This window comes from Perognathus longimembris, chromosome 8, assembly GCF_023159225.1.
Source record: "Perognathus longimembris pacificus isolate PPM17 chromosome 8, ASM2315922v1, whole genome shotgun sequence".
In the NCBI taxonomy this organism is placed as follows: domain Eukaryota; kingdom Metazoa; phylum Chordata; class Mammalia; order Rodentia; family Heteromyidae; genus Perognathus; species Perognathus longimembris.
The window spans coordinates 3,015,076-3,136,987 of record NC_063168.1 but is presented as its reverse complement, the minus strand read 5'-3'; the positions used below and the strand labels follow the sequence as shown (position 1 = coordinate 3,136,987).

General features: G+C 43.8%; 3 protein-coding genes and 1 long non-coding RNA gene across 8 annotated transcripts; 1 reads left to right on the top strand and 3 right to left on the bottom strand.

Moving 5' to 3' along the window:
• Nucleotides 1-5,044: 5,044 nt before the first annotated feature.
• Nucleotides 5,045-29,650, bottom strand: Ttl (tubulin tyrosine ligase). Of its 3 annotated transcripts, XM_048352354.1 has the most exons (8): nucleotides 29,453-29,650; nucleotides 27,327-27,405; nucleotides 22,034-22,045; nucleotides 19,066-19,298; nucleotides 15,024-15,159; nucleotides 13,925-14,194; nucleotides 7,093-7,236; nucleotides 5,045-5,216 (listed from the first exon to the last, which is right to left on the bottom strand). In XM_048352354.1, exons 1-8 carry the CDS (start codon nucleotides 29,607-29,609, stop codon nucleotides 5,102-5,104), a joined length of 1,146 nt encoding a protein of 381 aa, XP_048208311.1. In that variant the 5' UTR covers nucleotides 29,610-29,650; the 3' UTR covers nucleotides 5,045-5,101. The 3 variants fall into 3 exon arrangements, with proteins under 3 accessions (XP_048208311.1, XP_048208313.1, XP_048208312.1); XM_048352356.1 differs by lacking the exon at nucleotides 7,093-7,236; XM_048352355.1 differs by lacking the exon at nucleotides 22,034-22,045.
• An 8,440-nt stretch (nucleotides 29,651-38,090) lies between these two features.
• On the top strand, nucleotides 38,091-53,714 carry LOC125356806. The gene is made up of 7 exons (XM_048353512.1): nucleotides 38,091-38,296; nucleotides 39,116-39,365; nucleotides 40,507-42,060; nucleotides 43,985-44,152; nucleotides 46,648-46,820; nucleotides 51,169-51,286; nucleotides 53,476-53,714. Exons 1-7 carry the CDS (start codon nucleotides 38,091-38,093, stop codon nucleotides 53,710-53,712), a joined length of 2,706 nt encoding a protein of 901 aa, XP_048209469.1. The 3' UTR covers nucleotides 53,713-53,714.
• Nucleotides 53,715-56,300: 2,586 nt separating this feature from the next.
• On the bottom strand, nucleotides 56,301-59,106 carry LOC125356083. Its single transcript, XR_007211812.1, has 2 exons — nucleotides 57,409-59,106; nucleotides 56,301-56,562 (listed from the first exon to the last, which is right to left on the bottom strand). It is a non-coding gene; the product is annotated as an uncharacterized LOC125356083 (long non-coding RNA).
• A 7,924-nt stretch (nucleotides 59,107-67,030) lies between these two features.
• Nucleotides 67,031-121,662, bottom strand: Zc3h6 (zinc finger CCCH-type containing 6). 3 transcript variants are annotated; one of them, XM_048352351.1, is made up of 12 exons: nucleotides 121,220-121,662; nucleotides 103,343-103,523; nucleotides 99,378-99,497; nucleotides 95,265-95,541; nucleotides 91,927-92,060; nucleotides 83,283-83,399; nucleotides 81,620-81,731; nucleotides 78,172-78,281; nucleotides 77,513-77,766; nucleotides 74,305-74,813; nucleotides 73,077-73,310; nucleotides 67,031-69,511 (listed from the first exon to the last, which is right to left on the bottom strand). In XM_048352351.1, exons 1-12 carry the CDS (start codon nucleotides 121,249-121,251, stop codon nucleotides 68,034-68,036), a joined length of 3,558 nt encoding a protein of 1,185 aa, XP_048208308.1. In that variant the 5' UTR covers nucleotides 121,252-121,662; the 3' UTR covers nucleotides 67,031-68,033. The 3 variants fall into 3 exon arrangements, with proteins under 3 accessions (XP_048208308.1, XP_048208309.1, XP_048208310.1); XM_048352352.1 differs by lacking the exon at nucleotides 121,220-121,662 and adding an exon at nucleotides 108,961-109,365; XM_048352353.1 differs by lacking the exon at nucleotides 81,620-81,731 and having other exon boundaries at nucleotides 78,172-78,264.
• Between the last annotated feature and the right edge of the window lie 250 nt (nucleotides 121,663-121,912).

The following is a 121,912-nucleotide window of genomic DNA, read 5'->3' as shown; positions in this document are numbered from 1 at the left end:
TTTTGTTTTGTTTTTGGGCAGTCCTGGGCCTTGAACTCAGTCAGGGCCTGAGCACTGTCCCTGGCTTCTTTTTGCTCAAGGCTAGCACTCTGCCACTTGAGCCACAGCGCCACTTCTGGCCGTTTTCTGTATATGTGGTGCTGGGGAATTGAACCCAGGGCCTCGTGTATACAAGGCAAGCACTCTACCACTAGGCCACATCCCCGGCCCAGAGATTTCTAAGAATCTGAAAACTTGGCCTTAGTGAAGTGCTCAATAAGGATCTCTGGGGTTTGGGGCTAGTTTATGGACGTAGCTTCATTTCAGAAACTCCTTCAATACAACCCTCCTTACAAGCGGCAGGCTCATGTGACCACGTATACCACAGTTCAGCCGATTCACAAACCTGTAAGAAATGACGGACCAGGGCTGCGAATGTGTCAGGCATTTGATGCGCCAGGCATTTCAAATATTCATAAAACTGCCTGTTTCCAAAATGGGAGAGTGCTTGCCTAGCATGTGTGAAGCCCTGGGTTCGATTCCTGAGCACCACATACACAGAAAAGGCCGGAAGTGGCGCTGTGGCTCAAGTGGCCGAGTGCTAGCCTTGAGCAAAAAGAAGCCAGGGACAGTGCTCAGGCCCTGAGTTCAAAGCCCAGGACTGGCAAAAAAGAAGATGATGGAGCAGCTTCTGGTAGCTTATTACTCAGTGTTTCACCATAGAGAAGCTCACAGTTCTGAGGACAATCTGGACAATCTGTTGTGTATGTAGTGAGTGAAAACCCCAGGGTGGGCAAACTCTGCCCTGTCCGGCTTGTTTTGTATAGTCTATGAGCATAGTTAGAATTATTTCTTACACTTTATGAGAGCTGGGGAAAAAGAAACAAATACAGCTGGGTACTGGTGGCTTACGCCTGTCACCCTAGCTACTTAGTAGACTGAGATCTGAGGCTCAAGGTTCAGTGCCATCCAAGGCAGAAAAGTCTGTGCGACTCTAACCTTCCATCAACCATTAAAAAGCCAGAAGTGGACCTGTGGCTCAAGGAGCAGAGCACCAATGAGACTATGAGGTCCTGAGTTCAAACCCCAGTACTGGCACATACAAACAAATAAACAAAAAAAGAATATACAACAATGCAACACAGGCAGTTCCGATTTGCAAAAGCCTGGCATATTTACAACCTGGCTGTTTGCAGGGAAAACCTGCTTGCCTGTGGGTAACGGTACCATGGATTTGAGTAACCAATGACATGAAAAAAAGAAGCGAGGAGGCAGAACACTTGAAATATCATTTTACTTTGATGCGCCAGGCATTTCAAACATTCATCAATTGCCTTGTTTCCAAAACCAGCTCCTCACAGGGCAGCTCCCGTCCAGGGTCAGAGACGGGCCCGTCCCTGGGTTCTCCCTAGGACCCCCAAGCTGCCGGCCACCGACTTGGGCGCCTCGTCCTTGTCTCCCCATCTCGGCCCCACGCCGCACCCACAGACCTCACCCCGGTGACCGGAGGGAGCCTTGTGGGGCGCCGCTGCCCCGGGTTCTGCGGCTCTCAGGGCTGGCGTCCCCTCCAGCTCCCGCAGACGCCGGGGCGCGTGGATGCTCTTGGTAAGATGCACTCGCTGTGTAATTGCACGGGAGGAAGCGTGGGGAAGGCGTTTCCCCTCATGACCCACGAATGCGTATTGAACAGACTCACCAACTCATCCGTCTGAACTGTTTACATCGATGAAGGCAGATGTGCATTTCCAGATACCAGGGTAGGAAGCAACTAGGGAGCCCGCGTCAACAGTACTCGCTTGAACGAGGAATGCTGTATGTGTGCCAACGTTTGGCTGTTCTTAAAGAAATAAACACTTGCTTTCAGAAAGAATTGTGTGTGTGTGTGTGTATGTGTGTGTGTGTGTGTGTGTGCCGGTCCTGAGGCTTGAACTGAGAGCTTGGGTGCTGTCCCTGCTTTTTTTTTTCTCCTCAAGGTTAATGCTCTACCACTTGAGTCACAGCTCCACTTCCAACTCCCTGGAGTTAATTTACGATAGGAATCTCACAACTTTCCTGCCTGGGCTGGCTTCAAACCATCATCTTCAGATCTCAACCTCCTGAGTAGCTAGCCACAAGCACCCAACAGAAATCTTTTTTTTTTTTTTTCCCCCAGAGCTGAGGACCGAACCCAGGGCCTTGGACTTGCCAGTTACTTTTTGAAAGCCTTAAGCTTTGTGTGATATTTCCAAAGTATAATGTGTCTGTCTTTTCCTGTCACACCATGGTTCAGGACTTTCCAAGACATGGCTGCCTGAGGCTCGGATTTAATTGGTCAGGGGGCGAGGGAAGGGAGCCAACCTGTTTTAAAATCTTCCCAGGAAATTCCGGCAGGTACTCAGCACTGAGAACCTTGGTACTAAGGGTTCTTGAGTCTCTCCTACTCTCTCCTATGCTCCCCCCTCTCTCGCCAGTCCTGGGCCTTGGACTCAGGGCCTGAGCACTGTCCCTGGCTTCTTTTTGCTCAATCAAGGCTAGCACTCTACCACTTGAGCCACAGCGCCCCCTCTGGCTTTTTCTGTCTTTGTGGTGCTGAGCACTCTACCGCTAAGCCACATTCCCAGCCCTGTCTCCTACTCTCTTGTTCTCACAAAAAAAAAAGCCCTGGAGGTAGTCCCCAGCTCCAGCAAACATCTCTTCCATGAGATTAGAAACTAAGGCACAGAGAGGTTCACAAACGCATTGGTACAGTCAAATGGCAGCACTGAGGTTGGAATCAACATCTCCAGAGAACTCCTGAGAGCTTCCCCCGCCCACCGCTCTGGAAGCACTTCTGTGATTTAACATAGGAAACCCGGAAGACCGAGGAGCTGGACACCGCCATCTGTGCTAGGAGACTGGGGAAGGGGAGGCAATATTCTTCCCACCTGATGGGGAAAAAATGTATAAAATAGGTACGTTATTGAGCTGGGCACCAGTGGCTCACGCTTACAAGTCTAACTACTTAAGGAGGATGAGATAGGAGGATCGAGGTTCCGAAGCCAGACCAGGCAGACAAACTTGTCTGTAATTAACCAGCCAGCAACAAGCCAGAAGTGTGGCTCAAGTGGCAGGGCACCATCTTTCAACAGAAAAACCAAGTGAGAGCATGAGACCCTGAGTTCAAGCCCAATACCAACATGGACGTACACACATGGGCGCGTGCACAAAAGAATAGTTAAACCACGTGAGGAATAAACAGGAGCCTTTTCTTTTTCTACAGCCTTTCATCTCTTACTTATGTGCCATGAATTCAGGTTTCTTAGAAAATCCACGAGGACTTATATATGCCCTAATCTTATCTAAACTCTTCGTTCTGTTATGGTAAGAGCGGGAAAAAATATCTCAGATGTCTCTGCGGCTTGGGTTCCAAAGCACACAAAACCTTCCATGCTGTCCCCGCCAGCCCGGCTAGGCTGGCCACAGATGGGGCACCGCCACGCCGCACACAGGCCTGCATCTTCCCCCAGCCCACGCAGATCCCTCCCGGTGTCTCCCAAGTTCCCTGGCCCCAACCCCGACCCGCAAGGCCCTGGGTCTCCCGGGCTGACTTAACACTGCCTGACCCACTGTGCTCTGATCCGAGCGAGGTCAACCAAGTTCCCCGAGGCAACCCAGCGGGGGCTTCCGTCCACACTCTATTACCAGATGGCTGCATCTACCCAACCATCTCATCATTATTCCTTTTCTCTGGCGTCCTATTTCAGGAGGAAATGCTTTTCCTCCTCTTTTGTAAGAATCTCACTTGACTGCAGAACCTGTCAAATAAGAGCCAATAACGGATCAAAATACTGCACTAGGGAAGAATCAGCTCCGCTCCGGGGACAAATGTGTCTGTCGTGACTTCCAGGACACTGTAAGAAGAGCTGTGTCGCCTGTCATCCTAGCTCCTCGGGAGGCTGAGATCTGAGGATGGCGGTTCAAAGCCAGCCCAGGCAGGAAAAGTCTGTGAGACTCTGGTCTCCAATGAACCACCAGAAAACTGGAAGTGGGACTGTGGCTTAGTGTGGTAGAACGCCAGCCTCGAGCTGGAGAGCTCAGGGACAGCGCCAGGCCCAGGCTCCTTCCAAACCCCATGCGTGACCAGAAAAAGAAAAAGGGAGAAGAGAGGAAGAGCTGCGTGCCTCCGCTCATGCTCAACATGAACGGGCCCTGGTGGCTCACGCCTGTCATCCTAGCCACTCGGGAGGCTGAGATCTGAGGATCCTGGTTCAAAGCCAGCCCGGGCAGGAAAGTCTGTGAGACTCTTATCCCCAACAAACTACTAAACACACACACACACACACACACACACACACGCAAACAACAGCCATAACAAAAAAGCCCTGAAGTGGAGCTGGAGCTCGAGTGGTAGAGCAAAAAAAAAACAAGGCTTAGGGACAGCACCCAGGCCCCGGGACTGGCACCGAAATAAATAAATACTGCCTCAGTCTCCCCATGCTGACCACGTGGCCTCCTGAGAGGCCCACCGCGGACCACTCACACCCCTGCGCGTGGGCCCCGGCCTCCTCGGGGGAACACAGAGTCCCTCGGGGCGCGGAAGCCGGCCTCCCGGGGAGGGGGGCGCGCCTCGGAACCCCACCTTCCCCGACTCCCCCCCCCCAGGGTGCTACGGTGAGAATGGGAGGCCACCCCCCCCCCACCCGAGGTCAGTTGTTGGCTCCCCTCTCATGCTTGCGCTCGCAGGCTGGGGGGGGACTCGCGGCTTCCGAGGGCGCGGGCGCCGGGCGGGCGGGCGGGCGGGCGCGGGACCCCGGCGGGCGCCGGGGAGGCGGCGGAGGCAGGGGCCGGCGGAGAGGCCCGAGCGAGCGCGGTCCGGAGCGGAGGGCGGACGGCGCGCGCTGCCCCGGGGCTGCGGGGGGGGGGGGGGACACCCGGGGCACCCCACCACCACCACGCCCTCCCGTCCAGTCCGCGTCCCTGACCGGCGGGCCTGCAGCTGGGCACACGACTAAGGCACTACCGGGCTGCGGCGGGCGGGCGGGCGGCGAGGCGGCCCGCGGAGGCCCGGGGCCCCCCGGGCGCGGGGGCGCCCCCTCCCGGCCCCCCTCCTCCCGGTGCGCTCGGGGTGCCCCTCGGTCCTGGGGAGCGGGGCCCCGCGCGCCCGTCACAGCTTGACGAAGGCGGCCGGCGGCGGCGGCGGCGGCTCGGCGTCCGGGGCCGGGAAGACGCCCGCGATGGCGATGTCCACGATGCCCTGGCACAGCTCCGCGTACAGCTTCCTGGGAGGGGGTTTCAAAACGACACTGAGCATCGGTGCCAAGGCACGAGCGAGCCGGCAAGGGGCTCGAACTCAGGGCCTGGGCGCTGCCCCTGAGCTTCCTTAGCGCCAGGCCCGCGCTCTGCCGCTGGAGCCACAGCGCCGCTTCCAGCTTTCCTGAGTAGGTGACTGGAGATGAGAGTCTCGTGGGCTTCCCTGCCTGGGCTGGCTTCGAACCTCCACCCTCAGATCCCTGCCTGCCTCTGGAGGAGCTAGGATGGCAGTGTGAGCCACCTTGCCGGGCTTGGCGGGGACACCGGGAAGACTTCCTGACATGGACAGTTAAGCTAGGACTTGGGAACGTCTGTAAGTTAGAAGAGGAAAAGCCAAGAAGGAGAACTTCCCCCGCAGTCTCTCCCGGGGAGCTCTGAGCCCCTCTATCTCCAGCTTCACCAGGACACACCTACAGGGACTGATTCTGAATCAGGAAAAACGGGGCGGGGGTGGGGGGCACCAATACCTCACTCTTGTGATCCTAGCTACTCAGGAGGCTGAGATCTGAGGATCGTGGTTCAAAGCCAGCCAGGGCAGGAGACTCTGCGAGACCCTTATCTCCAACTAACCACAGAAAAAGCCAGAACTGGAGCTGTGGCTCAAGTGGTAGAGCGCTAGCCTTGAGCAAAAGGAGGTCCGAGGCAGTACTCGGGCCCTGAGTTCAAGCCCCAGGACTGGCCCCAAGAAAGGAATGGGGGTGGGGGGAGTGGGGCACGCACGATCTGAGGAGGGAACCCTACGTGGTGGGCCGCTCTGGGCCAGGTGTGCCCGGGCACACAACCCACTACGCAAGCCAGCCGGGGCAGAGGGCCTGTCCTACTGTCATCTCCAGAAGATTCCACATCCCGATCCCTTCCTGCCTCATGCCCATCCCTCCTGCTCCCACACACGACCTCTTCTCCCGCCCCTGGCCCCAAGGCGGGCAGGTGTATGTCCCAGCTCGTGGGAGGAGCAAGGGCTCCCACGGTCCCTCTCGAGAAGCCCCACGCTCCCGGCCTCTGTCCAATCCTGTCGACAAGATGGAATCTGTTTTATCTTCTACCGCCTGCGATGCATAACACAACGACGGGGGCGGGGTCTGTCTCCCTCATCCTTGGGAACCCACATCTTAACGGCTCCCACACCGCTTTATCCTCCGTGGATGCCACGCGGATGGTGCACGGAAAGAACCCATCAGACCCGAGTGACGGGGAAGAGCCGGGAAACGGAGACGGAGCCCACAAAAGGGCAAGTCCTGCTCAGCTGAGCCTCTCCAGACTTCCACAGAGGCCAGCACAGAGCAAGTGCTTGAGAAACCCTTTCCTGGTACCCCCAGTTCCAGCTCCACCGTGTCTCCTCTTCCTGAGGGAGTCCCTAAACCTCACCGTCCCCCAGTCACACACAGCATCCTCCGGCACATGTTTTGTCCTGGACTCCTGGCATCTGCTGCCCACCTAACCACCGGCACATGGAGAAAAGACCAACCCCCCCCACCCCACCCCAACTCTCGCTAGCAGGAGTCCTGTCGGAGGACGGTGTGCCACCGTGCCATTCTTCCTGACAACAGCCAAAAGATCTAAGTTTGAGCTTCTCCAGAGGCTGAGAATCTGAGGACCGTGGTTCAAAGTCAGCCCAGGCCGTCAAATCTGAGGGACTCTCATCTCCAGTTAACCAGAAGTGGCACTAGGTTTGAAAAAAAAAAAAAAAGCTAAAGGACAGCACCCGGGTCCTGAGTTCGAGCCCCAGTGCCAGTTCAAAATAAATAAGTAGATAGACAGGCAGGCCGACAACAGGTGTGTGCTTGAACACTGCGGGCCAGCTATCAGAAGTGCACCCCCAACTTCCCGCCCGAGACCCAGGCTTACTGAGCACACGCGGGGGCGCCATTGACCTCAATGAGCCAAACCTTCAGCTCTTCATCTACCATGAAGTCGAAGCCAAAGAGCTGGAAACTCTGGTAGGGGAGGTGGCGGGTGCTGATGGCGGGCTCCACGCTCAGGAGGCAGCTCCTGCGGGAGAAGGGAGACGGCGGCTCACTGAGGCTGCGATGCGAGAGGCGGAGGCGCGCGAGACAGGCCCCCAAGATCTCACGGTGTCCAACGTGCATAAAAGCTGGATGCAGCTTAATTCTCCTGAAAAAGAACTTAGCACCGGTCGGGTGCCGGTGGTGGCTCAGGCCTAGAATCCTGGCTACTGAGGAGACTGAGATCTGCGGATTGTGGTTCAAAGCCAGCCCAGGTGGGAAAGTCTGTGAGACTCTTATCTCCCATTAACCACCAACAAGCCATACCAGCTTTTTGCTGGAGGTGTGGCTCAAGTGGTAAAGCATAGCCTTGAGCAAAAAAAAAAAAGCTCAAGGACAGTTCTCAGGGCCTGTTTAAGCCCCAGGATGGGCATTAAAAAAAACAAAACCCAAACAACAAAAATACCCCATCTGAGCACTAATAGACCACTCAGGAGAATGCTACTTATCAAGCAAGACTCTGCCTGCAAACATTCAAGGTTACAAGGCAAAGGCCCGATGGGCAGCTAAGCATGGAGCCACCGGGACCCCTAGAAATGCAGATTCCCCCAACAGGAAGACTTCAGCGACACTGGCTTATAACAAATAAATCCATTTCCTGTTGTCCAGCCATAAAAAACTGGGCTGACTGCCTACCATCTGGAGAAGAGGATAATTTGCAAAGAGAACAGTGGTATCATTCATTTCTGTCAGGAGCTCCAATTCTTTCACCAAATTATTGCCAATTAAAAGATTCAAGAGCCATGCACTAGGCGGGGGCTCAGGCCTGCCGCCCTGGCTGCCCAGATGGCTGAGAGCCCAGGGCTGCAGGGTGAAGCCACACCCAGCAGGCAAAGGGGCGATACGTTCATCTCTCCTGAACCAGCAAAAAGCCAGAAATGGAACTGTAGCTCAAGTGGCACAGCGCCATTTTTGAACAACAGAGCCATGTGAGAACACAGAGCCTCAGTAATGGCGCATACACACACACACACATACACACACCACACACATACACATACACACACGCGCACGCGCACACACACGCACACACATACACACAAATTAAAGAGCTACTCAGGTTAAAACAAAATATTGAAATATAGCACAGAATTGCCATCTGCATCTATTACTGTTTGCAAAACGTGTCAGTGACACAAAAAGCAGCTCAAAGTGAACATCAAATATGTAATCAAATAAGTACATGAGGTCTAAAGTTAGGCCAGAATCTTGGACAAGGTTTTTAACCTTTCTAAGCCAAATTCTACTTGCCTTACTTACAAAGTTGGGGGTAATACAGAACCTACTGGTAGTGTTGAGACTGTTCACTGAGATAACTGCATAAGAAACTGAGGGTAAGTCCCAGTTACTAGGAAGCACCCAATGATGTTGGTTTATTTGTTTATTTATGATGCCAGTTCCAGGGTGTGGATACAATGTTTACACCCCATTCGGCTTTCTTATTCATGACTGGTGGTGCTCTACCACTTGAGCCCTGCCTCCAGCCTTGTGCTGGAGAATACATACAAATATATAAAAATATCTTGCACTTATTAATACTTTTACCTCTGACGCATTTATGTTTTTATTTATAAATAACCAATTAAATTTTTTTTTCAGGCAAGGGGGAACTACTAGGGTTTGGACTGAGGGCCGATACCACGTGAGCCACACCCTTATCCTTTTTTGCTCTGATTATTTTGGCCAGGCCAGCTTGGATCACGAACCTCCTGTTTTCCATTTCTCATAGGAGCTGGGATGACAGGCATACACCCCCATACCCTAGGTGCGTATTTAAGTGACTAAGATGACTCCTTTTCAAAGTTATTCCCAAACTCCCAAGTCTTCTCCATACCTCCGCCCCTCAAATTTCAATCTCCTCTCTGGGTCAGAGAGATTCTTGTGGAGAAGTACAGACACGACACTTCATTCTAGACAGAGTGTAGGCCTTGCATAGAAGACACCGGGTCAGCTCGGCACCATGACTCACGCCTGTAATCCCAGCTACTCAGAAGACCGAAATCTGAGGACTGTAATTTGAAGCCAACCCAGGAAGAAGTCTATGACATTCTTATCTCCAATTCACCACCAAAAATCCAGGCGTGGAGGTGTGGCTCAAGTGGTACAATGACAGCCTTGAACAAAAATGCCCAAGTTCAAGCCCCAGTGCTAGCACAAAACAAACAAACCCAGATGTCTATAGATTATAGAAGGGGAAAACTGGAATGTCCCATGACAGAAAATTACGTGGCAGAGCAGAAAGGACAAGTCATGGAGAGCTGAGGATCGTGGTTCAAAGCTAGCCTGGACAGGAAAGTCCATGAAACTCTTATTTCCAATTAACTACTGAAAAATTAGAAGTGGAGCTATGGCTCAAGTGGTAGAGTGCTATCCGTGAGCAAAAAGCTCAGGGACAGAGCCCAGGTCAAGTTCAAGACCCAGAAGGGGCACCAAACGGGGTGGGGGGAGGGGGGAAGGAAGAAGCAACAAATCCCTGCTGTGGGGCAATAATAGAGATAGAAGTCATCGACAAAACCTGGTCAGAAAAAAAGGCTGAGCAGGGCTGGGAATGTGGCTCAGTGGTAGAGTGCTCGCCTAGCATGCGTGAAGCCCTGGGTTCGATTCCCCAGCACCACATAAACAGAAAAGGCTGGAAGTGGCACTGTGGCTCAAGTGGCAGAGTGCTAGCCTTGAGCAAAAAGAAGCCAGGGACAGTGCTCAGGCCCTGAGTCCAAGGCCCAGGACTGGCAAAAAAAAAGCTGGACATAAAATTAGGACAATGGTCTAATTTCATCATGTATAATTTAAGAATACACAAAAAGGAATATGTGGGAGAGAAGTCAGCAGTGACTATCTTCAGCATGAAATACATATTTTGCGGGTTTCAAAGGAGTCTTTGGGAATGCTGCAAATGTTTCATTTCTTGATAAGAATCATGGTTAAGTGAGTATATACTTAGACACTCATAATTTAGTATTATTTATATATATTACAATTGATTTCTAAATTCACAACTGGACTTAGTAGATTGTAATAAATGAATCCGAACACCAAAAAGCTATTTCTAACTTGGGTGCGATGGCTCATACCTGTAATCTAGGACCCAAGCAGAAGGTCCTATTCCAAAATAAGCAGTGCAGATGAGGACTGTAAGCATGGCTCAGGGTAGAGTGCCTGCCCAGCAAGTCCCCATGTAACCTGGCCCCACCAAAGCCCGCCTCTAGGCCTATTAAGAAATAGGAGCACCGGAAGTGCGGCTCAAGTGGTAGAACACAAACTGTGAGCAAGAAAGCTGAGAGAGCACAAAGCCCCGAGTTCAAGCCCTAATATCAGCATGCACGCATAAAAGAAATTAAGAACAAAAGGAGGAAAAAGAATAGAAAAGGCCTAGGCTCAGGGTGTGGCAGAACAACAGAGTGCTTACCAAGCAAGCAAGCATGAGGCCCTGAGTTCAAACCTCAGTACTGCCAAGAATGGAAGAGGAGGAGAGACGGGGGTGGGCGGGGAGATGGTGGGGGTGGGAGATGGGAGAGACAACAGACACTGGGCAGAACTGTCCCTAAGGCACAGTTTACTGGTTTCTGTACGAGTAAAGCAGACTTTAGAGTTGTCAGACAAGGACATTAAAGAATTACCACTAATGTGTCCAAGAAAGTATGAAACTACTGGAAGAATCTTACGAGGGACGCACAACCTATACAAAGAAGAAATGGAAAGGATGTGGTGACCCACGCCCGTGATTCCAAGCCCCTGGGAAGCAAAGGGCAGGAAGATCTCCGTCCCCTGTCACTGAGAGCCCATCGCCACAATCAAGCATTAACATGGCGGTTCACCGCAGCCCAGTCTACACGGAGGACGACTGCAGGGAAAGCCGCAGACTCTACCTCAGAAACAACCAGAGCAAAGGGGGCTCAAGTGGCAGAGTCTTTGCCTAGTAAGCATGAGGCCCTGGATCCAAACCTTGGAACTGGAAAACAAAATGCATAACCAAATTCAAGTTCTGGGATTGTGGTTCAAGTGGCAGAGTGCTAGCCTTGAACGAAAGAAGCTCAGGGACAGTGCCCAGGCCCTGAGTTCAAGCCCTATGACTGGCAAAAAAAAAAAAAAAAAAAAAGTGTGTGAAGGAGCATTATTAAAAGAGGATGGGGGTAGCTCAGTGGTAGAGCACTTGCCTAGTTTACAGAGTATACATACACACACACATTAAAAGGGGGGTAACAATAATGAAATGATTCCTAGACAAATGACAGGAAACACAAGAAAGAAAAAGAAACAAAATAGAAATTAAAATGTATGGAGAAATCCAAAGAATATTAAATATATATTATATATATATATATATATATAACAAAAATGTAGTCAAGTGGTAGAGCACTTGCTTAGCATATGCAAGACCTTAGGTCCAATTTAAGGATGGAGGGAAGGAAGGAAGGGAGGGAGGGAGGGAGGGAGGGAGGGAGGGAGGGAGGGAGGGAGGGAGGGAGGGAGGGAGGGAGGGAGGAAGGAAGGGAGGGAGGGAGGGAGGGAGGGAGGGAGGGAGGGAGGGACTGAAATCTTCAGAACTGAAGGAAAAGCAAAAATAGAAATAGCACCTTAGTAAATACAACAGAATATTTTCTTCTTTTCTTTTTTAAATTTTTTTTCTTTTTTTTTTTTTGGCCAGTCCTGGGCCTTGGACTCAGGGCCTGAGCACTGTCCCTGGCTTCTTTTTGCTCAAGGCTAGCACTCTGCCACTTGAGCCACAGCGCCCCCTCTGGCCATTTTCTGTATATGTGGTGCTGGGGAATTGAACCCAGGGCTTCATGTATAGGAGGCAAGCACTCTTGCCACTAGGCCATATCCCCAGCCCACCTTTTTTTAATTTTTTGACTAGTACTGAAGCGTTGGCTTGCTTACTCCTGGCTAGCTCTCCACTTAAGCAGTGCTTCCAGCCTGACATTTTGCTTGTTATTTGGAGATTGACTCTGTCAGACTCAATATGCAAACATCCTTACATCCTTATGAATCCCTCCCTCTTCCCTGCTAGGAGCTTCTGTGCTCGAGGCTAGCACTCTGCCACTTGGAGCCACAGCTCCACTTCCAGTCTCTTGGCGGTTAGCTGGAGATGAGACTCTCAGAACCTTCCTGCCAGGGTTGGCTTTGAACTGCAATCCTTAGGTCTTAGCCTCCTGAGTCGCTAGGATTACAGGCATGAAATACCAGCGCCTGCCGGATATTTAAAAACATTTTGACAGGGTAGAAATAAAAGTATAGCAAAAATCTGTGAAATGTAGTTAATGTAGATTTGGAGGGTTTTCTTTTTCCTTTTTTTGAGGTAACTCTTAGATCAAAGATCTAACTTTTCACCTTAAGAAATAAGAGAAAGAACAAATTAAATCTCCCCCAAAGAGCATAAGGAAGAAAATAACAAAGATCATAAAAAGCAAAGAAACTGAAAATAAAATAATAGAAAATCAATAAAGCCAAAAATCTGGTTTTAAAATAAATATTTAAAGTCAGGTTTTTGGTGGCTCATATCTTATAATAATAGCTGAACAAGAGGCTGAGACCTAGAGGATCATGGTTCGAAGCCAGTCTGGGCAGAAAAGTCTGCAAGACTCCAGTTCCAATTAGTAAGAAAAATGTCAGACTGGAGGTGTGGCTCAACTGGTAGAGTGCCAGCCATGGGCAAGAAGGTCAAACAAGCTAGGCACTAGTGTCTCACACTTGTAATCCTAGCTACTCAGCAGGCTAAGATCTGAAAATCATGGTTTGAAGCCAGCCCAGGCAGGAAAGTCCGAGAGACTCATCTCCAAATAACTACCAAAAAGCCCGAAGTGGAGCTGTAGCTCAAGTGGTAGAGTAATAGCCTTGAACGCAAGGCTCAGAGACAGCACCCAGGCCCCAAGTTTAAGCCCCAGAACTAGCACAAAAGAAAAAAAAGGTGGGGAGGGGGGAGAGAAGTCAAGCAAGAACATTAAGCATCATGTAAAATCCCTGGTTCAAGCACCAAAAATAAATAAATTGCTGGGTGCTGATGGCACCCAGCAATTCTAGCCACCAGGATGCTGAGATCTGAGGATCATGGTTCAAAGTCATTCTGTCCATGAGACTTTTAACTCCAATTAAACAGCAAAAGGTGGAGCTGTAGCTTATGTGATAGAGTACTAGTCTTGAGGAAAAAGAAGCCAGGGACAGTATCCAGGCCCTAAGTTCAAGACCCAGGACTGGCACACAAAAATAACAGTAATAACCCTATAGTCTATCTACCCAAGTAAAATGGAGAGAAAATATAAATTATCAGGCTGGGAATATGGCCTAGTGGCAAGAGTGCCTGCCTCATATACATGAGGCCCTGGGTTCGATTCCCCAGCACCACATATACAGAAAATGGCCAGAAGTGGCGCTGTGGCTCAAGTGGCAGAGTGCTAGCCTTGAGCAAAAAGAAGCCAGGGACAGTGCTCAGGCCCTGAGTCCAAGCCCCAGGACTGGCCAAAAAAAAAAAAAAAAAAAAAAAAGAAAATATAAATTATCAATAACTGACAAGAAATGCCATCATTATAGATCCTTCCAGATATTACATTGAAAATAACAGAATATTCCAAATACTTTTTGCCCATAAATTAGACGATGTAAGTGCAACAATTCCTTGAAAGTCATAAACACTCGAAGCTCCTTTGAGAAGAAAGAAGCCAAAAGAAAGGTTACAAGTTTACCTTATGATATGTTTGATTTGTAGCAAGATACTATTTTCCAAGGTGATGTTCAAAGCACTTGTGAGGTACTGATTGAACTCTTCGAAGAACATTTCATTCCCTTCTTCATACTTCCCATAGTTCTTTGAGTACTCTTTCTGAATGCAGTGATTGGTCAAGTGGCAGGTCTTGTCTTGGAAATTATCAACATGATAGGGTTCTGAAGCAGTCCGAAGCACGCCCTCTCTGTAGAGGTAGATGTTATACTGATGGTCCAACAACACCCAGCTTCTGAAATTCAACAAACACACTGGTTTACAATATAGGTACAGGGATAGGTGTATGTGTGTGTGTGTGTGTGTGTGTGTGTGTGTAATAACCTCACATGCTGAGGTTTTTTTGGGGGGGGTGGTAGTGAAAGAATTAGGTGAAGGAATGTGACTCAAGTGGTAGAGTGCTAGCCTTGAGCTAAAAGCAGCCAGGGGCAGTGCTCAGGTCCTGAGTTCAAGCCCCATTACATGGGACATCGTGGTTTCACGCCTGTGTTCCCAATCCTATGGGCGGTTCTCCGGAGGATGGCAGCCGCAGGGAGGTCTGCCTGGGCACAAAAGGTGGAAGAGCTTCTCCAGTTATTTTCCCAAAAGAATGCATTAGGAAGAGCCAGGTGGCCTGTGCCTGCGCCCTAGCTACTGGGGAGGCTGAGATCTGAGGACTGTGGCTTGAAGCCAGCCTGGGCAGAAAAAGGCCACGAGGTTCGTATCTTCAGTTAATCACCAAAAGGTCACAAGTGGAGCTGTGGCTAGCCTTGAGCACAAACACTCGGGGGAACAGCATCCAGGCCCCGAGTTCAAGCCCCAGGACCTGCACGAACACAAAAAAGAATTCAAAAATGAAACCCATAACCTCGGCTCTATGTTCTGGAGAGGACGGAGGAAACACTGAAACGCAAACAGGAAATGAGGTGCAGGAGCTCAGGTCTGCTCAGCTGCCCTCCGGCTGGTCACCACGCCTCGCACACAGGCAGCCAGGTCCTCACAGGGGGCCCTGGGCTGGCCGCACCCCAGGGCATCCTTTTCAGATGAAGAAAAGCTCAGTGCCAGGGCGCTGAAGGAAGGATTACCGAATGTCAAACTTGCGGTGACCCGGCTCGAGGAGCAGAGGGCGCTCCAGGTACTTCTGGATCACGTGCACCTGGCCCTGGTTGTCTATGAAATCCAGGAGCTCCGAGGCCTCTGAGGAGATGAGGATGCCTTCACCTAGCAGAGCAGGGGCAAGACAGAAGCTAGTCCCGTTCTTCCCACCAGGCAGATCCCTCCGCAACGCCAGACAGGAGAATGAGGAGGACGAGGGCAGGAGAAATCCCAGGGAGGCTGGCAGTGACCTGGGTACTCCCTCCCCCTCCCCCTCCCTTCCTGCTCCCTGTCCCCCTTCCTCCCTCCCTCCCTCCCCCTCTCCCCCTCCCTCCCCCTCCCCACGGAGCTTCTGCTGCAGTCAAAGCCCCCTCCACAGAGCACGCCCCATGCTATCCCACTCCACCCACGAAATGTCACTTTCACAAGGACTGGAAAAATCCAAGTTCTGGTAAAATGTGACTCTAGTCTTGAGCACTAGCTCCAATAAGATTATACACAGCCTCTGATCGACACGCCCACCTCTACGACTCTGTCTTGTAGAAATCAGGAGGTTAGAATAGAAATGTGAGAGCGCACAGTCCTTGCTCAGCACGCGCAGGGACCCGAGTTCAAACCTCCTTAATTCCAAGAGGAGATGCGGCTCAAGTGACAGAGCTCCAGACTTGAGTAAAAAAGGTAAGGGGCAGGCTGGGTACTGGTGGCTCACGTTTGTGATCCTAGCTACTCAGGAGGCTGACATCTGAGGATGGTGGTTCAAAGCCAGCCCAGGCAGGAACATCCGGGAGACTCTTGTCTCCAATCAACCAAAAACTGGAAGTGGCGCTGTGGCTCAAAGTGGCAGAGCTAGCCTTGAGCAAGAGCTCAGAGACAGTGCCTAGACCCTGAGTTCAAGCCCAACAACTGACAAAAAAAAAAAAAACCCAAAAGAACAATCATATACTTATTTTCATATAAAGGAAAGTCCTGTGGATTTTCCGGCTCAAGATTAGAAGGCTCCTCTAATGTTAGCGAGGTGTGTGCTACTGAGCCTGGTTATGGGTGGAGAAGTGGTCTCACAAACTACCTACCTGGGCTGGACTCAAACTGTGACACTACCATTCTCAGGCTGGCGAGTAACTACGTTTGCAGACTTGAGCGACCAGTACCCAGCTTGCTCAGTTATTTTTGAGATAGAATCTAGGTTTCTGGCCTGGGCCAGCTAGGACCACCATCCTCCTATTTATACGAGGATGGCAGGCAGCTGGTACCACACCTAGCTTTTTCTCTTGACGTAGGGGGTCTCATGAATCTGTCTGCCACCTTCTGCACTGCTGGGATAACAGATGTGTGTTCACTGTGACACGCTGTTAGTGGATACGGTCTCTCTCACACACTTCTTGCCGGAGCTGAGCTTGGACTTTCAGCCTGTAGATTTCCGACTCCGAAGTGTCCGTGCGTGCAGGGACGAGCCATGCGGCAAGCCTCCACCTTCCTTTTCAAGATCACTTAAGCTATCAGACTCAGCTTTTCCGTGCGAATTTTAGAAGCGACATGCAAACCCTGCGGAGGTTTTACATTACATTAAGCCTGTGGGCCATTCTTACTGCTTAGAGTTCTCCAAAGCTCTCGTCCATGCCCATTTTGTAATCTTCAGCAAACTTGTACATATTTTGTGAAATTTCCCCCTTCAGATCTCATTGTCACAGAGGAAAAGTGTAAGTGGTATTGTGTTGTGACTTTGGTTCCCACATATTATTGGTCTATAGATATATGGAAATGGTGTGTGTGTGTGTGTGTGTGTGTGTGTGTGTGTTGGGAATGGGGCTTGAACTCGGCCTTATGCTCTCTCTTAGCTTTTCTTTCTTTTCTTTTTTTCTTTTTTGGTGCCAGTTCTAGGGCTTACACATAGGGCCTGGGCACTGTCCCTGAGCTTCTCTGTGTTCAAGGCTAGCACTCTACCACTTGAGCCACAGCGCCACTTCCGGCCTTTTCTGTGTATGTGGTGCCGGGGAATCGAACCCAGGGCTTCATGCACGCTAGGCAAGCACTCTACCGCTAAGCCACATTCCCAGCCCCGTCCCTGAGTTTTTGTGCTCAAAGCTAGAGCTCTACCACTTGAGCTACAGCTCTACTTACAGCTTTTTTTGGTGAGGAATCAGAGATAAGAACCTCATGGCTTTGAACGGCGATTTTCAGATCTCAGCCTCCTGAGGAGCTAGGATTGCAGGCGTGCACCCCCAGCGGCTGGTTTGCGTAGCATTTTTGCTCAAGGCTGGTGATCGACCACTCGCGCCACACTTCCACTTCCTTTTCTCAACTCTTACAGCAAAAATTCAGTTCAACATTTTATTTTCCCTTTACTGCCCCCTGCCGCTAAGCATTCTTCTTGCCTTGTGAGGCCGGGGACTGGGCAGAGGCCCTCTGACAGGCCTTCCTGGCTCTCAGTTCAAACCCACAGATGGAACCCAGAACGCTGTGGGTGTCTATTTCCTCCCCCACTTCCTCCATTAATCATCAGAAGCGGGCAACGTAACTCGAGACGAGGTCACAAGGGGGAAAAGAAAAATGGTGAAGTACCTGGCTGTGGCAAGATTCCCGGTAATGCCATGCTAGTTGGCAGAAAAGAAAGTGAGGTCTACTCACCAAGGATAGGAATGAGAAACAATGGCTGGATGGTCTTCCAAGGAAATAAAAAGGAGAAGCAAGTTCTGAGTGGAATGGTTGTAGAGAGAACATGAGGGTACAGGAAGAGACGGTGGCTGTACTCCTCACGTTGAGAGGGGCCTCTATTTAAGCCTGACTTATTATTATAAACTTTATACCATTCATGCCCTCATGCGCGCACGTTTATTGAGTGCTTCTGAGGAAGCACGTGAGGCAAACAAGATAGAAAGTCTGTGTCTGCATGGAGTTTGGAGCGAGACACATATGCAATACAGTCCTGGGAAGAAGCTAGTGCCAGAAGTAAAAAAAGAATCAGTGGCTTGACAGGTGATTTTTTAGATTAGAAACATCTTTCTGACATGGCAAGCTTGGAGCTGAAGTAGAAAATCTTCTGTGTAATCGCATTCCAGACACACAGATAATTTTAGAGTATGTGAGGGGCCCAAGGCAGACTTGGTGTCTACAGTACAGTGAGCAAGACCGAGAATAGAAAGGGGTGAGACCAGAGCTGGGAGGAAACGTCCAGCAGCGGGCCCCCATCAGGAAGCTCAAGTTATCCTAACTGCATTAAGAGCCAGCTGCTAGGTCGCAGCAGGAAGCAGCATGAAACTTGATCCGATCTGTTTTTCGAAACGTCACTGTCGGGGAGAGCTGTCTGAGAGCCGGTACTGCAGCACCACAGAACGGAGAGGATGGTGGTTCTGATGTTCAGTAAGCAGTGGAAATAGGGAGAAAAGCGTATCTCCGAGCATGTTTTGAAGGTAGCAAGACAGTCATGAATGAGGGAAAGGGAACAATTGAATCCTACGTTTGGGGCTTCAGAGACGGAGTGAATAGTCCAATCAGAAGTAGGAATAGTGAGAGCGGGAAGGTCAGGACAAGCGAAATGAAGAGTTCTGAGCAGACACATTAATTCTGACACGCCTTTTAGCGACGGTGTCGATCCCCTTGGATCTAGAGCTTCAGGGGAAGGCCTAGACCAGAAAGAAACCCGCAGGGGGCCAGAGACGTGGTTCACAGACTAGCTGTGGCCTGGGCCTCCGGGATTCAGTTAGACTCAGCCGTCTAAAGACGAGACTGGGGCTGGGGATATAGCCTAGTGGCAAGAGTGCCTGCCTCAGATACACGAGGCCCTAGGTTCGATTCCCCAGCACCACATATACAGAAAACGGCCAGAAGCGGCGCTGTGGCTCAAGTGGCAGAGTGCTAGCCTTGAGCAAAAAGAAGCCAGGGACAGTGCTCAGGCCCTGAGTCCAAGGCCCAGGACTGGCCAAAAAAAAAAAAAAAAAAAAAAAAAAAGACGAGACTGGCTTCTCACGTGCGAAGACCAGCACGCAACAGGAACCCCCAGGGACGGGAGAAGGGTGGGCAGCGAGGGCCACTGACCTTTGGCACCAGCTGATGACTTTGCAATCCAAACACTGCCTTCTCCGTCCTCTTTCTTCCTGTTATAGGACGCCAGGAAGAACTCTCTCTCGTCCGTCCTCGTGTTACTGATGGGTGGCTGCATTCCATTCTGTGCTGAAGCAACCGGGGTCTTGGCGTTGGTTGGATAAATCACGTAGGACTCGGGGAACCACGTGCATGACTCGGCTAGCTCTGGGCTTGTCTTGATTAGCCTGCGCAGGAACGAAGGGCAGCCTATTTCTCACTGGGCTCTGAAACTCTACTGGGAAAGGCCACTCACTGCTTTCCCCCAAAGCTTCTCAAAGCGGCAAGACATGGCCTGCTCTCTTCCTTACCCTTCTACTTGTTCCCTTAACATGCAACGCTGAAGGAATAACCAAGTTAATTCAAAAGGCTTCATGATGAAAACTTGGGCTCTTTTAAAAATATATCTCTACAGTAACTCAATGCCATGTTAAGCCAGTACCTTTTCAACAAATTAGATTGTTGGAAACAACAACATACATGAACCAGACTCATATTAAAAAATGAAGTGAGGTTTGGCGACAGCGGCTCATGCTTATAATCCTAGCTACTTAGAAGGCTGAAATCTGAGGGTTGTGGTTCCAGCCCCGGCAGGAAAGTCCAGGAGACTCTTATCTCTAATTCACCACGAGAAAACTGGAAGTGGCACTGTGGCTCAAGCACTAGCCTTGAGCTGAAGAGCTCAGGGACAGCACCCAGGCCCAGAGTTCAAGCCCCACAACTGGAAAGAAAGAAAAAAAGAAAAGAGGGCTGGGAATATGGCCTAGTGGTAAAAGGCTCATCTCGTATACCTGAAGCCCTGGGTTCAATTCCTCAGCACCACATATATAGAAAAGCCAGAAGTGGCACTGTGGCTCAAGTGGCAGAGTGCTAGCCTTGAGGACAAAGAAGCCAGGGACAGTGCTCAGGCCCTGCGTCTCAAGCACCAGGACTGGCAAAAAAAGAAAAAGAAATAGGGAATAGAGGAAAATGTTCAAATAACTAGAAAAAGTACTATCTTGGCCCATCTTCCTGGGGGAGAAAAAGCTGGTTAGGAATCAATTATCTAAAGATCAGTTGTGGGTCTTGAACTCAGGGCCTGGGCCTAGGCTAGCTTCCAAGAGCAACCCTCAGATCTCAGCCTCCAGAGTTGCTAGGCGTGACCCACCAGTGCCCAGCTAAAGGCCGTCATTTGAGTCCATCATTTCTTGCTTTTAGCTCAGACTAGCTTCAGCAACTGAATGAAGGAGGAAATTTTCTGATGGAACATGCAACACCAGTGGACATGGATAATTAGAGCTCCTACTTCCAAAATAACCGCACAGAAGACAAAGTCCGGCCTTGGGCAAGGCTCTCAAACAAAAGGGCGCCCCACTACCACAGCTCTCCACTCGGGAGCTGGAGGCCTGAGAATCTCAGCACACACATGAGGATCCAGTCCTCTGCAGGTGAACACCCAAGTTCACAGGGGCGGTATCGGCCAGGATGCAAGCCACGATGAACTCGCGAGTCCAAACTCCAGCCCTGCCTGCCCCCCCCACCACCACCACCAAGCAGAGCCACAGGGGCCTACTAAACACACCAGGCCTTCCCGCATCTGTGCCCCTCCTTCTAGAACAGGCATCTAGAACTTAGACGTCAACAAAGTCATTTGAAAGTTCAAGCCAGAAGAATTTGAAAGGAACAATAAATAACTAAGTTGACCACCATCCAATTACCACCCGTGACCAGTATGAACTGAGTTGTAAATTGTACTTGATTTTAATTTAAATACCGATCATTGTAGAAATGTTTCCATGAAGCACAACTTCACTGGCTCAGTAGGGGGAGATTTTACTTTATGACTGCACTGCTCTGTACATGTCAGGCCTCTGTGCAATGTCTAATGTCACATACAAACGCACCACTGTTCTATTCAGGGACAATAGGTTGATTCCACTCAAGTAGTTCTGCTTTTCTGTGCGTTGATGAAACATGATGATGTAGTTGCAGAGCACGAGTTACAGTGCTAACAAATCCTAAGTGATCCTTAAGGTGGAATATAATTATTTTCAGGCACAGGTTCAACTTAACATGTCCATTTACATATATGGAGCACTTTGATCATTCCCACCCACCACCCATACCATCTCCATCCTTTCAACTTTCCCAGCTCCCTTTTCCTATCTCTACTATATTATGACTATATTTGCCCATCATTCATCTCTCCAAGCATGGACAGATTTTTACATTTAAAACAAAGGTATGGGGCTGGGAATATGGCCTAGTGGCAAGAGTGCTTGCCTCGTATACCTGAAGCCCTGGGTTCGATTCCTCAGCACCACATATATAGAAAACGGCCAGAAGTGGCGCTGTGGCTCAAGTGGCAGAGTGCTAGCCTTGAGCAAAAAGAAGCCAGGGACAGTGCTCAGGCCCTGAGTCCAAGGCCCAGGACTGGCAAAAAATAAACAAAACCAAAAGTACTACTGATAGAAAATTAGCAAAATTGTGAGATTGAGGGTAGCCTGAGCTATATAGCAGGTTCCAGGTTAGCTTTGTCACAAAACCAACATTCAAAAGTACTAGCTTTTTTTCTTTCACTTTCAATAAGTTAAGTATCATAAGAAATGCTAATTCATGCTGATTAATATTTGGGACATGCTTACATGGGAAAAATTATCCAATTAAAGCCTAAAAAATGTTAAACTCTTGGTGTGAGTGTATTTTGGTATTTTGGAACAAAGAGTTTCACTTATATGTGAATAACTTCTTGCAACCATGTTGGACAGAACTTCAAGTAGGTTGTGTTGAGATGGACTCACTGGATTTTGAAAGGTTTCCCTTTTAAACTCCATCCTACTATGGGATACACATTGGAAACATTTGTTTCCTCTGTTTTTGAAGTATCCTGGGTGGAGTTGTCTAAATGGTTCAGAGCATCCTTGAAGATGCTACAATGACTCACCAGTTCATGAAACTGTTGAAAGAAACAGAACAGGATGAATTTAATGGCATGGTATTCTTGGCAAATTCCCACTGATGAGAGATGAAAGAGTTTTACAAAGGTTTACTCTACTGTTAATTCTAGTTCATATTTCTTGGTAGAAGGAATACTGGCTATATTATTATTTCCTCTCAAAATGCCATTATTTCATTCAACAATCAAAGATTTTTAAAAAATGGCAGAGTAACCAGGAGCTCAGACCCGTAATCCTATCTACTTAGGAGGCTGATCTGAGGATCATAGTTTGAAGCCAACCCGGGCAGGAAAATCTAAGACTCATATCTCCAATTAACCACCAGAACCCATAGGTAGAGCATTAGCCTTGAGCATAAAAGCTCAGGGACAGTACCCAGGTCCTGAGTTCAAACCTCAGGACCACCACAGACACACACACAAAAATGCAAGAGTTATTTAAAGTACCTCACCTGTATGCATACTAAACATGAGATAACTATATCTACAGTTCTGGGGATGGGGAAAAAAGAGCCTATTTAGGATCTACCCATACATTTGCATTTCAACTTCATAATAAAAATTAGCAATAAGGATTTTACATACTTTTTTCTGGCCAGTCCTGGGCTTGAACTCAGGGCCTGAGCACTGTCCCTGGCTTCTTTTTGCTCAAGGCTAGCACTCTACCACTTGAGCCACAGCAACACTTTTGGCCTTTTCTGTTTATGTGGTACTGAGGAATTGAACCCAGGGCTTCATGCAAGCTAGGCAAGCACTCTACCACTAAGCCATTCCCAGCCCAGATTTTACATACTTGTATCCCATAAGATACAGAAGATTTTAAATGTAAAAGATTACATTATGATAAATGGCTATAAAAAGTAAAACTGAAGAACATATTGTTGATACTGATAAACTTAGAATTACTTTTGAATAGACTCACTTGGAATCTAGTGCCAATAATACACGCTCAAATGGCAGAACATTCTCCTAGCATGGGTGGCCTGGTTTCAATCCCTAATAAAACAAAAGGATGGGGCTGGGATGTGGGTTAGTGGTAGGATGCTTGCCTAGCATGCATGAGGCCCTGGGTTCAATTCCTCAGTACCACGTAAACAAACAACAACAAAAATAATAATGTCATACATAAAAAAAGAAAGAAAAGGCTCAGGGACAGCACCCAGACCCTGAGTTCAAGCACCATGATGACAAAAAAAAAAAGAAAAAAAAGGATCAATATTGAGTTGACACGGGAGTTAGTGAATTTATTTAACTCGTATTCATAGTTTTGCAAATTACATGCTTTTGTTTCAAAGTCAAATCAATGTCTCTATTCTTTTTTTTTTTTTGCCAGGCCTGGGTCTTGAACTCAGGGACTGGGCACTATCCCTTGCTTCCTTTTTGCTCAAAGCTAGCATTCTACCACTTGAGCCATAGCACCACTTCCAGCTTTTTCTATATCTGTGGTACTGAGGAATTGAACCCAAGGCTTCATGTATATAAGGTGAGCACTTTACTACTAAGCCATATTCCCAGCCCCCAAATCAATGTCTCTAAAAGCAATTAATTGTCAATATACATATACTAAAGAAAAATGACTTTGATATGTGATTCCATTACTCAAGACCTTTTATATATATTAGAACAACTTGGGATGGAAATATGCTTTTTCAACTGTAACTTCTTTGTGAAATATAAATTCAAAATCAAGGCTTTTTAGGGAAATTTTAGGGTTCAGACTGAAGTATGTTACAAATGTAATACAAAATACATATTCTGAAGACCTGAAAAGGAAAAAATATATAATATTACATTCATATTTTTTGTATTAGTATCATGTCAAAAGGACAGTATTTGAGGATTTTGTTATTGTCTTTTTTATTTTTACAGCACTGAGATGAAATCCTGGGCCTCCCACACAGGAGACAAGGGCTCTACCTCTGAGCTACACCCTTACTCCAATATATTGAACTTACTTACTTAAGTAAAATAAATTACAACTTTTTGGGTGCCTGTCCTGGGGCTTGAACTCAGGGCCTGTGTTGTCCCTAAAATTTTTGCTCAAGGGTAGCACTCTACTACTTAAGCCACTGCTTTTTGGTGCTTAACTGGAGATCAGAGTCTCAAGGACTTTCCTGCCTTGGCTGGCTTTGAACCATGGTCCTCAGCCTCATGCGTAGCCAGGATTACTGTGTGAGCCACCAGCTCCTGGCCTTCCCAGCTGAGATCATGAACTTAATGGCATTGACCTCGCTGCACTTACTCTCGCGTGGCTACTAAGAAGCTCCAGTCACATTTGTGGCTAGCGCTACATTTCTGTTGGACAGCGCTGGTCTGTCACATGACCTTCACTTGGCAGCCATGTTTCCCGTATAGAACCGAGACCAGGCCCTGCAGAAGGTCCTTTGCATTTGTTCCAATGCCTCACCAGCCCGTCCCATTGGGAAGCAATCACAAATCAAATGGCCCTTTGGTCACATCTACCTAAGAGAGTAACACTCACAAGAAAAGAGAGCAGTCAACCCCACCAAGAGAAGAACAGCCCATGAGTGAGTTCCCCCGGGGCCTTGATGGATTTCTGAACCCCCTGATTGACAGGAAGGAGGACCCAGCTCGACCCCAGCGAGGCTCTGCAAAGCCCGGGGAGGGCTGTCTAGTTCCTCTGCATGGGGTACGTGTGCCGAGATGAGAAGCATTCTGGATTATTATTAGTGTGGACTTGGATAGCCCAGCTGACATCTGATCTCCGTTTCATCCCATACATTGAGGGAGATTACATTTCTAATTCCCCAGAGGCCCTACAAACTCATGAAAGGGTAACAAAGCAATACAGGTTATCATCTTCTCTTGGGATACGACGGCCTCTCGCGAGACACTTAAGAGAAGAAAGGAAGCGGGGAGAAGGGAGACACCCCCAGACCCCTGGGTCACATCACCATTTTCACCATTTACCTCACTTACCATCACAGATCATGTCACTTCACTACCATCCAGGGACTGGCACTGGCACTGTTTTTTATTCCCATTTTACAGATCAGACATGGAGACTCTATGAGTTGTGCTGTCTAACATACAGATATCTGCTCAGCTCTGTTCAGGACTCGAGTCCTAGCGTCGCCGCTAAATATTAGGCAAATATGTTCAGCATTATTTTTAACAGCATCTTCTGCTTTTTATTTATAAAAGCAAAATCCTACTTTTGTCCTTAAATAAAAATCCAGAGGAGAAACTGAACATTTTATATAAATATTTAAATGAGTAATCGTGTTCCACTTCCTACTCCTGACGTTACTCAAATGGCCTTTTAGATTCTAAATATAAAATGAGGCAATCAAAAGACTTCAGAAAGCTCCGCTCTCCTGAAGGAGAGCTGCTGCTGAATCATGGATACCCATCAGAGAGAGGAAGCTACCAGGGCCAAAAAGACGGAACACAAGGTGGAAATGGCCAGGCCCTGGTGGCTCCCACCTGTCACCCTGGCTGCTCAGGGGGCTGAGATCTGGGGATCACACTTCTAAGCCAGCCAGGCAGGCTCTGGGCCCTTATCTTTAACCAACCACCACCAGGCTAGACAAGGAGATGCAGCTCAAGTGGGAGAGTGCCAGCTATGATCGAAAAAACTACACGACAGTGTAAGGCCCTGAGTACAAGCCCCGTGACAGGTACACACACACACACACACACACACACACACACACACGCAAAGTGGAAATGTTCCTGTGAGTTCTCAGCTTTGCAAATACCTTCAGTGCAGAATGGAGTGTTACTAGTGAGAGAACATCTCTCAATGTCTCCTTGTCTAAAAAAAAACATGCTTGGCTATACATGTTTATTAATTATATGCAAAGAATCCTGCAGCCCAATGACAGTCCTGGCTTCTGGGGTCAGACTTGGTGTTTCCCAATAGAAATGACCCGCAATAATAGCAGTGACATCCAAAATAATAGTTGTAGGAAGAACTATTTTTACAGATACATTGCAAACTATGAGACAGGCATGCTTTAAAAGATCCTCTTAGCCAGGTGCTGGTGGTTCACACCTGTAATCCCAGCTACTCAGGAGGCTGAGATCTGAGGATCGTGGCTCAAAGCCAACCCAGGCAGGAAAGTCCATGAGACTCGGATCTCCAATTAACTACCAAAAAACCAGAAGTGGCGCCGTGGCTCAAAGTGGAAGAGCGCTAGCCTTGAGCAAAAGAAGCTCAGGGACATTGCCTAGGCCCTGAGTTTAAGCCCCATGACTAAAGAAAAAAAACACACAAACAAACCAGATTCTCTTAAATCACCTCAATCTCCACAACAACCCTGACGTAGCTCCTATCACGATATTCATTTTTACAAACACCCATCTGCAAGAGGCACCTGTGCTATATCCGCTGTGGGGCTCTTTGTCCAATACTCAGAGCTGCCTGTCGAGGGATGAGATTTAACGCACCCTAAGATGACAGCTGGGGCTAACCCCAAGCTGCTGACCGTGGATCTTAGCCATTGCGTGATACCGTCTCCTTCACCCTTGTAATGCTGTTGGCACGGTCTGTGGCCATAGCCCAGCTGATCAGAGGTGGATGGCGAAGTAGAGCCCTTACACCCCGCTCAACTCTCTTCTCTGACAGCCCCAAGCTGCTGGGAGGATTGGCCCTCAAGGTCTGGCCCGTGGCTTTCCCCAGGACCCAGAAACAGTAAGAACGTGTCCTCTATCTACCTCCCCCCATAGCCAGAGGCTGCCTGACGTTAGGACAGCCTGCTCAATTTCCTTCTGGCTGCCACATCTCTGAGAGGTCACTCATCCACTCTGCAGCTCCTGGGGGAACACGGGAGCTGAAACCAGCCCTTTGCTGGGCTCTCACTTGGCCCGGCCCTGCCCTTGCGCACTGGTTTTGTGATGTGCTTGTCTTGAGAACCTTCCCCCGTACGCAGAAGCCTGAGTCAAGCCCTGCCTCTGCCGAGCTTCACCTAGGAGACAGACACGCTTTATCACGCGCTGCGCAGCAACACTTTTTTTTTTTTGCCAGTCCTGGGCTTGAACTCAGGGCCTGAGCACTGTCCCTGGCTTCTTTTTGCTCAGGGCTAGCACTCTGCCACTTCCAGCTTTTCCTGTTCATGTGATGCTGGGGAATCGAACCCAGGGCTTCGTGCACGCTAGGCAAGCTGTCTATCACTAGGCCACACTCCCAGATTGAACGTCAGTTGACTTTTAAATCTGTCAAAGTATTTTTTTCCCCTTCACCGAATCCCACAGTTCTTCCCAAGTGCCCCAGGAGGATGAGGCACACGGAGAGCGGACTCGTGAGCGACGCACTTACTTGACTAAAGACGCCTTGCGGCACAGCTTGTCAGCCCCGCGGTAGTAGTTGACCAGCTGCACCAGGCCCGGCTCGTGACCTGCGAGGAGAGAGAAGGCTCAGAACGGACAGGGCACAGGCGGGAGGCCAGCCGGCACCACGCGCGAGAGAGAACGGCTGTGCCCACCCTGCCGTTCCGGGACGAGTTGGTAGAAATGCAATGAGCCCCCCTCTGCCTCAGTACCCCACGGGCAATTCTTATCCCCTCCCTCTCCACAGTGGATACCATCAGAATACCAACTTGGCCTTTTCTTGTGAAGGTGTTGGGGTCATTTTTGAGTGTACTTAGTCTTTATTTTATTTTTTGCCAGTCCTGGGGCTTGAACTCAGGGCCTGAGCACTGTCCCTGGCTTCCGTTTGCTCAAGGCTAGCATTCTACCATTTCAGCCACAGCGCCACTTCTGGCCTTTTCTGTATATGTGGTGCTGAGGAATCGAACCCAGGGCCTGCCACTCTTGCCTCTAGGCCATATTCCCAGCCCCAAGTGTACTTATTCTTGATTCTTATCATAGTCCTCTCTTTGATCAGCACCCACAGATTTATCATCTTTGCACGGCAAGCCGCTTTCATAGTCACACTTTCCTCACCTGCAAGCTTGCTTTCTGGACACCAAAGAAAGAAAGAAGTAAGGAGAGCTGTAATGCTGCTGGCCTCAAGTATGCCGATCTCTGCCAATCCCAGCAGGGCCACCCGGAAGTGAAAGAAGGTAGAGAAAGGCCATCTGCCCGTAATGTCAACGCCATTTTCAACAGCTTTGACTGCACAACCCCCTCCTGCAAAATCAGAACCCGGGGCTAGGGCCAGAGCTCAGAAGCAGCATACAGACATGCTCCCTGCAATTGAAGCCTTAGCTTCGGTTCTCATCCTATGCAAAAGCCAGAGCTCAAAGGACACAAGGAAAAACACATTTTACTTAAAATTAACAAATTGGGATGGGCCCTGGGCTCACACCTGTAATCCGAGCTACTCGGGAGGCTGAGATCTGAGGATCGGAGTTCAAAGCCAGCCCGGGCAGGAAAGTCTCTCAAGACTCTCACCACCAATAAACTAATCAGAAAAAGCCAAGAAGCGGAACTGTGGTTCAAACCGCTGGCCTTGAGCAAAAGAGGTCAGGGACAGAGCCCATGCGCGCCCTGAGTTCAAACCCCCGTGACAATAACAACAACAACAAAAAGTAAGATCCTTGCCAATCACCTGCTCAATCTGCAGGGCCTGTTTGGGACCCCTGTGGGGGGTTTTCCCCTTCTACTTCTGTGTGTGTGTGTGTGTGTGTGTGTGTGTGTGTTCAATGTCAGGACCCCCCTAACTCGTTAACAGCTAGGAGCTGCCAAGTGATGAGAAAATCCGGAATCAAGAAAGAAGATGCTGGAGCAGGGAGGATGTCACTGCCCAACTTCAAGCCGTTCTTCCCACCCTGCAGGGAAGTGAGATGATGATGATGATGATGATGATGATGATGATTATTATTTTCCCTGCTAGGGGCTTCCTGACGAGATAATTAGACAAAAGGGGGGGACCCCCTCCGGGCACACGCGGTCTTCCCGGGTTTCTGGGGTTTCCAGCCAGCCTTGGCACGGTCACCATTCATTCTACACCATGGACTGGAACAACAGGGGCACCTCCGCGGGCCGCGGGACGGTCACACGCGCGCGCGCGCACACGCACACACGCACACGGTCACACACGCGCGCACTGGCGCACACGCACACGGTCACACACGCGCGCGCACACTCACGCACACACGCACACGGTCACACACGCGCGCACTGGCGTACACACGCACACGGTCACACACGCGCGCGCACGCGGGTGGGACGCGGCCGCCAGGCCGCCCACGCCCTCCGGGGAAGCGAACCCGCGCGGGCCGCTGCGGTCGGCACCCCCGGGGGCGGGGTGGGGGGGGCTGGCTGCGCGCCCGCGGCTGGGGGTGGACGCGGGGGGCCGGGTTTGGGCGCGGCCCGCGGCTCCCGGTCGCCGGGGCGTCCTGGGGCGGGGTGGGGCGGCGGGGGGGGGGAGCCCGGCCCCGGTCCGCGCGCCCCCCGCGGGCCCGCGCCCCCCGCCCGCCCGCGCCCCCCGCCCGCGCTCACCGAGCCTCCCGAACGGCAGCCGGTTGCGCTCGCCCAGCATGAGGTTGAAGCGCGGGTTGTCCCGGCGCAGCCGCTTCCAGTGGCCGCTGGCGAGCAGCCGCCGCGCCACCTCGGCGTACACGCTGCTGTGCTCGTCGCGCACCACGAAGGTGTACATGGCGGAGGGCGGAGGGCGGCGCGCGCGCCCGGGCCGCCGCCGCCGAGGAGCCGAGGAGCCCCGGAGCCCCGCTCCGCCCGCCCGCCCGGCCGCCGCGCGCCTCGGCCGCGCCCCGCCGCCCCGCGCCCCGCCCCGCCGCCCCGCGCCCCGCCCCGCCCCCGCGCCCCGCCCCGCCGCCCCGCGCCCCGCCCCGCCCCGCGCCCCGCCGCCCCGCCCCCGCCCCGCCCCGCGCCCCGCCCCGCCCCGCCCCGCAGGCCCCGCCTCCGCCCCGTGATGCCGCGCGGCCCGGCGCCCTCCGCCCCCCGCGCCCCCCGCGCCCCCCGCGCCCGGCGCCCTCCGCCCCCCGCGCCCCCCGCGCCCCCCGCGCCTCCGCCCCCCGCGCCCCCTCCCCAGGCGCCGACCAGGCCGTGCCTGGGAACCGTGGGGGGGGGCCATTCTCAAAGGTGCAGCCCCCTCCATTCGCGCGCACACGCGCACACGCACACGCACGCACACGCACACACAGCAGGCTCCCCCCCCCCCCCACGGGCCGGCTGGAACCCGGCTCTCGTCCGCGCCTTAGCCCGGTGATGGCGCGTGCGTGGCCAGGATGTGGCGCTTCCGTGAGCACGGTCTCCTCATCCCTGAACGAACCGGAGCCCTTCCACAATGCACACCTCCATCCAAGAGCCAGGGCCTAAACCCTTGGCCGACGGCGTTTCTGTCAATTCTACAAAAAGAAATTTCAGGGCTGGGAATACCGCCTCGTGGTAGAGCGCTTGCCCCGTATTCATGAAGCCCTGGGTTCGATTCCCCAGCACCGCATACACAGAAAAAGCCAGAAGTGGCGCTGTGGCCCAAGTGGCAGAGTGCTAGCCTTGAGCGGGAAGAAGCCAGGGACAGTGCTCAGGCCCTGAGTCCAAGGCCCAGGACTGGCCAAAAAGAAAAACAAAACCCTAGTGCCAGCAAAAACAAAACAAAATGGATAAAAAGCAAAAAGGCACCTAACGAAATCACTCGAGTAAATAAAATGACATATGGGGGGGAGGGGGAATACAGGGACATTCTACACTCCTATACTCCTACACAAATCTCTCTCACCAGTGCTTTGAGAGTTCTTAAGAAACAACCTAAAATTAAGTAAGGGAAAGGGGAAAGGTGGGTGAGAATGTTCGAAGGGGTGACATTGACCAAGACGCACTGGGTTCATAAACTGCTTTGGTGAGTGGCAACTCCTTTGTACAACTACTTAAAGATAATAAACATATGCAAGAATAAAAAAGAGACAACATCTGGATATTCACTCAGGAGCCACATTTGTTTATTTATTTAGTCAGTCAGTTATGGGTCTTGAACTCATGGCCTGGGCGCTGTCCCTGAACCTCTTTGTGCTCAAGGCTGGTGCTCTACCACTTGAGCCACAGTGCCACGTTTTTGAGTGGTTAATTGGAGATGAGTCTCTTGGGGACTCTTCTACCTGGGCTGGCTTCAAACCATGATCCTCAGATCTCAGCCTCCTGACTAGGTACAATGACAGGCGTGAGCCTCAAGTTATTTTAGTTCATTATCCTTTACAGGGATTTGAACTTAGGACCTCACACTTGCTAGGGAAATGAGGGCTGAGCTACTCTTCCAGCCCCCAGAAATCAGCTTCGTAAGAAATCTGCACGTGAGGGAACTAGAAATTTAAAAAAATAATTAAAATGCTCAGCAATTCAGGCTTCCAGTCCTCCTGTGCCTAGTTCTTTCCATTCTTGCCACAAGCCTTTCCGAGAAGCCATAGTTAGGCTTGATTTTCATGACTGGCCTGATTAAAACTTGTAGCTGCGTTTGCAGACTGGACTGCAGCTCATTCCCGCTCAGCAGAGGCGGCTGGCTTTCCGCAGCAGCCCCATGCATAAGTGATGAGTTGGCTTGTCAGTGACACCAGCTGTGACGTCAGAAGCCGTCAGTGCGCAGGTGCTGGAAGGGGCCACGGTCATGAGCTGCACCTAAGTGGATGATCCCAGTGGTCTGCTTGTTTGCCTGAAGAATGAAGAGCGCTGTTCCGTCACGGTAGGGGAAAAAAGCTCATGTTTCCTCCCTTATTGGTTCTCTACATTCATGATAGTCAAGGAAGGGCGGACTATAGAGATTTGACAACTTATACTCCGGCTAAGACGATGTCACTAGGTATACTCACATCCCCTTTTCTGTATGTGTTAAATTCTGTTATCTAGAGTTATTTATTCTAAGAGTATATTTCCATGGGTTAAAGTGTTTTATCAACAGAGTTCTGGCTGAGAATATAGAAACGACCTCTCCTTTTATTGTGTTTTTCTTTTTATTTACTCATTCACTTTTGTGTTCATCCTGGGGCTTGAACTCGGGACCTGGGTTCTGTCCCTGAGCATTTTTTGCTCAAAGCTACTGCTCCACTTCCAGTTTTTTGGTGCTTAATTGGAGATAAGAGTCTCATAGACTTTCCTGTCTGTGCTGGCATTGAACCACAATCCTCAGACCTGTCTCCTGAGTAACTAGGATTACAGGATTGAGCCACTGGTACCTGGCTTCACCTTTCCCTTTAGATAATTATGAAGGGTTTTTTTGCCAGTCCTCGGACTTGAACTCAAGGCCTGGGCACTGTTCTTGAACTTTTTCTTGTTGTTGTTGGTTGTGGGTCTTGAACTCTGGGCCTGGGTGCTGTCCCTGAGTTCTTCAGCCCAAGGCTAGAACTCTGCAGCTTGAGCCACAGCGCCACTTCCAGTTTTCTGGTGGTTAATTTGAGATAAGCGTCTCCCGGACGTTCCTGCCTGGGCTGGCTTTGAACCGCCATCCTCAGATGTCAGCCTCCTGAGTAGCTAGGATCACAAACGTGAGCCACCAGTGCCCGGCCTGCCCCTTACCTTTTTTACTCAAGTCTGGAGCTCTGTCACTTGGGCCGCATCTCCACTTGGAATTAAGGAGGTTTGAACTTGGAACCAGACCTAATGCATGAGCCCTTCTTCTAAGGCTCTGACCCGTCCCCACTTTTCATCACTAAGTCCCTGACTACATTCTGCCTTGGGTGGGGGTGGGGGTGGGGTGGGAGAGGAGTGCTCCCCGCGGAGCATAGCTTTGGCCTCTCGGAGAACTCTCTGGAAAACGGTCACCTGTGGTGAAGGATGAGAATGGGCAGCGTAGCACCTGCGACCTTGCTGGAGGGACTCATCCACGGTCCCCCGCGCGGGGCACAGCTTCTTTAGGAACCAGGCCTTCTGATCCCACAGTCTCCCCTTGGCAAGGACTGAGAGTGCAAATTCCCCACGAGGCGGGGAAGAAATGCCGCCCTCATCCCTACCCTTGCTTAGCGTACCAATGATGTCTACCTTTGGAGAATAGACTACTGACTTTAGGGGCGCTATTGTGTCAATGTTTGTCCATAGCAGCCACTGTGATGGCTTTGGAAGGGAGGCTCGGCCCTCCACAAATGGACCAGTGCCTTCATCGTAGGTTCGCCTGCACTTGGACTCTCTCTCTCTCTTAGCTATTTTGCCACGTTAGGACAGAGCAAGAAGGCCCTTTCCTTGATTCTGGAGGCTTGGTTGAACTTGCGTTAACTATAATCATCCGGTCTGTTAAGTCAAGTGTGGTTCCTCGACTTTTAATCCTAGCCCCCCGGGGAGACTGAGGCACTCGGGTCCTGAATTCAAGGTCAGCCTTGAGCTGCATTAGCAAGTTCAAGTGGAGATTGGGTTACACAGAGTCCTGTCTCAAAAGGAAACGAAACTGCCTCCCAGCGTGTTAGTCCTTTTCGTCACTCTGACACAATCCATGAGAGAAATAACGCAAGGGAGGAAGGTTTCCTTCGGCTCACACTCTCAGAGGTTTCAGTCTGTGGTCTCTGGACTCTGTGTTTTGAGCTTCTGGGGACACGGAGCACCATGGTGGAGCTGAAAGGAAGATCTGCTCACTCAAGGTGCAGAAGCAGAGAGAAAAAGAGGACGTGATATACCCCTCCAGTTCATGCCCCAGTAACCACCTCCTCCAACCGGGCCCTATCTTCTAATAACCCATTCATCTATGCCTCCCTCAATGGATGAATCTACCAACGAAGCCAGCAACCTCAGGATTTAACCACACCCCGAGGCCCGTCAGCTGGCAATCAAACTTACATACAGGCCTCCAAGGGGCGGTTTTAGAGTCACACCATAATACGCAGTTGTGGTGTTGGGGGTCATCTCTTGATTGGCACCGCGTTCGCCTCTTGCAGAGGCTCTTCCTCCGCTCTCTTGGGCTGGAGTCTGGCTGGTGCAGTGAATGTTAGGAACGGGACCAGGGCCAGGGGCCATTGCAGCACCTACTTTGACCTGACTAGGCCCTGGATTTGAGGCAAGTTTATATGGGAGCTCATAAACCAGTCCTCCTATGAACCCTCAAATAATCATGCCGGCCCAGGCTCTGTACTCAGGGGCAGGAAACTCTGCCCCAGAATTTACATCAGTTCTAGTCAGCCTAAGTCACTGTCTTTTCCAGAATCAACTCAGCACCCAGCACTTTGTGGGTCTCCATTAGGGAAAGAATGGGGGGAGGGCTTAACAGCAGGGACTAAGGGTCAGACAATTAAACTAGCGTTGGTGAGCGAAGCCTAAAGAGCCTTCAAGCACCACCATACCTATCTGTCGCTTGAGGTCAGCGTGAAAGCCCCGGACAGCTGAGAACAGAGGCTGGTGGCTCTCGGTTGAGTTACCTGATCCACTTGGCTGTTTAGTAGCTTATGCATAACAGACATTCCCTTGAGAGCATTAGCAGGCATTACAGAGATCCTTCCCTAAGCCTGGCAATATGCCTCTTCCCGGACGGCCTTGTCGTGGATCTTCTGATATTGCTTCCTCCAGCCTCTGCTTCACCAATAATTCACGGCTGCCATACATCAAGCCAAGCTGCTCATGGTCCACCATTGGGCTTCTCCCCCCTCCCCCTCCCCCCATCACCCGTTATAATTGATCCCGTATATGAGATGAAGTGAACAAGTAGTGGATGGCGCCGGTCTGGATATCTGGTTATACAGCTTGCTTGCTTGCTTGCTCTGGACCGACTCCAACACTATGCCTGGGTGTACCACTTCCACCTTACACAGGCTTGCTGCTGACTCCTGATAGTGATCACACCATCACCGAACGCACCGCACCATGGTGTGGGCAGATGCACCAGTCGAACGTGACCTGCTAGTATGCCAGTGGTTTTCTGTGTGTCTATGTGCTGGTTGTGGGGCTTGAACTCAGGGCTTAGGCCCTGTCCCTGTGCTTTTCCTCTCACGGCTAGAGCTCTAGCCACTTGAGCCACAGCTCCACGTCTGGCTTTTTGGTGGTTAATTGTAGATATGAGTCTCACAAACCTTCCTGCTCGGGGTTGGATTTGAAACCACGATCCTCAGATCTCAGCCTCCTGAGTAGCTAGGATGGCAGGTGTGAGCCGCTGGCGCCCGGCTGTTTTCAAAACAATGGACAGAGAAGCATGGGGTTCCTCCAGCCCCCTGGATGAAGATGTGCTCAAAGGTGACACTGGGGCTTTCTCCCTCCAATCCGGGATGCACGGCATCTCTTCTCCATCATTTCCCCTGTTTTCCACGTGGAGCCATCCTGCCCCCCACCACACACACTTACAGCAGGTGGATGCTGGTGAGACCACACGCAACACCAGCGTTTTCCCTAAGGGTTGCTGCTGTTTCCTGCGCTGTGTGTGCACCCAGCCTAGCTGCTAGAAGCACCGTCTACTGACTGTGAGCGCTGCTCTCCACATACGCATGCCTCCTCCTCTCGAGTACCCAGATGTGGATGGGAGACGCAGGGGCAGCCAGCGCCACCACATGCATGACAGTGGCCTCGTCTCCAATGGGATGGTATCTCCAGGTGGAATTTATGTGGGGTCAGATTAGGTCATGAGAATGAAGCCTTCATGATGATATCAATGTCCTTAAGAAAACGAGGGCATAGGGCCTGGGAATGGCCAAGTGGTAGAGCGCTTGCCTACCATGCATGAAGCCCTGGGTTCGATTCCCCATCACCACATATACAGAAAAAGCCAGAAGTGGCGCTGTGGCTCAAGTGGCAGAGTGCTAGCCTTGAGCAAAAGAAGCCAGGGACAGTGCCCAAGCCCTGAGTTCAAGCCCCAGGACTGGCACGTGTATGTGTGAGTGTGTGTGTGTAACAGAGAAAGAGAAAATTTTTATCGGGGTCAACTCCACTAGATACCAAGACTTTGCTATAAGTCTTTGGTGATCTTTAGCTCCTGAGAGCTGAGGCAAACACTCGTAAGCTTCCTAAAGGATTTGTTGGTTGAGAGGATCTGAGAGGAACGCTTAACCTCTTTAAATGGACCTAGGTGTAAATGAATATCCCTCTGGTCCTTTGGTCTTTCTGAGGTTGGCTTTTGTTTTCATTGGTTGTGGGGCTTGAACTCAAATGCATATAGTCCTGTAACCACAACCATCACGATCTGGAACGTTTCCATCACTCTAGCACGCCACCCTCTTAGACATTCAGTTCTAGGGAAATTATTTTCTTTGGTATCTTTAGAGATGCCACTCCATTAGCTTTTGGATTCTTTTGTTTCCATTAAGAAGTCATTGGAGGGGCTGGGAATGTGGCTTAGCGGTAGAGTGCTTGCCTAACATGCATGAAGCCCTGGGTTCAATTCCTCAGCACCATATAAACAGAAAAAACCAGAAGTGGCACTGTGGCTCAAGTGGTAGAGTGCTAGTCTTGAGCAAAAAGAAGCCAGGGACAGTGCTCAGGCCCTGAGTTCAAGCCCCAGGACTGGAAAAAATAATTTTTTTTTATCTTTTTTTTTTTTCTCCTTGGCCAGTCCTGGGCCTTGGACCCAGGGCCCAAGCACCGTCCCTGGCTTCTTCCCACTCAAGGCTAGCACTCTGCCACCTGAGCCACAGCGCCGCTTCTGGCCGCCTTCCATATACGTGGTGCTGGGGAATCAAACTGAGAGCTTCATGTGTAGGAGGCAAGCACTCTTGCCACTAGGCCATATTCCCAGCCCCCCCCCCAATTTTTTTTTTGAAGGAAGTCATTGGAGATTTCATACTAATCCTTAAAAATTGGGTGTTTTCTTTTTGTGGATGCTTTAAAATTTTTCTTCTTGTGCTTGAATTTTGGCAATTGGACTAATGTATCTAGATGTGAATTTTTTTTTTTTTTTGGCCAGTTCTGGGCCTTGGACTCAGGGCCTAAGCACTGTCCCTGGCTTCTTTTGCTCAAGGCTAGCACTCTGCCACTTGAGCCACAGCGCCACTTCTGGCCATTTTCTGTATATGTGGTGCTGGGGAATTGAACCCAGGGCCTCATGTATGTGAGGCAGGCACTCTTGCCACTAGGCCATATCCCAGCCCCTAGATGTGAATTTTTTTAATTATAAAATTGTGGTTTTGTTTGCTTTCCCAGGAACTTGTCCTTCTGATTGGTTTAGGCCCTACTGCTCAGTCTGTGCCCAGATTAGCAAATGCCCCCCCCCATATAATCATTTATATTCTCTCATCTCCAAAAGAGTCCTTCTGGAATTTTTTCCACAATCCTTCTTTCTGCAGTTTTCTGATATCTTGTAGAATATAATTTTTTTAATAATTTATTTGACTCTCCCAGTATTATACCTGGGACTTTGACTCACTATAATCTATTTTATGGTAACCAGAAGAACAAATCTAAACTGTCTTCCTTTAATCTCTAGGAAGGGTAGGGGCAGATTTTGAATGAAAGGGTAGTATTGACCAAATTACAGAAATTCAGTATGGATTGTGCCCATCCATTGTTGTGACGGACGCGTCTATAGAGCAGCTGGCTTGGTGCACACCTGTCATCCCGGCACTGGGGAGTCTGAGCGGGAGGAAGCGGGCTGTGAAACTCGCAAGGGCTGGTGAAGTTGTCATCCTTTCTAGGGAGCGCTGGGATTCAATCTAGAGAACTCTCTGTTACCGCTTCCCTTCTTCTAAGACGCTCCCTAAGTGAAAGCAAAATCTGTTCCCTCTACTTCTTTTAAATTTAATTTTATTGTCAAGGTGATGTAACGAGGGGTTACAGTTACATATGTAAGGTAGTGAGTCCATTTCTTGTCAAACTTGCTACCCCTCCCCTCGTTTTCTCCCTCCTCTATTTCCCCCTCAAGTTGTACAGTTCATTCCCAACATATTGCCTTGTATCACTGCTTCCTTCTACTGTTTGTGGTGCTACAAAGACGGAAATCCTCGACCACATCCTCCCAGATTAACCCTTTCCTGACTGTGTCTGTATCAGGAGTCTGTGTTTGTTCCTGAGTCATGCTGCTTTGTCTTCATCCTATGCTATGCTTCTGCCAAGCCACTACCTATCATGCGCTGTTAAGCCAGAAAACAAATCATCGATTATTTTACGATTTTATAGATGACTTTTCCCAGTGTAGAAGTAAAAGTATGTGAGCATCAACTCAGGAGCACTTTTATATTCTATCTGCCTGAGCGACAACCATGTGATACCTTCCATTCGCAGCCTAGAAGAAGAAATGGAGTCTTTCTGCCTCGATGACATTGGCTCTGTGATACAGAACAAGGCTATGGAGAGAATTGTCTCACCAATGACCACTCAGCTCTGCCACCTGCTTATCTCCATGGAGAGGAAAGTTATCAGCAATGATGCATTTGCCTCTTTGGAGATGACAGCAGCCGAACTGAGAAAAGCTACTGAAGACTTGGCGCAAGTTGCCCCCAGGTAATCCTTTCATGGAACCCAAGCCCACGTTCTGAAAAGTGAGCAACAGGAGGAACATGGACCTCAAGTTTTATGATAGTCTTCAATGCCTTTGGAAGGAAAGCATGTGGGAAAACCCAAATTGATAAAATATAAAAGAAATAATTTACTATGACTTAAGGTGCAATTTAGGAACTAGTTCTTACTGGAAAAATAGGCCTACAAACAAAATTTTAAATATAAAAACGATCCAATCTGGGGCTGGGAATATGGCCTAGTGGCAAGAGTGCTTGCCTCATATACATGGAACCCTGGGTTCGATTCCCCAGCACCAAATATATAGAAAACGGCCAGAAGTGACACTGTGGCTCAGTGGTAGAGTGCTAGCCTTGAGCGAAAAAGCTCAGGGACAGCGTCCAGGCCCTGAGTTTAAGCCAGACCAACAAAAATAACAATAGTAATCAAAATAATCAAAAATAAAAATTTAAATATTGGGGACACGCTAACAAATCAGAGACACAAGACACCTGAAGATAAGAGCGGATGGAGAGAGGACTTTGGTCAGCACACTGTGTCTTGTAGAGACATTCATGACCCTAAGCATAACCGTATGTTTTGCGACAATAGCTTGTTCCGTAGCCCAGGCTGGCCTCCAACTCCTAGTCTTCCCACCTCAGCCTTCAAAGGGCTGGGGTTACAGGTAGGTGCCACCACGCCCTGCTCTACACCTGCATTTGAACCACCCCCCATTGAGCCCTGTCACCCCTTTGTGTCGAGATCTCCTCTCAGCCGCGCTTCTTCTGACAGCATCACACGTCATCCATGCGCGTGTCTCCCCAGGCTGGCCGGAGACTCCGAGGAGCGGTTCCGAGAGCAAGTGAAGCCGGTGGCCGAGTCTCTGATCCGGTCTGGGCGGAACATCACACAGGTGGCTCAGAGGCTCCATCTGCACCCAGAAAGTCGGTGGCACCGGGCGGAGCTAGTGGCCACAGCTCAGCAGATTCTGGTGGGCACCACCAAGGTGAGGAGCCGTCGGAGCCGGCGGGCTGGGTGCGTGCTGGCCCCCAAAAGCCAAACCCAGCCCGCCCAAGTCCCAGGCATAGCATTACCGGAACAGTGAATGAGCCCTAAAGGTAGAAGCTGCCCGAGGGAGCTGGCTAGACATACTGGCTTAGGACTTAGGACCTTAGACGCCCACTAGGCCTCCTCAGCCCCACACTCAGCCACCAACCTCTCCTAAGAATGTCACCATGTGGGGCACGTTCCCTCCTGTCTGTCACCAGGACCCTAGGAAGAGGCTACTGAAGGCTGCAGGTCAGGAGGACCCCAGGGGTGAGCTTTGCTTGCGGAGCCTGGAGAAACTCCTCGGCCTGCAGACATGCTGTGTGCACCCAAACGTTCCACCCTCACACAACGGTGTGCGCGCTGGGATTGGAGGCCTGGTCCTCTCTTGGCTTCTGTGCTCAAGGCTAGCACTCTACCACGCGAGCCATTCCTCTGCTTGCAGCTTTTTTGCTGATTAACTGGAGATAAAAGGTCTCTGGGGTTTGTGTGTCTAGGCTGGCTTCCAACCCGCATCCTCCGATCTCAGCCTCCTAGGTGACTATGATCGCAGAGGTGAGCCACTGGTTTCCCAGCGGGCCTAACTTTTAACTGGGACATTGCTCCTTGTTAAAATAGGCTTAAGTGTCACCTAATACTGGTCATTAAAATTTTAGTATTCTGGGTTTATTGGGGAGGGAGATGGACGGTAACCCGCCATATTAAAGGAAGGAGGGAACCAGAGGGCCTCTGGCAGAGGAGGGGCGTGGAAGGGCATGTAAGGGCAGGCCCCTGGTACGGGCACGGGCTCCGTGGAAAGGGTGGATAGGGCTGTCTGGGAGTGGTGGGGTCCTGCTAAAGCAGATACCTCAGGGGCGCTTCACAGAGAGGCAATCCCACCTCCATCATTACCCAAATGGTGTGTCTCCCTAAAATCCTCCCCCTTCCGCGGGGCACCGGTGGCTGCTGCTTGTGATCCCAGTGCCACAGGAGGCCGACATGTGAGGATCGCCGTTCAGAGCCCGCCCAGGCCGGCCAGTCCGCGCACCCCGCTCCTCCCCGGTTAACCACGCAAAGGCCACCGGCGGGGACGGGGCTCAGGCAGCAGGACACTGGCCCCGCGCACAGAAGCGCTCCAGCCCCGCGCGGTCCTCCGCGGGCCTCCCTGACTCGGTTTCCCTCCCCGACAGATGCTGCTCCTGGAGGACGCGGAGACGGCTCGCGACCCACGCGCATCTCTAACCGCGGCCCAGCAGGTGATCCTTCCAGCCCAGCCCGTCCGAGAAGGGCCGGACGGGACCCCCCACCGCCCGGACCTCCGCAGCCCCCCGCGGGGCCCAGCGCGCGGGCCTCCCGCCGCCCCTGAAGGGGCACCCCGGGAAGTGCCCGCACCGAGGCAGGGCCCCCCCACGGGCGCCTCTGGAGGCTGTGTCCCGCCCGGGGCCGGCCAGCGGGGTGACGGGGCCAGGGGGGCCCCCCCGGGCTTGGCCGCCGCGGCCGGCCCCTGGTACCCGCTGTGCCGGCAGCTCTTCGGCCACCACGCAGCCGCCGACCTGGCGGGGAGCGTGGCGGTGTTCGCGGAGCTCCGGGGGAAGCTGGGCGCGCTGGTGCGGCTCGCGGCGGAGCCGGGGCCCGCGGGTCCGGACGGAGCGCTCTCCCGCGTGCGGGGCCGCTGGGAAGAGGCGGAGATCCACGCCGAGCACCTGCTGCGCAGGCTCGCGGTCCGCCCGGGCCCGCGGGCCCCCGGGGCGTGGGACCCGGGCGTGGAGAACGGGTGCCTCCTGTGGTCGCTGGCCGTGCAGGACTTGCTGGAGCGCCTGAAGCGGCTCAGCGGAAGGCAGGGCCTCTTCCTGCGGCCCCTGCGGCGGGCGGTGGAGCGCGGGCGGGGGTGGCAGGGCGGGGTGGCCCAGGCGGTGGACGCGGTGGAGCGGCTGCGGGGGGCGGCGCGGCTGTCCCGGCGCCTGTGCGCGGACGCGCAGGTGCGGGGCGAGGTCTCCGTCCTGGGCGGGGAGGTGCGGCTGCTGGCCGACGCCCTGGCCGGGGTGGCGCGCGCCCTGGCCGCCGCCCCCGGGCCCTCGCCCAGCCTGGGCGCGCGCTTCGAGCTGCTCTGCCTGGAGCTCGCCCTCCGAGCCCGCGCCCTGGGCAGCCGCCTAGGCGGCATCAACGCCCCCTACGAGCGCGCCTTCCACCGCGCCGTGCGCCCCGCGCTGTCGGCCGGGACCCACCCCCCGCCCGCCGCCACGCGCTTCCTGGAGGACGTGGCGTCTGCCATCCGGGATGCGCAGGGCCTCCTCGGCCGGGAGCCGGGGCACTGCCCGGAGGACCTGGCCGCGGCTCTGGAGAGCCTTCGCGGCGTCACCCACGAGGCGGCCCGGCGGCTCCCGGGGCTTCGCGGGCACCCGGAGGAGTGGGCGCGGCAGGCGCTGGACTGGCTGCGCTGGGAATGGGCGGCCAAGGCCCACCACGCGGTGCGTCAGCTGCAGGCCTGGCCCGGCGGCCACGCCCCAGCCTGGAGGCTCCTGGCCCAGCGCTTGCAACCCGGGGACGAGGCGGCGGGAGCCTCCCAACAGGACCTCGTCCGGGCCCAGCTCCGCGGTCGAGAGCGCTCCCCGGGAGCGACTGCGGGGGACGGTGGGGCGTCCCCGGATGCTGTCCGCAGAGGGACCCCAGGGAGCTCCGCGGACACCGGCACTGCTGAGCCGGCCGTCATCGCGAGGACCGTCACCACCGGGGACGCGGGCACGGTAGGCTACTCGGCATGTTCCCTCCACTCCCACCTCTACTCCTCTCTAGTAGCCAGACTCGCGCAGGGTTTTGTGTGTCACACACTGGACACACAGCACGCGCACCCTGAGGGTCCAAGCTGGGGGTCTACTATTTCCTCCCCGAGACCTCCGAGAAGCCTCCGTGCAAACTATCTGCACTTGCTTGGCACCTGTGCCAACAGCGCCTACACTGGCCACTGTTGTCCATGAAGATCTCCCTGACGAGCCCAACCGTGTCTGGTGGCACAGGCTGCTTCCCGCCCCTGTGACCTCTGCAGATTTACCTCCCGATGGTAGTCAGGGTTCCTTCATGGGCAAGTGGCAGGGTCCAGCTGCAATCACTATTAGGAAAAAAAAAAGATTTATTGGCAAGATGCTGGAATTGCTGGATGACACCCCCCCCCCCAGGATGTACACACGTAGACAGGCACTGGCTTCCTTCCAAGGAAAGATGGGACATTTATGCACTGTGAATCCCAAACATTTGTATATATTGGCTTTGATCAAAGCCAGTGAGAGTAAGTACATTAATACAGGTTTGTAGGGTTCCAGAAGTTCCCATGCTAGGCTGGGAATACGGCCTAGTGGCAAGAGTGCTTGCCTCGTACACATGAAGCCCTGGGTTCGATTCCTCAGCACCACATATATAGAAAAGGCCAGAGGTGGCGCTGTGGCTCAAGTGGTAGAGTGCTAGCCTTGAGCAAAGAGAAGCCAGGGACAGTGCTCAGGCCCTGAGTTCAAGGCCCAGGACTGGCCAAAAAAAAAAAAAAAAAGAAGTTCCCACGCACATGTGCTCATCTCAGCTTTGATGGACACCCTGATCTCTCCCCTTCATGACCTTTCACTTGGCTGCAGAGCCTCCCAAATCACTCCCTAGGCCTTCTCCCAACACAAAACTGGCCCAGGATTGGGGGAGGGGCCTCACGGGGTGAGGTGAGGCAAAGAGATCATTGAGAACGTTCTCAGAACTTCTTTCTTAGATTTCCTTCCAAGGTCAGAACAACTTGTGTGGAGTCTGGAGTGAGGAAGACACTTGGAGGAGGAAGCATGGGTGAAGGTCCAGTAGACAAATGTCATGCTCCAGATCATGAGTACCGGCCCGCTGTGGGTGCCAGGCGCTGCTGTTGTCCTGACTAGAAAGCAACCATCAAGTCGCTTTTCCAGGAGGCAAAGTCATAATTAGCCACAGCAAAACTGAGAAGTCCTTGTGTATAGAGCAGTTGAAATGAAACGATTTGGGTTCTCCAGGTTAGAGCACTGCAGAGGCTTGAATTTCTTCAAGAGGCTAGACTCTGTCTTATTAATACCTGTAGGATTTTAACTCTATTGGGATCTGAGTGTACCAAGTTTCTGTTTATGAAAATGGAGCAGAAATTATCACTGGGACCCATCATATCTCTTCTATTTCCTTACATATTTGGTAAAGATTGTCAAGAGCTGCGGTGACGTGGAGGAATCAGGGGTCCTCCATTGCTTGTCTTTTTGTGTGTGTTCACGTATGTGTTCACGTGTGTGTGTGTGTGTGTGCATGCATGTGTGCTGTTCCCAAGGCTTGAACTTAGGGCTTAGCCACTGTCTCTGAGGCTGTTTTTTTCTCAAGGCTACTGCTCTACCAGGACTATAGAGCCACAGCTCCACTACCAGCTCCTTCAGCTTCCTCAGCTTCTTGGGAGGTAATTGGAGATAAGAGGCTCCTAGACCTTCTTTGCCAGGCTGCCTTTGACAGTGATCCTAAGATCTCAGCCTCCTAAGTAGCAAAGCGAGGATTGCTGGGGTTAGCCACCCACAGCTGGACCTTTTTGTCTTTCTTTTAAGGATAAAAATAGGAGGTGACATCCTCACTGTGGTTTAAAGGCCTGGGCATCAGGAGTGTCATTAGTTCTTACCTACTGTCTTCTTGCAGCAGCAGAACGACAGCCCTTGTCCCTCCCCTGGCTGTCCAGACCGACTCCGTGTGGAGAAGGACCAGCCTCTCCGGGAGGATGAGAATGCAATCACCCAGCTTACTCAAGAGATGGCCAAGGAGGTGCTCCTGATGGACATGAGTCTGAAGAAAAGAGGGCGCGTGCTGGTATTTTGGCTTTGTTGGGCACGGTGGCGGGAGGGCTGGGCCTTAGCACTGAAAATGGGACGTTCCACTTCTGTCTTCCGAAAGCCAGGAGAGCCCTACATAGCTCCCGGAAGGAAGGGCCGCAGGGGTTAGCCAGGGCCCAGCATCTCTATGGGTACTTTTTATTCTCTATCCAGGTAGATTATAAAAGCCACCTCAGTTATTAGGGTGTTTTTGTTTCCTTATTCTACCAGGGGAAATAATTCCCCCCAAAGTTTCAACTTGGTGAAATTAAGGACTCATTTATATCTCAGAAGAATGAACTGAAGGGAATTATTTATATCTTTAAAAACTCCTCCCAAATAGCCACGGTCAGTGGTCCATGTCTGTAGTCCTTGCCCGAAGTCCTAGCTCCTCAGGAGGTCAAGGTCAGTAGGTTCACAATTCAAGGTCAGCCTGACCAAAACAAATTCACAAAACTCCATTTCAGCCACCGTAATGGTACACTGCTTGTCATATCAATTGCACAGGGAAGTATAAATAGGAGGACTGAAGTCCAAGCCAGCCTTGGTTAAGAGACAGAACCTAGTTCATAAAATAATGAAGCTAAAAAGGACTGGAGGACTGGTTCAAATAATAAAGAACCTGCCTAGCAAGCACAAGGCCTTGACTTCAAACCCCAGTGTTTCCAAAAATAAAGAGGGAAGGAAGGAAGGAAAAGAAAGAGAGTGAAAGAAGAGAGACGGAAGGCCTTGATTTCAAATCCTGGTGCAAGCCCAAGGAGGGGACATTGTTTAGTAACCACACACCAATAGAAAAAATAAAATAAAATCTGCTCAACTGCTGAAGGCCAGAAGGGAGATACAAAATGGCACCAAGAGCTTCTACTCTGGATCTTCTGGGTACTAATAGTTCCAAAATACACAGCTGAACCCCAGGGGACCCCACTCTCATTCTGTGAGGAAAGGGGCCCAGAAGAGAAGCATGGCGGTCAGGTTATACCCTTTCCTAGATGACTGGACAGTCAAACCTGAGGTCTGACCACACCGAGACTCTAACCTTTCATTGTCCTTTCTCCCTTCCTAGCCCCTGTCCATCGCAGCCGGTCAGCTTTCTCCTGGCCTGGTGACCCCCAAGGTCATTAGAGCAGAAGTGGCGGTGGTTATCTCCTCTTGCTGATTCTTTTCTTTCCAGACATCCTGTTACAAATAGGATTTGGGTGCTGGCAATGGATCTGTGACTAAGGACCCCCAAATACTAAAACCTTCCACTCCACCACGTTCCCAGGAGGAATATATAAGTGAAGTAATGGGGGGAGCAAAGGCCATTTTAGTAGTGAAATTACTGCCTGGTAAGAAGCAGTGAAATTACTACCTGGTAAGAAGGAACTATGCAGAATTTTCTCCCAACCACTGCAAATCCCAAATCCGATTTTTTTTGTGTGTGTGTATGCCTGTTCTGGGGCTTGAACTTAGGGCCTGGCAGGCACTGTCCCTAACTTAGATAAAAGCTGCAACAAGTCTCCAACTCTATTTGTGATGTTTCCTGGTGGCTTTAAAGCCCCTCGTTCTCATTCCCTGCTGCCCTGGACAAGCCATCAGAAAAGCCCAGGCTCTGTCTTCTGGCACTAATGGGACGTCCGATGGTTTCTGCTGGCCCACAGGTGGGAGCCCACTCCCTGCCCCATCCCTTGACACCACCCAAGCCCAGCCTGTCTCCTTCCCGTCTCTGCCTCGCAGGCCTCTTTCAGGCCTGGTTGGGAGTCTGCCTTGCTCTCCCCAGAAGGCCTCATGATGGGAGTTACAGAACTTGTACTCCTCTTCTTGGTTTGTATGTGACCCCGTACGCGGACGTGTGACACTTCCTGGGTTTTCCTCTTGTGATCAGTGTCAGCTTCCCTGTGGCCTGTGGAGCTCATGCTCCGGATGAGGGGGAGGGGGCCGGCTTGGGCCCCTCATTTGCGGGAGTGCTCGCTGCTGCCACCACTAGGTTCCACATTTTTATTTGAATAGGGGTCCTGTTGCATTACAAAATAAAAGAAATGGAAAATAGTTGATGCCGTTCAAATCCTTTCAATTCAAAGAAAGCTAGGTCAAACTTGGCTAAGAGGGGGATTTGAACCCAGGACCATTAATTACTAGTTCACAGTCAGGAAGCTCTCCATGTGACTCGTGGACTTTCGCACCTTTGCTCCAGCAAGCCCATCTCCGACCTGGATGTTCTCCACCCGGACCCTGCTCAGCAGCCCCCAATCCCTCCTATACCCGGGGGAAGTTAGCTCCAAGCCAGGGCGGTCCCAGCTCTTATGGGGAATGGGCAGACAGCTGCCTGCCCTTCATACACCTGCATGGCCCTGGCCTCTGTTGCTCTTCGATCCTTACTAATGTATCTAGAAGCCTTTGGACGAGTTCTGGGGATAGTTTGGGGCACGCTTTGTAGTCCACCACTAATTTCTTGGGGACAAATTGTAAAGAGAGTTGTTTACCTAGTCGAATGCTTTCATTCCTTTGATATAGACCAAAGATCAGCTCATTACTTCTGCTAGGAAAATTGCAACTTCTGGGCAAAACTTGAGCAGACTTATCCGCATCATTGCCAAGAACTGCATAGATCAAAGATGTTCCCAGGAGCTTTTGTGTGTGGTGGAGCAGATCCAAACCATGAGCAACCAGCTCCGCATCATCTCCAGGTAGGAAGCAGCTCGGCCACCCTGAGGCTCTCTGGGAAGGGGCAGAGGAGTTTCATTTTGTGTATTTCTTGTACTTTTTGTCAGTCATGGGGCTTGAACTCAGGCCTGGGCACCCGCCCTGAGCTCTTTCACTCAAAGCTTACATTCTACCACTTTGAGCCACAGCTCCACTTCCAGTTTTCTGGTGAATTGGAGAGAAGAGTCTCATGGACTTTCCTGCCTGGGCTGGCTTTGAACCTTGATCTTCAGATCTCAGCCTCCTGAGTAGCTAGGATTACAGGTGTGAGCCACCGACACCTGGCTTAAAAAGTTCTTTTTTAAAATACAGTCATACAACCTAATGCTTGTGGCTAACACCTGCAATGCTAGCTACTCAGGAGGCTGAGATATGGAGGATTGAGTTTGAAGCCAACCTAGGGAGAAAAGTCTAGGACACAACAACTTAAATTAGCCAGCAAAAGTTGGACTGGAGGTGTGGTTCAAGTGGTAGAGCTCCAGCTGTGAGCAAGAAAGCCAAGGGAGAGCTTGAAGCCCTCTATTCAAGTCCCAACAATATACACACATACTCACAAACCATATATATACATATACATATATATACACACATATGTATACCATATATATACATATATATATGTACACACACACCCATAAAACATATACTATTTTCCACCTAAATGCTGGAGTTGGGAAGTTTTCCAGCTTTACAACCATGTTCCTGTGGATAATCTAATTATAGAATGATTTCATTCTAACCCGAGTCCCCAAGCCCTACAGTGGCACTTTGACTACTAAGGAACTCCTATTAGAAATGTTCTTATCTTATGGAAAAGCTTGATAGTTAAAACTACTATCAACTACCCTAAGGTATTAAAAAGAATATTACTCAAACCAGAATATATAGTTTTTAAATTAAAAATGAATCCTGGCTACTCTTTTCCAGGAAGTACCATTTCAGGTACATAATCACCTCAACTAGCTGCCATTTGTTTTCTAGATGAGATAGGAATTAAACTGGACATGGTGATGTATGTCTGTAATCCAAATAACTCAGGAGGTAGAGACAAGAGGATTGGGAGTTTGAAGTCAGCTGGGCAAAGTTACGAAGAATTTATCTAAAACAAACAAAATAAAAATGAAAGAGCTGGGGGGCAGAGAGTTTATCAGGCAAGCAGGAAGCCCTGGGTTCAAACCCAAGTGCTGAAAAAAATATATGAATGTGTGTATGTAAATTACAATTCATTTTAACATTTTATTTTTTAGCTTTGTTGTAAGAGTACTGAGGATTGCTTTAATCAGGTAGACATAGAAACTAAAACACAGGCATGGAACTGACCATCATGAAGAAAGTAGTTTGTTTTTGTGCAAGTCCTGGGCCTTGAACTCAGAGCCTGGGCACTGCTCCTAAGCTTTCTGATGCTCAAGGCTAGCACTCAACCTCTGAGCCACAGTCCACTTCTGGGATAAGAATCTCACAGTTTCCTGCCCTGGCTTGCTGTGAACCAGGACCCTCAGATGTCAACCTCTGGAGTAGCTAGGATAGAGGCTTGAGTCACTGCTGCTCAGCCTGTGAACAGGAAGAGCTCTATAAACAGGAGGCCTGACAGGCCATGCACAAAAGCAGCAACAAGGTCCTTCAGAAGACAGAAGCAAGAGTGATACCATGTGACTGCGCAGGATGGTTTTCATGAGAAGGAATAGGTAAAGCAGAATAAGCAGGTTAAGCATAGCAGGACTGGCTGGTTTGAAGAATCTCAGGGAGGCATGGGGTATAGCAGCTATCATCTATAGTAGGTGTCTGGTACCTGGCCTTGGAATTATTAGGGACGATAGGGGAGTAGGATTTGGATGTGTTGGTTTGCGTATGGAGGATGTGTTTACAGCTAAATCCAAGAATAAATGACTAACCCTAGGAGAGGCAGTCCTCCTAATATCAGTAAGATCCGAGTATGTCAAAACATCAGAAACAGGGGCTGGGGATATAGCCTAGTGGCAAGAGTGCCTGCCTCGGATACACGAGGCCCTAGGTTCGATTCCCCAGCACCACATATACAGAAAACGGCCAGAAGTGGCGCTGTGGCTCAAGTGGCAGAGTGCTAGCCTTGAGCGGGAAGAAGCCAGGGACAGTGCTCAGGCCCTGAGTCCAAGGCCCAGGACTGGCCAAAAAAAAAAAAAAAAAAAAAAAAACATCAGAAACACAGAAAACAAAAAGGCACAATTGTCAGATGTGATGGCGCAAGCCTGTAATTCCAGTTACTTGGGAGGCAGAGATGAGGGGATTGTAGTTTGAAGCCAGCATGGGCGTACAAGTTCATGAGATTCCGGCTCAACCAGTGACTAGGTGTGGTAGTTCACACCTGTCATTTCAGCAACAAAAGGAAACGAAAATAGGAGGAACACAGTCTAGGGCAGCCTGAGCATAAAGCAAGACTCTACCTCAAAAATAACTAACGCACACCGCAAAGGGGCTGGCAGACTAGCTCAAGTGGCTCAGTGCCTCTCTAGAAGAGTAGTGTCCTGCGTTCAACTCCCCAGTACCATGAACAACAAAAAGCATGAGTAATACAGGTATAGTTATCAAGCTGTCAGTCTTCTAAATGATCTTAAAAGGATTTTGCCAGTTACAACTTTTTCACAATCAAACCATTTTACTCCTAGGAATGCATCCAACTAAAAGAAAAGCAGGTATTCATACAACAATGTCTGTACAAATGTACATAGAAGCTTTCTTCTCAATAGCCAACGGCTGGAAATGACTCAAATATGTCTATATGTGAATGGATAAAAGTAGATACCTCTATCCAATGTGCTGTTACTCATCAATAAAAAGATATTATAAACTACTGGATACGTCAAACAATATTAGAGTCTCTTAAAGGAAATAAACCAAGATAATTAAAAGTATTTGATTCCATTAATATGAACTCCAATAAAAGGCCAATCAATCCTATGTGAGAAAAAGCCTATCAATAGTTAGTTACCTGGGCTTGGGTAGAAGAGGGGGGAGGAAGAAGCATTTCAAAGGTATGCAAAAAAGCTTTTCGGGAGTGATGACTGTAATGGAGTCCGAGGAAGGAGATTCCCCATCCCTCCAAGAGCCCACCAATTCAGAGACAGTCTCAAGCAAAAAGATGATGAAGGGCTAGGAATATGGCCTAGTGGGAAGAGTGCTTGCCTCGTACACATGAAGCCCTGGGTTCAATTCATCAGCACCACATATATAGAAAATGCCAGAAGTGGCACTGTGGCTAAAGTGGTAGAGTGCTAGCCTTGAGCAAAAAGAAGCCAGGGACAGTGCTCAGGCCCTGAGTCCAAGGCCCAGGACCGGCCAAAAAAAAGATGATGAAAAGGTGGATTTATTGGGGAAGTAAAAAGCAAACTGACGGCCAGGGATGCAGCCCAGACTCGGAGCTGAAGCTGTGATTGTAACAAGCAGACTGGCTGGCCAGGGTCACAGCCCAGTCCCAGAGCTGGGATCGCGCGCCCTGGGCCATGCTCGGGTCGGGTTATAAAGGCAAACAGCACATGGTCAAGCCTGCCACACGCAGGTGGCCAATGAGGTTACAACACTTACAGAGCATGCCAGGCCACACGCTGGTGGCCAATGGAGTTACAGTCTGCCTCATAGCAACTGTTTGAACCAACCTATCCTTCTAGTTAGAATTGGCGCATGGATTTGGGGAGGGCTCATTTGATGCAGGTGGATACGCCTACTCATGGGAGGGCAGTTACAACTTTTAAGGTTTACAACATTTACATTTTCTGTGGCAGAAACCAACCTGTCTAAATTCACACACCTTTAGTTTAAAAGAAAGACCATCAAGGTGTGTAATTCTGCTAGGAAGTATTAGTCTGATCTTTGATTCAAAATTTCACTTCTAAATATAATTGTACACAAAATTTCCTATTCCCTTTATCTATAGCAATTGATATTGAAATATCAATGAAATATTCACTACATTTTTCACTGCTTATTTTTAGGATAAGGCTTCCCTTCCCACCCAGTAGCACACCTGAGTCCCACTCCCCTAACTGTATACTCTTCCTATCACCTGGTATCACAGGTGGGTGCCCCTGTGTCCAGCTTCCTTTCGTGGGGATGGGATCTTGTGGCATTTTCTGCCTGGGCTGGCCTACCACTGCCGTTCTACCTATTTTCAACATCCCATGTGGCAGGGGAAGACAGGCTTGAGCCATTTTGCCAAACGATGGATTGTGGAAAAGGCATCTCACCAACGTTTCTTCCCAGGCTCGCCTCCAATCCTGGTCCTCCCTTTCTTAACCGCCCAAGAGCTAGCTGGCATGTGCTTATTTGACATTGCTCTCTTACCTTCTGCACACTCCCCAGTGTAAAGGCCTCCTTGGAGAGAAGCAGGTCCTCTGAAGAGCTCCTGGTGGAGAATGCGCGGCAGCTCCTCCAGGCTGTCTCCAAGGCGGTGAGAGCTGCAGAGGCTGCAAGCGTGCGGGTGAGTGCCACGGGCAGGGACGTGGCAGACCGCACACGGAAACGCTCCTTTCTTTAGCTCTCAGGTTCAATTCTTTCTTCCTTAAACCCGTGTGTTTTTGTTTGATCCATGTCCACCAATCTACCTTCAGTCTCATTGACTGCTTCTTCGAATAAACTTGCCAAAGCATTCTGAATATGTTACCATGTTTTCTCTTCTGTTTTTAATAGTTTTTATCTCTTGGCTAAGAGTCTCTTTTTTTTCATGTTGCTTATGTTTCTCATGAATGTCTTGACTATATTAACCATAGTGATTTTTACTTCCCTGTCTATTTCCACATGGAGCTCATAAGTTGGTAGTTTTTTTTTTTAATTGTCCTGCCTCTTGAACATGCATTTGGTTTTTGTTTTTACTTTTTTATTAGAATATATTAGTTACATGGGTGGGTTCATTTGTTACATCTTCACAAGTTTACAATATATTCCAATCAAACTTATTCCCCTTTATCACTATCCCTTCCCCTCCATCTCCCTTCTATCTTTCCCCAAAATAGTTCCGACAGGTTTCCTTGTTCTGTTTTCATACTTGCATTTCCATTGAAAGTTGACATTATGGACATAAACAATATGTCCGTCTCTTATTTATGTGCATCTCTCCCAGGTGTTTAGTGTGGCAAGTGAGACAATATGCTCAGGCGTGGTCTTGTGTAAATCCCAGGAGTTTATAGTTGTTCTCACCCCTGTGGATGAGTCAAGTTTGCCAGGATTGCCTTGTATTTGGTTTGCTGTCCTCCGCAAGGCGGAAGGAGACCAATCTGGGCAGAGATTCCTGCTGTGTGACAGTGGGGACTGACCCCTTCCCCAGGCTTGCAGCACACAGACACATTCCCAAGTTTCCTCTCTTGAGCTGGCTCTTTCTCACAGGGACCAGGGACATCCTAGCCCAAAGTCTGTGAACGGATGTGGATTTTTTTTTCTTGTGTTGTGGTTCTGATGGACATGAGCAATTTGTTGGAAGTGTTGACAAAAAAATGTTTACCAAAGTATCTGGCAGCCTTATCTTCCTCCTTTGCTCTGCCCTACATAAACCAGTGCTGTCCCCTGCCTCTCCTTGGAGATGTCTGTCTTTTATTAGATTTGAGGCCAGAAAACTTGAGTCAGCTCTCTAATGGGATCAAGAAAAGTGGCAGTGTCATGTATGTTCTGATTTTTTTCTTGATGTCAGAATAAAGCAGTGCACGACAGGTTTGCATATCCTACATGGAAGCTGTGTGAAAGAATACCTTGCTTAGGTCCTTTCTGTGTGCCTTTCCTTCAGTGTGAGATCCAACCTCCCCCTCCACTGCTACCAAGTATTCCCATGCATGGCTTCTTATCCTTTGGACCTGACTCTAAATTCCACCTCCTCAGAAATAGTCAACAGCTTCCCTCTACAGATGTTCCTCTGCTTACAATGAAGTACATTGCTGTAAACACATAATAAGATAAAAAATATCTTTAAGTTTGCTGAGCTTTGGTGGCTTATGCCTGTAATCCTAGCTACTCAGGAGGCTGAAATCTGAGGATCGTGGTTCAAAGCCAGCTCAAGCAAAAAAGTTTGTGGGACTCTTGTCTTTAAGAAGAAGTACTCAGAAAAAAAAAAAACCAAAAATGGAAGTGTCACTGTGGCTCAAGTGGTAGAGTGCTAGCAGCTCAGGGACAGCATCCAGGCCCTGAGTACAATACACACACACACATCATTAAGTTAAGGCCTACCCTATAATGAAGTGCTCCTCCCACCCTGAAAGCCCAGAGTGCCACTCACCCTGCAGCAGAGCTGAGGCAGGGCTGCCACCCACCCCTCAATCTCCAGGGGAGCCTGAGAGCAAACCGTGTGCTTCTAGTGTACTAGGTCCTGGTTCTGTCTAGGCTGCTCACCTAAAGACCCACAAATAGGTGGCATAAAGCAAACTGAATAGAGCCAGATTAAAAGGGAGCAAGGATTTAGAATGGAAAGATGATTTTAAAGAATTGGCTAACATTGTTAGAGGCAATTAAGAGGCCCACCTCAGACATGATTCCTTGATTCCTATAAGTTTAGGGCTATGATATCAAAAAGGTAGACCCCTCCAACTGGAGAAATAAGGTAAGAAAGAGCTCCCATTGCCTGACATGAGGGACAAGTGTGCAGGGTCCCCCAGTGCTGTACTTAATTACCTTTCTCTCCTCCAGGGTTTGAAAACACCTTCCTTGGATCCAGAAGAATTAGAGGTTGCTGCCTTGTGCACACAGTGGAGGAGGAAACTAGTAAGATACAGGCGTCAAGAAATCTCAAATGTAGATTGTGATGAGCTGGGCCTGCGGAAAACAAGCACCAAAACACCCCCAGCACTTGTGGCTGGTTCAAAAGGCATTATCAAAACTAAGGCTGGGTGCTGTGAGCTCACACCTGTTAATCCTAGCTACTAAAGAGGCTGAGATCTGAGGATCACGGTTTGAAGCCAGCTGGGCAGCAAAGTTCCTGAGACCCCTATCTCCAATTAATCACAGAAAAAGCTGGAAGTAACACTGTGGGTCAGGTGGTAGAGAGCTGGCCTTGAGCAAAAAGGAGCTCAGGGACAGTGTTCAGGCCCAGGGTTCAAGCCCCAGGATCGGGAGGGACGGGGGGAATCTAGAAAGCTCATGCCTATAATCCTAATTAGTCAGGAGGCTGAGATCCGAGGATTATGTTTGGAAGCCACCCAGCAGGAAAGCCCATGAGACTCTCCAATTAGTAGTGGTGCTGTGGCTCAAGTGGTAGAGCACTTGAGCAAAGAAAGCTCAGGGACAGAGCCCAGGCCTTGAGTTCAAGCTCGAGGACCAGCACTGATTAATTGATTAATAATAAAAGTTAAGAAGCCTTAACAAGTCAAACTCAGTCCTTTGGACCTGAGACTCTGGTAGCCTTTGGGAAGCACCTTTGAGGCTGAATGGTGGTGGCCGGGGCCTGTCCTTTCACATAGCTGCCCTGACATCGTTCCTTGGTAAGCAAATGTCCCTGGGCCCCGCTTCTCCTCTTGCCAAGGATATTTACATTTCTAGGTTTAGAAGGAACATGGCATCATGTGCTATGGAAAGAGTAGAGAAACATCCAAGTGGAATTAGCCTGATGCCTTTGATGTTTGGAGAAAACTACTAGCATGTTCTAGGGAGCTAGAAATGGACAGATAAATAGTGAAGAGAGTGATCAGAACTCTCCTTGCTCATACACTTAGGCACTGTTCAAACTCAGAAGAGGTAGGAAAGAGTTTTTGTGGAGGAAGAGGAACTGTTGAGCTACGGGGTGACCATCTGGGATAGAGGGGAACACTTGGGACCTTAGGCCTTGCTAGAGTCAGCGGGCTTCTTTCAGCTCTTTAGCATCTTTCACAGAACTTATCTGGTGAGAAACAAGAACGCTGAGATCCTCAGCGCAGAGGCTGAAACTCAAGCACCACAAGTATATTATTGAGTCTCGGGCTAAGGGGCAGGAATGAGAGGCTGGGACAGGGTGCTGATTTGAACAGTACTATGTAACTCTCCTAGAACCTGGTGCAGCTCTCAACTCAGTAGATGCAGAAGGCTGAATTTAGCTATTGGAAGACGGAATTTCCTATAATCCACTGTGAGGGCGGCTGGATTTGCAGTGAAGACAACATTTTTTTTCATTTTTTGGAAATGAGGCGTGCAAAGAATGGTGGGAAAATATAGTCAGAATGCTCACTGTACATATGTGAAAACAGAACCAGGTAACTTGAGGGATAGGTTATCATCCTTAAGTTATTGTGCAGAAGGGTTTCAATCCAACTAGTCAGCACGATGCATCTTAATCAGCATCACCCCTTTCATAATTCTCTGTTGTCTCTCCCAATTCTACCCATCCTCTCAAGCTCCCCGGTTCCATTTTCATATATGGGCACTGAACATTATGACTGCATTCACCCAAATATAATTTTAATGTGTGTTTTACAAATACAAAAAAGAAACTTTTAAGTACCTGGGATTTTTTAAATAAAGGACAATAGTATGCCTCACTTTCCAATGCCATTCATAGAGGATTTTCATAGATGTAGAGAGAGATAATGTTTAACACCAAGCATATGCCTAATACTGATCTGACAAAGTGACATGAGTTTACTTTTGTAAACTCATAAAGGGTGACAGAAGATTGATTAATTCACTCCAGTTTAATGGAACTAGTAATACAGAAAAAAGTAACACCCAAACTGAATTTGGTCACATCACAAGTAAGTTTCAGCATAATGGTTATGTTAAAGCTTAAACAGTAGCCAATATTCAGATATTAGATTATGTGTGTATATAAAATTATCTATAATGCTATGTAATAAATAATAGCCATTTTTAGAAAATAAGTTACCAAAAAGTTATTTAAAAAGGAGGTATGAACAACCCCTTTGTGCATCACCTTCATAATTTAATAAAACCTTTTTAGTGGGGTGTTAGGGTGGTTGAGGCGGTACATGCTTGTCATCTCAGCTACCCAGGAAGAGCACAGTCCAAGGCTGACCCGCGGTAAAAAGTGTAAGGTCCTGTCTGAAAAATAAAGTAAAACAGAAAAGGCTGTTGGGGAGGAAAATTCAATTGGTAGAGCACCTGCCTAGCAAGCATGGGGTCCTGAATTCAGGCCCCACAACTGTCAAAGAAAATAAGAGGTACAGTTGGATGAGTTTTGATGTGTATACCCCCATGAAACGGTCACAGTACGGACTGGCTTCCAAATTATCCCCCTGGCTTTCACAGTCACTTATTCACAATCATTCCCGGTTCTTGTTCAATCTTCATAACCAATAATTTGCTTTCACATTTAAAGATTAATTTTCAATCAGGCATGGGGTATATTCCTGTAGTCCAGGCACTTGAGAGGCTGAGGTAGGAGCCTCTCAAACACAAATAAGAGCAATAAAGATTAGTTTTCATTTTCTAGAATTTCCATAAAAATTGGAATCCTAGAGCAAGCATTCACTTGCCTCTTCTGAGTTCTTTCGTTTGGAGTAATTATTTTCCCACTCACCCCGTTGTCATGTGTATCAATGATTAATGAATCATTAATGAGTACATCAATGATCATCATAACCTCAAAAACCACAACCCAAACTGGGAGCTGGAGCTAGACGGCAGTAATTAAACGGCCAATATTGCCTGTGGAACACGGACCATTCCCTTCGCAAGCCCCGGATTCTGTAGGAATTGCACACCCTTCCGGATAGCTGGCAGACATTTTGCTGGCAAATGTTTGATGAACATGGGTATCTTTTAGCACCCAGTGTCCTGTAAGAAGTTCTGGAGCACCTCAAAGTCAATATGCTCGACAGGAAGAACATTCTTCAGCAGCGTCTACTGGTCTGCATACGTGACCTTGTACAACTCAAATGTGGGAAGAATGGTCCTACCTCAGTGTCTTTCATGTCTGGCCTGAGTTAACACCCAGTGATTAGCAAGACAAAAATGAAATGAAATGTTCAGACTGACTGAAGAACCCAATAGGATTCAATCTTTTCCTACATAGCATTCTGTGCATGGAAGGAAGGGGGTAGGAGTGAGGTTTTTATCTGCATGGTCCAGGAGTGACAGCTGGCTGGTTTTATTGCACTAGTCCCTGCCCACAACCCCTGCTGGTCCCTCATCCTGTGTCTATACCTGTAGAAACTGTGATCTATCACTCAACTTGGGAAGTTGTTTTAGAGAGCACCAATTTCCCTCCCTGTTTTGCTTCTCCTCAGCTCTTATAGGCTGCAGACCCTTGGCGTGCCTTCTCCTAACTTCTGTATGTAGGAATGTGTGGTAACTTCATCTAGCCACTTAGGACTCCTGAGCTACACAGGATCCGAGTGTGCCCCACGAGAACAGAGAGATTATGAGCAAATATTCTCATACACAGCAGGCTGCCCATGTCGCTCAGGGGACTTCTGCACCACAGCCTCCTCTCAGAATCTAAAACACACAACTAATTTTTTTTTCCCCAATTTTACCAACTCCACGACAGCAAATCTAGAAAAACATCTGATCCAAAAGTCTTTCTTCTCCTACAACATCTTCTACCACATTCCCCTTTTGTTAGGAAGGAAATTAGCCAGGTTATGATACTGTTACAAAGTCTCATTTTTAAATACCAAAGCTGAGTATTACCTCCATTCGCTTTGTAATCCTTGTAATAAACCATAATAGTCTCTTCCTTTCCTTCACTCCACCAGCCCAGTTGGATAGTTGTCTCAAGCCAATGAGCCAATAGTTTGCAAAGCAAGATTCAAAGAGAGAAACAGAGAGACAATTAGTCATTAATGATTGTTTAAATGGTACATTTTTTGATGTTTGTTTCTGATGCATCTTAGTTGTAGGTGGATTTCATGGATGGCTCACTTTTGGGATAAGTACTTTCAAGGACAAACAGTCACTCCAGGGACCCTGAAAAGATCTGCTGTATTGCGTGTTTGAGCAACCAATGCCAACACTGCAGCCTTTAGTCATATCTATTATATTTTATATGGGAATTTTTATTTACTTTATAGGAATGTTTTAGGTCTTTTACTTCTTCAATCACCCTCCTTCTGATAGTGGTGCCATATTTCATTGCTCCAGTAAAACTTCAGAATCAGATCGATTTACTTTTGGAAGCCTCAGAAAAAGACCTGTCAGCATTCTTACTAGTTATTCTATGTACTCAGTGTACAGCGGAAGATAATTCCAAGTGTGCAAACCTTTCCTAAGCTTTTTAAAAATTGAGGTGTATTTAGTTAATAAATACATATTGAGTACTTGAGTTTCCAATGACCTAGCATAAAAAAGGAACTTGCAAGTATATCTCTTTCTGAACATTTAAGGACTATCTACTGCTATGCTACATTTATTTGGTTCTTGTTCTACTTTATATTAGCTTAAGGCAAAACATAACCACAAGTATAAACTTGACTTCTTTACCTTTTCTAAACCTTCAATTATTATTCAAATAAAGATGTAAATTTAAGACGATCTAGTCTAAAGTCCCTTTAAGACTAAAATAACTATAAGGTTAATTATCTCCAAATAAAAGGTTTTGTTTCGGCTGGTAGCTACCATATCTTGAGCCTGTAGGAACTTTTGCTGCATATGATGGAATTAGACCCCAAACGATCTTTGTATGGCAAAAGTGAATCTGTAAATCACCCCACAATGTTGTTAACTAATGCCATGGAAAGAAAAAGTGTGCGCCTCACCTTCACAAGGTAGTTTCCAAAGGATGTACCATTTATTTCAACAAAAACAGGAGACATTTCTAAAAACCCAAACATCTAGAGAGACCTCTGAAAATGGTCAATTGTAGTTTTTACTTTGTGAAACCTGAAAACATCATTGCTTGAGGAAATTGTTTTAGATTATCAAATCAAACTAATTTTTTACTAAATAGTGGTAAGTGGAAACATTGGTCAAAAGGCACTAGCCAACAACAGAAGAGGGCCTCAAGAGTTGTAACCAAAATTGGGATCACTCATTCTGTGACCTGGTGCCCAAAGGCTGTATGTTACTGGAGGGAAGAACACTGGTTTGGGCTCAGATCTGTTAGTTGTGTGACCTTAGGTGAGCTATCTAGCCTCATTCTATTGATTGATCACCCATGAAGTGGAAACAAAGGTAAACCTCACTGGACTGTCCTAGGACATAGTAAATATATTCTGAATACTATGAGTTTGATGAGATAAGGACTATAAGACCCTGAATACAATCATCCAACTTGTATATATCAAGGTATCACTGTAATTATTATAATTATTTTGGGCTCAAAAATGCTGAGTAGCCTGACAGACCATAGCAGGGGGCAGGCTATTAAAGATGGGTATGTCTTAACTTTGAAAAAGTACTTTTCTTCCCTTCTCTCTCCTCTATCTTCTCTCTCCTCTCCTCTTCTCTTCTCCCCTCTCCCTCTCCCCCCTCCCCCCCCCTCCCCCCCTCTCTTGCTGGTCCTGGAGCTTGAATTCAGGAACCTGGGCATTGTCTATGTGCTTTTTTTTGTTTGTTTTTGCTCAAGTTTAGCACTCTACCACTTGAGCCACTGCACCACTTCTGTGGTCTCACAAGCTTTCCTACCTGGGCTGACTTACAACTGTGATCAGCACCAGCGTCCAGCTCTACCACATTTTTAAAAATCTCTAATAGTTGCTAAAATACATCATTGTGTGCTTATCAACTACTATTCACCATTGTAAGTGCTACTTCACTCACAATGCAGTAAGTCGTATTTTTAAAAAGCAGTCATCTTGGGCTGGGGATATAGCCTAGTGGCAAGAGTGCCTGCCTCGGATACACGAGGCCCTAGGTTCGATTCCCCAGCACCACATATAGAGAAAACGGCCAGAAGCGGCGCTGTGGCTCAAGTGGCAGAGTGCTAGCCTTGAGCGGGAAGAAGCCAGGGACAGTGCTCAGGCTCTGAGTCCAAGGCCCAGGACTGGCCAAAAAAAAAAAAAAAAAAAAGCAGTCATCTTATTCATCATCTCTGTAATTTAACAACCAACACCCTATTCTAAGTGCACAATCTTTATAGGTGAATGAATCTGTGATGCTCTGTGAAGTCCTCACCTAACACTGTGTTGCTCATAAGTAGGGACTCCAGGACTAGACCATGGTAACTCACAAGGAAGAAACTTCTGCTGCGTTGCCCAATAATTAAACCCAGTAATCTTACAGTTTGTCCTTGACCCCCAAACACAATAGAACTAAAGCCAGAAAAACACCTTTTTTTTGTTTTTTTTGGCCAGTCCTGGGCCTTGGACTCAGGGCCTGAGCACTGTCCCTGGCTTCTTCCCGCTCAAGGCTAGCACTCTGCCACTTGAGCCACAGCGCCGCTTCTGGCCGTTTTCTGTATATGTGGTGCTGGGGAATCGAACCTAGGGCCTCGTGTATCCGAGGCAGGCACTCTTGCCGCTAGGCTATATCCCCAGCCCCAGAAAAACACCTTTTAATGATGCTTCCTGATGTTAGAGAGCAGCACCATCAGTTCTCTCTGAGAGCCTTTCCAGTGGTGAGGTCCCGTTTTAATCCTAATGAGTTTCTGCTCTAAGCAATTCACTTGTAGTAACTTCAATCAAATCTTTCAGTAGAAAATTAAGTTAAGCTAAACTAAGATACGCTTTCTGGAATGAAGGCAATACCAAGAACCAGATGCGGTTCTGTGAAACATAATCTCTGTGAATCAATGATAAACTGAAGGGCAGACAGTTGGACATTGCCTCCTTCCTTTAAGATGTCCTGTGATGAGTTTCATCTAAAGCATGTGCACATGGCTTCCCTATATTCTACTTCCAAAGTCTGATGTTTTTTTTTTAATTAAAGCAGCACAATGCCAAGTAGGTATTATTAAAATATTTTAATTTCAGATAATAGAAAGTTATCACAGAAAAATATTACAGAAAATTGCTACAACAGAATGCAAGATTGAAAACTGATTAATAAACAAAAAGAAAAAAAAATGACCCTGATTTTACCATGACTTGTTACTTTCCTAATAAGATAGTTGAACAATTCAGTATACTCCTTGCTAGAATTTTATTTTTTAAACAGATAAACAACTAAACTGGTATTACTAAAACTTACTGAAGTGACTTAAGATTAGGCAGCATTTCCCCGACATTTAAGATACAACTTGGAGAAATGAAATAACAACACTAGAACGTCAAAACAAAAAAACCCATACCCAGTAGTTCTAACCTAGATTTCACCCCAGATACTGCTTACAGAGTTGATGGAAAATGGGTGATCATAAGATCATAACGTAAACAGTTCTTCCACTTTTTCTTTCCTCTCTTTCTTTTCTTCTTTCTTTTTCCTTCCCTCTCCCTCCCTCCCTCCTTCCTTCTTCCCTTCCTTCTTTCTTTCCTCTCCCTTTCCCTCTCCCCCCTCTTTTTGGCCAGCCGAAAGAGACTATCTCCTGCCTGTGGTCCTCCCAGAATCCTAGCACAGACAGTTCTTCCACTTTCAACACACATAGGATCTTGGGACACAAATACCATGGATGGCCTTACTGTAGGCAGGTCCAGAAGCCCTAGCCTGAAAACAAGATGACATGCATCCTGAATTTTAGATCTTTGCTGAGACCTTCCTGGATCCTAGGTAGAGGGGACAGCAGATTTAGCATGCAGAATGTAAAAAAAAAAAAAAAAAAAATCTAAACTTCGGCAAGTATACAAATGACTATTTCTTAATTGTCACATTTATAAGGAAATACTATTCTACCTCTTGAAAAAAAAATTCTCCTCTTATCTATTTTACACTCAAACGTAGGGAGGGAAAAATCCTGCAAAATAAGAGATAGACAAAAGTTTCTAACCTGTAATAATAGTTGACTTGGCACTTTTCTATCTATTTAAAAAGCATATTAAATGTATATTCTATTATTAACAAATATCCCCAAGATGTTGCTGGTAATAACAGTTTGGAAGCAATCTTGTTAACTTTTAAAGTTGAGCGTCTCTCTCTCTCTCTCTCCACATACACACACACACACACATGCATATATACACACATATATAGACATGTAAGTTTACAATAAATGATAGATCAGATCTTTGATGAATTATAAGCAAATGCAAATTTCACTATTCTTCCCAAATGTAATGCCTTATGAAGGTACTAAAATCAGGAATGAAAGGCTGGGAGGTATAGCTCAGTGGTAAAGCACTTGGTTAGCATACCAAGGCTCTGGGTTCTTACTGCAGGAATAAAGACACACACAAACACACATGCCTTTATAAAATCAGCAATGAGCCAAGTGTGACATTCGGTAATTTGCAGAGCTCATTTTTAAAAAATGCTATAAGTAGTATATGTTCTTTTATTTCTCACAAACTGTAAATTTTTATAAGTAAGCAAGTGGCATATAATGCTATGAGTACTATTCTAAGAACTCTCAATATGTTTTTTAAGGTAAGAGATTTCTGGGGCTGGGCCTGGTGGAGCATGCCTAGAATCCTACTTTGGAGGCGTAGTGAGAACTGTGATCTGAAGCTCGCCCAGGCAAAAAAGCATTAAGACCCTATCAGAAAAGTAACTAAATCAATAAAAGTATAAGAGTTTGGCTCAAGCTGTAAAGGACCTGCCCTAACAAGCCTGGTCCTGCATTTAAACCCTGGAACTGCCAAAAAGAAAAGAAACATTTCCTTTATGACTACAATGGTTTTGCTAATTGTAGCACTTTTCTGTTCTATATGGAAGGGTAATGAAGGTTATTTAAAAAGCAGGTAAACATCTAAAACTCTAGTGCAATCATAACCTGAAAGGGTAACCACTATTCACGAAGTCAGCATGAAAGGAATGCTGTTGATAATGCACTAGTTTAGGCCTATCTTCATAATTTTGATTGATATTTGGAAGGGAATGGGAATGGACAATTTAGAGACAGATTTTAAAATGAAAATGTGAAACCAGTTATATATTTCCTTTTCTGGTTAAAGAAAATCCTTCATAGATCTAATGAAAATTTAGTAATCTAAGAAAACTTACATTGTGGAGTAAGAAGTTATCCTATAAGTTGGTAGGCCTCTTAAAGCTATGAATCGCCACACAAATAAATTCAAAGTGAAATTTCCATAACCCTGCCTTTATTGCTCAGAGGGGAGAACTCGGACAACAAAAGAGGGCGGGTTTCCTTTGTCTATGTGGAAAGAATGACAATTGGTAAGTTGCATTCTTTCTAAAATGATCATAAAATGCTTTTGGCTTACCTGTTCTCACAGCTGACAACACCTATAAACCTTAGGCTTGCATGAAGTCAGGAAGCAATCAACAAGCAGTTAATAAAGCAATCACTGTGTGCCTAGAGCTAGACTTACTACTGCTAAGGAGAAATGAAAAAACAAGGAGACACAGAGAGGGCTTGCCTCCACAAGCAAAACATATGGTTTTAAATATGCATTTTATTTGTTTAAAAATTAAAAATTCTAAATATTATGTTGGCATTAACAAAAGTCCTAAGTCTCTGTATCCTTCATAGAAATGCAAGTTTGTCTTCAGATACCACTGATAAATAACACATTCAAATACCAACTCCCAGCAATATAGCAATTGATGGTCACTGACATTGGTTTTGAAAAATAACATTAAACTGCACAAGGAAAAGCATTACATAAATGCTAAATCCTAATAGGTGAAACAACTTAAGATACTTAAACTTGTCTGGCCTAAGATTCAATTTCTTAAATTCTTACTTTAACTATTATGGTTTTTATAATGCATACTTAGTTCTGATCATATCAAGAACTATACCAAATAATATCTGAACACATTATTACTCTTCTTTTTAGATATTTACAGAAAGACCATAAAGGCTTACCTGGGCCCTATAATTGGACTGTTTGACTACAGACTAGTCCTCTAAGATACAGCAGGATGTGAGCACAGAGAAGACAATTCTACTATTACATTCTGCACTGTGTAAATGGAAAGATTCTGACAGCCATTCTAAGACCTCATATCTAGGTGGCTAGAACTTTTAAATTTCTAGTTGCCTGTAGCCAAAGGAAAATAATTCCTTTTACCAAGCAATCAATCACCAGGAAATACCCTGGTGGCACATGTCTGCAGGAATATATATTAAGGTGTAGGAGTTAACATACCTGTTGTTTCTTATATTCATCTGAGTTAGCTGCTCTGCTTACACATGCTATGATGTAAGCAAACACACCATACAACATGGACTGTTACAGAATTTAACCCTTAAACAATATACAACCTATATAAAAAAGAGGCAGAAAAGTTAGATCTTGAAAAGATACAAGTCTATACACCTTTCTGTCTTTCTGATATGCCAATATTCAAGGACATTGTTAACTTGATGGGTTAATATTCTCTGAAAGTACTTCTTAGGCAATTCTACAGTCAGACTTTAGTGTACAACATCAAAAGTTCATAAAAACAATAAGCTACACAAATCATATCAAGTTATTTTGTAGTTTGTACAACTTAATATATAGATTTTATGGAAGTTACAAAGTGATTTTATATTTACAAATTCTTTACAGAATAATTCCTTCCCTATGGGAAAATTATAATCAAATCATTCCCATTTCACAGGTAAGAAACTAGATATTGAAATACATACACTGAATAGAGATCAACTCAGAACCAAGACAGCCTTTAAATTTCTAGCTCTTGAATTTTCTCCAGCAATTAGTTCAATGTACACAAAGTATCTCTACTAACCAACTATTCCCCTGCTCTTAAAATTAGTAGGATTAGCAAGGAATATTACAATTAAGTTCCATGGCAAGTTAAGAGAAACAGAAACCTAAGCAGACATCATTTCACAATTAAGGCTGCTTTAACTACAGCCTGATTCAAGATTTGGAGCTTTGGGCTGGGGGAAGGGAAGAGTCCATAAAGAAACAGATCCAATTGTTTAGACAGTGTGCAATTGTTGGTTAAATGACATTTCGATTGATGGGCCTATTCAATTCTTTCAAGACACAAGTTACTTCTATTATTTCTAAATGTATAGCTTCTAAAAGTAAGGATATAACTTACTTTTCAGTATGAAAATATAAGTCAAATTCCATGGATTCTGTTTGTTTTTTGCCAGTCCTGGGGACCTTGACTCAGGGCCTGAGCACTATCCTTGGCTTCTTTTTTGCTCAAGGCTGGCACTCTACCACTTGAGCCACAGTGCCACTTCTGGCCATTTTCTGTATATGTGGTGCTGAGGAATCGAACCCAGGGCTTCATGTATACAAAGCAAGCACTCTTGCCACAAGGCCATATTCCCAGCCCCAAATTCCATGGATTCTGAAAACACCAATCTATTTTAAAGAACATTTTCACTGGAGGAACAGGCATTTGTTAATTTTTTATGAGAAAATAATGAAAAAAAAAGAATATTAAAATATCTATATCAATAGGATTTGACATATACCAATATATGGTCTCAATTTTAAAACTATATGGTAAATAACAATCATGAAACATAAACACTTTCACATAAAATATTTTGTCAAGTTTGAAACACTAAATTTTCTTATAAAATAGCCTTGACAATACTAGAATATATAGTACAAAGAAATACTGAATAATTTGCATTAATAACCTTTAAACATTGCTTTGTAATTAATCTTTTTAAAGTCTTTTTTTTTTTTTTTTTTTGGCCAGTCCTGGGCCTTGGACTCAGGGCCTGAGCACTGTCCCTGGCTTCTTTTTGCTCAAGGCTAGCACTCTACCACTTGGGCCACAGCCCCACTTCGGGCCATTTTCTGTATATGTGGTGCAGGGTAATTGAACCCAGAGCTTCATGTATATGAGGCAAGCACTCTTGCCACTAGGCCATATCCCCAGCCCTAAAGTCTTTTTTAGTATTAAAAACAACAACAACAACGAACCTCTGAGCCAGTGCCCTAGCAATTTAGGAAGCTAAGATCTGAGGATTGCAGTTCAAAGTCATCCTGCGCAGGAAAGTTTGTGAGACTCTTTACCTCCAATTAACTACCAAAGAGCCAGAAGTAGAGCTGTGGTTCCAGTGGCAGAGTACTAGCATGAGCAACAAAAGCTTAGGGACAGTATCTGTGCCCTGACTTCAAACTCCAGACCTATGAGCGCGCGCGTGCGCGCACACACGCGCACACACACACACACACACACACGGGCACACACACATACACGACTTTTGCTAAGAGTTTGAGTTTTTACCTTTTTTTAGTATAATATTTAAAATATAAGCAACCTGCTTAAGCTCTATGATAAAATACATTGATAAAAATACACAAATGGAACTTGAGATTGGCTGAAATTTCAATTTACTAAAATTCATCAATTTTAATGATTTTTATCCTGATAAAGGAAAAGCATACTACTTTGTAAAATATTTTTCTATCATTTTAATCTATTTTATTGACTTTCAATTAAAAATAAAGATAATTTGGACACTAAATCAAAAATACTTTCTATGATAGCTTCTTTTGGGGGGGGGCAGTCCTGGGCCTTGAACTCAGGGCCTGAGCACTGTCCCTGGCTTCTTTTTGCTCAAGGCTAGCACTCTGCCACTTGAGCCACAGCGCCACTTCTGGCTTTTTCTGTTTATGTGGTGCTGAGGAATCGAACCCAGGGCTTCATGTATATGAGGCAAGCACTCTTGCTACTAGGCCATATTCCCAGCCCCGATAGCTTATCTCTTTACCTGCAAATGTTTTACAGAATTACTTCAGGCAACAAATAGATGCAAAAATATTTTGCTGTATGTTTTTAAAATTACTTCGCAAGGGTAGATTTTTTATACAAGGATTAATTTTATTACCTACTTTATGTTTTATAATGAAATTCTGCTTTCCAGGTTACTTATTGGAGTTGTTACCAGCAGTCATATACTTTGCAGTTCAACACATGTGTATCAGTGTAATACCTTCTATTATATGTGTATAAAATTCTACCATTATTTTATATACTGAAATAAATACATAAAGACAAATACAAGTTATTTTTAATAAAATACAATTTCTAATCAATATATATGTATATATATATATTTTTTTTATTTTTGCCAGTCCTGGGCCTTGGACTCAGGGTCTGAGCACTGTCCCTGGCTTCTTTTTGCTCAAGGCTAGCACTCTGCCACTTGAGCCACAGCGCCACCTCTGGCCATTTTCTATATATGTGGTGCTGGGCAATTGAATCCAGGGCTTCATGTATACAAGGCAAGCACTCGCCACTAGGCCGTATTCCCAGCCCCTCAATTTATATGTTTAAGCTATAAGGACATTAAATATTAAGACACCAAGTAATTCCTTCTGTTATAGAACACTAGTCAGGTGAAATCTGAAAGAGATTCTTTATTGGTAGCTGCATACAGTTAACTATACCTGCCATCTCAGTGCTTTCTTGCTGTTTAAGAAAAGAATACAGACCGTTTAAGACACATTATCAATGTAATAATCACTTCAGACTCACTAATTCTTTTGAAATTTTTGTTAAAAATTGCCAATATCATGATGAACACAATTACTGTAGCTACATTATTTGAAAAATAATATAAATTATGCCACGAAAGACAAAAACATTGAAATACATGAACATCACAATGTAATACAGCCATAATTCATTGTTATTTGATAGGAAAAATTAAATTTAAAAAGTTATGTTAGAGAATTTGGGAATATTTCACCTTAGCAAAACATCCTATTCATATATCTCCAACATCTATGATACAGTATACAATACTTTAAAAAGATATGACATTCAAATGCTTCATATACACAATAATATTGCCAATACTAATAAAAGTGATGCCCTTAACCATGAATTGCTATGCTAATTAAGATTTTAAATTGTTTTACACTTCATTTTACAATTTAGTTAGCAGCTGGCATAACATACTAATCAGTTCTATGCTGACAAATAGAGAGAGGATCCTAGTCAAAATACTGTTTCTCAAAAGTAATATATATCATATTGCTTAAAACTAAACAACCATATAAAAGTGGTAATCATTTATCTAAACATTGATTATGAAAGACAACTGGCATAAGTTCAGGCAGAGTGCTGAGTTCTGGTGGTTTATTTACAATAAAAGTACTTTACTAACATGATATGCAATTCTATGTCAATTACTACAGTCTCTTAAAGTTATAAAAATATTATATAAAATACCACAGACTTTAGAGGATATAATTTCATGTGGTTCTGATACTAGCAGCTGAAAAGTGTTTATAATTTAAAAATAAATAAACTATAGAGGTAAACCAGTTACAAAACAGCAGAGGACTGCAAAAAATCACAAGAGTGAAAAGAACTGCTTAATTACATGAGCGCTAACAAAATGGTGAAGCAGTTGGGTCAAACGTTTTAAAAACCTCTTTTAGAGATTTGTCATCTGTTTCTCTACTGGGGTCATGATCTGGTATCGGGCTCACCTGTCCGGGCTGCTTCGCCTGCCTTGGGTCACCGTATGGGGGTCGGATCAAGCCTGCTAGGGTCTGAATGGGAAGACTGTGCACTGCTGAGACCTGACCCTTGTTGGAACTCCTGACACTATCTGCCTGCGTGTCAGCTGGCCCCTCACCAGTGACTTCTGCATCTGGAGTGTTCTTCTGTGGGAGGACTTCTCCAGGAGGAGAAGGCTCATTTTTGTCACTGTTTTTTAAACCACTTTTCTGGTTCTCTAAATTTTCTCCTACAGAAACTGCTGCTAGCTCTGGTGGAGATGACAAACCTTGCTCTCTAGGGTCATATAAACTAATACCGCCAAGAACTGAAGTCGGAGTTCCCGGGGGAAGGCCAGCTGAGGATGAGAGTTTAGGGGCATACGGAGGCACAGCCTCAGGACTGGTGCTGGTAGGAACTGTTCCCAGTGGCTGTGATGAACCAGGGTTTGATCTGGCTAAATGAGGTGTACTCTTTGATGTATGTGATTCCTTCACAGCTGCTTGATAGGACTCCGTACTGGACAGTCTGTGAAGCCTAGGATCAAAATTCTTTTGTAGCCTAGGATCTCCTAATTTACTTCCTGAACTATGTAAGTCTCCAAATTGTTCGAGGTAAGCATCTCTGTTTGTTGGATTAATTTTGGCCTTGGCTGTTAATTTTGGATCAGTGGGCACTGTGTTTTGATGAAGATCATCTTTTTTATTCCACAACCTATTGAGCCTCTGGTCAGCTATAAGAGGGGGCAGAGGTAAATTGATTGAAGATACGGGATCAGGCTTAGGTAAAGGTACTGGAAGTAAATCTTCTGGCGCCCACACAATGTGTTTTGCAAAGTTGGGTTTGGTTAGGATAATGTCCATTTTAATGTGACTGAACTGTCTCAATTGTGACCTTGGATCCTGGAGTATTACACCAGGTGAAGAATCTAAAGGTATTAAGAAAGCTTTTTCTCTCAGTTCTCTTTCTGTTTCTTCATCATCATCATCTCCTCTTTTGTGTTTGATATTAGCACTAGCACTTGAATGGTGTAAATCAAACTTTGTTCCCCTAACTACAGAGCCAACTTGACTACTTCCACTTCCTCTTAATTTTCTGGGATCCCACGAAAGTCTAAGATCCACCGGGACAGATTCAGAAGGTTTTCTAATGTCTTGCCTTGGAATAGTCCTAAGTCTAGGGTCAACCACCTGATTTCCTTTCCTTTTCTCTTTAGCAAGTCTTGGATCAGTAGGAGTGCTATGTTCAGTAGAAGGTTGCTGTTGATTCCTTAACACTCCTGTTTGTTTCTGTAATGTTTTCAGTATTGATTTGACACTGCTTCCTTCTTCTTCTTCACTACTGGAATACCAGTTAACTGTATCATCTAAATGTAAGAAAAAAAATCCTTATGATAAAGAGTGAAGCATTCATATTTGGCCTTAATTAACATAACACATATTATTTCTGAGATAACTGTAGTGTAACGTCAGAAAATCTATTATTAAAATGGCAGGGTTCAAAACTGAACAAGATGAAAGATAGTGAGGTAATTCTTTAGTTATTACACATTATAAAGAAAGAGGTAAATTACTGAAGTTTGTAGGCATCATTCCAGTTGAGAAAAAATAAGGACCTTTCATTACATTTGAACAAAGGTAAGTCAGAAGTGTTTGTGGTATGTATGACAGTGTCAAGGAGAAGGGAAAATACTTGTGGAAAAGTATTGTAAAATATTTTTGGGGCTGGGGATATAGCCTAGTGGCAAGAGTGCCTGCCTCGGATACACGAGGCCCTAGGTTCGATTCCCCAGCACCACATATACAGAAAACGGCCAGAAGCGGCGCTGTGGCTCAAGTGGCAGAGTGCTAGCCTTGAGCGGGAAGAAGCCAGGGACAGTGCTCAGGCCCTGAGTCCAAGGCCCAGGACTGGCCAAAAAAAAAAAAAAAAAAAAAATATTTTTGGATCTCTTCAAGCAATCTTTGATCTGCATAGCCCTGAATTTATCAGGTCAGCAAAGGATTGAAAAGAAAACAAATCACAAAGAAAGGACTGTTTAGGAAACAATAAAAATGAGGGACAGCTTGGAGATTTTATTTATACTTCATTAGATTTTTAGATGTGTGAACTAAAAACAATAAAACTAACACCATAAAATTTATAGTCTTCAGCTTCATGAGAACACTTTGAGCATTACTCCTAAACATTATTTTACCCAAGTGTATTATTTTTTGTGGTGTGTGGGTTTTGAACTCAGCGTTTCATGTTTGGTGAACAGATAGAATCTCCACCCCTCCTCAAGCCATGCCTCCAGCCCATGTTGTATGTAATTTTAGGAAGACTGGCTATCAGAGCTCTTCTGTCTGGTAGAGTAGAAGATATTACAAACTGGCGCTTTAGGGGGGTGATTCTCTTTCTTTTCCATTAAAGCACACTATAGGATGGTTCTGAACTGTCCTCAAAGGATCTGTTCTTCATATTCATTCAGAACATAGCATATATAGATATATAGATAATGCACAGAGATAATATATACCTATATCCATTCTAGAATACAGTAGCAGATATCCTAAACATTTTAATTTTTACCTAATCTTATTGCTCACAGGATTCTTTTTTTTTTTTTTTAACAAAACAGTGCTTATAAAACAAGTAATGGTATTTAGGTAGGTAGGATATGGTTTAAAACTATATATATTATGAAAGCAAAATACTTTTACTCAGATATCAGTGCCAAAACATGCTACTTCTAGGCATCTGATCTCTTCTTCTTAGACAATAAGTCTAGAGTCAATTTGTTATTCACTTTTACCCAGTACAGTTATTTTAACTATTTCTATGCAGAAGTTTAACTTTCACAGTATTTTCCTCTGCTGTTCTTATTTAATTCTCATATCAATATATTTTATAAGCAGTCTTGTATCCTTTTTGGAACAAATATAAATTTAGAAAATTTTAAAGTAGGAGATAGCCAAATTAAAAAAGATATTAAAGAGGGATAAAAATTCCTAACATTGGGCTGCGAATATGGCCTAGTGGAAAGAGTGCTTGCCTCGCATACATGAAGCCCTGGGTTCAATTCCTCAGCATCACATATACAGAAAAGGCCAGAAGTGGCGCTGTGGCTCAAGTTGGCAGAGCCTTGAGCAAAAAAGAAGCCAGAGACAGTGCTCAGGCCCTGAGTTCAAGCCCCAGGACTGGCAAAAAAAAAAAAAATCCTAACATTAAGAGTTATAGGGCTGGGAATATGGCCTAGTGGCAAGAGTGCTTGCCTCCTATACATGAAGCCCTGGGTTCGATTCCTCAGCACCACATACACAGAAAAGGCCAGAGGTTGCGCTGTGGCTCAAGTGGCAGAGTGCTAGCCTTGAGCAAAAGAAGCCAGGGACAGAGCTCAGGCCCTGAGTCCAAGGCCCAGGACTGGCAAAAATAAATAAATAAATAAAATGAAAAGTAAAATATAATGTCCCTATAAATAGGTTGTAGCTATCTAGTGTTAGCTAATTTCATGCAAATAGTCATGTTAACAAAACATACCAACTTGGTAATGCACACAAAGAAGTGAATGTATTAAACTTTTCTCATCCTTGGCTACTAATAGCTGTATACTTACCAAGATAAAAAAAAAATTTAAGGAACCGGGCACTGGTGGCTCACATCTGTAATCCTAATTAGGAGGATGAGATTCTAGGATACCAGTTCAAAGACAGCCCAAGCAGGAAAGTCCTTAAGACTCTCATCTCCAGTTAACCACCAGATAATCAGAAGTGGTGCTGTGGCTCAAAGTGATGAGTGCTACTCTTGAACACAAAAGCCCAACAGCGCTCAGGCCCAGAGTTCAAGCCCCATAACAACAACAACAAAAAAATTAAGGTAACCTTTAATTCTTTTACAAAATCTTTTCATATTAAGAACGACATTTCTTGGGTTGAATGTGGTATACATGCTTGTAACTCCTGGATACTCAGGAGGTAGCGATTAGAAGGATCATGATTTAAAGCCAGCTTACACAAAAAGATCTCATTTCAACCAATAAGCCAGGAAATTTGGTGTGTACCTGTAATCACAGCCACCGAGAGGCATATATAGGAGAAGCATGGTCCAAGACCAACTCGTGACCCTCAAAACCATGAGACCCTATCCAAAAAACTAAAGCACAAACGAGACAGAGCAGTATGGCTCAAGTGGAGGGCATCTGACCAGTAAGGGCAGGGCCCTGAATTCAAAATCTTAGCACTGCTCCCCTAAAAGAATAGTATTTCCTAATAATGTAGCAGAAATATACCACTTTGTGCATTAAATTTTCTCTAGTAACTAATTCATTCTAAAATAGGGACAGAACTGGAAATTCCCAACTGGAAGTATTCTTTTTCTGTCTCATTTCCCTTTCTTCCTAAAAATAGAAAAAGCTCAGCCAGGCACTGTGGCTCATGCCTATAATCCTAGACTCTTGGGAAATGGAGATCAGGATGATCAAGGTGAGTTTAGTTAGCCAGGGCACAAAGTCTGAGAGACCTCCCTTTGCCCAACTGAAAAAACAAAACAAAAAAAAACTGGGCAACTGTGATAAGCACCTGTCATCATCCCATTTACATAGAAAGTACAAATAGGATCACAGTCCCTGACATAAGCAAGAGACTCTAAAATCACTAGGAGTAAAAAGGGTTAGGTGCCTGTCTAGCAAACATGTGGCCCTGAGTTCAAACCTCAATACTCACAAAAAGATAAGAAGCAAAGGCCTAATTGCTTGTAAATCTGTTCATGTAGGTCAAATTCCAGCTTCAGATCTAGTCACTGAGTGAAAAGAACATTTTAAAATTACTTACTACTGAAACCACAAGTGATCTCAAACGGAGATTATAAGGTTGAGTGGAAATAAAATAGTTAGAGGAACTCATTTTCACATTTTAACTTACTGAAATAGGTAGGATGTTATTAAACATCTGACTCACCTTCTTCCTTGCTTGGTGTTCTTTGAGACTGGGTGCTAGCTGGTTCTTCGTCTTCCTGATACCTTTGAGTAAGTCGAGCAAATAGAGCTCTCTGTACTGCAGGAAGGAGCCCTGGAACAGGCAGAGGGCCATGGGCTGTCATGTTACTGCTAGTGTCAGGCTCATTCTCAAGGGTAGGTGAATCCTGACCAATGGGCAGCTGCTCTTGGGCAAATTCCTCATGCCACATGCCATCTGCACACATAATAGAAAAGACAGATACTGAGTGAGCACAAACTCCACCAAAGTATAAGAACTGAAACTTTAATTACCACTGACTTCTCAACTTGTTATGTAATTTTAAGTGTTTATAATAATCTAAATTACAATTATTGCAAACATTATCTAAAATTATGTTTCTATTGTTAAGAAAAAATTGATAATGTACTTCAATGTTTCAATTTCATAACATTTTAGTTTTTTATTATCATACTTTATTTGCATAGGTTTTGTTGTTCTTGTTTTTTTTGCCAGTCCTGGGGCTTGAACTCAGAGCCTGAGCACTGTCCCGGCTTCTTTTTGCTCAAAGCTAGCACTCTACCATTTGAGCCACAGCGCCACTTCTGGCTTTTTCTATGTATGTGGTGCTGAGGAATCGAACCCAGGGCTTCATGTATATGCAGCGAGCACTTTACCACTAGGCCACGTTCCCAGCCCTGCATACAGTTTTTATTATGCTTATTTATCTTCTATGTTCTACCATGACAGTTGTATGTCATAAAGGTACAAATATGTTTTATTCATAGATACAAATACACTGAAGACTTCGTGGTACACATTAATTGTAGAAAAAAAATGGTCAAATGACATTACTTATAACAACCACATTTTATTCTTCTTCTGTAGGTTACAAAGTCTAGTTGGTCTGGTTTAGCTTTATTTAAGACATTCATTCCTCCAGGTACCAGTGGCTCACACCTGCAATCCTAGCTACTCAGGAGGGCTGAGATCTGAGGATTAGTTTGAAGCCAGCCCAGGGAGGAAAATTCATGAGACTCGTAGCTCCAATTAACAAGCAAAAAGTGGGAAGGTAGAGCTGTGGCTCAAGTGGTACAGGGATAGCCTAAGTTCTGAGCTCAAGCCCCAGAACTGGCACATGATAACAACACATTGTTATCATGCTTTTAATGAAAAGCAGTGCTAAAGTAATTTAAAATTAGAAGTGAATTATTTTACAAGGTAAACTTACCACCAGAGTTATGGAGTGGCTGAAAGTTATGGACATCATGTTGTAAATAGTAATTATCATAAAACTCAGCTGAGTTCTGTAGGGAGTCATAGTCGGTGCTGAGCTGCATTTCCCCGGGGATCTGCTGGTATGAAGAACCTGGAGAGCAGGGATTCTCTCTGGGTACTTTCATTCCATGTCCCAGAAAGCCCGGGGAGTGGTAAGTTCCACCCATACTCTGTGGTGTCAAAGAAGCATCTGCCTGAAGACCTCCAGCTTGACTGTGAGGGCTTACAATTTCAGGAGGACCAGGTGGCAACGGTGGGCTCTGTGACACTGCAGCACCGGGAGCTTCTGCACATGGGTGATGTCCAGGAGAGCCTGGGTGCATCACAGGACTACTGCATTCTCCAGACATACTGGGTCCAGAACCTGGACTTGCCCCAGAACTATAGATATGTTGGGTATGTGGACTGCTTCCTTGAAACTGTGGTCCTGGTGGAGAGGCACTGTTATAAAACGCTGGTGGCCTGTGGACAGAAAGAGTATTTCTTAGTTCAAAGAAAACAGAAAACCAAGAATGTTGCACTTCTAAACAGATTATTGGGTAAATACTATTTTTATAACTGAATACATAATAGGTTTTTAAAAAATGATTTTTCCCTCTTACTTTCATTTTAGCTGTAGTTTTTTCTTCCTTTTTTTTTTTTTTTTTTTTTTTTTTTTTTTTTGGTGTCAGTCCTGAGGCTTGAACTCAGAGCTTGGGAGCTGTCCCTGCTCAAGGCTACCATTCTATCACTTGAGCTGCAGTTCCACTTCCAGCTTTTTGGTGGTTAAATGGAGATAAGAATCTCATAGACTTTCCTGCCTGCGCTGACTTTGAACTCTGACCCTCAAACCACAGCATCCCAAATTGCTAGGATTACAGATTAAGCCATGGGTGCTCAGCTCTCATTGCTATAAAAACTCATTGCCCAGGGATTCTAAAACTTACTCATTACAGATATTTAGAAAGTATAGAAAACCACAAAGATCATAAATAAAAATAGAATGGAGAGAATGAAGAAGTGACATCAGTCAAGATGCATTGTATTCATAAACTGATTTGTTGAATGGTAACTTCTTTGTATAACTACTTAAAGATAAGACAAATATGACTTAAAAAGATAAATGAAATTAACCTCTATTCCATCATGCAAAGAAAATTTGATTGTTTTCCCAGACTTTATTTCTGGTCGGTCGTGGGGCTTGAACTCAGGGCCTGGGCGCTGTCTCTGAGCTCTTTTGCTCAAGGCTACTTTGAGCCACAGTGCTGCTTTCAGTTTTCTGGTGGTTAATTGGAGAAAAGAGTCTCAAAGACTTTCCTGCCAAGGCTGATTTTGAATCAAGCTTCTCAGATCTCAGCCTCCTGCCTTAGCCTCCCATATGCTGGGATCATAGCCACTATGCCTACCTTTCCATTTCTATTCTTTAGATCTTTATATAAAATTTAATTGCTATTATAAAGGTGATGTACAGAGGGGGTTACAGTCACAGTGCGACAATGTCACCCTTCCCTCACATTCTCCCATTTTTTACCTCCCATCCCCACCCACAAGTTTTCATTTTCTTTGTAACTTTTTTTTTGTGTGTCTGTCCTGGGGTTTGAACTCCTGGCCTGGGCGCTGTCCCTGAGCTCTTTATGCTGAGGGCTAGTGCTCTACCACTTGAGCCACAGCGCCACTTCCTATAATTTTTTTTATTTCACTGACTAGATTTGATATACATTAACTTTTTATTGTTGTTTATTACGTAGTTCAGGCAGGCCATGAACTCAAGGCCATCCTGCATCAGATTCTCAAGTGCTAAGATTATAGACACATATGCCACATCTACCTTTCTTCCTAATTTTAATAGAAAAGTAAAAGAAAAAAAATAGGAAAATGGTTTGCATTGCAATATTTACTACAGATTTCTTGTTCCTCATCTGCCAAGACCTCGTTGGAATCAATAGAGCTTGTGGCTCACACCTGTAATCCTAGCTACAGTGCATGGCTCAAAGCCAGACAGGAAAGTCTGAGAGTCTCTTATTTCCAAAAAGCCAGAAGTAGAGCTGTGGCCCAAGTGTCTGAGTGTGAGTCTTGAGCCCCAAATCTCAAGGACAGCACCCAGGCCTTGATCAAGTGCAAGGGCAGGTACTTTTCAAAACAAACAACAAAAGAATAATCAAAAAAGGATAATCAAGCTAGCCACCTGTGGCTCACACCTGTAATCCTACTACTCAGGAGGCTGAGATCTGAGGATCACAGTTCAAAGACAGTCCAGGAAGGAAAGTTCCGGAGAATCTTATCTCCAACAAAGACAAAACATTTTGGAATTGGAGCTGTGGCTCAAGTTATAGAATGTTAGTCTTGAGAACATAGCTTTGGGACAGCACCCAAGCTCTGAGTTCATGCTCCATGACTGGCAGAAAATAATAATAATAGTAAATAACAGAGGCCCAAGTATGCTGACTTCTAATAGATGGGCAGCAGGGCTGGAATGTGATTACTAGACATAAAGTCTGGATATAGCTTACCTGGTAATCTTTCTCTTACAGCTTTAGGAAACACTTTTCAAAAAGAACCAAATATACTGGAGACATTAACCACTATTTGAAGACATCACTATCTGAATGAACATCCAGGTTCATAATCAGGTGGGAGGAATGCCAAATCCATGTACCTGAAAGCATCCTTTGAGGTAAGTATGTTGAGAACTTTCTGGAGCTGTGCAAGGATTTTCTAGATAAAAACACTGAGGGCAGGCAGCAGGGAGTAAAGATAAAAAGGCAAAGGGGAAGCAAAAGTCTTAGTGCATGTCAGATAACTGCTATCTCTGCCTAAGTTTTCTCTTTAATGCGTGCATGTCTGTGCGTGCCTGTGCGTGTCCTAGGGCTTGAACTCAGAGACTTGATGCTGTTCTAGAATTTTTGCTCAAGGCTCATGGACCACCACTTGAGCCACAGCTCCACTTCCAACTTTTTGGTGATTAATTGGAAATAAGGGTTTCATGGACTTCCCTGCCCAAGATGGCTTTGAACTGCAATGCTCAGATCTCAGCCTCTTGAAGAGCTAGGACTATAGGTGTAAGCCATGAGCACCCAGCTCTGCATAAGTTTGATCGAGTGATTAACTTGAAATACAATTTGCCATCTTAATATAAATTTTAGGGAACTGTTTTGCTGCAATTTTTGCAGGTTTTAACTTACTTTTTCCCAATTTTATGTGCTAAATCCACAGTAGGTTTTACAACTATTTCAAAGAGAGATGGAATCTTCTTGAAATCATCAGAGAGATCTGTCTGAAAATCATCTTCAGGATCAGAAAAGGGAAAATGCTCAGGTGGGGTTGGCAAAAGCCCAACTCCAGGAGGTGGTTTGGGAAGAGGAGTTATACCACGCTTTCTAAGTTCTTCTAATTCCCTTTCATCTTCATTTATAAGTTCTTCATCAGTATTCAATACCTAAAAAAATTGGAGAAATTACTAACTCAAAGTAAGTTCCTTTTCTCACCTTTAGATCTGGTAAGACTTTAGTAGTTTTCCTAATAGAAAAATACAATATTGAAGATGAAGTGGATCAGAGATGGTTAATTCCTTATTTTATTTTAAATAAAGAAAATGAGGATCAAAGAGGCAAGGGGTAATGTTCAAACTAAGTTAATACATTTAATGGCAGAACAAGAATAAGAGCAAAATATTCCTAATTCCTGGTCTAATGATTCTGCTTTTCCAGTATAATATTTTAATAAAATAAAACCAACAACTAATCCTCAATTTTAGCAGAATTGAATAAAATGCACTTTCTAAGGTATGAGCCAAATAAATATGAGGACAAACCTAACAATCAATGTACAAAATGCTACTTACTTTGTCTAAAAGTTTCCTTGTTTCTTTAGTCAGATCATCATGGGAAAATTTACAGTTGTCTCCTTGGTAACATTTTGCTCCACTGTGATAGAACTTGCAGGGAAATTCATGTGAACAAAATTATTAAGGAACAGACCAAGTAAACCAAGGCCCAGTTTTCTTAAAACTAAAAAAAAAAACAAACTGTCAACCAGATGATTAAATTCTAGAGTTCTGCTTTATAATATGTTCCTATAGTCAGCAATTCTGCATTGAACCTTTTTAGGACTATATTGTAACATACCATATTGGAATTCCTATTACATCAGATTATTTATATTTTAGACTAGAATTGTAATTATTCAGAAGCTTTCAAAAGTTTTTAATTACTCTTAAAATTGGAAAAACTATTTCAAAAAGAAAACGTCATAATCTTATAGCACATATTATAATATTTCAATTTTGTAAAACATGTTACCTTACTTATACAATAAAACAAAAAATAAATACATACCTTATTTTATACAATAAAACAAAATATAAGGAACAAATAATTTGCTTGTGTGTATGCCAGTCCTGGAGCTTGAACTTAAATTAGGACCTGAGCATTGTCCCTGAGCTTCTTTTGCTCAAGGCTGGTGCTCTACCACTTGAGCCACAGCTCCACTTCTGGCTTTTTGTAAGTTTATTGAAAATGAGAGTCTCAAAGACCTCCTGGCCCAGGTTGTCTCTAAACTGCGATGCTCAAATCTCAGCCTCCTGAGTAGCTAGGATTATAGGCATGAGCCACCATTCCTCACCTCAGAACAAATAAATTTTGCAGCAAGGATGTATATCTACAAAGAAAGTAAAGGAGCATGATATATCATGTTAAAGGTGACCATCCAGTAATGAAAGTTATAGACTCAGAGTATGGATGATTACAATAAGCCTACTAGCTGGAAAAGAACAAGGTGCTTACTACCTGTCTTACATTAGAGTCCATATGAATTAAAGATGTAAATGTTAAGAAAAAAATAGAATCTTCACAATTATAAATCTCATTTTTATGAAAAAATATGTAAAAATTGTATTTTTAAACATATCTGCATTCTCTCATATGTCATAATTTAGTACAGAAAAAGCCCAAAAGGTTTTGTCTAAAGAATAAAATTACATTTTTAGTTTCAAAGTTATTAAACATATATCAAAATAGAACTAAAATACACTCCCTAATACAGACAACTGTAGATTCATTTCTCATTGTAGATTCAATAATTTTCACTTCTGGCAATTTTGTGAAACCTACATTACCCCAACATTCCTGCCATGATTCATTTCAACACTGAAGTATTTTAAGGTATATTCCAAATACATTTGATCTGTAAATACTTCCATATCTATTATGAACAAACAGGGAGTCTTTTGTCTTTCTAATTATCAATGTGACAAAATTAATGCAATAAATTTAAAAAGTATTTTTATTACTTTTATTCAGATGAGGATCCAAATATTATCCAAAAATTATAACTAAATATACCTCCAGTTTCTTTTATTGATTTGATCTTTTTAGTGTCATTTATTTGTTAATTTTAACATTAGGTATTGATGGCTAATACTTCCTATTAGTATTGATGCAACTGTTCTTATTGCACCCTACCAAAGGCACTGAATATCTCAGCATGTCATCTTGTTAACATCTCAAATGTTCTCTTAGCATTGCTTAAATTATATTCTTCTTACTGTGAATTATATTAAATATTTGTCCATTTGGCCTAGGAATGTTTATATTTCTCTTTGAATTATCTGTTTACCTCTTCATTTTTTTCTTCTCAACTTTTGGGAATTCATACATTAAGAGTATTACTTTTTACCAGATGCTGGTGGCTCATGCCTATAATCCTAGCTACTCAGGAGACAGAGATCTGAGAACCGGATCTAAGCCAGCTTAGGCAGGAAATTCTGCGAGGCTCTTATTAACCACTCCAATTAACCACTAAAAAGCTGGAAGTGGAGCTGTGGCTCAAGTGGTAGAGCACGAACCTTGAGTAAAGAAACTCAGTGACAGTACTAAGGACCTGAGTTCAAGCCCCAGGAGACAGACACACACAGACACACAGACACACAGACACACACACACTTACTCCTTCATAGGTTTTGTAAATTGTACACATTTTTATCTTTTTCCTAGATTTTATCTTTTATTTAGCTTAGATGCTTTTGTTATAAAAATTTTAAATTATTTGTGGAGTCATAGTCTCAATGTTTTTTCTTACTGCTTCTGGATTTTGAGTTACAAAAAGAAAAGCTTTCCATGCTGCTCCTGGGTCATAAAGGAATTGATGGGCCTTTGTGTGTTTCCATTTCAACTAAGAGTTTTTCATTTCCCATTTATTTATTTTCCTTTTTTACATTATTTTTAACTTGACAAAACTTTAAATTCTATCTAAAAAATATGATATTCTACCAAGTATCAGTGGACAACATAGACATAAAGACAAAGAAATCTATGACTACATAGGAAGCCACAGAAAACAGTAGACACAGGCAAAACATTCTGTCTATAATAAATCCATGGGGAAAGCTCTAAAAGTTAAAAATCCATGGGGAAAGCTCTATTAGTAAGCAAATGGTTGGATATTTGTGAAATTAGCATGGAAAGATGTATATTTTTCTTTAAAAAGGACCACTCACTATGCTGTATATCATGAAATCCCTATTTGGATAGATTAAAAATTACAATTTAAATGTGTATACTTCTAAACGGTGGTAATAATTTCAACAATGATAACATTACTTATGAACCTGAGCAAAATAAGTCGTAAGAAATATTTTTCCATCTATTACTTCAGGATGAACAGTCTCTTAAAATATGTTAAGCTGATTACATTAAATGAAAAGTTCCTTTATGTTATACAATTTTTTTTCCAAAAGATAACTCAGTTCCAAAAAGAGTAAATGTTAGGTTGCTCTTCTGAAGTACAAGGTCTGACTAGCCTGAGCTTATATTACGTTATTTCAAATTTAAAACCAGGCTAACGTTTCTAGGTTATATTTATGATTTTAAAACTTCAATGATGCTTTAAAACCTCAGTATTCAGGCTAAGCATATATTTTTTTAATATAAAGAAGTTTATTTAGCCCTGAGTTACAGAGGCAAGGAAATCCAACAGTGCTAGTGTGTACCCATCATCTGATGGCTTTGCAGCTTCACAAAAGGATGGAGGGCATCGCATGAGAAGAACGAGCAAGCATGGTGCCTCACATCTTTCTTCCATTTTTTTTAGAGAGATACTAATACCATCATATCACCCACCTTAACGACTTCATCAGCTCCTAATTACCTCCCAAAAGCCATCCTCCAAAGGTGGAGATTAAGTTCCCACGACATGAACTTTGGAGGGGGACACATTCAAACTATAGTACTGCAATAACAAAAGTAGAAATCTCCATCACATGTATGGCTAGCACCCATTTTTAAAAAGGATATTATGCATATAAATGCAGTTCTCTCCTTTGGTACAATATCCCTGTAAGTAAAATCTGCAGATCTCTTTTCTCTTCTCCAACTCTGCATCATGATCAAATTTACACTGATCTCCCTGCAGAAAATATGAAGGTGGGGAAGAGAGAGGGGAGAAGGAATGGAAGAAGGAGGCAGGCAGACAGGCAGGAAAAAGGAAGGAAGGAAGAGAAAGAGAGACGGAAAGAGAAGGACGGTAAGGAGGAAAAAGTAAAGAAAAGAAAGGTAATGAAAGGAAAGAAAAAATAAGGCGGAATTATATTTTCTCTATGATGTTTCACAGTGAATTGTAGTCCTTACCTCTAGACTTTATATAATTTTCCCATAATAAAACAAATAACTGCAGAACTGCTGGAATGTTTTAGAAGAGCTGCTGACGCAGATGTGGCTACAGGCAGTGAGGCACAGAATTAGCACGGCTTCAAGGGAGCCTCCCACATACCACAAGCATGCATCAATCACATCCAGGTGCACTACCACAGCAATTCCAGTTCTTGGTATAAAACAGGAATAACGGGCTGGGAATATGGCCTAGTGGCAAGAGTGCTTGCCTCATATACATGAAGCCCTGGGTTCGATTCCCCAGCACCACATATATAGAAAATGGCCAGAGGTGGCGCTGTGGCTCAAGTGGCAGAGTGCTAGCCTTGAGCAAAAAGAAGCCAGGGACAGTGCTCAGGCCCTGTATATAACAGGAATAACAACAGTAACTACTCTGTAGAGTAGCTGTAAGGATTAAATCATTATGGAAAAAATTATACTAAGTGAAGTGAGCCAGACCCAAAGAAACATGGACTCTATGGTCTCCCTTATAGGGAATAATTAGCATAGGTTTAGGCAAGTCACAGCAGAGGATCACAAGAGCCCAATAGCTATACCCTTATGAACATATAAGATGATGCTAAGTGAAATGAACTCCATGTTATGGAAATGATTGTTATATCACAGTTGTAACTACTTTCAATGTCCCATGTGTATCTGTAGCTTCTACTATTGATTATGTTCTTGTATCACCTTCCTGTGGTTGTATCTACACTATCTCTGTAATCTTATCTGAGTATATTGGAAACCGTCTATACTGGTATTAGAACTAGGAAATTGAAAGGGAATACCAAAATCTAGAGACACAGGGTAAAAAAAGACAAACAACTACAAAAGCAATACTTGCAAAACTGTTTGGTGTAAGTGAACTGAACACCTCATGGGGGGAAAGGGAAAGGGAGAGGAGGGAGGGGGGAATGAGGGACGAGGTAACAAACAGTACAAGAAATGTATCCAATGCCTAATGTATGAAACTGTAACCTCTCTGTACATCAGTTTGATAATAAAAATTTGAAAAAAAAAGGATTAAATCATTCTCTGTTAGTGGGACTTTAAACATTATTTAACATGCAATAGTTACCACAAATGTTAACATATTTGCTAAATAAAACCTAATTTGCACAAATTATGTTACTGTCCCAGAATATAATTAAACAAGATTTAGTATTCAGGGATTTCATGCAGAATACATTTTAAGTATTTTTATTAAACCATATGAGAAATAAAAAAAACTAAGCACTGTCCCAAAAGAAAGTTTAAAGGTTATTTTGGAAGTCTGAGTGACTTATAATACCCCTCATATATTTACCTTAATACATCTTCCTTCCAGGAAGTATTTACAGATCTGTTTTCCTTTGTGTTCCACTGTGTGCTGGCTAATGAATTCCTGAGTCATAACCTTCCATTTTTTCCCTGGTTTACTATACTGCAAGAAAAAAATTTCAACTTGAATGTAACATGAAAATTAATAGATACTAAAGCACTCAGTTAAATGGATCTGAAAAGGAGTAAAAATTGGTAATTAAGATCAATCAATATTGGACATTCTAATACTCTAGATTTAGTTGGAAAGATACACTTCTGCTTAATCTTGTTTATTGCTACTAGCAATTCCAAAGAAGCCTTTTTCTTATTTATTTATTCATTTTGCAGTACTGAGATCTGAACTCACTGCCTCACACTTGCTAGGTTAGCATTCTACCATTTGAACAACACATATAGATAGCCATGTTTTTTGCTGTTTTTTTTTTTTTTTTTTTGGCCAGTCCTGGGCCTTGGACTCAGGGCCTGAGCACTGTCCCTGGCTTCTTCCCGCTCAAGGCTAGCACTCTGCCACTTGAGCCACAGCGCCGCTTCTGGCCGTTTTCTGTATATGTGGTGCTGGGGAATTGAACCTAGGGCCTCGTGTATCCGAGGCAGGCACTCTTGCTGCTAGGCTATATCCCCAGCCCCTGGTTATTTTTTTAATTAAATTTTATTGACAAGGTGATGTGCAAAGAGGGTACAGTTACATAATAAGGTAGTGAGTACATTTCTTGTCATACTTGTTACACCCTCATTTTTCTTTCCCTTCCCTAGTTCAGGTAAGCATACATACACTATCTGGTGTACCAAAATCATCTACAGTAACCACGTAAGGTACGCCAAAGAAAATTCACCTAGAATATTAAACATAATGACAACAATAGGATCCTCCTGTGTCCTTCTCTGGGAGTTCTTTTTGCTTATCCCCATCTTATATAATCATGTGTACATAGCTGTTGAGCTATTCACCAGCATTTCTTTAGTGCCTGCTGTGTACCAAGCAGTGGTAAGCAAAATCGTCTCAGACCCTAAGGAGCTCACAAGCTATTTTACTTGTTACTTTCTGTACAGCGAAGACAGACGTGGGCCAGCCAGAGACATGGGCCAGCACATTTTGTTCGTGCCACGCCGCAGCTTGCTTTATGAACAGCAGTTGAAAGACCTGGGCGTTTTGGGCTCCTTCATCCACAGGGACGAGTACAGTCTAGATCTCATTCCATTCGACGGCGATCTCCTATCCATGGAATCTGAGGGCACATTCCAAGTACGCTGGGCACTTCTCTCACATCAGACTTTAAATTTTCGCCAGATGAACAAACATGGATGCATGACGATCTTTTTTGTTTTGTTTTGTGTTGGGTTCCCTTTTTTTGTTTTGGTTTGGCTTTTTGCCAGTCCTGGGGCTTAAACTCAGGCCCTGATCACTGTCCCTGACTTCTTTTTGTTAAAGACTAGCACTCTACCACTTGAGCCACAGCACTACTTCCAGCTTTTTCTGCTTATGTGATGCTGAGGAATCGAACCCAGGGCTTCATGCATGCTAGGCGAGCACTCTACCTCTAAGCTACATTCCCAGGCCCTCAGTTTGTTTTTGACACCCAATCAAGTCACCAGAGACAAAGATGGTCTGGAACTCTCTAGCTGTCCTTAAACCTTTGATCCTCTTGCCTCTACCTCCCAAATGCTGAGATTACAGGTACCAGATTACACATGGCTTATGATATTGTCTTAATTTGCATTCCATGATCTTTGTCAAGCTGGGGCTCATTTCATGTTTCTTTTGTTTTTGCCTGGGCACTGTCCCTGAGCTCTTTTGCTTAAGGCTAGCACTCTACCACTTTGAGCCATAACTCCACTTCTGGTGGTTAATTGGAGATAAGAATCTCACAGGGACTTTCCTGCCTGGGCTGGCTTTAAACCACAATCCTCTGATCTCAGCCTCCTGAGTAGCTAGGATTATAGGCATAAGCCACCAGTGCCCTGTTGCACTAGGTATTTTTTAATTTGTTTATAGTAATTTTATTGAGATATAATTCACATGCCATGAAATTTGCCCTCTTTTTTATAATTTATTTATTAATTAAACAAATTTTTTTGACAAGGTGTTGTGCAAAAGGGGTACAGTTACATAGTAAGGCAGTGTGTCCATTTCTTATGATATCTTATACCCTGTTTTTCTTTCCCTTCCCTAGGTCAGGTAGACATATATACAATACACAGTGTACCAAAAACATATACAGTAGCCACGTGGCCTACGCCAAAGGAAATTCGCCTAGGTTCACTGGTTATTTTTGAGATAGGCTCTTGCTTCCAAACCAGTGGTAGGCTTGAGCCTGAGTATACTACACCTTCAATTTACCACAGACTTTTTGTTTGTTTTGTTACTGGGTTTTAGAACTCAGGGCCTGGTGCTTGCTAGACTGGCACAATATCACTGAGATAGGCTTCTAGCCATGTTTGTCACTGGTTATTAGGATAAAGTCTTGTTTCCTGTCCCAATTCATACCTGAGCTCCTATCCACCTATTTTTAACCTTTCTGATGTTGAGGGGACTCCAGCTTCCTTGGTGGAGACGGAGTCTCACAAACTTTTTTCTGCCTATGTTGGCCTGGAATGGCACTCCTCACAATCTCCCCCTCTCCTAAGCTTGGGGTATAATATGTGAATGCCACTTCACTCAGTTGTAGATTGAGAAGGGGTTTCATGAACTTTTCTGACAGGGCTGGCCTCAAACACTGATCTATTGGTATCAGTCTCTCAACTAGCTAGGATTATAGGACTTAACACCAATGATGCTGCCAAGCCTTTATTTCTTGTGCTTTTAAATACTATACATAAAACTATAAACTATATATAAAACAGTACATAGGGGTTAGGAATGTGGATTAGTGCTAGACAGCTTGCCTACCATGCATGAAGTCCAGGGTTCAATTCCTCAGTACCACATAAATAGAAAAAAATGAAAGGAGCAGTGTGGCTTAAGTGGTAGAGAGCTAACCTTGGGACAGTGCCTAGACCCTGAGTTCAAGCCCCAAGATTGGCAAAAAAAAAAAAAAACTAAAAATAAAAAAACAACCCACTATATGTAAAACTACATGAAAATTATATATAAAATTATTTTTAAAAACTTAAAATTTTGTAATACTCAGTTTTAGTAAAGGTTACAAAATATACAATGAGGAATTGTTGATAGGTAAGTTCTTTTAAAACACCTATAAAATACCCATACTGGGATTTAGGAATATAGTCAGTGATAGGAGTGCTTACCTATCATTGCATAAGGCCCTGGGCTCAATCCCTAGTACCACACAAACAAAACATCCATATTATTTTACATAAAACTTGTACTATGCAGAATTATTCTGAAGGAATTCTCAGAGAACTATACAAAGATTTACTCAAACAATAATTACCATAGTTACATAGCAAAACTAGAAATACTCAACAACTAGGCTGATGAAACACATTATAATACATTAAGAATATTATACAGCCATAAGTTCATGTGACAGGTATCTCTGTGATATAAGAAAATGTTTATAATGCCTTATGAAATAAATTACTGATCCACATTTTAAGTTAATAAAGGCAAAGAAAAATAATATATCTCCACATTTTAGCACATTTTGTTGATGGTTATTTTATATATACATTTTTTTTATTTTTAATTTTTTTTGCCAGTACTGGGCCTTGGACTCAGGGCCTGAGCACTGTCCCTGGCTTCTCTTTGCTCAAGGCTAGCACTCTGCCACTTGAGCCACAGCGCCACTTCTGGCCATTTTCCATATATGTGGTACTGGGGAATTGAACCCAGGGCTTCATGTATACGAGGCAGGCTCTTTTGCCACTAGGCCATATTCCCAGCCCTATATATACATTTTTGTCAGTCATTGGGGAATGATCTCAGGGCCTAGGTGCTGTCCTTGAGCTCTTTTGCTCAAAGCTAGTGCTCTACCACTTTGAGCAACAGCTCCACTTCTGGTTTTCTAGTGGTTAATTGGATATAAGTGTCTCACTGACATTCCTGCCTTGGCTGACTTTGAACTGTGATCCTCAAGTCTTGGCCTCCTGAGTAGCTAGGATTAAATATATAAGCCACCAGTGCCCAACATTTTATACTCTCTTAAAGGGGAAAAATTAATAGAAAACGTGTATTACCATTAACTAATAAATTTGAAATTTTAAAAAGAAATATATTAAGAAAAGAATTTCCTCATTATTCAACTTCTGCTACTAGTATGAGGAAAGAGAAACTATGCTATGCTAAATATAATGAGTCACATTTACAACTTTACTATACAATACTGTTTGTCAGCAAGTATTAAGCAGCAACCTGTACGTTGCCCTCAGTAACTATTCTTCTGCTGTGACTGACTTTGTATTATTTTGTAAGAGGGCACACAAAGCAAAGAAAAAAAAAAAAGAGGGTGCACAAGCATAATGTACTGAAAACAGAACACCGCCTCACAGGCAACACGTTAGGCAATAGATGGCAGACTAAAATTGTATCCTTGGCACTCACAACTGTAAGAATTATGAAAAAGGTACAAAAATACAAAATAGATAGTGGGGCACTCGTGGCTCACACCTACCATCCTATCTAGGCAAGAGGCTAAAATCTGAGGATCACAGTTCAAAGCCAGCCCCAACTTTTATCTCCAATAAACTGCTCAGAAAAAGCTGGAAGTGGCGCTGTGGCTCAAGTGGCAGAGTGCTAGCCTTGAGCAAAAAGAAGCCAGGGACAGTGCTCAGGCCCTGAGTCTAAGCCCAGGACTGGCAAAAAAAAAAGAGAGAGAAGAAAGAAAGAAAACATGCTAGGCCCAAGATTGTAAAATGTTAAAATGCATAGAAAGAAGAGGAAATACTAAGAAAAGAAAGTGAATTTGCAGAAAATTTTTAGCTGCTATAAACAGTAAAAATACAAATTATATGGCCATCAGAATAAATAAGTCTTTAAAATCTGACAAAAGTTTGCTTGTTCTGTGACTACCCTTGACTTTCCAAGAAAATTAGTGTGGTTCTGAAAGTATCCCTGAATTCACCTAGTCTTCTGGGAATCTCATAGACTCTGAAAGGACTAGAATGGAAAAAATCCATTTTGTGTACTTTAGTATGGCCTTTATGTTCCTCTACACAGATCATTCCTGAACATGAACTACTTCCATAGGCTCTAGCATTTTCCTGGTTGTTTCTGGAGTCATAAGAAATATCTCACAACAGCCAATAAACTGATGTTGATAATGTATCTTAATCATTATTTTTCTATTACATGATAAATAATCTTTGTAAAATTATAGCCTATATCTATACATTTAAATGACAGTGCTCAAAGGGGTCCTTAAGAATTAATACCATATGGGGCTGGGGATATAGCCTAGTGGCAAGAGTGCCTGCCTCGGATACACGAGGCCCTAGGTTCGATTCCCCAGCACCACGTATACAGAAAACGGCCAGAAGCGGCCCTGTGGCTCAAGTGGCAGAGTGCTAGCCTTGAGCGGGAAGAAGCCAGGGACAGTGCTCAGGCCCTGAGTCCAAGGCCCAGGACTGGCCAAAAAAAAAAAAAAAGAATTAATACCATACTCTCATTTTACAGATGGAAGACTGTAGGTAGTAATCTGCTCACTTTCTTGAATGCTACTTTTTCTCTTTTTAAAGTATTATATATGGAGCAGGTTCACTTAGAAAGTACTCATATTAGTTTGGGTTAGGGAAAGCAGCATATTCTAGAGGAAAAACAAACAAATATGAGCATATAGAAATTAATAATCATCTAGGGGCTGGGAATATGGCCTAGTGGCAAGAGTGCTTGCTTTGTATACATGAAGCCCTGGATTCGATTCCTCAGCACCACATATATAGAAAACGGCCAGAAGTGGCGCTGTGGCTCAAGTGGCAGAGTGCTAGCCTTGAGCACAAAGAAGCCAGGGACAGTGCTCAGGCCCTGACTGCAAGCCCCAGGACTGGCAAACAAAACAAAATAAAAGAAATTAATAATCATCTAGAGTCTAAAATAATAACTACAAACACATCAAAGCTGTTGTCCTGTGGGAAAGGAGATCAATAAATAAGTTGGAAGGGGGAGTTTGTGGTCAAGCATATTTTGAAAATGATGGGTCTAACAAAGTAGTTTCTTTATGCCTAACATAATCTTTAATACATGAATATTGACTAACCTCATAATGTTATGCTTAACCTCAGAACCTTTAATACATACATGTTGAATCCCCAAAAGCAGAACAGCATGTGCTACATTTCACCAATTTAATCTGGCCCTGAGTTTTCTTTAGATCACAGCTTCTAACATCTTTTTCAATAAGGAGTTCATAACCTATACACAATGGAATACTACATAGCGATTAGGAACGGTGAAATATTGTTATTCGCAGGGAAATGGTCAGAAGTTGAACAAATAATGTTGAGCGAGACAAGCCTAGAACACAGAAAACAAAGGAGCATGATCTCCCTGATATATGACTGTTAAGAAAGGGAGACGGAGAGACAGTAGAGACCAGGACTGTGAAACCAAAAACTGCTTGTCAAATGGTATTTCCCACAGGATTGGGGCAGTGACCCAACAGTATGTAACTAAAACCAACTACTCAACATATAAAGGTCAAAAATTGACCTCTCAGTGGAATACAATAGCTCAAAAGCTATGTATGTACGTTCATATAAGACTACTGTCGACATATTGTCTAATATCGACATTACATTTAAAGCCCTAGGCGAATTTTCTTGGGCTTGGCCATGTGGATGCTGTATATGTTCTTGATACATTGTGTATTGTATATATGTCTACCTGACCTAGAGAAGGGAAAGAAAAACAGGGCATAAGATATCACAAGAAATGCACACACTGCCCTACTATGTAACTGTACCCTTTTTGCACAACACCTTGTCAAAAAAATTGTATTCAATTAATAAATAAATTAAAGAAAGAAAGAAAGAAATTGGGGAAGGGCCAGCTTCAGCACTTATTGTTGGGTGACATACAGTAGCTTAGCCAATAAATGAAAGAAGTTCATGTAAAAATAAATAAATAAGGAGTACATAGTACATCTCTGCCCATTATCACTAAACAACCATCAGAAAAAATAACCATTTCAAATTAATTATGGTGTATAGTTTTACTCAAGGTTGCAGCTTCAAATAACTACCCTTGCTTCTGTCAATTCAGTCAAAGCTTACTAGAATAGAGATCAAATACAAGAACTAGATCATACTAATCCATAGAGTTGCTACAAGGTTGAAATGTAAATGTTCAGATTTCAATTCAACATAGATTTGTTAAATCGCTACTACAACATGGTATGTACATACATTTATTTTTCCAAGCAACTATTTTCCTTGTTCTTCTCTTTCAATGCTTTCAATTCTAATAAGTATACTAATTCACTACTGCTTCCTTACTGAGCTATTAGAGGTATTAGAATTCCATTGCTTTTTTGCAGTAGGGGAAAATGTCTTTTGATTTTCCCTCCGGGCCCTGGGGCTTGAACTCAGGGCCTGGGTACTTTCCCTGAGCTTCTTTTGCTGTGCCCAGAGAAGATCACTTTTAGAAAAGCACAATGGGAAATTAATAGATATTTTTGTCCTTAAAATAAAATACCAATTTTTAAGCTGGGCATCAGTGGCTCATGCTTGTAATTCTAGCTATTCAGGAGACTAATATCTGAGAATCCTGAGAATCCATGAAACTCACCTACAATAAATTACCAAAAAACTGGAAGTAGAGTTATAGCTCCAAGTGGCTCACATCTAGCCCTAGCAGTAAAGTCAGTGAAACTCTTATTTGCATTAACTACCAGAAAGCTGGAACCAGAGCTGTGGTCCCAAGGGTAGAGTGTTAGCTTTGTGCAAAAAACCTCAAGGATAGCACCCAGGTCCTGAATTCAAGCCCCAGGATTGTATAAAACAAATAAGGCTGGCACCAGTGACCCATGCCTGTAATCCTAGCTATCAGAAAGCTGAGATCTTAGAATCACGGTTCAAATCCAGCTTGAGCAGGAAAGTCCCTGAGACTATTTCCTATTAACAACCAAAAAGCCAGAAGTGGAGCTGTGGCTCAAGTGGTAGAGCCCCAGCCTCGAGCATTTATAAAAATGTTCAAGGAGATTGATCAGGCCCAGAGTTTAAGCCTCAGGACTGGCACAAAAGACAGATAGATAGATAGACAGATAGATAGGCAGGCAGACACAGACAGGTAGAATGCTAACTTTATTTCTAGGTCACCTAAATTTATGCCTCCACACTAATATCATGACAAATAGAAATCATTCTTTTAGAGTTTATATTCATTTGCTCTGAACTAGAAATTTTTCATTTACTACGAAGGCAGGATTAAAAACACAATGTTTTCTTTGCAACCTAATGGTCTAAAAGACGCAAAAATCCTCTTTTCGGGCTGGGGATGTGGCCTAGTGGCAAGAGAGCTTGCCTCGTATACATGAAGCCCTGGGTTCAATTCCCCAGCACCACATATACAGAAAATGGCCAGAAGTGGTGCTGTGGCCCAAGAGGCAGAGTGCTAGCCTTGAGCAAAGAGAAGCCAGAGACAGTGCTCAGGCCCTGAGTCCAAGGCCCAGGACTGGCCAAAACAAACAAACAAAAAAAAAATCCTCTTTTCCTTATATAAAAATTCTTAGTACCTCTTGAAATTCATCCATTCCTGAGAAGACATTAGGCCCTTTATTAACTCTTCCCCCACGGTCTTTTCGTTTGATTTTCTTCGGTAAACCACGGCCTCGACCAATATTAAAACTTTTAACCCTCTGTTCTGTACCTAAAAAAGTAAAAATATAATTCAAGTATTACAGAAAAACAACAATAACTAGCCATCTATTAGTTTACAAAGAATAGTATATTTATAACAGTCTATAAAGTACATCCTTCATTTTGTCCTCAATATTTATTTTTTAAAAATTAACTGAATCAGGGCTGGGAATATGGCCTAGTGGTAAAGTGCTCGCCTTGTATACATGAAGCCCAGGGTTCAATTCCTCAGCACCACATATATAGAAAAAGCCGGAAGTGGCACTGTGGCTCAAGTGGTAGAGTGCTAGCCTTGAGCAAAAAGAAGCCAGGGACAGCGCTCAGGCCCTGAGTTCAAGCCCCAGGACTGACAAAAAACAAAAGAAAACAAAATTAACTGAATCTACAAACTACTTCATGGGTAGTGCTTTCCCTTGTAATAAGGGATTTTATCACAAAGGATATTAAAAATAAAGCAAGGAGGGAGGATACACAGAGGCACCACTTCCAGTTTTCTGGCAGTTAATCGGATATAGAGTCTCATGGACCTTCCTACTCTGGCTGGCTTTGACCTTGATCCTCAGATCTCAGCCTCCTACTAGCTAGGATTATGGGGGTGTAAGCCATCAGTGCCTGGCTACTATTGATAATTTTGAATAGATACATATACATGTAGTATCTACAAGTAAAATTAGACTGGCTTTTTTTTTTTTTTTTTGGCCAGTCCTGGGCCTTGGACTCAGGGTCTGAGCACTGTCCCTGGCTTCTTCCCGCTCAAGGCTAGCACTCTGCCACTTGAGCCACAGCGCCGCTTCTGGCCGTTTTCTGTATATGTGGTGCTGGGGAATCGAACCTAGGGCCTCGTGTATCCAAGGCAGGCACTCTTGCCACTAGGCTATATCCCCAGCCCCTAGACTGGCTTTTTGCTTCTGAAAAATCTGGTATTTCAAAGTATCTTCCAAGTACTCAGGAAACTCATCCCAGGACTTGAGAGGCTGAAACAAGAGGAATGCAAGCTTGAAGATAGCCGGGATTATACGATGACTTGAGACCCTGCCTCAAAATAATTATCTACAAAGATGAGTGAGTGATATGGTAGAATGTTTGCCTAGCATTCATGAGACCCTGGGTTGGATTCTCAGCACTTAAAAAATACAGAAAAAGTCTAAAAAGATACTCAATTTAAAAATTATGTTAGGGGGCTGGGGATATAGCCTAGTGGCAAGAGTGCATGCCTCCGATACACGAGGCCCTAGGTTCGATTCCCCAGCACCACATATACAGAAAATGGCCAGAAGTGGCACTGTGGCTCAAGTGGCAGAGTGCTAGCCTTGAGCGGGAAGAAGCCAGGGACAGTGCTCAGGCCCTGAGTCCAAGGCCCAGGACTGGCCAAAAAATAAAAAATAAAAATAAAAATTATGTTAGGGTAGTAGGTTATAATACAATCTAATTCCTCATTTTACCAAAGTCACACTCACTAATAACTTTATTTCCTTTTTTTTTTTTTTTTTGGCCAGTCCTGGGGCTTGGACTCAGGGCCTGAGCACTGTCCCTGGCTTCTTTTTGCTCAAGGCTAGCACTCTGCTGCTTGAGCCACAGCGCCACTTCTGGCCATTTTCTGTATATGTGGTGCTGAGGAATCGAACCCAGGGCCTCATGTATATGAGGCAGGCACTCTTGCCACTAGGCCATATCCCCAGCCCTCACTAATAACTTTAAAACCTACAAAACGGGGACTGGGAATATGGCCTAGTGGCAAGAGTGCTTGCCTCATATACATAAAGCTCTGGGTTCGATTACTCAGCACCACATATACAGAAAAGGCCAGAAGTGGCGCTGTGGCTCAAGCGGCAGAGTGCTAGCCTTGAGCAAAAAACAAGCCAGGGACAGTGCTCAGGCCCTGAGTTCACGGCCTAGGACTGGCAAAAAAAAACAAAAAAAAAAAAACAAAAGCACAATATATAATACTCAACTTTTTAAAAGGAAAAACAAGAAACAACTTGTGAAGAAAACCCATGTGAAAAGAACAACCAAGTGAGTTCTCTTCCAAACTGGAATTATCCCTAATACCACCACAAATAGACTCAAGAGTGACATTTACCCAATGTCAAACATGTAAATAAATTATCTTTCCTCTGGGTTGACGAAGGCGACTTATTTTTCAAAGGAATTTCACTAGAAAATCAGGAAAAAATAAATTCACAGACATAATCAAATTTACTCATGACTGAATACTTTTTTCAAAAATAATTAAAGGGGTTGGGTAGGGGTGGCTCATGCCTAGCTAGCTACTGAGGAAGCTGAGATCTGAGGAACACAACATGGTTCAGAGGACAGGGAAGTCCATGAGATTCTGACCTCCAATTAACCACTAAAAATTTAGAAGTGGAGATACGGCTCACCTTGAGTAGAAAGCTGAAGGACAGCACCCAAGCTCTAAGTTGAAGCCCCAAGTACAAAAAATTAGATTAAATTAAGAGGTAGTTACATAAAAAATGTAGGAGTTCATCATTTTACCTTTGTCTCATCTTACTCCAATTTTCTTGAAGTACATACATGGAATAGCCCCTATTTAAGATTAATTTTAGCTGAATGTGACTTACACTATGTAACTGGTATACCAGCTTGCAATTTAGTTTTTCTCTGGACCATATACCTCAACATAGTAAGTAAACAGATGGTAGCTACAGAAACTTATTTTCTCATTTTGATTCTTAAGGATTCATGGCCACTACTTACATTTACATAGCAAAGGCAATTGCCATATTTGAAAGTCTAATGAAAGAAAAGCTTAGCTTTCCAATATTCTACAATTATTGGCTAAAATATAAAAGTAATAAATAGAGTACCAGTTATCTTTGTAACTGTATACTGGCATATATAGCAAGGAAGAGAAAAATACAAGAAACTTTATTCTACTTTTATATTCTTTAAAATATATTAGATACCATTCTACTTTAAGTGTTAAGATATTATGTAGACTGAAAGAGCTGTACATTTATATCCTTGATGTCTATAAGATAAATGAAAATAAATGTAAGTTCTGCAAGAAGTAGCTGATCCTGAGAAGGGGGCTAAGAAATTTGTCTACATGGGCTGGCTCCAAACTGCAATTCTCAGCTTTCAGCCTCTTGAGCATCTAGATTCAAACACAGGCATAAAGCACCAGCACTCAGGATCTGATCAGATTTTAATAAGGTTCTCATACTCTAAAACAGACTAATTTCAAACTTACCATGATGAGGTCCTTTCATCCTCTGTTTTTTCTCCATTTCTTTAGAATATGATGACCCAAAGGTAGTATTTGATGTTTCGTTAGCTTGTCTGTAATGTTTCAACTGATTGGAATAATCTTCCTCTGTTTCCATGCTGTAGTTACCAAAGTTGTCATCACTATAATTACCGAAGTTGTCATCACTATAATTACTGTACTCATCATATTCTCTACTTTTAAATTTCTTGTTATATTGACTCTTCTTTGATGTCATGTAGCTTCCTGATATATGTCCATGCTTTAAAAAAAGGGGACAATTATTTTCAGGATATTTTAAAATTATACACAGCAGCTGATAGAAACATAGGACATCTCTCTCCAGCCCACACAAAGAAAGTTGGGATTAAAAAAAGAAAAAGTTGGGGTTGGGAATGTGGCCTAGTAGTAGCTTGCCTAGCATGCACAAAGCACTGGGTCAGAAAAAGCCAGAAGTGGCACTATGGCTTATGTGGTAGAGTGCTAGCCTTGAGGAAAAAGAAGCTAAGAACAGTGCTCAGGCCCTGAGTCCAAACCCCAGAACTGGTAAAAAAAAAAAAAAAAAGAAAGAAAAAGAAAAACTTGAAGTATTAAATATAACCTTTATTCCTTAGCTTTTGTTTTTCACTTTCTGTCTTGATATTCACATGTACAGGACTACTTAAAAATCCACACCACCATAGCTGGGTGCCAGTAGCTCCTAGCCTGTAATCCTAGCTACTCAGGAGGCTGAGATCTGAGGATCAAAAGGTTCAAAGCCAGCCCAAGCAAGAAAGTCCAGGAGACTCTTATCTCCAATCAACCACCAGAAAACCGGAAGTGGCACTGTGGCTCAACTGGTAGTGTGCTAGCCTTGAGCTGAAGAAGCTCAAGGCAGTGCCCAGGCCCCGAGTTGAAGCCCCAGGAATGGCCAAAAAAGAAAATGAATGTTATATTTCCTAAAAGGAAAAACAACATTCTTAAATAGTGAAAAACATCTACTGAACAATCTGTTCATTAGAAACTATTAATTACAACGAACATTATTATTTTTATTGCTTCATTACTAAGGTACTGGGAAACAAAAAATACAATTTGTTCCTAGAAATTTATTTAATTTAATTATAATATTAATGTTTTTGTTGAAATACTTTTAATATCCATATATCCTATGTTGATTTTATAATAAACCAAGAAAAAAACTATACATAATTACAACTTGAAAATCTAAAAGAATATGCCTTATCATTAGTTTAATGCATTTAAATGTGGTATATTCTAATATTTATATAACTAGATAAAATTTTTAATTAGAATACCTTTCAAATTTTAAAAGCGGTCAATTTAATAAAACTTCATTTATAACAAGAGAATTAGTAAAGAATTAAGCATATTCAATTCAGCAAACCGATGAAGTACCAAGATAGGTAAGGACAAAAAGAATAAACAATGCTCAAACCAACCAGGAGGAACAAAAAAACACTCAAAACACAAGAATCCATAAATAACTCTCAATAATAACTCTAAATGTAAAGGGTCTTGACTCTCCACTCAAAAACACACAAACTAGTAGCCAAGTGCCAGTGGCTCACACCTGTAATCCTAGCTACTCAGGAGATTGAGAGCGAGGGTTGCCTCAGATCTGCCTGGGGCAGAAAAGGCAGGGAGACTCTTAACCTCCAAAAAACAACTCAGAAAAAGCTGGGAGTGGCGCTGTGACTCAAGTGGTAGAGTGCTAGCCTTGAGTAAAAGAAGCTCAGGAATAGTGTCCAGGCTCTGAGTTCAAGCCCCAGGACCAGCACAAATAATAAGTAAACGAATAAATAAATGAATGAATGAGTGAATGACATTAAGGACTTATAGGGATAGCTATAGATGCAATATAACAGTGGGTAACGTCAACACATGACTCATATCAATAGATAGGTAGTCCAGACCAAAATGTCAACAAAGACAACTCAGAATTAAAGTGCATCATAAATCAGATGGATTTAACAGATATCTCACAGAGTAGTCTATTCAACAATGACCATAATACACATTTTTCTCAGTGGTCTACAGAACTTTCTCCAAAATTGATCACGTTAGGCCATAAAGCAAATCTTAGTGTAGTGAAAAACTGAAATAACATCCTGTATTTTAACATACTATAATGGAATGAAATAAGATATTAATAAGAGAAACTATGCAATACACTTAGTTTGGCTAAGAGAGTAATAGAAAGACTCACTGAAACAAAGAATTGAGTTTCTGAAAGGATAAACAAGACTGAAAAATCCTTAACCAAAAAAAAAATATGGAAAAGGTAAGTAATAAAATTAAAGATAAAAGAGGATCATCACAACAATGCCAACAACATAGGATTATTAGGGAATACTTTAAAAACTTATCTTCTAACCTTATGTAACTTATCTTATAACCAAGAGGTTGTAACCCTCACTTAAACACACCCATAATGAGCAACAAGACCGAAGTCTCCGCAAAAAAAAACCAAAACCCAGAACCAAAGAGATTCAATACTGGATCTTTCCAGACCTTTAAAGAACAGCTAACACCAATGCACCTCAAAATATTTCTGGGCAGACAAATTTGAGACACTCATCTCCAGCAGAGTGCTGGCATTAAGGGACAAAGCCGAATGAGTATCAGGCACGCACATGTGCATGCACATGCATGCACACACACACACACACACGGCAGCACCTTAAAACCACAATGATGTATCTCTTCACACTCATTTACCATTTCCTCCCAAATATGGAAAATAATAAGTGTGACAAAAATATAGAAGCATTATCTCAGGCATTTCTGATGAGTGTGTAAAATGGACAGCCTCTACAGAAAACAGTTCAGCAGTTCCTCAAAAAGTTAAACAGAGGGCTGGGGATATGGCCTAGTGGCAAGAGTGCCTGCCTCATATACATGAGGCCCTGGGTTCGATTCCCAGCACCACATATACAGAAAATGGCCAGAAGTGGCGCTGTGGCTCAAGTGGCAGAGTGCTAGCCTTGAGCAAAAAGAAGCCAGGGACAGTGCTCAGGCCCTGAGTCCAAGCCCCAGGACTGGCAAAAAAAAAAAAAGTTAAACAGAGAAGCTGGGTATTATAGGTTCATGCAGAGATTAAGTGGATGGCAACTAAAGGCTACCCTGGGAAGAATGTTAGCAAGATACCATCTCAATCAAGAAGTGGGTATGGTGGTACACATCAGAGCATAGGTAGGAGGACCCTGGTTCTGGACTAGTCCAGGAAAAAGCACAAGACCCTACACTAAGAGCAAAAACAAACAAAAAGCTATAGTAAAATGGGCTTAAGTGGTTTAGTGCCTGCATAGCAAGCATGGGACCCTGAGTTCAAACACTAACATGCAAGAGAAAATGAGAGAGAGAGACAGAGAGAGAGAAGAGAAAAGAGGGAGGGAGGGAGAGAAGGAAGGAGGAAGAGAGAGGGAGGGAGGAAGAGAGGAAGGAAGGAAGGAAGGAAGGAAGGAAGGAAGGAAGGAAGGAAGGAAGGAAGGAAGGAAGGAAAGCAGGCAGGCAGGAAAGAAGGAAAGAGAAAGATTAAATATATAATTACACGTAATTCTATTCTTAAATATATGCCTCAATTAATTGAAAGAAGGGTTTTTAAAGGGATTTTGTATACCTACATTCATAAGCATAATTATTTACAATAGCCAAAAGGTGACACTTCAATTCTCTAACAATAGATGAAATGACAAATATATATATATATGTATATGTGTAAATATATATATATACAATGCAATATTATTCAGACCTAGAACAAAATTCTGATACATAGATGAACCTTGAAAATATGTTAAGTGAAATAAGGCCAGACACCAAACGAAAAATATTATATGACTTCAAATAGATGAGGTTACTAAAACAGGCAAGTTTATATACAGAAAATGAGAAAAGTAGTCACCAGGGGGACAGAAGCAAGGGGAAGTGCGGTGCTGTTGCTTAATGGACATAAAACTGCTTAAGACAAAGAGTTCTGGAGATGCATAGTGGGGATCAATAAACATTGTAAACATAGCTACAAAATTGCACACTAAAAATGGTTAAAATGGAAAATCATGTTGTATGTTTTATCACAATTAAAATAGGCCATACCTGAGAAAATGGAATGTCATAATCCCTGTAGAAACCAGTTCTTTTTTTATGGGAACTCTCTGTGTGTTCAATATCTGAATCAAGGCTGTAGTCTGAACTATCACCACTAGGAGAATTATGCTGGAGGGAAGGAGAAAAATGTTATATTACAAAAAGATGAAATTGAGCTTGTAACTAGTAAGCTCCTTTCAGTCAGAGTGTCAACCAGGAGATTATATTATTCTCACCAACTCAGTAAACTCAGAAAAATGTGTTGCAAAGGCCATTACCATCCCAATTCTTTTCAGTTTTTCTGAAGGAAATGTTGCTTCTTTGTGCTCAGGAACTTCATTGAAGTATGTTTCTCATCATCCCTTTGGTCCAAGGGACTTAAATAGAAATCTAATGGGTTCTAAAATGATCCTATACTTAAGCTACACTTGAAGTAAAACTGGTTCCTCACCACCAAGAAGGGTCCTGGAACACAAGTAGGGTATGTAATAATTTGGTTACTTGAAAGTGAATTTCTAGTGGCTTTCTAGTACGTAAGTCTACTGCATGGGTATCCTAAAACAAAAAGTAGACCAAAATATTCTAAATTGACTATAAGAAATAAATCCAGTTCACAAAATTAAATAAATGAGCTGGAGGTCAGTGGCTTATACCTGTAATACTAGCTACCCAGGAGGCTCCGATCTGAAGAACCAAAGTTTGAAACCAATCTGGACAGAAAAATCCTCAAGACACCACGTCCAATTAACTAGCAAAAAGTTGGGTTCAATTCTTCAGCACTATATAAACAGAAAGAGCCAGAAGTGGCGCTGTGGCTCAAGAGATAGAGTGCTAGCCTTGAGCAAAAAGAAGCCAGGGACAGTGCTCAGGCCCTGAGTTCAAGCCCCAGGACTAGGAAAAAAAAAAAGAACTAGCAAAAAGTTGGGCTGGAAGGGAGGGAAAGGAGGAGGAAGGGAAGGGGGGAAGGGAGGGAGGAAGGAAGAGAGAGAGAGGGGAGAGGACGGAGGGAGGAAGGGAAAGAGGGAGGGATGTAGGGAGGGAGGGAGGAAGGGAAGAAGGAAGGAAGGAAGGAAACTACAAGTAATTGATAATGATGAACAACACAAGTTATGGCAAGGGGCTGGAGTGGTACAGTACTTATCTAGCAAGCAGGAGGGCCTAAGTTCAATGTCCATACCACCGAAAAATTTTAATATAAAGTTTCTTTTCTTAATAAGAAATTTAGGGGGTCTGAGGATATGGCCTAGTGGCAAGAGTGCTTGCCTCCTATACATGAAGCCCTGGGTTCGATTCCCCAGTACCACATATATATAGAAAATGGCCAGATGTGGCGATGTGGCTCAAGAGGCAGAGTGCTAGCCTTGAGCAAAAAGAAGCCAGGGACAGTGCTCAGGCCCTGAGTCCAAGCCCAGGACTGGCAAAAAAAAAAAAAAAAAGAAATTTAGGATTTTTTTGTCCAAATAACCAAAGAGCTGTGCTTGTTTTCCATTTTATTTTTCTTTTTTTCTGCTGTGTTTCACTATGTAGCCCAGGCTGGCCTAGAACTCTCATTCCTCCTGCCTCAGCTTCCTGATGAGTGCTGGGATTAAAGGCATGTGCCACCACACCTAGCTTAAAGAAATTTTTTCCAAATTCTATTTTTCTGTCAGATGATAGTTCGTATTCTTTCCTAAATTTTTATGACTTTGAACTACTTGATTACATTTTTCATAAGCTTTTGGGCATTCTTTCTTTGCCAGAGGAATGTTATTCTATTACAATTCTATTCTTATAATAACTTCTCTGGAATGTCAGTCACCATAGTCTTATCTTGATTGGGGGGGGGGGAGGAAGATTAGTAAAATAGGAAAGCTTTCCTAGCCTAAGGGCTCTCAGATTATGTCTTCTGTTGTCAAAGTGAAGTATTCAACTAAAACCAAACAATTACTAAATAAACATAAAAAGGTCTAGGATAGACCTATCAGAGGATCACAATAGCTAAACAGCTATGCACACATGATTATAGAAGATGAGGCTAAGCAAAATGAACTCCAAGAGAAGGAAAACAGGAGGATTTTATTATTGTCCTTATGTTTAGTGTACTAGGTGATTTCCTTTGGCGTACCTCCCCTCCCCCCCCTACCGTAGTCACTGTATATGATTTTGGTACACTGGATATTGTATATATGCTTATCTGAACTAGGGAAGGGAAAGAAAAATAAGGGAGGGTGTAACACATAAGAAATGTACTCACTACCTTATTATGTAACTGTACCCCCTCTGTACATCACCTTGTCAATAAAATTTAATGTTTTTTAAAAAGTGAAGTATTTAAAAATATGGCTATCATCTTCTGAGATAATACCTCTTCTGTTTCCTTTCCCCACCTGTTAACTGATCATTTCTTTCCTTGGCACTAGTATGCTTGTGCCTCAATTTATACTCTTTCTATTTCTCAGTATGGGACTCTGTCTTAGGAAAGAGATTTAGTTGATTAATATGATGAGGTCATTAGACATAATTCATTCCAGAACTTTTCTGTGGCCATCTTACTCATAAATGGACTAGAGTTAATAAAGCCTTCTCTGTTGCCATTTTCAAAGAGGCGCCAGAGATTTTTGTGTTGAATGGGACTACTCCATTTGAGAGAATATCTACTAGCTGATTCTGGAGGCTCCTTTACCTTCCTTCATTTGTTACCTTGTTTCATTCACATAGTTACTGATTCTACTCTGGTCATGTTTCTATCTAAGATTTAAACCATTTGTTTGCATTTCTGAGGTTTGTGGAGATAACCTGTTGTTACATTTTTTGAAGATGTTAGCAGTGAGTTTTTTCTTTGGCTAACCTAATCACCACGGGGGAAATTTTAAAAAGGAAGCTTCAAAAACTAGCCCACCACTGCTGCCCCCAACTTTTCCCTGATTGATTAGTCTATATAGTTCTCTTTCTTCCCTATCCCCAATTCTCATTCTCCTTCAAGCACCCTATTGCTTTCCTGATACTACTGGTTTTTCACTTATTCACTATCTATTTCTATTTATTTTCTGGAAATGCAAACTATTTTATTTACCACTACAATTCCAAACTCTTGGCATAGAGGCTTTCATAATAAGCATGTGATAACATATATGAATGAGTAAATAAATGAATGGACCGAACAGTGCTTATGCTGTTAACCTATGTCTTTAAAGAATGAAACTTTCCTTAACCTTTTAATGTTCTTGCCTACAACTTTCCATCCATAAAAGGCTATTTTAAAAATCTGGACTAGGATTTACCTTGATCATTAAAAAAAATTATTGTTATTATAAAGGTCATATACAGAGTACCTTGATCATTTTTCTTTGTGTGTATGTTAGTCCTGGGGTCTGAACTCAGGGCCTGGACACTGTCCCTGAGCTTTCTTTGTTCAAGGCTGGTGTTCTACCACTTGAGCCACAGGTCCACTTCCAGCTTTTTGCTGGTTAGTTGGAGATAAAAATCTCACAGACTTGCCTGCTAGAGCTGGCTTTGAACTGTGATTCTCAGATCTCAAGACTCCTGAATAGCTAGGATTACAAATGTGAGCCACCAGCACCTGGCTCTCAATCATTTTTTAATCTAAAAAGTAGTTTATACAATCTTTATGCTTAGAAAAGTTTCTAATCACCTAGCTAGCAATATCTAATCTATATATTTTATAAGAAAATAGGCAATCGGGGCTGGGAATGTGGCTTAGCAGTAGAGTGCTTGCCTAGCATGCGTGAAGCCCTGGGTTCGATTCCTCAGCACCACATAAACAGAATAGGCTGGAAGTGGCGCTATGGCTCAAGTGGTAGAGTGCTAGCCTGAGCAAAAACAAGCCAGAGACAGTGCTCAGTCCCTGAGTCCAAGCCCCAGGACTGGCAAAAAAGAAAAGAAAAAAAGAAAAGAAAATAGGCAATCACTTATACTAATTTCAGCATTTTGTATTTCTGGATTGCAAAAAGCATAGAAAGTTGATTCTAACTAACCTTATGTTTCTCACGTTTTCTCCTTTTGGATTTTTTCTTCTCTCGTTCCTTCTTGTGTTTTTTTCTTGATTTTCTATAAGCTTTTTCATTTTTATGTTTTTCATTTTCTTTTGCTTCCCGTTCTTGTGTTTCTTCAAATCCTGTGTCATCTATTTCACCATCTTCTAATTCACCATCTTCTCTGTAGAAGACAATAAAATTTAAAATATTAAATATCCTTCTAAAGCAAGTATTAGGGAAATATTTCTTAAAAACATTTGCCAAGAGTTTAAGTTACATTCATGTCTATATAAGGGATTGAAAAACTTTTCAAGGGCTGAATGTGTGGTTACAGTGGTTAAACAGCAGCCCCATAAGCAAGCCAAGCCAGTGCAAGGTCCTGAATTCAAGCCCCAGTATGAAAGGAAAGCAAAGGCAGAAGAGGGGAAGGGAGAGGAAAATCTTTCTCTATAAAGGTCCAGAAAATAAATATTTTATATTTGCAGACCATATATAATTTGTTACTTTTTTTTTCCTTCAAAAATAATACTAGCCCCGTGGCCAACGCCTATAATCCTAGCTACTCAGGAGGCTGAGCTCAGAGGATTGCAGTTCAAATCCAGCCAGGGCACAAAAGTCTGTGAGATTCTTCTCTCCAATAAACTACTCAGAAAAAGCCAGAAGTGGCAATGTGGTTCAAGTGGTAGAGAGCTAGCCTTGAACACAAAGAGGCTCAGGGACAGTATTCAGGCCCTGAGTTCAAGCCTCAGGACCAGGAAAAAAGAAAACAAAAACAAAAACAAAAAAAAAACACTACGAATTTAAAAACTACTCTCAGCAGCCAAAGTTTGCCTGCCTCTAAAGTACGCTCAGATCACTGAGTCTTAAAATGAATGAATGTGTGAATACAGTGCTATCCCAAATATTACAACAATTACTAAACTACCTACAGTACAAGAAAAAAACCTAAACTAAAATACTTAAAACAATTTAACTACAGCAAATAAGTTTTAATAAGCAACTTATAGGCAGCTATAGTTTTAAAAGTAATCTACATTGTTTCTTATCAATAAAGTAAACTTTAAAGTAGACAAATTTTAAGATATAAGTAGCAAAACCTAAGCCACAAAAGAATTATAAATTCTTCAACTTAAATCCACAAAAGTATTCATAGTAAAGTTACATATCCATGTTTCAAATACTAGAAGTTTTGCTATTATTATGAAAGCTGGGTCCTAAAAACTGACTTTTATATTGATTATGACATTTATAGTTAAAGAAGACAAAATATTCTTTGGTAGTATTGTTAAATATAGATAAGCCAATGGTACACATGAGAGGATGAATATATAACTTTAACATTTAAACATGTTTCCATAACACTAACTATAGCCTTCAAAATTCAAACTACAAGAAAGGCAAATGTTTCTGTGTAACAGCAGCAAATTGGAAACATTAAACTATGTATGATGTATGCATCGTGTGTGCATACTTGATGTATACATACATGAAGTGTGCATCACGTATGCATACTTAAAATGTGTGTGCGTGTGTGCACATGCGTGTGTATGAGTCCTGAGTCTTAAATTCGGGATCTGCACGCTGTTCCAGAGCTTTTTTGCTCAAGCCTAGACCCTATTACTTGAGCCATCACTCTATTTCTGGATTTTTGGTAAAGTCTCACAGACTTTCCTGCAGGCTACTTCAACCCTCGATCCTCAGATCTCAGCCTCCTAAGATTACAGGTAGAGTCACAAGCACCCAGCTAATATGTGGCTTGTTAAATGCAAACCTGATAACATTATTCTCCTGTTAAAAATCTTCAATAGGGTGGGCTGGGAAGGTGGTTTAGCGGTAGAGTGCTTGCCTACCATGCACGAAGCCCTGGGTTTGATTCCTCAGCACCTCACACACAGAAAAAGCCATAAGTTGCCAGTGGCTCAAGAGGTAGAGTGCTAGCCTTGAACAAAAAGAAATCAGGGACAGTGCTCAAGCCCTGAATCCAATTCCTAAGACTGGCAAAAAAAAAAAAAATCTTCAATAGGGACTAGGAATGTGGCTTAGTGGTAGAGTGCTTGCCTAGCATGCATGAAGCCCTGGGTTCGATTCCTAAGTACCATATAAACAGAAAAAGCTAAAAATGGTGCTGTGGCTCAAGTGATAGAGTGCTAGCCTTAAGCCCAAAGAGGCTCAGGGACAGTGCCCAGGTCCTGAGTTCAAGCCTCAGGACCAGAAAAAAAAAAAAACTCCAATAATATATTAAATTTGCTTCAAAATAATTCACTAGGGATAAAGGAAGTAATCTTTGTCATGAACTTCATGAGTACTGGTGTCTCATACTTACAATCCTAGTTACATGGAGGCTTAGACTGAAGGATCATAGTTTGAAGCCAGCCAGGGGCAGACAAACCTGTGAAACTCTTGTTGCCAATTAACCAGCAAAAAGCCAGAATGGAGATGTAACTCAAGTGGTAGAGTGCTAGCTGTAACTGAGAGTGTGATGCCAAGTACTATCCTCAACACTGGCAAAAAACAAACAAGCAAAAAAGATTGGTTATAAGTTGATGATCACTGAAACTGTAGAAAGATTATATATCAAGACTAATTCTACTATTCCTTATATGTTTCAAACGTCTACAATAAAAAAAGTCTATAACAATTCTGATCTGGAATGAAGATAATGTCAAATCTTGATATTACCTAAAGACCCTTTAGAACTGAGTCCCTGCTTAATGAACTACTTGCAATTTTTCAAGTTTCCAATCCTTAGACATAGTCTTAAAAAACTCTCATTGCCTTGCCTACCAAATCATACTGTTACCCAATTTTCTGTCACCTGGATAATTCTTAAACAGTTTTTAGGACTCAATTTAGGTATTTCCTCCTTGATACCTCTCTCTATCACCCAAGTTTAGGTGAGATGCTTCATCATAGTACTCCTTTACCTCTACCTCTTTTCTAATCATTGCACCCTGTACAAGTTCAGATGATGTGTTTATTGCTTGGTGAAAGCAGGGTATATACTGTCCTTCAGAGACATATCTCTAACATCTAGCATGACACTCTATTGTTTAATCAATAGATGTACAATCTCCATTACTCTTGCATTATAAAAAAAGTATATGGTAGCATCCTAATTTGGCTGTAATTGTTATTAAAGAACTTGAAAATTTCTTGGAAGGTAGACTTGGCATTCTATTTTAATAGTGTTCTAAACTTTTGACAGGTAGGTAGCTTTATGGCCCAAGAAAACCAGTACATATATTCACCAAAAGACATATATAAAAATGTTTCAGGGGCTGGGAATATGACCTAGTGGCAAAGAGTGCTTGCCTCATATACAGGAAGCCCTGGGTTCGATTCCTCAGCACCACATATATGGAAAATGGCCAGAAGTGTTGCTGTGGCTCAAGTGGCAGAGTGCTAGCCTTGAGCAAAAAGAAGCCAGGGACAGTGAGTAGGCCCTGAGTTCAAGGCCCAGGACTGGCCAAAAAAAAAAAAAGTTTCAATAAGTCATAACAGTAAAAAAAACAAAACCCAACTCTATAAGAACTCTTATCTTCAACAGATACAATAATTATGCTTATTATGTGACACTATAAAGAAAAAATTAACTATTGCAAAAAACAGTATGGATGAATATTATAGAAGATGAATAAAAATGATATGATTAATAAAAATGATAAAATGATGAATTTAAAAAGCCATACACAAGACACTAGACTATGATTCTATTTGTATGTAGCTCCAGAACAGACAAAACTAATCTGTAATAAGAAGCCAGAACAGTAGTTACTTCTTAGAAGAATGTAACTGACAATAAAGTACTAAGAGACTTTTAGGGTGTTAGAATATTCTGTATATTGGTTTATGCTGCGGTTACATATACATAAATATGTATTTGTAAAAATTTATCAAATAATCCCATTTAAGAATTATACGTGTTACTGTATGTACTTATTCCACAACAAAATTTTAAACACAAATGCCAAAAATCCCTGAGTATTTATTCTTTCTTTTACCACTTCTCTCCTTCAACTTGAGCACCTTACAGAATAAAAAATCTTTTATCTGGAAACCATTTTGACTAGAGCTATTTAAAAATATAAAACATGCATGCTGAAATGCTACATATGAATTTATGCTCTACTTTAAATACTTGAGGTATGAAGTACAGACTTCGTAAATGTGACAAAAACATACTAAGTTTTAAATTATTTTCTTTTCCTTTAGACTATCATTCCAGCACTCATAGAAGAATAGAAATAAACTGTAAATTCCTTTCTTTTTTATTACAAAACTGGAATGGAAAAAGGAAATTAAAAAAAAAACAGTAAGTCACACTCCTCTGAACTGCTTTAAATATTTTGGGCACATAATGTAAAGAGAAAGAAACCTAATAAGAGGAGGTATGAATTCCAGCTGTCTTCAAAGTAAAAGGCTTTATTGACTGGATATCTAATACTGTATCCCATAGTAACCTAGTTGTATGATATTGAGAAAAATCAACAATGAGAGAAAGATGAGTGGTGAAGTTACTAGGTCAGTTATATATAGGCAACTTCTTATTAATATATAAATAGTAGAGTGAATGTGTTCAAGAAAGTTGTATATTCATATTCATGTACCAAAGACTGTAAATTGCTATCAAATTAGTAAAATTATTTTTAAGAGTGTATCTTTTTAGGCAAATCCACAAAGACAGAAATAGATATCCAATCAGGTACATTAGAGGGAAGAATGAGTAGTAATTACCAAAGGTTATGAGGTTTCTTTGCAGAGTAATAATATTCTAAATTGGACAGTGGTAGTGATTGCACAACTTTGAATACATTAAAAAAAAACAAGGAATTACATACTTTAAATTGGAGAATTATATCTCAATAAAGCTGTTATTTTAAAAAGGTAAACATACTTTTTCTCTTTCAATGTCAACATTGGAGAAAACCTTAATGTGCTATGGTATAAAGACTGAAATTTGTCAGTGTCTTCACTACTCATGATATGTTCTTACCCTGAAGATACTTATTCAGGAGACTCAGGTGGTGACAGACTCCTGTATTCCTAGCACTCAAGAGGCTAAGAAGGTTGTGAGTTAGAGATACACATAGTTAAATTGTCTCAAAAAAATTCTGAAGGTAATAATTTACTACAACCTCATAAATTGATACTCCTTAAAAAAAGAGTCTACTTTTCTCTATTCTGATATCATTAGCTATTGAAATTAAACAGAACCATTCAGTTTTACCACCACAGGCCTTTTTTTTTAAAGTTTCCCCTTAAGATTGCCTAAAGTTTCCTGCTATAAGCTAGAAATAAGAAACTGCGTCTCTGAAAGAAACACAAAAGCCTCAATTTAAAAACAAAACTAAACTACCACTGGTGGCTCATGCCTGTAATCCTAGCTATGCAGGAGGCTGAGATCTGAAAAGCAAGGTTCAAAGCCAGCCCAGGCTGGCTTCTGTGAGACTTTTACTGGTGGTAGTGGTGATGGTAGTGGTGGTGTGACTTGCTCAGGACCTGGGCATTGTTCCTGAACTTTTTTTGCTCACAACAAGCATTCTACCACTTTGAGCCGCAGATCCACTTCCAGTTTTCTGGTGGTTAATTGGAGATAAGAGTCTCACCGATTTTCTTACCTGTACTGGCTTATAACCACCATCCTCAGATCTCAGACTCCTGAGTAACTAGGATTACAGGAGTGAGCTACCAGCATCCACTTTCTGTGAACTCTTATCTCTCTATTTTCTGCGAGCTTCTTCAATTTCTCCAATTAATCATGGTACAGCCAGAAATGAGTCTGAGGCAAGTGGAAGAGCAACAACCTTGAGCAAAAAAGCTCTAGGCCCTGAGTTCAATGCAAACACACACGCAAACACACACACACACACACACACACACACACACTAAACAAACACTCTTGATGGATGGATATCACATAGATATTACTCATGAAAACAAACTTACTGAAGGTGATACATTTATCATAAAAGACAGACAAGAACAGTTTTTAAAAGAAATAACTGCTTATCTAAAATAGTCACTATTACCAGTCATGTCTCAACCTTGCCTGTCTCCACATAAGCCACATAGGCAAGGTTTGATCATAGGCTGGCCTCGGAAGAAAGCCCTACCTAAACTAGGTATTTCCCTCAAGCAAAACATTGTTCATACAGAGGCTACAGAAGAGCTACTGACTTTTGTTTTTGTAATACTATGGGTTTCTTTGTGATTTTTATTATCCCTAATCTGGACCTTAGACCTGGGCGGCTTTTGTGATTTACTTCAGTTACTCTTTAGTTTCAAAAATAAGCATCTCTTTACAAATTACCAAAAGCAAAATCTGGTGAACATCTACTGCCTTTTATCTGATATACTCTTACATCCTTTCAAAGGTATTTAGTGTACATAAACTCAGATTTTATTTTACTATACCTTCAGCAATTTTTACTTAGCTTATTTTACTTATCTAGCCAATTTTATACTGTCAAAGCTTTGACCCACATATACCTTCAGTAATAAGTCCCAATACAAAGATATTGGCAATATAATAAAATTTTACTAGCCAAACATTAATAGCCCATAGTCCTATTAAAAAAAGCTCTGAAATTTTTAATTCCATGAATAGCATCTGTACCCCAAAGATCACACAATTCCTTTATTTTTGTCACAATGCCTCTTTATAGTTTTTGAAGCTATATATGGTCCTCCAAGTCTTCACTTTCTCAATCAGAAACACAGGCTGGGAATATGGCCTAGTGGCAAGAGTGCTTGCCTCATATATATGAAGGCCAGGGTTCTATTCCCCAGCACCACATATATAGAAAATGGCCAGAAGTGGCGCTGTGGCTCAAGTGGCAGAGTGCTAGCCTTGAGCAAAAAGAAGCCAGGGACAGGGCTCAGGCCCTGAGTCCAAGGCCCAGGACTGGCAAATAAATAAACAAATCAGAAACGCATTTACTCATATTTGTCTCAAAACCTAATTTGCATATCTTCTTACACAGTAATTATATATAATAATGTAATAATTCAGCCATCTTTGTAACAATTTACCATTTCTGAAGTTTTTTAGGAGAATGTGCTTCTCTGGAAATGTGTGTAAGGAATTTATCTTCTAGGACGGGTCAAACAGTTAACTTGAAAAGTTATCAAAACTTTTTTTAATAATTATTTATTGTCAAAGTGATATACAGAGGGGTTACAGTTTCATACATGTTATCAAAACTTTTTAAATAACATTGACTGAAAAGTGAAATAAAACTGAGTACTAGAAATACAACCAACCAATATAAAATCGCTGATACAAATGGTTAAGGAAAACAGGGAAGGCCTAGATTTCTTATCGGCAATCTAAGAAAGCATATAAAATACTGCTAATAACTCTTGCTTCATGTGGCATAATGCTACAGAGAAAACTAACCTATAGTCTAATGGAAAGAAAAGGCAACAAGGCTGTCAAAAGTAATTGAGGAGCCGGGTACCAATGGCTCATACCTATAATCCTAGCTTATCAGGATGCTGAGAACTGTGGTTCAAAACCAGCCTGTTGGCAGGGGAAAAATGAGGGAGGAGGTAACAAGTTAAACAAGAAATGTACTCACTGTCTTACGTATGGAACTGTAACCCCTCTGTACTTCACTTTGACAATAAATAAGTAAATATTTTTAAAAAACAAACAGCCTGTTCAGAGAAGACAAGATTTATCTCGTGGGCTGAGAATATGGCCTAGTGGTAGAGTGCTTGCCTCACATATATGAAGCCCTGGGTTCGATTCCTCAGCACCACATATATACAAAATGGCCAGCAGTGGCACTGTGGCTCAAGTGGCAGAGTGCTAGCCTTGAGCAAAAAGAAGCCAGGGACAGTGCTCAGGCCCTGAGTCTAAGTCCCAGGACTGGCAAAAAAAAAAAAAAAAGACTCATCTCCAATTAATAAGTTTTTTTAAGAAACTGGAAGTAGTAGAGGCACGGTTCAAGTGGTAGAGTACTAGCCGTGACCAAAAAAACCAAGGGAGAAAGCAAGGCCTAGAATTCAAGCATGCACAAAAAAGAACAACTCAGGATTAAGATCTGATTCCTGGTCAAAGTAAGGGAATCTTTCTTTGACCATCAGTCTGAAGCGCTTTCCAGCATTTCCATATAAGAGTCATGGTTAGTTTAACCAGGTACTAGTGGCTCATGCTGGCTACTCAGGAGGTTGAAATTCAGAGGATGGTAGCTCAAGATCAGCTCAGAGAATTTATTCATCTCCAAAATAACAAACAAAAATCCAGGCTGAGGGCTGGGAATATGGCCTAGTGGCAAGAGTGCTTGCCTCATATACATGAAGCCCGGGTTCAATTCCTCAGCACCACATATATAGTAAAGGCCAGACGTGGCGCTGTGGCTCAAGTGGCAGAGTGCTAGCCTTGAACAAAAAGAAGCCAGGGACAGTACCTCAGGCCCTGATTTCAAGCCACAGGACTGGCAAAAAAAAAAAATCTAGGCTGAGCTGGGAGACACTAGCTTGCACCTATAATCCTAGCTACTCAGGAGGCCGAGAACTGAGGATCCTAGTTCAAAGAGTCTTTATATCCAATTAGCCACTAACAAACCAGAAGTGGATCTGTGGCTCAAGTGGTGGAATACTAGCCTTAAGCAAAAGAGCTCAGGAACAGCACCCAGAGTCCAAGTTCAAACCCTAGTACAGCACACAAAAAAACCCTAGGCTAAAAGAGTGGCTCAAATGGTAGAGGGCCAGCTGAGCAAGCAAGCCAAGGATAAGATCTTGAGTTCAAACCCAGAAATGAAAAAATAAAAAAAAAGTCAGTCATAGTTACTGTTATTAGTCTGAGGAGTCACATATGCTGCTACAACTTGCTATACCACAAAAACTTATTTTTTTCAGTAGAAGGAAAACAAAAGACCTATAATATTCGATTCAGCTACATACAGCACTATCAGTGAGAACAAATTTATGAGCTACATGGCAATGAATATATAACCTTTTGTTCTATTACCATAGAATTGAGAATCAAAAGCAGAGGGTTGTTTAAATAAGGCCAAGATTCCAGTGTGTGTGTACAATGACACTTATGATAAGTCCTTGGGCCTAATATTCACATACACTTCAAACCTTCTAAGCAATGCCTTTGTATTTGTGACCTAAGCAGACAATCAGAATCCTTCCCCAAATGTAATAAACTTTTCTCCCTTTATTTCTACTTTTTGGATGGACAGACTGAATTTGTTTCCTACCCAGCTAGCAGATTAACTTAGCTTTAAAAAAATAAAATTAGCTTTGGTGACATTCCCAGGAAGGTGGCTCATGTCTTAATCTTAGCTATTCAGAAGGCAGAGATCTAAGGATCAAGGTTCAAAGCCAGCCTGGACCAGAAAAGTCTGTGAGACTCTTATCTCCAATTAACCACCAGAAAACCAGAAGTGGCACTTGTGGTACAAAGTAGTAGAGTGCTAGCCCTGAGCAGAAAATCTCAGGGACAGTGCTCAGGCCCTAAATTCAAGCCATATGCCATCGCTTCCCGCCCCAGAAAAACTAAAGGAAAATTAACTATAACAGAGATTAGGAAGCTAGGCATATAAAACCAACTGAAAAATGGCAACTAAGTTGAAGACATTAATGTGCAATGAAAAGAACTGCATTTAGTGAGAAAAGGGGCTAATCAACAATAGATGCAATGAAAACATGGTAAACGTGGGCAGTGCCCATGAAAGCACCATCTGGGGAAAAAAATATCCTGTAATGCAGATGGATTCAAGTAACTGACAGACATGAATATCACCTTATCAGAGCTTCATGCTCCCTAAACTACAAATGTCACTGAAATATCAGTCATTGAGAACTCCCATGCTCTTGTTCATTAGGCAACTCTTAATAATTTTATATTCCATATATCATGGAAAGGATACACTGATGCAAATATTTAGTCTTCAATTTTACATAAATGGGTATTTTCATGTACAAACACAGTCATACACAATGTATTACCAGATAAAAATATTGCAATGTAGTTCCATTATTTGAGTTCTTATTGACTTCTTTGTGACTTGGAAAACATAACTATGTATTCATGTCTATTTCCTTCCTCATTTGTAAAAAGGGAACTAATAATAGGACTTTCTACTTTCAATTTTTGTGATTAATTCCTATGAAGCCATTAAAACAGTACCTGTTGGTAACAAGCTGGATAAGAAATGTTCACATTAGGGCTGGGATGTAGCTCAGTGCCAAAGTGGTTGCCTAACAAGTGTCATGTCCTGGGTTTGATCCCCAGTACCAAAAAAGAAAAGACAAAAAAAAAAAAAAAAGAAGAAATGTTCACACTGCCTTATGTATGAAACTGTAACTCCTCTGTAGAGCAATTTGACAATAATGAAAAGAAAGACATATGAGGGGGAAAATTACCTGTTATATGGCCAGTGACCAGTAAATGTTTGCCATGTTTCTAGTTTAGAATGTATTAATATTTCTGAAGCTGAACAGCTCTAAGTCAAGTCAGTTACTAAATCTGAAAAATTAATGCAGGGCAATGATGTTACACCATGACAAGGTGTATGACAGAAGTGTATGCTAATAGTTCCTGAACTGAAGTTTTAACCTGGTGAATTGAAGGTCACCCACTCTCTGAAGTTTTGAGATTTTTTTTGGGGGGGGGAGGTGGAAAAGGACATACTTATTATATATGTGTGTATATATATATATAATACAATGGGCCACAAATGTAAAGATCTGTAGTAATCAGGCAAGTCCCCTAAATGAGTGAAGCACACGTTGGGTGGTGAATTTGCAGAATATGTGTACAAGTGCTAAGGTAGAGAATATAAGCTAATCCTTAAATACATTCAAACAGCATACCAGTGGATACAGATTTTGAGCCTGAAGGTCGGTTTGCAAGCCTTTTCTCTGGGATCCTTCCAAATATTAAAATGCTCTAATTTAGGGGAATGTAAATCCAGGGCCTTACTTTTAACTCTTATTTTTCTTTATTGCCCTGGTATCATCCCTTCTTTGAAACTTTCACTTACTTTGGCTTTTAAAACCTTCTGTACTTTTCTCCATGACCTACAACATATATACCTGAGTGAGCTCATTCATGTCAACTAATATTTTGGATACTCTAATTCTACCAATATTAATAAAAAAAACTCATTTTTCCTTGTGTCTGCTTCCTTATTGCCATTGCTTTTATCAGGTTTTTAATCAACCGATTTCTAGATTTTTACAGCAGCTTTGGCTCATTTCTCTCCTATTCTTGCATTCACCAACAAATTCCATATTCTACCTACAATCAAACCTCTATATCATACCCAAAAATGCAACTGATCATTTTCTTTAAAAACTTTGATCCCCACATCACAGCAGGGATGGGCCTGTCCTCCAATGTATTTAAACTTTTCCCCCCATTTCCAAAAACAGCTGTATACTCTCCACATCTAAACCCAACCATCTTTACTGCTGGACTTTAGCATCACCAACAATCACCCAGATTACTGCACCAATTCCCTTTTTCCACCTGGTCCTTAGCATCACCCTTTCCCTTTTCTGTTCACCCCCAGTGGCTCCCATGATCACTCAAGAGTGAAATCTAAGGTCCTTAAAATCACTTACAAGGCCTATACCCCTCTAAGTTCATCTTTATTGCTTTCTCCCTTGCTTATTCCTCTGCCACAATGCTGCCTTGTCTTTTCTATAACCACACTAAGTTCATTCCTGGCTCTGGGTGTTTTCTACTTCCCATTCCCTAATTTAGAATTCTGATTCCACAAAGGTTCTGGGCCTGGATTGATTTTTGATCTAATTTCAGGGCTGGGCAAATATTACTTCCAGTAAGTGTTCCCTAAAAAATACCCCACTGAAAATGGAAATATCTTACACAAAGCCATAGAACTCATCTCCTTTTCTACTTTATCATCTCATGCATCAATGTGGACAGGTGCTCATTTTTCAACTCTCCTTCAAGAAAATGTTAAGGTCCATTACAGTAAGAACGTCTGATTGCTTTATTCTCTATGTCAGGAACAGTACATATATTAGGTGTATAATATTTGAAAATATATTGAAAAGCCTCTTAATTTATCTTCCTTCTACTGACTTCCCCTTCTATAATCTACTTTCTCTTGTCTCCAGGCATCATACTAAAAATATATAGCTGATCATAATTCTGTTTTAAAGTGTTTTATAGGACCTTACATCTCATAAATAATGGGTATAGCCCCAAACTTATGCCCTTTTTCCCATTTCTCAAAATAATTGTAAACTGTCTACATTCTAACCCTTTATCTCTGAACAGTTGTATATTCCCTACATACTAACCCTTTAATGATATAAAGCTACTTTGTTTCCTTTTCTGTGCTCTCCATCCAAGTACCTCACCCTCTAGACCTAGTTTTTCCATTATGGCTCCTTAGAGCTGTCATCAGCACCCTAGTTTGTATCTCTGCAATCTTATTTGGGCCACAACTATGCACTGACAAATCTGTTTCTCCAACAAGATTTTACAATCCTGGAGAGCAAGTTCATGAGCTGCATCTAGTTTACACTAGTGTTAAACTAGTTCTTAGCAGAGAGGAAACAATTAAATCTGCAGCAGAATGAAACTTTTAAAGTGTGAAGGGCTTTCCTTATTTTAACCAGACTGAGAAAAGAATGTATCTTCTTATGAGTCATAATGTGTTCCAACATGAAATGTAAACTGACATATAATTTCTACTTGTTCAAGAAAAACTGATAATTTCAGCAAGTCACATCAGTGTATTCAGGAATCAAAAATAAGTTAGTGACTAGTTAGGAAAGGTAATTACTCCACTAAACATTAATTTGGGGGCCATATGTTATATACAATATAGTGTACTTTAATCAAGAAACAAGTCTTAAATTTTTAAAATTTTCAACTAACTTTTTTAAAGTGATGAGGAAAATTGGAGATAATCTAGGTCAACTATCTTATTTCACAAATGAGAAAAATAATGAAAAAGAAGAGATTAACCAAGTTTGCAGGAAGATTAGGATCAGACCAGCTTTTATTAAAAATGAAGGGCCTCACAAATGCCCATTACAATACCAAATTATTCCAAACATTCCATTACTTACTTGTGCAAATTTAAAGAATGAAAATTCAAAGAAGAAGTATGAATACATAGGGTTTTATCTAAGCTGTCTGTGTGGGATCATGGACAATCACTGATCATTATAATACTCTACCATCATTTCCCACCAAATGCAATTAATGCAAGAGCCAACTGAAAGTTCTGTTACAAATGGAAACTGTGATCATCTCCATTCTCATCATCTCAGATTCTCCGATGCTGTCTCTTGGCAAGATTTCAATCCATGTGCGGGAGCCATAGGAGTTGTTAAACCACTGCAATTATGACTAGTGGGAGTTTTATTGTTCATTTTACAGGAGGAAGAAGGCAGAAAGAGGTGAGGAAGTTGTTCAGCGGGAAAATTAAACTCCACCCAAAAGAATCCATACCTCTAATCAAATAAAGAACCAAAAGCTTTTTATAATTCATATTAACTGTCTTTTATAAGCTTCATAATATAATCTTTATAACCACAAACTCTTTATAATTTATGTTAATACTGTTTTCTCCCTACTGCAGGGTCTGTAAAACTTTTTACTATTAGCATATTTCAATAAATTCTATCATAGTTATTTGGGATATATATACATATATATATATTTCTATTCTGTTGGAAATGTGTTTAAAATAAGGACTCAAAAATTGTGTGTGAGACAGGGGGTGTAGCTCAATGGTACAGCATATGCCAAATATGCATGAGGCCCTATGTAGTGATGGGGGAGGGGGGAGGAAGAGTGGGAGAGAGGACCAACTGGGTCAACATCCAGCTAAAAATACAAAGCTAAATGGTTGAAGCTGTCCCTGAAAGAAGTAAAAAGAGAAAGACTTGAATGAAAAGGGGGGTTATTCCTCTCACTGACACTTCCTCCGATTTCTTCCTCTCCATTTTCAAGTGTTTTCACAGGTATTACTATATTACAGGTATTGTATCATAGATATCATTATATTAACAAGTTTTAAAAATACAACCTTCTGCTCCAGGCATTAAAAATATCAAAGTATATCAGATGAGTATTTTTTTTTCCAGTCCTGAGGCTTGAACTCAAGGCCTGGACACTGTCCCTGAGCTTCTTTTGCTCAAGGCTAGCACTCCATCACTTGAGCCACAGCGCCACTTCTGGCTTTTTCCGTGTCTGTGGTACTGAGGAATCAAACCCAGGGCTTCATGCATGCTAGGCAAGCACGCTACCACTAAGCCACAGTCCCAGCCCTGAAATGAATATTTTTTACAAGTTAATCTTGGTCGTGGGACTGGGAACATGGCCTAGTGGTAGCATGCTTGCCTAGCATACATGAAGCCCTGGGTTCGATTCCTCAGCACCACATATATAGAAAATGGCCAGCAGTGGCGCTGTGGCTCAAGTGGCAGAATGCTAGCCTTGAGCAAAAAGGAAAAAAAAAGAAGCCAAGGACAGTGCTCAGGCCCTGAGTTCAAGCCCCAGGACTGGCAAAAAAAAAAAAATATATATATATATATAGGGCTGGGAATATGGCCTAGTGGCAAGAGTGCTTGCCTCATATACATGAAGCCCTGGGTTCAATTCCCCAGCACCGCATATACAGAAAATGGCCAGAAGTGGTGCTGTGGCTCAAGTGGCAGAATGCTAGCCTTGAGCAAAAAGAAGCCAGGGACAGGGCTCAGGCCCTGAGTCCAAGGCCCAAGACTGGCAAAAAAAAAAAAAAAAAAAAAGTTCAGGGACAATGCCCAGGCCCTGTGTTCAAGCCCCAATACCAGTTAAAAAAAAAAAAAAAAGTTATTTGGCAATCAAATATAATGACAAACATTTGGTACAAGGAGGCAATATTTCACAGGAAAAAAATTGCATTTTGTAAATTCCATTTATGTTTAGAATTTCAATCTCACAAATTTTATCATAATACTTTAGTTTAAAACGACAGCCATTGTAAATGTAAATCATAGATTTCATTTTTTTCCTGTATGTACAAGAAAAAATATCCTGAGACAATACTTATCTGTGTATACCAAATTTCACATACTTTTTTCAATCTAATTCAGATACTATTACAGTATAAAAAAGCTGTATCTGATGAATCTACATATTAACCCATTTTTTCTCCCTCAAACTTCATAAGAATCATGTAGAAACCTGCTAAAACTACAGATTGCCACAAATCTACCCTAGAAATTCTGCTTCACTTGCTCTAGGCAGGACAAAGAGAAAAATCTTTATTCTTGATCATTGTAAGCCTGACAGCTAAAATTTAGAAATGCTAATCTGGCCAGGCACACCTGTAATCCTAGCTACTCAGGAGGATGAGATCTGAGGATCCTGGTTCAAAGCCAGGCTGGGCAGCAAAGGCCCTGAGACTCATTTCCAAATAACCACCAGAACACTGGAAGTGGTGCTGTGGCTCAAGTTGGTAGAGTTGCTAGCCTTGAGCTGAAGCGCTCAGGGACAGCAGCCCAGGCCCAGAGTTCAAACCCCAAGACCAAAAAAAGAGAGAAATGCTAGTCTACTACTTCACAATCTGGCACAGTTTATAATTACCTGGGGACCTCTGAAAACTTAAAAACTTAGTCCAATGGAAATAGCATCAGTACATCCATCTTAAGAGATTTTCCAGAAAAGGTTGAGAACCACCAATTTGGAAGAATTTGAAATTTTGTCATAGAACCTTTTTATCAACAGGCTTATTAATGTTCACAAAGCTAAGCTGTTATAAAGCAGGAGCTATTCCGGGTTTGACTCCTATTTCACTTGGTGATATAATTTTTATGTGATTTGACACACACACAAAAACAACCAAACACCTACAGTAACAAAAACCCACCTCTTCTTTTACCTCAAATTAATACTACCACTTAATAACTGACTAAGCTAAGGGGTAGACGTGTGACTCAAATAATAAAGCACTTGCCTAACTAGTACAAGGCCGTAAGTTCAAATCCAAGTTATTTAAGGGGAAAAAAAAAAGATGTTAAAATGGAACTAACTAGAAAATATTTTTAGACCCAATCTCCCAATCTAAAAGTAGACTAGATATTACTACTGTTTAGATGCAACTTAGTTAAACTAGATTGCAAACAATTGTTCAAAGTTTTCACTTCTTAAAATTTCAAAACGAAGTATTACTGAAAGAGTCTCTGTGTTGTAACCCAGGGTGGCCTGCCTGAACTCATTTCTTTCTGCCCCAGCCTCAGGAGTTCTGGGATTACAGACCTGCACCAGTATGCTTTGCCTCAAGATTGTTTAAAGTCTGATATCATAGGTCCTTACTAGCGTAACTATACAAAATAATATGCCAAATTTGCTAACAAGACTTCTTCCTTAATATAACGCTACATATTAAAGTTACTATCTACTCACGAGTGAGAACAGATTTCTCTCTGCCATACAAAAGGATGAACTGTATACTGACTTAGCAACCCTCCCACCCCCATTGGTTTCTCCACAGACTTCTCAAGAAACTAATTTACCCATTCTAAGAATTGTCTTTTTAATTAAAAAGTAGTAATGTCTATGGGCTAGGAATATAGTTCAATGATAAGATTACTTTAACTACCAAGCATGAGGCCCTGGGTTCAATCTCAGGCAACACACACATACACACACACACACACACACCTTGTTTTTAATCATGAAAAACGTGTTAGGTGCAAGTTATCTATGATTTTGAAAGTACATTGTTTTCTAAAAATTACATTTTGATTGACTTGTTTTCAAGGTAACTACTTTATTACTGCAGAACTGAAATTATTTCCCACTCTATCCCTCTCCAAACTGCCATTTAGATATTTCAATGTTTGTGGGTGGTTTTGTTTGGGTTTGCTTCTGGGTTCAAAGAAAGTGCCCATCATGCTTTACTAAAAGTAGATCGCCTTACTCCTCTGGTTAACTCCAGCAATTCTTAGTGTTAAGGTCTATACTGGTATACAATGTATCCTTTCGACTACTTCTACTTACAAAGGCCTAACTGTGACCTTCTCCACTTAAGAGATCGCATGTTCTCAGAATCCGATGCAAGGGTTTTTTGTGTTGGTTTTTTTTTTTTTTTGTGAACAGGAAAGCCTCCATTTGAAAACCTAGCCACCTTCACAGATGCTGAAGTACACTGTCTGTAAATGCCCCCCCCAATGTGAAGCTCCACGCACATCAAAATTAAAAGGAACAGAAAACCAGAATCGGATTCGAGAGAGCAGTGATACAGCTAGCTAGCTAGCTACCCTACCGCCTGGGGAGCGGGCCTGGGCTCAACCACCCACGGGGACAAATTCTTTAGGAAGGAGTGGGTCTGCGGATCACTCATTGCATGTTCCCCCTACTTGACTCGCCACATCCAATGCCGGGGTGTGCGGCGGGGGAGGGGAGGGGGTGGAGGGGGAGAGGAGGGAGAGAAACACCCTAAAAACTAAAGCACGTTTATTTTCAAGGAGGTGGTGGTTGTACTCGGGTAGTCTCCCCACCCTCCCCTGCAAGGCGCCGGTCCCCGCGGGCCGCCGGGGAAGCGGAAGCCCGGGCCCGGCCGGCCCGGGGATGGGGGTGGGTGGGGATGGGGGGGGGGAGGAGGCTCGCACGTGCCCGCGCGGGCGGGGCGGCGGCGACCCCCGGCTCCGGGGAGCGGGGAGGGGGGGGTGTGAGGGATGGGGCGAGGGGGCGGCCGCCGGCACGGCCAGGCCGCGGCTTCCGCAGGGGCGCGCGTGCGGGGCAGTTAAGCGCTGGAGCCGCGCGGCGCCGTCCGAGTCATGCAGGGGGCGCGCGGCCCCGGCCCTCCCGCCGCCCGCCCCTCCTCCTCCTCCTCCTCCTCCTCCTCCTCTCCTCCGACAGAAAGACAGACAACAAGGGTTCCCGACCTGTCGTGCCCTGCATGTTCACAGTCTGTCATGTTTGGTCAAGAACGGGGCGGGGCTGGAGGGCCGGTCTGCAGGCCGGCGGCGGCGGGGCGCGGGGCAGCGGGCCCGGCGCCGCCGCGGGAGCCGGCCCCGGCCGCCGCCGACGGGTGACGAGGTGGTAAAAACTCACGGTTACTAGTGAGCGACACAGACACAGACTTTCCAGTCTATTAACAACCACGCCAGAGAGGTGGGGCTCTAACTGCCAACACTGGGCCACGGCCGCGGCCCCGCGCTGCCGGCGCTGCCGCTCTAGTCTCTACTCGCCGCTGCTGGCTGAGGCGCGGGGGCGGCCGGGCGGCGGGCGGCGACGCGGGCATTTGGACAGTGGCCGTAACGGTGATTTCTCCTCACCAACATGGCGGCACCCGACACGAGCGGCTCCGCAAAATGGCGCCGGCCGCAACACCCAGCCCGGGACTAAAGGGCCGGGGAGATTCCTCCGCGAGCCCGGGGCCTCGTCCGGCCCTCCGGGGGCTGAGCGCGAAGCCGATTGGACGAGGCCGCCTGTCAATCATGTGGGGGGGTGGGAAAACGAGCCCGCGTCCCGCCGGGCGCCGCGGCGGAGGCGGCCTCCCGGTTCTGAGACCCGGCGGTGAGGGACGCGGTCGGCCGCTAGGCCCTTCGAAGGGGAGGGGAGGGGAGGGCCTGGGT

Coding starts and splice junctions, on each gene's coding strand:
- Ttl (XM_048352354.1), bottom strand. CDS start 29,609: ATGTACACCTTCGTGGTGCGCGACGAGCACAGCAGCGTGTACGCCGAG. Junction 14,195..15,023: donor CACCGCAAGTTTGACATTCG/GTAATCCTTCCT, acceptor GTTGAATTTCAG/AAGCTGGGTGTTGTTGGACC. Junction 7,237..13,924: donor CAAATCAAACATATCATAAG/GTAAACTTGTAA, acceptor CTTCTCCCGCAG/GAGCTGCCTCCTGAGCGTGG.
- LOC125356806 (XM_048353512.1), top strand. CDS start 38,091: ATGGAGTCTTTCTGCCTCGATGACATTGGCTCTGTGATACAGAACAAG. Junction 38,297..39,115: donor TTGGCGCAAGTTGCCCCCAG/GTAATCCTTTCA, acceptor GTGTCTCCCCAG/GCTGGCCGGAGACTCCGAGG. Junction 51,287..53,475: donor CAGAGGCTGCAAGCGTGCGG/GTGAGTGCCACG, acceptor TCTCTCCTCCAG/GGTTTGAAAACACCTTCCTT.
- Zc3h6 (XM_048352351.1), bottom strand. CDS start 121,251: ATGACAGACTGTGAACATGCAGGGCACGACAG. Junction 81,732..83,282: donor TGGAAGGAAGATGTATTAAG/GTAAATATATGA, acceptor TATTTTCTGCAG/GGAGATCAGTGTAAATTTGA. Junction 77,767..78,171: donor CAAGGAAACTTTTAGACAAA/GTAAGTAGCATT, acceptor CAATTTTTTTAG/GTATTGAATACTGATGAAGA.